General features: G+C 37.8%; 7 protein-coding genes and 1 pseudogene across 13 annotated transcripts; 2 read left to right on the plus strand and 6 right to left on the minus strand.

Annotated features, from left to right (window-relative positions):
• Window positions 1–16,698: 16,698 nt before the first annotated feature.
• LOC110926130 (transcription factor bHLH130) lies at window positions 16,699–18,862 on the plus strand. Of its 2 annotated transcripts, none has more exons than XM_022169883.2 (6): window positions 16,699–17,105; window positions 17,709–17,806; window positions 17,889–18,065; window positions 18,169–18,234; window positions 18,490–18,558; window positions 18,657–18,862. In XM_022169883.2, the coding sequence occupies exons 1-6, from the start codon at window positions 16,730–16,732 to the stop codon at window positions 18,714–18,716; spliced, it is 846 nt and encodes a 281-aa protein (XP_022025575.1). In that variant the 5' UTR covers window positions 16,699–16,729; the 3' UTR covers window positions 18,717–18,862. The 2 variants fall into 2 exon arrangements, with proteins under 2 accessions (XP_022025575.1, XP_022025573.1); XM_022169881.2 differs by having other exon boundaries at window positions 16,700–17,105; window positions 17,643–17,806.
• A 153-nt stretch (window positions 18,863–19,015) lies between these two features.
• On the minus strand, window positions 19,016–19,561 carry LOC110926131 (protein LIM1). Its single transcript, XM_022169884.2, has 2 exons — window positions 19,222–19,561; window positions 19,016–19,116 (listed from the first exon to the last, which is right to left on the minus strand). Exons 1-2 carry the CDS (start codon window positions 19,526–19,528, stop codon window positions 19,091–19,093), a joined length of 333 nt encoding a protein of 110 aa, XP_022025576.1. The 5' UTR covers window positions 19,529–19,561; the 3' UTR covers window positions 19,016–19,090.
• A 773-nt stretch (window positions 19,562–20,334) lies between these two features.
• LOC110926129 (chaperone protein dnaJ GFA2, mitochondrial) lies at window positions 20,335–26,727 on the minus strand. 3 transcript variants are annotated; one of them, XR_002584989.2, is made up of 18 exons: window positions 26,516–26,727; window positions 26,328–26,421; window positions 26,157–26,234; window positions 25,037–25,122; window positions 24,846–24,929; window positions 24,545–24,583; window positions 24,320–24,406; window positions 23,640–23,690; window positions 23,463–23,550; window positions 23,329–23,393; window positions 23,171–23,245; window positions 22,082–22,154; window positions 21,778–21,869; window positions 21,448–21,519; window positions 21,193–21,249; window positions 20,977–21,092; window positions 20,719–20,880; window positions 20,335–20,548 (listed from the first exon to the last, which is right to left on the minus strand). XR_002584989.2 is itself a non-coding variant. In XM_022169880.2 (17 exons), the coding sequence occupies exons 1-17, from the start codon at window positions 26,579–26,581 to the stop codon at window positions 20,784–20,786; spliced, it is 1,320 nt and encodes a 439-aa protein (XP_022025572.1). In that variant the 5' UTR covers window positions 26,582–26,727; the 3' UTR covers window positions 20,335–20,783. The 3 variants fall into 3 exon arrangements, 1 of the variants encoding a protein (XP_022025572.1); XR_002584988.2 differs by having other exon boundaries at window positions 20,335–20,635; XM_022169880.2 differs by having other exon boundaries at window positions 20,335–20,880.
• A 19,381-nt stretch (window positions 26,728–46,108) lies between these two features.
• LOC110922535 lies at window positions 46,109–48,460 on the minus strand (annotated as a pseudogene).
• Window positions 48,461–48,509: 49 nt separating this feature from the next.
• Window positions 48,510–51,264, minus strand: LOC110922534 (putative late blight resistance protein homolog R1A-10). Its single transcript, XM_022166824.2, has one exon. It carries the CDS (start codon window positions 51,120–51,122, stop codon window positions 48,510–48,512), a length of 2,613 nt encoding a protein of 870 aa, XP_022022516.1. The 5' UTR covers window positions 51,123–51,264.
• Window positions 51,265–54,822: 3,558 nt separating this feature from the next.
• LOC110920597 (60S ribosomal protein L6) lies at window positions 54,823–57,174 on the minus strand. 2 transcript variants are annotated; one of them, XM_022164768.1, is made up of 5 exons: window positions 57,057–57,174; window positions 56,356–56,622; window positions 56,162–56,268; window positions 55,579–55,760; window positions 54,823–55,204 (listed from the first exon to the last, which is right to left on the minus strand). In XM_022164768.1, the coding sequence occupies exons 2-5, from the start codon at window positions 56,610–56,612 to the stop codon at window positions 55,049–55,051; spliced, it is 702 nt and encodes a 233-aa protein (XP_022020460.1). In that variant the 5' UTR covers window positions 56,613–56,622; window positions 57,057–57,174; the 3' UTR covers window positions 54,823–55,048. The 2 variants fall into 2 exon arrangements, with proteins under 2 accessions (XP_022020460.1, XP_022020461.1); XM_022164769.2 differs by having other exon boundaries at window positions 56,942–57,090.
• Window positions 57,175–59,542: 2,368 nt separating this feature from the next.
• Window positions 59,543–62,042, minus strand: LOC110921484 (30S ribosomal protein 2, chloroplastic). Its single transcript, XM_022165811.2, has 4 exons — window positions 61,656–62,042; window positions 60,534–60,635; window positions 59,917–60,216; window positions 59,543–59,751 (listed from the first exon to the last, which is right to left on the minus strand). The coding sequence occupies exons 1-4, from the start codon at window positions 61,923–61,925 to the stop codon at window positions 59,713–59,715; spliced, it is 711 nt and encodes a 236-aa protein (XP_022021503.1). The 5' UTR covers window positions 61,926–62,042; the 3' UTR covers window positions 59,543–59,712.
• Window positions 62,043–64,000: 1,958 nt separating this feature from the next.
• Window positions 64,001–93,195, plus strand: LOC110923002 (cysteine-rich receptor-like protein kinase 29). Of its 3 annotated transcripts, none has more exons than XM_035986537.1 (7): window positions 64,001–64,887; window positions 86,717–86,863; window positions 87,088–87,218; window positions 89,419–89,629; window positions 90,077–90,314; window positions 92,470–92,620; window positions 92,769–93,195. In XM_035986537.1, the coding sequence occupies exons 1-7, from the start codon at window positions 64,038–64,040 to the stop codon at window positions 93,069–93,071; spliced, it is 2,031 nt and encodes a 676-aa protein (XP_035842430.1). In that variant the 5' UTR covers window positions 64,001–64,037; the 3' UTR covers window positions 93,072–93,195. The 3 variants fall into 3 exon arrangements, with proteins under 3 accessions (XP_035842430.1, XP_022022893.2, XP_022022892.1); XM_022167201.2 differs by having other exon boundaries at window positions 87,091–87,218; XM_022167200.2 differs by lacking the exon at window positions 64,001–64,887 and adding an exon at window positions 86,552–86,597.
• The last annotated feature ends 50,984 nt before the right edge of the window (window positions 93,196–144,179 follow it).

Below are 144,179 nucleotides of genomic sequence, written 5' to 3' on the forward strand. Positions count from 1 at the left end.
TACTTATATGTAAATGGTTACTGCTTTTAAGTATTTTACTATACTATATAAATAACTTATTTTTTTCTATGTAATATATATATATTACAAAATTCCGTAATGAAGTTACAAAATATTTTAGTATATTTTGTAAAAGAAATCACTATTATTTATAATATTTTTATTTGTCCCTTTTGTTTTATGAAAGTGATATATATAATTAAATTTTACTAAGTATGATGACTTAATTTATATATTTTAACTAGTCTTTATCATGGTGAATATTGGTTAGTGCTGTCTTGTTTAAGCATAGGTGATCAGTCCATGCCTAACTAAGGCTAGGCTATCCAATATCTGCCTTTGATAATAACCCTAGTATTTAAAAATAATCTTAATACTACTACTATTAATAAAATCTATCAATAATAAATAACTAAACAATAATTTTAAATAAAAGTATACCTCAAATATAATTTCTTCACCTCAATGGTTTAAAATATAGTAATACTATATTTGTAAATTAGGTAATTCCATATATAATTAATTAAATTTATATATACTGTTTTTCGATCAATGATGATAGAGCAATAAATATTATGAAAGGCTTGATTGATATATGTAATAATTATTAAGAGATATACCGAAATATAAATTTGAATATCATTATCTGAGCACATGATTGTTTTAAGATTACTTGTATAGAATAATTTAACAAAGTGGATTTAATATAAATAATTAAATAATTAAATCCGAGATTAGCGCAATCTTCAGATTTTGTGAAAATATTACCACAAAGTGTTTGTGATCACAGAAATGATTTAGTGAAATCGAGGATCACACAAGCATGTTATAGTTCAAGAGAATTGAAATGCTTGTTAGGATTATTTTGAATATGATGGTTTTAATTCATCATATGGAACTTTGAATTGAATATGTAATGCGAGCAAGTTCCAACAATTGAACTTGGTTTAAACAAAACGAGTTTAAATAAGAAAGTTCGGACATGGTCATAACAGAAACCATGGATGCCAAAGAAAATTGAGTTTTTTTTTTCAAAAATTTATTGACTCGATATTAAGAATCATCGTTTAGCAATAACGCGGTTCACCGTGCCAAAATCCAGTCTAACTAAAGGATATTTGAGTTTGGATAAAACGATAAATTAGAATGAAGCCCTCCAGTGGAATTCAGAAATTAAACGAATCATATGCACAACAAACGGTGCATGTGAGGATTTACCAAGAAATGAAATGAATCAATATTCGCTACTATGAAATAAATCCTCCTGGTATGATGACAAATAGGGAAGTAGAAACACGAAAGTTAATTTATTATATGCAAAAGTCAAAATTTCAACGAAAGAAGTATAGGAACTTCTATCCGGAATTTCGTGTGATAACTGTTGTTAAGTGACATTATCAGGGAATATTGAAAAATGAAATAGGGAATTTGCAAAAGTATGTGACTCCTTTTGTAGTGATAAAAATTATGACTCTGATTAGTCTGTGCACTGATAGTGTGAAAACTTATTATAACGTACCTCAACGAGATTCAGGTTGCGTGATAGAGTGCTTCCTTTTAATTAGTAGTTCTTCTATTTGACGGAATTAACATTGGTGTCATCTTGCCCAATTTATTTTCCAAAGGTCTTTGCCTTGGAAATTATGTGTGATATATTTCAACGACCATGGACGTTTTAAGTTTCATGTGTTTTCTTGTATCTTATCACAACTTTACATGCTTCTTACTTGCGTTAATAGTTTATGGTAATGCTTTAGAAATTCTTTTCACTTTCAATGGTATCCCAACTTAATGGGTTTCTATTGTTATTATTGTCGCTTAAGTTACTAGGCAGATAATCAAATGAAATAATGTTTGATTTTGGAAAAGAAATTCCTGATAAAGAAATCTAGACACAGAAGCTTGTGCTTTATTCCAAATTGACTTTTGGAATTCCTTATAGATATATATATCTATATAATCATATATTTCACATGCGGAAATAAACATTCTATTTATCAGGTCAATGTATTTAACAATTTCATATTTTCAAAAACCAGTCAGATATCAGATCATGATACTATTTTAGGGAAATCTTGTCACTTGCTGACATATTATATACCTTCTTACCCAGTTCTTGCCGGAGAGGTAACTTCAGTATATCCGGACAAGCTGAAGAGTCTGCTACTCTATACCCAGGTTTGCCGGAGAGAATTTCCTATTTCCCATAAACAGTATCTTTTCAAAAAGTGCCTCTTTTTATTAGGGCTTTTATCCAGAATCAAGGAAATTTGTATTTCCATAATATATTTTTATTCTTGACCAAGTAATATCAAATAGCAATTAAATGCTATTGCTTGCTAGTCGTTATTTTTATGGAATACCAATATTGTACTTATATAACTAATTTACTTTAAAGTTTATTTTAAGGCAAAATTCTTAAGTTCGAGTCTAAATATCATTCAGAGTGTTATCAGATAATATTAAGTTTCTAATTTTCCGTTTAAGCTTAGGTATTATTATTATAACACCTACTTGCTCTAAACAAGTGGCTTAGTTTATACTAAGGCATCTTTTCTTATGTTCAAGTCTAAATGCTATCAGATGTGCTACCAGTTAATAGCAATCTCCTAACTCTTTTATTTAAGCTTAAGTATTATTATCACAACACTTATAGGCTTAAAGCAGTGGCTTAGCTCTGATACCACCTTCTGTCACGACCCCCGACCCCATCCTGGCCGGAATCGGAAGTCGCGAGCAGTCAAGTGGTACCGGTGATTATTTTAAAAACATTACAGCGGAAATTTCATCAGGACCGTGAGTTAGGAAAATTATCAGAGTTTTAGAAACACCGGATTTTTAAATAGATGGAATAAATTCCATGTTTTACAAAGATAGCTTTTAATACAGGATAAACCCAAAAACAATATTTCTTAAGTTGATTTAATTAATAAAATAAGCCACTTCTTGAAGTCCTTCAGTGTCGGATCCAATTCTTACTCCAATCTACTGTAATTACCTGAAACGCGTTTTAAAAAGGTTTTGTCAGCGGGAAATACTGAGTGAATCATTCATTTTACTGAAAACGACACATTTGTTATAATTCACAGTATTAAGATCTTTTACATATGTTTCTGATATCAACCAACTACCCACAGTATTTGTCACTCGACCGGATCTGTGACAGTGGTCATATCACCATTGGCTGCCCCAATGAATGACGTATCACTAAATTTTAGGTTCGCCCACCTAAAGTGATAAAAACAGTAGTAATGTGCACAATACCCCACATACTGGCTGTAATTTGGTGATTACATCAACTTAATCACTGTAATTATAATTCTGAAAATAATTTGGAGTATTGTAAAACATTTGATAAAAAGAGAATGACTCACATATAATCATGCAGATTCATACGGCCAAAGTTTAGTCTACAGATAAGCCTTGATATATTTGCAGATTTATACAGGCAGAGCCTAGCCTACTGATTAGCCTTTTTATCCTAAGTTTAATAACAAGCACACAATTCTGGGTTAGTAATCAATCCAGCATTTACGATAACTCACGAGATCAAATTCTCACAACGAACGACAAAGTGCGATACTTCATCCATCGAATTAACGACGAACGACAAAGTATAACCCTAATGTGGGCGGCACTTAAACATCCATTGGATATATTGATCGTCGGAAAATGAATCGTAGCAGCGATTGTGCTAATACCCTGATTGCGGCGTCGATTAGTGATCCGTGTGTGTTAATTGTGATAAACAGAACAGAAATCGGTGCCTGAAGCGAATTTCTTCGTCGAACCAACGCACAGAAGCCAGTCCCAAGGTCCTCTATTTATAGCTGGAAAACCGTCCCCCTCGCGCCACGCGAGGGGTCCTCTTATTCCTGTCGCGTGGCGTGACAGGTCACTTCTAGGGTAGAGTAGGTGCGTGTCTTTTATAGCTTTGGTGAGTCAGATTTCGACGTAATTCAATTCCTACAGCAAACTGTAAGGATATTACCGACTAGGGTTTACCCCCCCTGAGTTTTAGGGGCCCTGATCCTGATTCCGATTGTTCTGAAAAATTTTTAGGGTTAATGTAGAATTACTTGGGTTTCTCAATTAGGGTTTCCTTTTTGTTACATTAAAATAAGAAATAGGATTTTTAATAAGAGTTGTTATATCAGGGTCCGGGTTTATACTTACGGAACATGTTTAGGATGTTTTTGTGTGAGTCGTTACAGCACACTTTGTCCATAACCCCTCACACTCCTCTCAGCCCACTTTACTTGAACTTGAGACCAAAGGCAGCTCAAGGATGGGTTCGGCCCACTTCCCTATGCGCATGCAAATACCCATTATGGGGTTTTGATCCTCATAATTTGCAAATACTTAACACACACAAACCCTAAAACTCCCTCTTCTCTTCCCTCTTGTGCGACGGCAACAACCCTTGTTCCTTCGAAGCTTCTTTTGGATCGCTACACCATATCTCTCTTGTTCTATCACAAGTGTGCACTCAAACTCTCGGTTAGTATCTTTGGTTTTGTCTTGGTTTGTGTTCTTTGTTGATTTTCAACCATGAGAATATGTGGACATATAACATGTATGATCAAAATATGATATACAGTTGTTACATGAATTACAAGAATTAAACGGATGGATTAACTCGGATAGTAAACTGTTAGAGATGGCATGATAAAGAACTAGGGTTGATATGATTTTATGCATGAACTTGAATGTTGATGATTCATGATTTAATCTTCATATGCGTAGTATGTTATTGAGATGATCAAGGTCCGAAAGCATGTTAACAGGTTGATGATTTTCGAATATAAGATGTGTTGTATGGTTGGTTTGATGTTGCACAAAAACTAGGGTTGCATGTTAGAAATTGAAATTTTGCTGATTCATATGGTCCGATCGTTGTTGTTCTTGATTAAAGGATGATTAGGGTTGAATGATTATGTATGATTGCTGAATTAATTGTTGTTTGATCTGATTTGAAACTGCCAAACGTGTTAGCAATTGTTACGGAATTTAGGGGCTGGAAATAAGGAAGTTTGTTGCACTTTGGTCTCGACAAAGGTTGCGAGCCGAGACCTCACTATCTCGACTCGAGACCTCACTCGCCCAAGAACAACAGGAATCAAGACTTGACTCGATGATGAATGCATGATCCGAGAACCCTTGTTGCGACTCGAGACCTGATGCGAGACCACATGATCTCGAGTGAAAAACTGCACAATCCGAGACCGCATAGTCTTTACTCGAGACCATAGATCGCACATATGCTTTGGGCTCGCCCAACTGCCACAGGTCCAATAACCTGGGCCGCACACTTGGGCTTTGATCGAATATGTGAACGTTGTTGTTATATGAGTTGAATACTGTTAGTTAACTGCTACGATCAAGTCTGTATGCCATGATCAATTTGTGTATGTAAACTGTTAGTATACGTGTAGAAAACATACGTGCATTACTTGATTTGAACCTGACTTGTGTGGTAACCATATTAGGACGTGGTTAACTACAATTAGCTCAAGTGACCTTTTGTTTATCTGCCGAGCTAATCTAAGGTGAGTTCACACTTTCTACAAGGCATGGGGTTCCCGGTGGTCTGGGAATGGGTTAACGTTTAATAAGGGAACCTGCGTATTCTCTTTGGGTAGAATACGTACTTCCACCCTCTTAGGTGAAGGGTGACAACATTGAAACCTGCGTGTTCTCCTTGGGTAGGACACATACTTCACCATCTTAACTGAAGGGTGACAACATTTAATGACACTAGACAAAACTCTATCATTAAGTCCCTCATTTTATACCGACTTAATCGTCGGGCCAATGGCGAACGGGTCATTAGTTAAATAGCGCTATTAGGTTTGACAAGCCTCACACCGTGCCGCAGAGGACGGGCGTGGACTAATGGACCTGGGCACTAGTCAATGATGATAGACATTGACGCAGGGCACATAAACATAACTACAGTCAGTAGTTGATATGGTAACGGGTCTAGTGGATTACATGGGGAAGCCCCCACTGGTTATGGTATGGGAAACAAGGAATTGGTTAAACTCGTGGTTTTCGAAACAACTTATGGTTTTTGGAACAACCCTAAAATGGACAACCAACTGTGAACTCGCTCAACTTTGTTGTTGATTCGTTACTATTGCCTTGCAGGTCGTTAGGTGCTTAGACGGAGCTTGCACAGGAGGAAGAGGTTGTTGTGGGACATGGACTGATGAGTTCCATGTGAAATTTATGAACTTTTATATACTTTATTATGGTTTTGAACTTAATGCTTCCGCTGATGACTTAAACTTTGTTGATTTGTTTTTACACCAATTATATTGTTTGGGTTGGACTTTTATTTATTTAATTATATTGTTCAATATGATTGGTGGCTGGATCCTGGTCAGTCACGCTCCGTGCGGTGATACTCCGCTTGTGGAATTTGGGGGTGTGACAGATTGGTATCAGAGCCATTGGTTATAGTGAACTTGATTTTAAAAAGGGGAAAAAGCTTTTTGATAAAAACCAGACTATAACCTGTTCAGTGCTCAACGATCCACAATGACGCTTCGCTCCACGTGCAAGACTCAACACTATAGGTGATATGGTTTATGTTTGTATTGCCTGCCTGTTAGTTTACATAGTGCATTGTTCATGGTATGCTTAGTGTAACAACTATTTGCCTGAAACTATGTATGCTCGCCCTCTTCTGTCGTCTCACACTTTTCACACCTCTACGCCACCATTCTTACTTTTGTTTCTTTCGATATGAAGATCATGAGTGGACGTCTCAATTTGACTCAAGCCCAGCTGACGGCTCTAATCAACGAATGAGTTGCTGAGGCTCTCGCAGCAGCTCAAGCAGGAGGTACATCCTGCTATCCCGACTTATCCTAGGATGCTTAGATCCTACTCTCGTGCGTAACTTTATCCTTTCTCTCTCGCACAATAGGTCAGCATGCTCTACCTCCCGTGTGTACGTTCAAGACCTTCATGGACTGTCGACCTAGTACCTTCAGCGGCACAGAAGAAGCTGTAGGTCTTCTCCACTAGTTCAAGAAGATCGAATCTGTTTTCGAAATGTGTGAATGCCCTGTTGCCAGTAGGGTAAAGTTTGCTATAGGAACACTTGAAGGCGGTGCGTTAACTTGGTGGAACGCACAGGTGCAAATGCTAGGGTTGGCAGCTGCTAATGCTACCCCATGGAACGACTTTAAGGATCTGATCAATGAAGAGTATTGTCATCATGATGACATACACAAGCTAGAGGTGGAATTTTACAATCTGAAGATGACAGGGTCTGAGATCGAAGCGTATACTAAGAGATCGAACGAATTAGCTGCATTGTGTCCCACCATGGTGGATCCTCCGTGCAAACTTATCGAGCTATACCTCAAGGGTTTAGTGCCAGAGATTCAGAGTATGGTGACTTCAGCTAACCTCCCTACAATCCAGGAAGTCATACGACTATCCCACCGTCTCACTGATCAGGCAGTTAAGCAGAACAAGCTGCCTAAGTGAATTAGTGCCACTACTTCTGATGCTCCAAGCAACAACAAACGCAAATGGGAAGGAAATTCTAGCAAGGGTTCAAGTTCTGTTCAGTCTCAATCTTAGCAGCGAAGGACGGACGACTACAAGAGCCCTAGTCAACAGTCTTCTGGTAATCAAGGACAGGGTGGGTACAAGGGAAACCACCCTAAGTGCAATCGATGTAACATGCACCATAGCGGGCCGTGTAGCAAGAACAACTGTCAGAGATGCAACAAGCCAGGCCACACAGCAAAAGATTGCTGGAGCCTTTATCCTGCAAATCAGAGATGACAGCAGCAGCAGACTCCACAGAACCAGCGTCAGCAGCAGCAGCAACAGCAGGGTAACAACAAAGGATGTTTCCAGTGTGGTGCTGAGGGCCACAATAAAAGAGACTGCCCCCAGCTGAACCAGAATCAGAACAACAATAACAATCAGGGGAATGGAAACAACAGGGATAACAGTGAGGGTAATGGTGCTAGGGGATGTGCATTTGTGAATGGACAGGGTGATGCGAGGAACGATCCCAACGTCGTGACGGGTAAGTTCCTACTGTATGATTTCTTTGTTTCAGTTCTATTTGATTCGGGTGCCGATACTAGTTACGTGTCCTTAAAAGTTAGTCAGATGCTTAAGCGTGCCCCAATTCCCTTGAACACCAAGCATGTTGTAAAACAAGCAAACGGTAAAAGTCTTGAGGCCACACACTTAGTTAAGGGTTGTAATCTCGTTCTAGCTGGTCAGACCTTCTCTATCGATCTTATTCCTATTGTACTTAGTAGTTTCGACGTTGTCATTGGGATGGATTGGTTATCTCAACATCAAGCGGAAATACTCTGCAAGGAGAAAATTGTCCACATCCCTCGATCTGGTGAGGAACCTCTTGTTATTTGTGGTGATAAGAGTGGTGCTGTCGTGGGCATCATCTCTTTTCTTAACGCCCAGAAGTGTTTGCGAAAGGGCCACACTGCTATTCTAGCCCTCGTTACTGACACCTCAATGAAAGAGAAGAAGAAAGAAGACATTCCAATCGTACGTGACTTTCCTGAGGTATTCCCAGAGGAAATACCTGGTCTTCCGCCTCATCGTCAAGTCAAGTTCCAAATCGAGCTAGCTCCTGGAGCAGCACCAATAGCTCGTGCACCTTATCGCTTAGCCCCATCTGAACTAGAAGAACTGTCTGCACAACTACAAGAGCTATTGGACAAGGGTTTCATTCATCCTAGTTCTTCGCCCTAGGGAGCTCCAGTTTTGTTTGTGAAGAAGAAAGATGGTACTTTTCGAATGTGCATAGACTATCGTGAACTCAACAAGGTGACAGTGAAGAATCGTTACCCTCTTCCTCGTATCGATGATCTGTTCGACCAGCTGCAAGGGTCGAGCTTCTACTCTAAGATTGATCTGAGATCGGGCTATCATCAGCTGAGAGTCTTAGACGAGGACATCTCCAAGACAGCATTCAGGACTCGCTATGGACACTATGAGTTCCTGGTCATGCCTTTCGGGTTGACCAACGCACCTGCAGTCTTCATGGATCTCATGAACCGAGTGTGCAAGCCTTACTTGGATAGGTTCGTTATTGTTTTCATCGACGATATCCTGATCTATTCCAAGAGTCAGGAGGAACACGAACGTCATCTGCGACTCATTCTGGAACTTCTTCGAGCAGAACAACTTTATGCTAAGTTTTCGAAATGTGACTTCTGGCTTCGTGAAGTCCATTTCCTAGGCCACGTGGTTAATGAGGATGGGATTCACGTTGATCCATCCAAGGTTGACTCGATCAGGAATTGGCCTGTACCTCGAACACCAACTGAAATCCGTCAATTCTTGGGTTTGGCGGGTTACTACAGAAGGTTTATTAAGGATTTGTCGAAGATTGCGCAGCCTTTTGCTGTTATTACCTAGAAGGGTGTCACCTACCGTTGGGGTGATGCTCAGGAATCTGCATTTCAGCAGCTAAAGTTGAAGCTTTGTAGCGCACCTATTCTCTCGTTACCTGAAGGCACAGACGATTTTGTGGTTTATTGTAACACATCAATCCAAGGACTTGGTTGTGTGTTGATGCAACGTGAGAAAGTCATTGCTTAAGCATCACGCCAACTTAAGGTTCATGAAAAGAACTACACTACTCACGACTTAGAGTTGGGAGCAGTGGTGTTTGCGCTCAAGATATGGAGACATTACTTGTACGGTACCAAGTGCACCATTTACATCGATCACAAGAGTCTCCGGCATATCTTCGATCAGAAGGAGTTGAACATGCGACAGCGTTGGTGGGTCGAAATCCTTAACGACTACAAATGCGCAATCAAGTATCATCCAGGCAAAGCCAATGTCGTGGCCGACGCCCTCAGTCGTAAAGAAACCAAACCTAAGTGTGTACGTGCGTTACAGCTTACCATTCACTCCAATCTTCCCCCCCAAATTCGTGATGCTCAGGTTGAAGCTTTAAAGGAAGAGAACCTCCCAGCAGAGTCCCTACGGGGCATGGAAAAGAAACTCGAACGTAAGAAGATGGCACTTACTACTTCATGGAACGTGTTTGGGTTCCACTCTTTGGGAACTTACGAGAACTTGTGATGGACGAAGCACACAAGTCTCGCTACTCGGTGCATCCTGGCTCTGACAAAATGTACCAAGACCTCAAAAATCTGTACTGGTGGCCCCACATGAAAGCTAACATAACGACCTATGTTAGTAAATGTTTAACCTGTGCTAGGGTCAAGGTCGAATACCAGAAGCCATCAGGCCTACTTTAGCAACCAGAGATCCTGACATGGAAATGGGAGCATATTTCCATGGATTTTGTTACTAGCTTACCTAGATCTCAACAAGGAAACGATACCATTTGGGTAATAGTGGATCGACTGACAAAGTCTGCACACTTTCTGGCTATTAAGGAAACGGATAAGTTCTCTACTCTTGCAGACATCTACCTGAAGGAAGTAGTTGCGAGGCACGGGGTGCCAACTTCCATCATTTCTGATCGTGATCCGCGTTTTGCATCTGATTTGTGGCAGGCGATGCATAAATCCTTTGGCACACGTCTAGACATGAGCACAGCATATCATCCACAGACGGATGGACAGACTGAACACACCATACAAACTCTCAAAGACATGCTTCGAGCATGTGTAATCGACTTTGGTAACGGCTGGGAAAGACACCTACCTTTGGTGGAGTTTTCGTATAACAACAGTTACCACACCAGCATCCAGGCTGCTCCGTTCAAGGCGTTGTATGGACAAAAATGCCGATCACCCTTATGTTGGGCAGAGGTTGGCCACATCCAAATCACTGGCCCATAACTCGTAGTCGACACGACGGAAAAGATTTCCCAAATACGACAACGAATGGTGGCAGCTCGTGACCGTCAGAAAAGCTATGTTGATAAGCGCAGGAAACCGCTCGAGTTCCAGGTTGGGGACCGAGTGTCTACTTAAAGTCTCACCTTGGAAAGGTGTGGTTCGCTTTGGTAAACGGGGCAAGCTCAATCCGCGTTATGTCGGACCTTTTGAAATCACTGAGAAAATCGGCAAAGTGGCGTACAGACTGAACCTGCCCAAAGAGCTCAATGGTGTTCACAATGTATTCCATGTGTCAAATCTAAAGAAGTGTCTATCAGATGAGACCCTTATAGTTCCTTTCAAGGAACTCACTATCGATGATCAGTTGCGATCCGTCGAGGAACCGGTGGAAATTACGGATCGTGAAGTTAAGACTCTCAAGCGTACTGAGATACCCATCGTTCGAGTTCGTTGGAACTCCCGTCGTGGCCCAGAGTTCACCTGGGAACGAGAAGACCAAATGAAACGCAAGTATCCTCAGTTGTTTAAGAAAGGTGGGTCCATTGCTGAGGCTGAAGCTACTGCAGAATTTCGGGATGAAATTCCAAACCAACGGGGGAAGGATGCGATACCCTAGGAAAACCAGGAAACCATGCTACCCAACTAGCTTCCTCAGTGACTACGTGCTAAATTTCGGGACGAAATTTCTTTCAACTTGGGGATGATGTGACAACTCGTATTTCAGAACCTTTCTTTGTGTTTGGTGTAACCTATATGAACGTTATGTGATTAACTGATTGTTTGCAATGAAATGATATGTTTTTATTATGTTATGTGATTATAATGTGAATATTGTATGTTGGTCGCACAACATAAGATCGATCGCACAAGCAATTGGGCCACACACTTTGTCTATAACCCCTCACACTCCTCTCGGCCCACTTTACTTGAACTCGAGACCAAGGGCAGCTCAAGGATGGGTTCGGCCCACTTCCCTATGCGCATGCAAATACCCATTATGGGGTTTTGATCCTCATAATTTGCAAATACTTAACACACACAAACCCTAAAACTCTCTCTTCTCCTCCCTCTTGTGTGACGGCAACAACCCTTGTTCCTTTGAAGCTTCTTTTGGATCGCTACTCTCGGTTAGTATCTTTGGTTTTGTCTTGGTTTGTGTTCTTTGTTGATTTTCAGTCATGAGAATATGTAGACTTATAACATGTATGATAAAAATATGATATACAATTGTTACATGAATTACACGAATTAAACGGATGGATTAACTCGGATAGTAAACTGTTAGAGATGGCATGATAAAGAACTAGGGTTGATATGATTTTATGCATGAACTTGAATGTTGATGATTCATGATTTAATCTTCATATGCACAGTATGTTATTGAGATGATCAAGGTCCGAAAGCATGTTAACAGGTTGATGATTTTCGAATATAAGATGTGTTGTATGGTTGGTTTGATGTTGCACAAAAACTAGGGTTGCATGTTAGAAATTGAAATTTTGCTGATTCATATGGTCTGATTGTTGTTGTTCTTGATTAAAGGATGATTAGGGTTGAATGATCATGTATGATTGCTGAATTAATTGTTGTTTGATCTGATTTGAAACTGCCAAAACGTGTTAGCAATTGGTACGGAATTTAGGGGCTGGAAATAAGGAAGTTTGTTGCACTTTGGTCTCGACAAAGGTTGCGAGCCGAGACGTCACTGTCTCGACTCGAGACCTCACTCGCCCGAGAACAACAAGACTCGAGACTTGACTCGAGACCACCTGGTCTAGAATGATGAATGCATGATCCGAGAACCCTTGTTGCGACTCGAGACCTGGCCCGAGACCACATGATCTCGAGTGAAAAACTGCACAATCCGAGACCGCACAGTCTCGACTCGAGACCATGGATTACACACATGCCTTGGGCTCGCACAACTGCCACAGGCCCAATAACCTGGGCCACACACTTGGGCTTTGATTGAATATGTGAACGTTGCTGTTATATGAGTTGAATACTGTTAGTTGACTGCTACGATCAAGTGTGTATGCCATGATCAATTTGTGGATGTAAACTGTTTCTATACGTGTAGAAAACATACGTGCATTACTTGGTTTGAACCTGACTTGTGTGGTAACCATATTAGGACGTGGTTGACTACAATTAGCTCAAGTGACCTTTTGTTTATCTACCGAGCTAATCTAAGGTGAGTTCACACTTTCTACAAGGTATGGGATTCCCGGTGGTCTGGGAATGGGTTAACGTTTAATAAGGGAACCTGCGTATTCTCCTTGGGTAGAATACGTAGTTCCACACTCTTAGGTGAAGGGTGACAACATTGAAACCTGCATGTTCTCCTTGGGTAGGACACGTACTTCACCCTCTTAACTGAATGGTGACAACATTTAATAACAGTAGACAAAACTCTATCATTAAGTCACTCATTTTATATCGACGTAATCGCTGGGCCAATGGCGAACGGGTCATTAGTTAAATAGCGCTATTAGGTTTGACAAGCCTTACACCGTGCCACAGAGGACGGGTGTGGACTAATGGACTTGGGCACTAGTCAATGATGATAAACATTGACGCAGGGCACATAAACATAACTACAGTCAGTAGTCGATATGGTAACGGGTCTAGTGGATTACATGGGGAAGCCCCCACTGGTTATGATATGGGAAACAAGGAATTGGTTAAACTCGTGGTTTTTGAAACAACTTATGGTTTTTGGAACAACCCTAAAATGGACAACCAACTGTGAACTCGCTCAACTTTGTTGTTGATTCGTTACTATATGCCTTGCAGGTCGTTAGGTGCTTAGATGGTGCTTGCACAGGAGGGAGAGGTCGTTGTGGGACATGAACTGATAAGTTCCATATGAAATTTATGAACTTTTATATACTTTATTATGGTTTTGAACTTAATGCTTCCGCTGATGACTTAAACTTTGTTGATTTGTTTTGACACCAATTATATTGTTTGGGTTGGACTTTTATTTATTTAATTATATTGTTCAATATGATTGGTGGCTGGATCCTGGTTAGTCACGCTCCCTGCGGTGATACTCCGCTTGTGGAATTTGGGGGTGTGACAAATGGAATTGAGGACCAGGGTTTTGCGAGGTCGACGACGTTTTTATGATGGTCTGAGCACCGCAATTACATATAACCATGTCTGGATTCATGAAGAACGAGATGAAAAGAAAGGGGGAAGATTTAGGGTTTTTTTATGTCTGTAAATGGGTTTTATGAGGAAAGAATGTTATGAAAGACTGATATAATATCTAGAATAGATAATTACAAGTTACCCTCTTATAATTGAGAAATTTAAAAAATACCCCATCAAACGGTGGATGAAAATGCCAACAAGTTACAAACGTGGGGGGCAAAATGGTACAAAAAGTTCATTTTGGATGAAAATGGCAAACGTGCCCAAACCTCAGGGACGATTTTGGCAATTAACTCTTTAATTTATTTGGATAAGGGTAGGGGTGTAAACGAGCCTGGCCGAGCCCGAGCCCGAGCTCGACTGGGCTCGAGCTCGGCTCGTCATGTTTTTATGAAGCTCGAGCTCGAGCTCGGCTCGGTTCGAGACTACTTATTTGAGCTCGAGCTCGGCTCGCAACTTTAAACCAAAGCTTGAGCTCGGCTCGACACGGCTCGAGCTATTTTGAGAATAAAGCTAAAAGCTCGGCTCGAGCTCGCTTCAATATCGCTTAAACGAGCCAAAGCTCTGCTCGAGTTTAACTCGCCAATGTTATCATCATTATTATTATATTATATAAAAAATAAATGAATTTTTGTTTGGGCTCGTTTAGGCTCGCGAGCCTAAACGAGCTTTGTATTTCAGGCTCGAGCTCGGGCACGATAACTAAACGAGCTCTAATTCAGGCTGGAGCTCGGCCCCGGGCTCGTTAAAGCTCGGCTCGTTCGAGTTTTTAACCGAGCCGATAACGAGTAGCTCTCGTGCTTCTAGGCTTGTTTACACCCCTAGATAAGGGCAATTAAGTAATTTAATAAAAAAAACATAATTAAAGATAAAAATCAAAAACTCACATGCAATGCACATGCAAGTCCCCCCGTCTTTTTTAAACGTCAATAATTTTTTACATAACTTTTTTTTTTAAATACACCATAACAACGAGTATTTTTTATCTTTAATATTAGTACCATAGTGCTATACTTATATAAAGAAAAAAAGTTACGTTTCGATCGGATGTTTTGGTTCATGGTGTTTTGTCTATGTTTTTTTAATTGTACAGTGATTCAAGACGTTGTGTTTTACAGTAAAACACCATAAACGTATATAAGACACCATAACATTGCAAATACCATTTATATTCAATCTTTCAATCTTGTTTTCTATGGTGTTTTATTTTAAGAATTCAAAACAGATTATGGTATCTTATAAAAGGAAAAAAGTTAGCTCGTTGAATATAATGATATATTTTAATTGCTAATGGAATAGTGTCTTGTTTCTATGGTGTTTTATTTTAGTTTCATGGTATTTCCGCATAAGAAAATGGTAGTTTGCTGAATTCAATGGTATTTGCAATATTATGGTGTCTTATATACATTCATGGTGTTTTAGTGTAAGTAGTTTGCTGAATTCAATGGTATTTGCAATGTTATAGTGTCTTATATAGTTATATACGTTCATGGTGTTTTACTGTAAGTAGTTTGCAGAATTCAATGGCATTTGCAATGTTATAGTGTCTTATATAGTTATATACGTTCATGGTGTTTTACTGTAAGTAGTTTGCTGAATTCAATGGTATTTGTAATGTTATGGGGTCTTATATACGTTCATGGTGGTTTAGGGTAAAAAACAACCACTTGAATCACTTTACAAGTAAAACAACATAGACAAAACACCATGAACTAAAACATCCGATCGAAATGTAATTTTTTTTCTCTATATTAGTATAACAATATGATACTCATATTAAAGATAAAAAATACTCGTTATTATTGTGTAATTTGTTTAAAAAAATATTACGTATAAAAAGTTATTGACGTTTAAAAAAGACGGGGGAACTTGCATGTGCATTGCATGTGAGTTTTTGAATTTAAAAATATTAAATTTACCTTTATACCCTTAATATAGAAAATTAATTATTTTAATGGTAAACATTATTTATAATTTTGTCATTATAATCTCAATCATTAGATTATAGATCAAAGGGTGTTGATTCTTTCCTACACTTCTCACAAAACACATCATTTTAAGACATACTCACAAGCTAAGCCCAAACACACCATTTTAAGACATACTCACAAGCCAAGCTCAAGCACGTAAACAGTGGTGGATCTTGCCCATTGAACATGGCAGGGCCGAAAGACACGGGCACTAAAAAAGCTCGAGCAAGCCCGGCCGGCCAAACATAGTATATATAAAAAATTTCGATCGAAATGCGAAAAATTAGCACTACGGCCGAAAAACTTGCCCGGGTCGTGGCCCTGCCACAACCCTATTAAAATCCGCCCATACACGTAAAGCTTAAGTTTGACTCGGCTCATCTCATTTACATCCATACTAATTCTCATCAAGTTCGACAAATTATATCGTACAACTAAAAAGCTGATTATTTTCTTTTTGTATTCTTATAACAGGAGCTAGTGCACTAGCTTAAACACATAAATTTATAAACTAATTGTTTATTCCTTTTACTAGCCATATTTTATAAAGAAAAAGAGGATGTTTCTAGATGAGGCAACTTAAATATAAAATTACAAAACGACATTATAAAAATAGAAAGAAACAAAAAAAGACCGCTTTCTGCGTCTGCGGTCTAATCACCTTGAGATTCATTCATCATTTGATTCCATATTCCATTCATTGGATAGATAAACCATAAATCAAACATCAACTCACATTGTATTCCATTATTTCATATTCTCATTCTTGTAAACATGTATGGTGATGCAATTTCTAGAGATATGAATTCAGTCTTGCATTCTAACACGTTAAAACATCCTCCACATGGAGAGTTTGCCAAGATTAAACAACTTATTTCCTTAGATCCTTATCCAGACTATGATTATCAGAATCAAACTCAAAATCAACATGAATCGGATGAGAATTATGGACAAACTCAAAGCTCGTTTTTCTCGAATTTACTTAGAGAAAACGGAGACAACGAGGAAAGGTTTTTAACGAGGCAGCAACTCAAGGAAGAGAAGAAATATATGGTTGTGAAACGGGAACGAGAAGCGGGTGCAAATCAGAATCTGGTGAGGCAGAATAGCACTCCTGCTGGATTTATATCGGCCTTGACTGCTGAAAATGGTAAATTGTTTCAACTTGTTATTTTGTTAATGTATATCAACTTGTTTTGTTAACTCAAAGTTTATAACATGTGTTTGTAGTTGATTTTATAGCTTTTTTGTTTTGGAAATTAGGTATAAACTTCACATATCTTTAATTAATGATTATCATCCAAGATCATTTAGTAATTTATTTCAACTTAATTGTTAACTTGTTTGTATACTGCAACTTGCAACTTGCAGTTTGGTTCATTATCATCAAAGTTGATAACATTTAATTGTAGTTGACTATTTGCCTTTTTTTCCTTTGGAGATTAGGCATAAGCTTCACATATCTTTATTTCTCATCTAAGATCACTTATCGAAAAATGAATAGATTGGGGGGGGGGGGGGGGGGGTCACCCGAATTTGTTGGATTTTACGAGTTGTTTCAAAAAATAAATGAGTTGAACCCCTAGTTGTATCCGGCAGAGAAGATAACCTTGTTGCTAAATGAATGGCTAAGTTGTTTGTTTTTTCGTCGAGTAAAATGATGATCGCTTTTGATCATGTAACTCAGGTATTGGTAGCATGAAAAAAGGCATTCCACCAAGTACATTGAATAACCATATCAGTTTCTCATCAGGGCCATCTTCTTCTACATCAAGATTGATGCCCCAAATAGCCGGAAACAAGAATAATGTGTTGAAGAGGAGCATAGATGGTGTTTTGAAGATGCCACAGGTACATCTAGATTCATTCAACAATGCTTAATTCTTTGAAGTTTTATTCATTCCTACTTAAGTTCATGTGAACTTGTTTGTAGAATGTAGAGACCAGAAACCATACTCCTAATTTGGTTCACCATATGAGCTTGCCAAACACTTCATCCGAGATGGCGGTTGTTGACAATTTCCTACACTTCCAACAAGAATCCACGGTTCCTTGGAGAACACGCGCCAAAAGAGGATTTGCTACGCACCCACGAAGCATTGCAGAGAGGGTACGATAATCTTTTTCAGTTTGTAATCTTGAATCTTGATCTTTTACGATCATTGTGATCTAACATTGATGTTGGTTTATCTTCATTTGGGCTTTAATTTCAGGTGAGAAGAACTCGAATCAGTGAAAGAATCAAAAGGTTGCAAGACCTTTTCCCTGATATAGACAAGGTAGAATTTTTAAATTGTTTCATTTTCCGTTTGTGACCCGTTTCGCATACATGGTCCCGTACCCATCACGTGGGTATCAGGTATACCCGTTCATGATTTTGTGTGGTTAAAATGTATCCATTAGGATTCCAAGTACTCAACTAAAACTAGTAACAATTCCATATGTTTAATAATCATAAATTTCTAACAACTCAAAATAATATATGTATTTACTTTTAAGATTACATAATATAAGATCACATTTTGAATCTGCAGCATAGTAATACAGCAGATATGTTAGATATGGCTGTTGAGTACATCAAAAACCTTCAAAAGGAACTTCAGGTATATCACATCAATCTTAAGCATATTTATTCATTTATTAATAATATTAATTATTTATTTTTTGTTCCTCATGAAGTTTTCTTGTTTTGGAAATTTAGACTCTGAATGATGCAAGAGCAAGGTGCCAGTGTTCAAGCAAACAGTTACGGTCCATGTAAACCGCTTACTTTCTGTGTTCGACCTCTAAAAGCATACGGGTCAAATACTTGAATTTTGTAAAATGTAAATTATTTAGACAAAAGAGTTGTCCTTTGAATTTGTGAGGAAGCTTATCTGCCATAGAGTTTGCTTTCATTTCCCTTTATTCGCCTTCGGGTTGTGTCCCATGTTCGCTTTCTATTTTGTGAACGAGCCAACAAAATTAATAATATACCAAAAACGCGTTTCAAAGTCGATAACTCCATAAGATTCGTTAATAATTTAACGTTAACCTGAAACAAACTATTACAAGAACAATAGAGATGTAACTAAGATGAATGGTTATTTATTCTATCAAATTTTCCTAAATCGAACGATCGAAGGTCACTCATCATCACTCTTTCTTCTTCACAAGTTCACCTGCAACCACATATACATCATTAAATAACCATTTTTACAACTAATACGTATATATAATCATTTTATATGTATATAAGCGTGTGTATGTATGTATGGATTAGATACATGGTTCGAAATTGACACTGCATTTCTCGGGAAGTTGCATGGCCAAGCTACGATCGACACCAGAAATAGGAGGACCGTTGACCAGAACACACAAACAAGGTTGACCAAGAACTCTGACCGCATTACAACAAGCCTCATTCGGTGGAATAGGGCTAAACGGTGCAACTGATGCGCGACAAGGTAACAGTTGCACTAATGCTGAAAAAAATGTGTTTCCACATGGGTGCGCCACGGTTCCTTGAACACATAGTCCGATCACCACAACGATCGCCAGAAGAGACGCCATTGTCTTAGCTTTGTTTTCCATTGTGTTAATGAGATGTTTTAACACTTTAGTTATGCATCATGTGTATGTGTGTGTATATATATAGGTATAGATTTGTGTTGGTGAATCACAGTTGGTTCATGCCATTGTGAAGCCATTGATTAATTAATTTTAGCACTATTGGCATGGTTAAGAGAAACAGTTGTTGAATTCATATGTCATGACTAATTACATAGTTATACATTTTGACTAGCATCCCAACAACATCTAATATTTTTTTACAAACATATATCAAACCAGTTTGTCTGGTCAATCCAGCGTTTCAACCGATCGAACCACAATGTACATAACTAGAAGTCTTGATAGCCTTCTTGGTCCCAACTTTTCAGAATTGAATCTGTGGTCTCCAGTCTTCACTAAGTTAATAACATCTTTGGTTCCTGAATGAATTGGTGTTTCTTTTTTTGTGTTGAGCTTTGTTAATTAACATTTATACCCGTTACTTGATAGGAAAAAATATATACATATTTTTGAAAGAACCCATCAGCAAACCGAGTTGGGTTCAACTTCTTAGCAAGGTCACTGGCTAAAAAGAAAATGGTACCGAGGTGAGGGAGTGATGAAACGACGAAAGGAAAAGGGGGCATTTGGGTTACTAATTTTTTAAGAGCGAAAGTAAATTTGTCACGTCACAAAAACTTGACACTTTTTTTAATCAAATGACCAAACATGTTAATAACTGTGTGAACTGTGAATATAACTTTAAAAAGGTTTGGATATAACCCAAATACTATGTAATTGATTCTTTTATGTAACATGGATATATACATTAACCAGATATATAAATATAAACCAAACCAACACAGCTAAGTTCTCCTATAAATACTTCTCTCAAATTATGGAGTTGATACAAACTGATATTGTTGAAAAAAAAAAAACAAAACAAAACAAAACCCCCAAAACCACTGAAGCAAACCATTTATGTCATTCAAGTGGTCACCTGGTACACTTCTATGTCGTTTTCAAATGGCTTCTTATTTTACACTAAGAGCAGCCTGTTAACTACAAAATGAATAGACAGTATTACCCTTCTAAACATTCAAGTCACGTTGTAGGGTACACTTTATGTCCTTTTTGCATGCCATACACCTATAAATAAACTAAATGCTTAAACGGCATCGATTTACCATCAAAACTTTGAACCCCGCATTCATCTATTATAACTGAAATACCTGAAAAAAAATCTCAGTTTCCTTTTATAGCTACGTTTCCCGTGTATCCTCCATTGCGGCAGTATTTAACTAGATGCTCCAGCTGCAGCGCCTTTCTCATCTTCATTTTGTTCTTCTTTAGCAAACTCCTCGATCAATTCACGTTGTCTTTCAGTTAAGTTCCTAAGTAAAACAAATAACCGCGTTTACTAAACCATATTTCGACTGATTTAAACGAAAATTGTAAAAGTAAAACAGTGATGCAAGTAGAAAATGTACGTTGGCATGCTGACGTTGAAGTGCACATATTGATCTCCATACGAGTAAGAATTTCTGGTTTTAATACCTTTCCCCTTTAAAACGACTTTTTGACCAGGTTGGGTTCCTGGACGAACCTGCATATAAATGAAATTAAATTAATTTGAAGAATTGTAACGATGTACTTCAAGTCATCGTTATTGATCATCTCAAAGAAAATAATGAGGTACGTCGTACCTTAAGAACAACATCTCCCGTCAATGTCGGGACCTGAATAGTTCCTCCCAAAATAGCCTGCAATTTGATATGAGAAGGTAATTAGCATATAATTACGTAAGGCTTGTATGAAGAAATAACAAAAATGTAAAAAAAAAAAAAAAAAAACATAATACAGTATTAATGTATAAGTCAACTTTTTTTGGTTGGGGGTATAAACATACAGATCGTCTATAATCATACTTCTTACTTACTGTTGTGTTTGGTCACAATTACCTGAGTGATATTCAAAACGGCATCCACATGAATGTTTGATCCCTCTCGTCGAAATATGGGGTCTTCTCGTACCTACAAAGTAACCACGGTATACATGAATTCATAAAAAAATAACTTTCGATTTAAGGCATTATACATAGGCATGCACGTGTATATTTATTATACAAAATTAAAACTGTATGTATGGATGCGTAACTACATACGTATCCTATAATGATCTCTATATACAAGTTTCTTTATATAACAATAACACGTTAAAATACAAAAGGATTTATACATGTTAAACACATACTCCTTAAAGTAACCAATAGCCATGTAACATGATGTTACCTTAATAACAACAAAAAGATCACCAGGCTGGTTGCCATCTGGATCTGCTCCACCACTTCTAGGCATCCTTAATTCTTCATCGGTATCCACTCCTGTTAATTTTAAACAATGTATTGCAACATCACACGGTTGGATGCAGGGATAATTTTACATGCATATGATTGCTCTTAATTGTTCTTAATTAATATGAGGGAAAAAAATATGTTAAAATTCTGTTCAAGTGTCACATTTACTTTTTTGATGTAGGGATAAAAAATTTGTATAAAAACTAATGTAACCCCAATACATCATAACCGCAAATTACCTGGCATTATATTAACTTTCACAGACTTGGGTCCTCTCACCACCCTCTGGCCATTGCATGACTTGCATAAGCTCTGTAAGTCAACCAACATTGTAAGTCAAAGTCAACTATTTCAGACAATACTTAAACCAACAGCATAAGACCAATACACAAGAAGCATGAAAACTATAATAATGCAAGGTTTGCAGGTTACATGTACTTCGCCAATAGCATTTGGCTTTTAGGTAACTCAAAATATTGCAACATGGTATACATACATATACATATACATATATGGGGCGCATTCAATACAGAACTAATAAAGCAGGGAGCCAGACCCCAAGAACCCATAAGCAGAGAGAGGTATATAACCATCTTATGTATCACATTTATAGCAATAGGTACAAGTGTTTATGTGGTTCTCGTAGTTCTCTACTTGATGCAGCTTATATCTTGAACAGTCAACAGCACACTATATATATGAATATATCTATATATATGTATGTATGTATGTATGTATGTATACGTGTAGATATATATATATATAGGGTAGGGTTCATACGTAAACCACCTTTATTGCGAGAACCAATGTGAACACAACAAAATAAACCCACTACACCACCCAAAACCTAAAAAAACCTTACCCCCCCCCCCCCCCAAGCTAAATGCTAAAAACTAAACCATAAAGCTAAAAAATAACATGAGGCGCTCTGAGACGTTTCAACCACAAAAGCCAACGCATCACGTACGTGGGGTGCACGTCTATGTAAAACCAAATAAGCTTTATTTTACGACTTAAAGTTGTACCTCTTATATGTTCTACATGCCAATCTAATTATCAGGTAAACCTTTCATAATTTGTTCATCCCTTTGTTGTTTTCACATATAAACCTCCCAAAGACCCTAATTTTGACCAGCTTTGACACTGAACCTCAGACATATATCGTGCTTCTTTGGAGATGCGTATTACAAAACGCCTCGCACCTCAGACAGTCAGACACACCTTTTTAAACCAAGATATACATATAAAAGTGATGAAAAATATAACAGATCACAGACCCCAAATGCACATACACCGTGTTACTTTTGAGTACAACATGTGCCACATACCTTGACATATCTACCACTTCCACCGCACTGAGTGCAAGTGACCTGGATTCTAAATGGACCAGTTTGACTGAATGTCTACAGAAAGTGCAGAAACAAATGTTTAGCTTAAATATTTACAAGAAATACAAAACAAACAATAAAAATAGTATGATACGAACCATGCCTGCTCCTTTACACCGCCTACAGGTCTCTGGCTTCGTTCCAGGAGGAACACCAGTTCCACCTGTCAATCGTCACAAACAAGATTAATAGAAATTATTCAGAAATATTAAAAATGTAAAATCCATCATACCACAAGTTTCGCAAGGCAACTCGGTCTGGAAGACTATATTTTTTGTACATCCCTGAACAGCCTCCATAAACGAAAGTTCAAGGGCGACCTGTGCATGATGGAAGAATACAGTAAGACATCAGATGACAAATCAAACACATAAACGACACTGAAAAATAAATACTAAAAAATCGAGACCTTAGCATCCTTGCCGGTAAATTGCCTAGCAAACGGCCCAAAACCGAAAATCTGATCAAGCCAACATACACAAAAGACGAGTTATAATCCAAGAATAAGAGTAGAGTTGAAGACAAAGTTAGATAAAAATATATCGAGTTTTAGCATAATATCACATTTGGTTGTACAGCGTTGGTATTTTCTTTTGTAGAGCAGGTTAAACTTTATGCCCTTTTGCTCATAACGCCTTTGGGTTAAAAAAAGAACGACTAAATGATGTCCGTTGCATACATTAACTAAACGTACACATAGTTATTAATGGCGAATAGCAACAAATAACGATAAGGTAGCTATATGCTAGATAGCGAATAGCGATAAATAGCGAGCGCTATTTTATAAATAGCGATACACTAATTTTTTTTTTAATTTTTAAGTTTATATTACATCAAAATACCCTGGTATATATGCTATTTACATGTATATTTAACAAAAACCTAAAATCCAGCAATTTTATAGCTATATTTAATCGCAATTTATATTTAAAAAAAGACTGAAATCCCGCTATTTATGGCTAGACCTTCGACCTACACGTTATGCTATTCGCTATAGCGACCATAGCAACCGCTATTGACAACTATGAACGTATGGAAAATAACTAACAGGCAATGAGTAGCTCATTTACATAAGCATAAAGAACTCACATCATTGAGGTCCTGAAATGGATTGCGCCATTGACCAGGATCGGGACCAGCTCCACTAGCACTTGCTTCAAAAGTGTCATGACCAAGCTACACAGCCGTCAATAAAATGAAAAAGACATTAAGTAGGACGTACATGCTCAAATGAATAATGTAAGCACAATAATAAACTGATATAGTAAGACTACAAGATCTATAAGGTCAATAATAAAAAGATAGTATTTGAACCTGATCATATTGAGCTCGTTTTTCTTCATCTTTCAGAACCTGCAACAATACAAGTTACTTTTGAGATTTGTTCACTGTATGAGCTCATACAAGGTCTTGTTAGTTTCAAAGCTCATAAACATATTTTATTATCATTATCATGAACTAAAGAAAAATGAATTTCTTAAGAAAATAATACTCATTTCTCACATATTTAAACAACAAAAAATTGCTAAATTTTGGAGAGAAATTTTTATTGAAGCAGCTCAACTACATAAAAAAACTAGAAAAACATATCATTAGTTAAATAACACCTTAGTACCTCATATGCCTTTGAAGCTTCCCGAAACTTTTTTTCTGCTTCTGGATCGTCTTTATTTGCATCTGGGTGCCACTTCTTGGCTAGCTAATAGCTCCAAATAAAATAAAAGAAATCAATAATTTATTAGAAATATAGCAGAAATCAAAGATTTGCAGGATACAGAAAAAACAAATAATGAGAAAGATACAAACCCCATAATAGGCTTTTTTTATTTCTGATGCGGTTGCGTTCTTACTAACTCCAAGCGTATCGTAATAATCTTTCGCAGCCATGAATGCTGATGAACATAAAAACGTAAGTCAAACAAACTAGAAAATTTTCAAAATCTCACAGAAATCTATTGCTGTATGAACAGACCATAAAACAAAAACCCCAATGACCCAATCCCCCAAACTTTATTCTTATTTATTGATATTCTCTGCCTGAATATTAAATCATGAAAAATAGATATTACAACGACCAAGAAGTAAATTGAAATCTGTAATCGTACATTGTTCCAGGAGATTTTAGTACATCATGTTTAGTTAGTTCAGATTTGTTAGAAAGTACGTTATTTTGGTAGAATTATAACATCAGGCACCAACAAAATCGTTCCAAGTTTTTAAAGTATATAAACAAAATCCATAAAAATGTATAACTGGCAACGCCTATACACTCAGAGTACTAAAACACCGTTATCAACATACCATTCTGATTGTAGTGTTGCAAACAGTTTTAAAGACAAGTGGGCATGAAGTTCCTAACTTCTACTTTTTAGTGCCAATTTGGTTAGTAAAAAGTTTCAACATCTAATAGTGCATCCATGGGAGTTTTTTCAATTAAGCATAAAAAGTTGTGGTTCATGTTGATTACAACAGAGACAAGAACTGTCATAAGGAGAAAAAAATGTAAAGGCCAATAGGAATTCTTGTTGGCATGCGCCATTGAAACTTGAAACGGATATTACCACATCTTCTACCAGTTCAAAGTTGTCATAAAGTTAGTTCCTTTGTCCAATAAAAAAGGAAATCGTTTTAAATTTTTGACGGGGTATGGTCCCAAAAAGCCGCGCAGACCAATCAGGTCGCACGCGAGACCATACTCCTACTACATCAATCTGACAAACCTACAGACCCCGCGCCGACTAAATAGGTAGTACTCTGTTCATTTATATCCAGAATTTGAGACAAAATAAACGAACCGTCAGCTCTATCTATTGCTTTCATCATCAAATAAGTTCAGATTCAAGATAAACTATTGACCAACTAAGTTAGGTACACAAAAAGATTCCAACTTCCAACAAAAAAAAGGCAGAAAGATAGTACAACATACAAGTTCCATGAATCAATCTACTGCTCCCATAACATCCATTAACTCTCCCAACATGTGACACATATCTCGAATTGGCCACTGCAACAAAACACCAACCATACATCAAATATACATACATACAACACAACCTCCAAAACATCAAAATCAGTTCTTTTTCCAGTAAACATTTACCATCTCTACAGTTATGACCATTAAGAACCTTATTATGTCCGTGAATTGACGACCCAAACTTCCTATAACCTCCTCTCACCAGCGATTCATACAACTACACGACAATCACAAAACAAACGTGATTTATACATTAACATATGAAACAAACGAATTCGATGAATTCATTGATGGAGGAACAGAGTACGTACGGAATCGTTGGAGAGAGAGCGGCGAGCAATGGAAGAGAAGAGTTTAATGGCGTTCGAACGAACCATTTGTTGTATGTATAATCTGTAGAAACGATTAAGGATCGAGGTAGTGTTGTTTATGTGTTTTTAGGGATTTTAGTAAACCCTAGAAACCCTAATCGTAAGGATCAAATTTCAGAAGCTTCTAGGGCCAGTATCATATCACTAGTAACCATCTAGTTTTTCCCCAATATTTAAGGAGGGGCACTTTTGGCAAATCATAAACCAAAACAAACCCATGTTTGTGTTAAGTTTCCATGGAAACTTTTGAATGGTTAAATGCTGAACTAGTAAAAAATCTAAATTGTTAAGATCTAGTTTAATGCTTAACTGTTCAGAGTTAAATGTCTGACCAATTCAGATTAAAGGTCTTAACCATTCAGATTCAGTATAATGCTTAATCATTCAGATGCAAATGGCTGAACCATTCAGACATCTGTTCGCGAAACAAATAGTCTAGTCCATTAAATGTTGAACTAGTAAGAAGTTTAAACCATTAATAGTCTCATTAAGAGCTAAGCAAATACCTCCTTAGACCATGTATAGTGGTTAAACAAAATAATGCCCCCACCATGGGGCATTATTCGACACGTGGCAGTCCAGTCAGCATAGGGCGTTATTGCAAAAGTGGCGTAGTGAGAATAATGCCCAAATAATGCCCCTTCCAATCATTAAAAAGGATTAAAAAAAAAAGAAACTTACACTTGGACCACTCCCATTGTCCAGTCAAACATGCCATACTCATGCAATTGTTTGTTGAGCGTTTTAAATAAAATGTTGAGCGTTTTAAATAAAACGCTGGTTAACATTTTTTTTCAAAAAATTGCCAAATAACGACCTATGTAATGGGGGGAGGCGTTTTTGGGCGTTTTTTTTTTTTTTTTTTTGAATTTTTTTTTTAAAAAACGTCCCCCTACACATGGTCTTATTGTTTTAGAAAAGAAAAAACTAACATTTTTAATTTTTTAAGTTTGATGAGATTATTACTTTGTATTTGTTGTTTTTTTAAGTAAGCATGAGAAACCGTTAATTGAAAATTTTACCGGCCCTATCAATATTACTAGCTAATGGATAAGTGTATCGTAGCTTGTCTTTGACATGTGGGATTCAAGAGATTATGGTAGGAAACTACTTGAAACAAGATTTGAAAATGTTACATGTCTTAGACCATCCGGTATGGTTCCAAAGGGACCATCCGTCACGTCACCGCCACGTGGGATAGACCTAAAGGGGATGGACCTAGGGGGTGGGGGATGAACCCCTTTATATATATATGTATGTATGGAGAGGTGTGTGTGGGAGAGTGGGTCGTCGCAGGCGTCCAAATTCCGACGAAGGAGACGGAGAGGGAGTGGGGCGATAGGGCTGTGAGCAAGGACGGGCCGGGGGGACGAGCCCCGTACCCAATAGTCTTAGAGTAGAGGAGAATCAAATATTTACCACTGCATCATCTCTCAAAGTTACTTGCATTAGTTGTTCTCTCTTTTATTGCCTGAATATTTATTATTTAACGTTTTGTAAAAGAGTTTTTATTTTATTCTATCAATTGTATTGGATTAAGGTAAGATTTGTCTATTTCTTACATTCCCTAAACCCCATCATTAACAAGGTAGGATTTTATTAGATATGGTTGTTGTATACTAACAACCCACTAAAAAACATGTGTTATGGAAGAAAAGTGTAGCATGTATACTAACTAGTTTTTGCCCCACCTGTGTTGCGAGGCATTAAGCCGAATATTTCTCTTTCATAACATGTAGGTCTGTGTTTCGGTTACTTGTAGATACCACTCATAACACAACCTAAAAAAATTAGGTCGAGTCAACCAATTAAAACAAAATAAGCGTGTGCCAGACAGCCGACTGACAGGAATAAAAATTACACCGATTTAACCAATTAAAACAAAGCATTACCTTAATTTTATAAAAAAAATTAAAACAATGACATGACTGTAATTTTACACTTGGGTCAAAATCATGAATAAAACATTACCATAGTTTTTCTAAAAGAACTAAAACGATGGAAACATCATGATTTTAAACTGGGGGCAAAATTATAATTTTCAGGACAAATAAGCGTGTGCCAGACAGCCGACTGACAGGAATAAAAATTACACTGATTTAACCAATTAAAACAAAACATTACCATAATTTTATAAAAAAAAATTAAAACAATGGCATGACTGGAATTTTACACTGGGGTCAAAATCGTAATTTCACATGGGAAAAACAAAAAGGATGGCAAAACTGTAAATTTAAGCTGAGGGCAAAATCGTAACTTGGCTGGGAAGAAAAAAACAAAACCAATGGCAAAACTGTAAATTAAAACGGACAAAATCGTAATTTAGCTTGACCAATGGGGAAATGCTGGCGTAGCAGCTGACCGACTATTTCAACCAATGGCAGAAAAATACTATTACCTGTCATGGTGATTGTTGTTATAGATAATTAGTTACACAAACGTACTAACGTTACGATTGGTTTTGGTCTACCTTTATTAAAAATTACATTCATAGTCCCTATTGTTCATTGAGCTATAACATGTTTGGCCCTTGTAATTAATGCCACTTTGTTTTTAACGGAAAATTACCCCCATGAGACATGAGTTCAGCCAATGTGGGAGTAGCCCACTTGGTAGAGGCTCTTGCCTCTTAGTGGAAGGTCTTGGGTTCAATCCCAAGCAAGGAGTAGATTAGTATATATTTGGTGTAATCTAGGAGTATTTAAGGTTTCTCATTCAAAAAAAAAATGAGACATGAGTTCAACATGAATGTATCTTAATTCCTTCCACGACGAACCCCATATCGACTTTTCACTTATGATCCATGTACGTCAATTGCCCCGATTTATCCGTTAAAGTGGCGGATCTAGAAGACAAGTTCAGGGGTATCCCAAAACTTTTTTTGGATATAGGGGTATCCTAATATTTGCTCAGGGGTATCCCCGATACATAAAACGGAGAGAAAATATTTTTTTAGTATTAATTTTACACTCCGCCGACAAAGTTGAGGGGCAGCCCGTGCTACCCCTCCTTGTACATTACATCCGCCCATGATCCGTTTCCTTTAGTCGTCATCTTCTTCACCTTCATCCTCGTTCCCCATAACCAAAGTCTACCTTTGTCGATGTTAAACTTTTGTCTAAAGTCCAAACCATATTTTTTTGCGCTCAGATAAGTCAACTACGTTTTTACTTTCTAATAGATATGATGTATATGTAGTGCGAATTCAGATGTTTTGTTAAATTATGTCTCGGAGTATTTGATGAAGATGGTTGTGAACAACATTAATGTGATTGCAAAGTGTGATGTCTCACTAACGCCAAATGCCACATAACTGCTTGAATGTATCAAGGTAGAAACCTTAACGTAGATATTCTATGGAATGATGGCCAAAAGTATAAGGTTAGTGCCTTAGTGGTCCTTGAAATGACTAGTGCGATGTTGATGTTGTAGGAGAATAGGATATTATGTAAAAAAGTTGTGGCTAGAGTTAGGGATATATAAGAACCTTGGGTACATTAATGTTATTGGCTTTGCCCATGACAAAATGGTATACTACTTCAATTTTGAAAATGTGTTCACCATTAGCGTGTAAACGAGCCAAGTCAAATCGAGTTTGACCCAGCTCGAGCGCAGCTCGAATTTCAAATCGGGCTGAGATTTAAGGCTCAAGCTCGACTCAATTAAAATTTGAGCTAGCTCGAACTAACGAAGAATCGCAAAATTTAGTACTTAAAAAGCCCTAAAAATGAATCTTTTCATAGACTAAGGACCAGAATTGCAATTTAATTTAACCAAATGGTTAAATATGTAAGTATAAATAATTAGCTCACTTTGTACAGTGTCTTTACCTTCTTTTATAGGGGAGATACTCCCTTAGTTTTTGTTTTCTGAGCGATGTGGGACAAAAAAAAAATGAAGGATGTAAACCTTACCGAGCCGGCTCACAAGCCGAGCCAAGCCAAACTCGAGCTCGGCTCGTTTACAAACCGAGCCGAGCTGGCTTGTTTACAACCGAGCCAATTTCGAGCCGAGCTTTTTTCGAACTTTTTTTGAGCGAGTTGCGAGCCGTGAGTTTTCTAAACACCCCTCTATTCACCATTATATAACAACAATTGAAAATCCAATGGAACAGATGAGGAAGAGCCAAGTTGAACTGGAAGATGACATTGTGTAGTGCGGCAAAATTTCGAGATAATGGAAATGTGTTACATGTTTAAGTTTTTTTTTTTTGTTTACTGCATGCAACTTGATTATGGAATGGAATTAGTTTATAGTTGCTTGATTACTCAGTCGTCAACGCATGTTATGGTATGTTGTCTAGTTTATGGCGCCGAGGTATAGTTGTCAGTTTTTGTGTGTCATGTTTATGTATGTCAGTAATTTTGTTATGGCACGCCAACAAAGGTTTAGATTGATCCGCGAACCACTACAACCTTCTTATAGTAACAATGTCCTTTAGGGGGAGAGGTAAGAGTGTTCTTAGGAAAAATATAAGTATTTAAAAGGACTAAAATACTCTCACATGGGGTGACTTAACCTTAAAAATAAACGATTGTTCATTCTAAGGATCAAACGTGTTAGAAGTGAGCTAACATTGAGAACTCTCGATGTAACTTTCAAAAAGTTTATACCATCACCAATTTAGTTAACAGCAAGATAAAATTCACTAAACACATTTAGAAAGTTTATGCCTTGCCTGGATTCCCCTCCATTATGTCACCTCAAGTCCTCAAGTTTTTGTGCAGGCTTCTTCCACTTAAGGACGTTACTTACAAAGCAAGTAACCATCACCGTACATCTTGCTTTCGGCTTTCATTTCTCAAACCCGAATTAGAAGTTTTCGGCTCAAATTTTGTGTAAAAAATGACCAAACTGTTGATTCAGTTCTGTTTTAGGCATAATGGAAAACATTAAAACATACCTGTTAATGCAGTTAGTGCGTTGGAGGATCCAGCAATGGAGTTCGACATGCTTGTCATCGTGATCTGGTTCCTCCTTAGGGTGCTGACTGATGATGGGAACTTAGAGAACCGAAAAGGGTATCAGTTAGGAGAGGAGGTCGAATTATGATGTTATGGCTAATGGGGTGTGTGTAATTGTGTAACTGAGCAAAAAACCCCTTAACCTTCACATAACTCTCCTTATATAAGCACCCAGGAGGAAACCCTAATTAGTTAATAAGGGTAATATGATCCATCAACAATTACCAACTAATTATATAATAGGTTGTTATATATTTTGATCTCTATAATGTAAATGATTATAATGGCTACTAGATTAAATATAAAATAAATATATTTAATCTTACATTCTCCCACTTAGCCGAGTAATCATTTACTATGAGTATTAGATAAGCCTGATCAGGAGTTAACACTCATTTTAGCCTTAAACAAGTACTATAGCAGAAAAATACAGCCGTTGAATCATTATGCGACTCAGGACCCCCATTAATCATACTATAGCCTTAATTTAAAACCTAATCGTCATGATCAAAATACGCGTAAGCCCTTTGTTTGATTTGTAACTATATTTGTCTATATGCCATTATGCTAGCTTGACATATTCTTAGAGACATACAAAATCAAACCGATGAGGAAAAATTAACTAATACTTAGACATTCATAGTACGATATGCAATTGCGCATGGCCATTAATTAATACCTGTCTATGAGCTCTCTTAATAAGACTTATGGGTAATAGCCCTTCAGTTATAGGATCCTTAAGCATATCATGAATGTATTCGATACAAAACTTAGTTTCCTCAATTCGTTCATAAACGAATAATTAATTGCATATCGAAACTTAATGCAGCACCTCTTGAACTGTTACTGTTCAAGGAGTTATGGTAGCTGACTTTATCACACTAATTCTTCAAAACATTAATTATATGGAGTTAATAAACTTATGAGTCCACTGATAAATTTCCAACAACATTTAGTGACTATATTATGTCGTTATAACTTAGGTTGCTAATATCAGTGCATTATGACTCCTCCATGAAATAGGTTTTGTCTGCTGACATAAAGATATACCCGAAATTACATTTTATCATCTTTGAATATCTCAAAGTTAGAGTAATAAACCGGTTTTAATTCTCACTTCTTCTTTAAATTGTAGTCTCTCGTTTCTTTTTAAGATATTGTAATACTCCATTAGATGCTACACATTAATCTAGACATATCTAGTGTGCTGCAATGTGAGTGATATCTAAACGAGTATAGACTTGAACTTACATAAGGCTTCCAATTAATGAAGCGTAAGGAAAATAATCTCATTTAACCTATTATCCTCTTAAAGAAGAGCAATATTTTGTTACATATCTAAGGACCCATTTAATGTTAAACTTATGGAACGAAACTAATATCCCATTTGGTCTATCTCAGTACGTTATGATGTCTATTACATAAGAGACATCTCTGAGATCTATTATATCAAAGTTTGTGTTAACAATGCTTTGACTTATGTAACATATACTTGTCAAAAGAATATCATCTATATAGACAAGTTTATCTTAGTTGCTCCCACTCATTTTGAGGTAGGTTCATTAATCCACTTGATTCTTGATGAAAATAATTACGTTAGCTTTTCATCACATTATGATGTTTGCATTAATCCATACATGGATATTATTGGCTGATGGACAAACTGTTCTTTAACCTTAAGTTTAAAACTTTCAGGTTGTCTTATGAACATGTAAATATGTCAGCCAGTTTGTTAGGGAAAATTCTTTTAATGTTCATCTAATGTAGCTTTAAACTATTATAATCTACTAGAACAGTGATGATCCTCAAAGAAAACTTTGATAATTTATCTCTTCCTAAGTACAACCTTTGACAACCAATCATGCCTCTTTGTGTCTTAACGCTTATATTAGGATTTGATTTATTTATGAACACTCTTAGGTAATTCAATCAAATCCCAAACGTTACACGAACACATAAAATCAGTTTTACTAGAAAACTGTTTTATTCCATTCAGATGATTGATTTACGCTAATGGCTTGATTTTAAGAGAAAGGATCATTAAACATTTCCAAAATCCATTTCAACTTCATTAGGGAGGTTACGTAATCATCAAAGTTAGTAGGTTTTTAAACCTAGATGACCTCCTGAGTTGATTATTGGGTTTTAAAAGTTTCAGCTTTATGGATTAGCTTTTGGTTAGGTTGCTATCAGTTTCATTCTAAGTTTGTAAGGGTTGGTGCAGTATGGTGTACAAGAGGTGTAATCGGAGTTAAATTCGGAGTGAAATTTAATGACACTCTTCCCCCCGCCTCTTGTATTCCTTGCAAATCATGATAAGGACTTTGACTGCTCCCATTAACCTTGGAAATCTTTAGGAACTCAGCATGCTTAGGGTCAATATTTAACGACCAACAAATTCTAATACAAAATAATGACGTTAGTCGTTGTGATTTCTCTTGTTGAGGATTACGTTAGTTTGGGTAAGAAATCTATGTGTACCCACAATTAAGCAACAATGAAACTTTAGTAAGAGTAGCATTAGATTTTAAGGAGACAAGTATTGATGGAACAGTGTCGTGATGGATCGGTGTCTTGTACAAGAGGTGTAAATATAGGTAATGTAAAATTTTCACTCCCCCACCTCTTGCAACTATTGCAAGTTATTAGGAAGACACTTAATGCTTCCACTGATCTTTAATATCTCTAGAATGCTACAAGAGAAGTTTCAATGAGCTACGTCACGTGGGAACCTATCATATATACATTAGACTTTATTTGATTTCTTTAATGTCCAGATATCATAAGAAAACTTAGGGACACTTTTAATAGAAATCTTATTAAGTATATATATGAATAGATTTCTTCTAAGACCGTGTGCCATATGCGACAAATTTTAGATACAAGTTGATAGACTGTTAAATGATAAAAGAATTATGTCTGAATATTCCATTTGGAATAAGTTCCACGAATGTCAATGAATGACTTATGATGGACCCATGCTTATTCCTTAAGCCAAGTCATATTTTAGGGCTTTAACGTCATGATTTAAAATCACTTAAAATGAGATTAGATGGAAAAATCATCCTCATTAACCATGTTATGATTTCTCATGAATTTTGGTTCTAATGGATGAAATTTATAAGTCTCATTTTCCTTTTGTCAAATTCTCATTAGCATGATGACAAAGGTTGTGAAAAATAAGGTATCATCTAGTTTCATCTTAGTAATGTTTCAATCCAGATATTTAGAACAAATAAGATGAGAGTTTAAGGTAAGTGTGACTTTATGTTGACTATGCAAACCTCACAATCTTCATAACATTGCTTAATTATGATACTATGTTCTGATTAATCTTCAGAACATATAAGGTATCGAAAAGCGTTGTTGGAAGATTGTTCATTATGGTTCTTATAGTCTTAACATTTAATTTTGTCACTAACTCTCATGTTAGTTATTTGTCAAGTTCTGGTAAGGAAACGTATGGAACTAGAGTCAACTAATCATGTGTTAATTGGAATATTAAAATTATCAGACTTAAATATCGTTAGTAAGTGACTATCCAATTAATTTATCCAACTGTTCTTTAGAATAATGGATAGTCTCATTGCTTATGCCTAGTCTAATGACATAATTATGCAGTGAGATTTTCCCTTGAAGAACCTTAACGTTGGGATTAGCACTTGTAATTTGTCTATGGACCTTAGAACAATCCTCTCTTAAGGTTTTAGTGGTTGTAAGGTGAATAACATCTTACTTTCCAGTTTCAAACATTTATTTCTATGTACATATGTTGCTTATCAACACACTGGTTATACTTTGGTATTTTTGAGTGTTATAGTTGATTTATAAGGCATCAAATTGTACAAGTGAAAATCTTAGTATGTAATGTACTGGAAAAAAGGGTACTCATTTCCATGCGAAAGCCCTTAACCTTATGGGTCATGGTATTGTACATTGTTATGTATTCACATATACCACTTAGCTTTATGATTTAGAATTTTAAATGAAGGCATGCATCTTAGAAGTTCTAGTGATTATTCCACAATTATAGATTAGTCTTAGGAAAGACTTAATCTGGAATAACCTTTTAGTGATAGCACTTATTCTTGATTATCATAAGAGACATCATATTCGATTTATCCTAATCATCATGCTCTACTTTTCTTCTGTAGTGCTTTATCAGAAGAGAGCAATAGAATTATCGTGTCTTAAGAGATAATCAAGGATTTAACTTTAAGAGCTAATTCTTATAGAAACTTTAAGCAAAACATATTAGATTTAGGAATTAGAGTGGATGAGATATAGATTTATAAAAGAGAATTATAGTGAGTAAAATTAAGGGTACTAAGAATAAGGCAGACGAAATGATCATAAAAATTAATTGAGGATCATTAATATAAGGACCATTATGTGAAGAGGTTGTGATATGTCTATTACTAACATCAAAATAATAGACTACTTAAAGTTCTACTTAAACGAAGACAAAACAGCTTTGGCCAGAAGTGTAATCATTTAAGCATATGTGCAAAGTGGTTGTAACAAATCAGCTTTGCCCAGAAATTGAGACAATCACTTTAGTTATGCACTTGTTGAGTATGCCATCTATGAATGAATTAAATCAGCTTTGGCCAGAAATTAAGACATTCATGCTTATGATGCACACACAACATAGCTTTCGTAATACTTGGATGATAAGTAGATGCATCAAGTCAGCTTTGGCCAGAAATGATACATCAGAAGCTCATTCAAGTAAAGCCATTTTGGTTTTGTAAAACATTATTTGATCCTCATAATGTCACACCCCAACCAATGGCGGAAACATCGGGATGAGACGAAGTGTGAAGATTGCTCGATACATCATAACGCTAATAATTGTGACAAGTATTTAAATAATCCGATTTCATTTCATAAGATAAATTGTCAACATTACAAGAAATTCAAAGACAACAAGTTTAACAAAAATAACATGACAACATAACAAAATTAATACAACATATTAAACCCTAACGTCTATATGTGTATCTGGGCATCAACGCTACTTCTTTTCTTAGCATCATCCTCATCAACCTGTAACATGTTTAAAATAATTCAATGCAAAAGCAAAGGCGAGTATACAAGTTTGATACATACATAGCAAAAGATAAGTTTTAAACAATTCCTCATAGCAAGCATGTGATTCAAGATAAACATTTAAACATGGCATGTGTCTAACATATCAAACCAAGGAAACGCAATATGCTCATGACATTACCGATGATAAAGGGCGGGTCGTTAATCCTATAGCGCTACATATGTCACGGTTTGGCTCGTACGAAGTTAATGATAAATTCAACACATAAGTTTCACCCAAGTTTAAAGTATCAAGCCATCACGTGTACAAGCATGTTATAGGAATGTTCATGTGTTTAAGCAAAATGTTCATGTGTAAGTTTGTTGATAGATAAAACATGTTACACCCCAAAAGTGATAAAAGTAAAAGGGGGAATACGAGTATACTCACATAATTGCTAAGTCTTCCGATTATCCAAGTATTGACGAGTGTACGAGTTTGGGAGGACGGAACACCGAGGTCACCCTGTAAGGGCAAACGATGGTGCATGAGTAAAAGGAATTATGACGGAGGATGGGAAGTGAAATCTAAAGTAAAACTTGTTGATATAAAAGTATATATATATAAAAATACATATGTATATATTTTATATAGTTTAAGAAATATTTCCAATATGATTCCTTTCAAAAGTATTGTTGAAATATTGCCCCAAAATAAAATAAAAATAATTTTACATTTATATCTATTTTATAAAAATTAGTCGCATTTGATAGGTTTCGTTTTATAAAATTTACACGTTTTGTTTCACGGAATTTTACGAAAAACGGACAGAGTTTCCTCTGTTTTTGGACGATCCCGACAACATAAGTTGTCGATAAATTTCCCAAAATACAACAATTCAATTATAATAAATAAATAAATATAGTTTTATGTATTTTCTTTTTGTAAATAAGTTATAAGACTCGGATTCACGATAAAATGTTAATTTATCACAAAACAAATAAATTAATAATTCCGACATTGTTATTTGAGTCTCGTGTTAACCCGTGACCCGACGCGAGGAACTGAACCAACTCAAAATAGACTGAACTGAGCTTGAACCGGACATAACAACCACTACTGTTGTCACCGGTTGCCGGAAACACCGTGTTCGAACCATTCTTGAACCTGCAACGGACAAATCACACCTGAGATCTAGGACCGAACTAAGAACTGATTTTAAAACCTGAAATGATACAAACCTAACTGTCGTCGACTGGAGTGGATTGACGTCGGCCGGAGCTTGAACCCGAAATCGAAAGCTGAACCAAACGTGGACCTGTCCCGAAACAAACCAAGCCACTGCCGCTGAAGAAATGTGTCCCGAAACAGGAACAGATCTGAACTCGAGCCGCAACAGAAACAACCTTGCCTGCGTTGCCGAAAAACGGTCGGTCTAGAGCCGCCGCAAACCACTGTTGCCGCCTTACTTCTCTCTCCCGTCGCTGTGTTTGCGATTTCTCATCGGAAAGCAGTCCAGTCGGCAACCACCTCCGCCTTAGGCGGCGCTGCTACCCGCGTCACCCGACGGAGAGACAGATGGGAGACCGAGGGGGGGTTTGTGTGGTCTGTGTGTTCGTTCCCGTTGTCAGAGTGCCCCGGAGAGCCGGCTCCGGTCACCGGAAATTCACGAGAGAGAGAATGAGGGTGTTGGTTGCTATGTGCAGAAGATAGATGCAGAGACAAGGGAGGTGTCGGCTGGTGTTTTTGAAAGAGAGGTGAGGGTTTAGAAAGATAACTTAGTTTAAATAGTTAGGTTAATAATTGGGCTTGGGCCCCGGCCCACAAGCCTGTTACTAGAGTTTTTAAGCGGCCCAATCACGTTTTCAAGATCCGTTTTCGAACCCGAGCGTTGTAATAGGTCGTAAATTGTTTATTTAGCATTGAAAAAAAATACTCTAAGGATGTCGGAAATAAATGCGTGACGCGTTTGTTGTCGGTTGCGTTAAAAGCGCGTAAAATGCGTTGTTTTCGGTTCTTAAACCGTTTTTTTTTATTTTGGTTCCAACTGTGATTATAAAAATAGAGAAACAGACGCGTATTTTCTACGAACATGGAAGTACGGAAAATACAAGCATTGTTTTCTAAATATGGAAAGTATGAAAACGCAGGGCGTTATAGTCTCCCCTCCTTTAGGAAATTTCGTCTCGAAATTTATTCAAGAGATAGACTTGAAGGGTTTTTGTAAAAATCTTGAGTCTTGGAAATTTTGAAACGTTTTGAAAAGTATGAAATCTTGGGGGAATAGTCATAATGGGTTTGTAAAATGATTTGTTTAGCTAAAATGGTTTAGAGGCATAAGCATGAGTGAAACGTGCGTGGGTAAAACGATTTTGAATAGCTAAATTTGGAGTTGCTTTACAAATGTATTTTATTTTACGAAGGAGGCCTTTATATAATGGTTTGAAGTCAATAAAAGTGAGGTAGGTTGCATAGGAAGTTTTAAAGGTAGTATAAGACTACATATTTAAAAAAATTTGCTTCTCGAGTGGAACGAGAAAGTTTGGTAAAATAAAGTATTAATGACCTACTAAATACGTTTACACAAGAATAAGGAATAGAAAGACGGTTCTAAAGGTAATAAGATAAGTTAGGATTCGAATGTTTAAACAAGCTTGATTGTGAACGAGGTTTGTATGAAAGAAAGGGATAAAGGAGAATAATACGAGTATAGAAATGAACGAATGACTCTCAAAGAGTGCAAGTATAAGAATATCATAAGTGTTGGATAGATGAACGTAGTGTGTTAAGAATGAAGTCTCGTCGTGGATAATCGGATATAATGCGTTTGTGAGTTGTCTAAAGTTGTATTAGGTCTAAATAGGTCTGTAAAACACTGAATTTCTCATGACACGTTTTACGAAAGTTTGGTAACGTGGTGAAAACACTTATATATAGGAAGTACCAGCGGCGTATCCACCATGTTTTTACCACATTACGTCTGTTCCGTATTCGGTGCCATGTTACGTTTCGTGTCTTACCATACACAGTAGCACACTCTATGGTTCTCATACGCCTATCACTATAATCCCGTGTGCACCCGTGATTATTTTGATCGTCGCATGATCCGCATAGCTTGTACTAGTTGTGTATGAATCGGGGTATACATAAAAAGTTTAGAATGTGCACGTACAAGAATATAGTATATAAGCAAGTCCATGCTTAAGTATGTGTGGGACCCACGCAAGCGAATCCCTCGGGTTACGCTCGCGTATAGGTACGAATGTATGAATCATGAGTAAGGATGAAAGTATGAGCATAAGTTTAAGTATGAATACGCATGTATGTATGAGCATAAACATAAAACGTGTAAGTTGTATGTGTACAAGCAGAAGCGTAAAACGTATAAGTAGTATGTGTATAAGTACAAGCATAAAACGTATGAACATAGGTGTAGGTATGAAAAATAAATATTGCGTATACGGTGTACGTTGAGACATTGCGGATTAGAAAAGGCTAAGTATGTAGATACGAACGATATAAATGGTGTTATCGCGAGATATCGACTAAAACGTGTATGACGATGTGCATGTATAGTTGTTCAAACAAAATGTTGAGTTTATCGAATCAAAATTAGATTGAGCCTGGTTTGAAAGGTAGAATATAGTTTGTATATGTAAAGGAGCATAAAGTACTCGTTGGTTATGCATAACGTATTTTGTAATGATTGAAATTTGGGTAATAAAACGTTTTAAGACATGATTTAGAATCCCGTGTGTATGCTTTACGTGAAATATAAAATGGAATAAAAATACGTTCGATATAATAATAAATTTTGAAAATCGCATACGTAGGGATTTGATTAATGATAAACAGTTTAGGTATAAAAAAAATGATCGAGTTTGCATTATAAGATATTTTGAAGAGACGTTTTGGTAACGATCACCTAGGTAAGGGAATCACCCCTAACTCGTTGGTGAGGTTGTTTTAAGTAAAGGGGAGTAGAGTTAATCGTCAAGGTAAGGAAATCACTCCAATCTCGATAATATGTCTCCACTAGTCGTTACAAGGAATATGGGTTTAGATTATATGAAAATCATGCATATATATACAAATGTATGGAAAAGATTCAATATGTTGTGCGTGTGAAAAGAGAAATCGAAAGTAAACTCGAGTTTGAAAGATTGCATCGTATAAATAAATAATAGAAACACATGTTTGATCAAAATTTGGATGGTTCCAAAACGGAACTTTGACTAACCAAAGTGGTCGAAAAGTCTTTTGAATTTGAGGAGCATGCTTTGGCCTAATAGGTAAAATACTCTCGCCGACAAGTCGGTTAACGGTATTTACCCTTCCGGTTACTACATGTCCCAAATCAACCGAAATTTCGAGACTTGGCGGGATTAAAAAAAATATCAAGGAGTGGAACTAGTCGACAAGGTGCGGGTTTCACCCCTATCTTGACGATTTCGTATCCTAAGTGTGGTTGGTACTCGTCGGGTCAAAATTTAATTTCAACACTATGACGAGGGTCCACTAGAACTTGAAATTTGAATTTCTCCATCAAGGTGAGGATTTCACTCCTAACTTGAAGGTGGATTTCGTGTAAGAGAAAAGGAAAGTGGATGGATTGAGAGTTGTTTACCAAATTATGGGTTTCACGCCTATTTTGGTGAACTCGTCTCGTTTGTGTAATATGTGTGTTGTCGGATTTAGAATAATCGAGTAAAACGCGTGAGGAAAAGTGTATATTAAAGATTAAACAAACAAGTATAACATGTCAAGAATATCACAATAAAAGTGAAATGATGAAACGAATATTAACGCATAAAAAGTATGTCAAGAACACACATAAAGGATAAAACGATGAAACAAGTATTAACACATAATAAAAATAAGTATAGCATGTTAAGTGTTAACACATAAGTGACACATATGCTTACAAGATCAAAAGAGAATAAATAAAAGCAAATAAGATAGCATGCAAGTAGTTTCAAGTAAAACGTACGAATAAGGCTCTAGAACTATAGACAAGGTTAAAGCATTCCTACTTTTCCTAATTCCCTATAGTTATGGCTCTGATACCAATCTGTCACACCCCAACCAATGGCGGAAACATCGGGATGAGACGAAGTGTGAAGATTGCTCGAGACATCATAACGCTAATAATTGTGACAAGTATTTAAATAATCCGATTTCATTTCATAAGATAAATTGTCAACATTACAAGAAATTCAAAGACAACAAGTTTAACAAAAATAACATGACAACATAACAAAATTAATACAACATATTAAACCCTAACGTCTATATGTGTATCTGGGCATCAACGCTACTTCTTTTCTTAGCATCATCCTCATCAACCTGTAACATGTTTAAAATAATTCAATGCAAAAGCAAAGGCGAGTATACAAGTTTGATACATACATAGCAAAAGATAAGTTTTAAACAATTCCTCATAGCAAGCATGTGATTCAAGATAAACATTTAAACATGGCATGTGTCTAACATATCAAACCAAGGAAACGCAATATGCTCATGACATTACCGATGATAAAGGGCGGGTCGTTAATCCTATAGCGCTACATATGTCACGGTTTGGCTCGTACGAAGTTAATGATAAATTCAACACATAAGTTTCACCCAAGTTTAAAGTATCAAGCCATCACGTGTACAAGCATGTTATAGGAATGTTCATGTGTTTAAGCAAAATGTTCATGTGTAAGTTTGTTGATAGATAAAACATGTTACACCCCAAAAGTGATAAAAGTAAAAGGGGGAATACGAGTATACTCACATAATTGCTAAGTCTTCCGATTATCCAAGTATTGACGAGTGTGCGAGTTTGGGAGGACGGAACACCGAGGTCACCCTGTAAGGGCAAACGATGGTGCATGAGTAAAAGGAATTATGACGGAGGATGGGAAGTGAAATCTAAAGTATAACTTGTTGATATAAAAGTATATATATATAAAAATACACATGTATATATTTTATATAGTTTAAGAAATATTTCCAATATGATTCCTGTCAAAAGTATTGTTGAAATATTGCCCCAAAATAAAATAAAAATAATTTTACATTTATATCTATTTTATAAAAATTAGTCGCATTTGATAGGTTTCGTTTTATAAAATTTACACGTTTTGTTTCACGGAATTTTACGAAAAACGGACAGAGTTTCCTCTGTTTTTGGACGATCCCGACAACATAAGTTGTCGATAAATTTCCCAAAATACAACAATTAAATTATAATATATAAATAAATATTGTTTTATGTATTTTCTTTTTGTAAATAAGTTATAAGACTCGGATTCACGATAAAATGTTAATTTATCACAAAACAAATAAATTAATAATTCCGACATTGTTATTTGAGTCTCGTGTTAACCCGTGACCCGACACGAGGAACTGAACCAACTCAAAATAGACTGAAGTGAGCTTGAACCGGACATAACAACCACTACTATTGTCACCGGTTGCCGGAAACACCGTGTTCGAACCATTCTTGAACCTGCAACGGACAAATCACACCTGAGATCTAGGACCGAACTAAGAACTGATTTTAAAACCTGAAATGATACAAACCTAACTGTCGTCGACTGGAGTGGATTGACGTCGGCCGGAGCTTGAACCCGAAATCGAAAGCTGAACCAAACGTGGACCTGTCCCGAAACAAACCAAGCCACTGCCGCTGAAGAAATGTGTCCCGAAACAGGAACAGACCTGAACTCGAGCCGCAACAGAAACAACCTTGCCTGCGTTGCCGGAAAACGGTCGGTCTAGAGCCGCCGCAAACCACTGTTGCCGCCTTACTTCTCTCTCCCGTCGCTGTGTTTGCGATTTCTCATCGGAAAGCAGTCCAGTCGGCAACCACCTCCGCCTTAGGCGGCGCTGCTACCCGCGTCACCCGACGGAGAGACAGATGGGAGACCGAGGGGGGGTTTGTGTGGTCTGTGTGTTCGTTCCCATCGTCAGAGTGCCCCGGAGAGCCGGCTCCGGTCACCGGAAATTCACGAGAGAGAGAATGAGGGTGTTGGTTGCTATGTGCAGAAGATAGATGCAGAGACAAGGGAGGTGTCGGCTGGTGTTTTTGAAAGAGAGGTGAGGGTTTAGAAAGATAACTTAGTTTAAATAGTTAGGTTAATAATTGGGCTTGGGCCCCGGCCCACAAGCCTGTTACTAGAGTTTTTAAGCGGCCCAATCACGTTTTCAAGATCCGTTTTCGAACCCGAGCCTTGTAATAGGTCGTAAATTGTTTATTTAGCATTGAAAAAAAATACGCTAAGGATGTCGGAAATAAATGCGTGACGCGTTTGTTGTCGGTTGCGTTAAAAGCGCGTAAAATGTGTTGTTTTTGGTTCTTAAACCGTTTTTTCTTATTTTGGTTCCAACTGTGATTATAAAAATAGAGAAACAAACGCGTATTTTCTACGAACATGGAAGTACGGAAAATACAAGCATTGTTTTCTAAATATGGAAAGTATGAAAACGCAGGGCGTTACACATAAATTAACTAAGTAATTGCAAAACCAATTATTTAATAGCAAACCACCCGTTAGCGTGGATCGAACTCCGCGGTGAGTTCGCTGGGGTTGCAGGGGAACAACGTGCCCCCCGCATGGGGTTCGGGCGGAGCCCCGAGCTAAATTTAGTTCATATTAACTGCTTAATAAAGTAATAGGATTTCGAATAAGTCTTGAAATTTTATGAACACTCATGATTTCGGATGATCTCAGATGATTTCGGATGATTTCGGATGTGTCCAAGACGAATGATTTCTAATGAATTATGTCTTGGATTCATCTAAAATAGTGATGCTTAGTCCGAAATGATCCGTGACACTAAGTCCGAGATGGTCCGAAATGATCAGGCAGTCAATGATCCGTAATGGATGAAACAGATGCTTATCCGGAATGTTCATCCGAAATGCCTATCCGTAATGTGTTCCACAAGCTACAAAAAATCCCTAATTTAAGCAGTTATCAATTGATAAGGTTCAAATCCGAAATCTTAGGGATTATGGGATTAAGTTTCCTGTTTAAATATTCATTATGTTTATCTGTTTATTTCGAAAAATTATATCCATTAATAAAATAATAGATTTCGAAAATTCTAATTAGATAAAATAAATCAAAACAGGAATAAACACCCAATAATCCTAAATTCATTCCAAAAGTAAGGGAATTTTCGAATTTTTTATAATGAACATGTGATGAACCCTAAAACAAAACTTAATCACTTTATCCGAAATCTGGAAATTTATTAATCAATTTCTTGAAAATTATGATTTCGGAACAGTAAAATCTGATGAATATATGATCCGAGATGATCCGGTATGGAGGTTTCTAATCCGGAATGGCATCTCGGGTAAAAAGGTTTGAAGTTGTTCTTCCGTGATGCATCCGTAATGGATCCGTGATGATCCGTGATGATCCGTAATGGATCCGTGATGATCCGTAATGGATCTGTGACAAAATTATTTGAAGGTATTCATCCGTGATGTATCCGTAATGGATCCGTAATGATCCATAATGATCTGTTATGATCAAAGATGATCCGTAATGATCCGAGATGCATTCGAGATGATGAAAACCCAGATCCGTAATCATCCGTAATGATCCGTAATCATCCGTAATGATCCATAATGATGATTTCGGATGGCAAAAACGGAATTTTATAAAGTTTTCAAAGCTGTTTTCCTGTTTTAATCCAGATTTACGGATACAAAACAGAACCGACTAATCAACATACGCTCTGATACCACATGTTGATTCAGTTCTGTTTTAGGCATAATGGAAAACATTAAAACATACCTGTTAATGCAGTTAGTGCGTTGGAGAATCCAGCAATGGAGTTCGACATGCTTGTCATCGTGATCTGGTTCCTCCTTAGGGTGCTGACTGATGATGGGAACTTAGAGAACCGAAAAGGGTATCAGTTAGGAGAGGAGGTCGAATTATGATGTTATGGCTAATGGGGTGTGTGTAATTGTGTAACTGAGCAAAAAACCCCTTAACCTCCACATAACTCTCCTTATATAAGCACCCAGGAGGAAACCCTAATTAGTTAATAAGGGTAATATGGTCCATCAACAATTACCAACTAATTATATAATAGGTTGTTATATGTTTTGATCTCTATAATGTAAATGATTATAATGGCTACTAGATTAAATATAAAATAAATATATTTAATCTTACACAAACTGGACCATGAACACCCTATATATACCAACTGTTACCAACGGGTTTATAAATCTTGACTACCATCTGTTACCGACCCATTTCACCATATCTCATCTCTACCGATAACTTGTGTCCAAACAAATATGATGACAAAGTCCACAGAAACACAAGGCCATACACACACACCAGAAACAGAACAGGGGCATAAGCATAAAAACAATAAACAAGGCACATAAGAACTGACAACTAACATACATCAGGTTGCACAACAGAATAGACCGAAAATAAGATTCCAAAACTCAGAGGCAATCAATATATAAGAAAGTAGAATAGAACTTCTCCGTTAATCACCGTCAAAAACCGACTGAATCAAAAGTTGCATCTAAAAAACGAGCTCGTGAGGTTTCATGCCTGCTTTCAGTGAAAATCGTGCACCCAAAAAGCTTTTCAAGTCGGGAACAGCCTCAATGGATTGTGTCCATGCTGTGTCCACAGATTTCTGGTCATCCTTTTTCTCCTGTGGAAGTGTGTTCTCTCCTGTACATAAATAATATATCTTTAGTTTGTGTAGCACCAACCTAATCTCATATTACTTGGTACTTACTGGTCCAATCTCACTATTTACTTAAAAATGCGTTAATTCAAGTTAGATTACATTATTTACATCTCAAATAGGTTAATAAAGTCAATATTCAAAATGTATTTTAATGCATACAACTTAGCAAACATGTATTGTTAATTCTAGTGATCTTGGTTTTAAAACGCGCACATAATGCGTGATGCGCACGATGCGCTAATGAGATCGCATCAGGTGATGCGATGTGCTGATGAAGTTATTACATGATGCGAGGCTGATGCGCCCTAAATCGCATAATGCGCTCCTGATGCGCTTGCATGATGCGCTGCGCGCATTTTTCTGAAATCGACCACTTTTGAGTAAAATTGACTACATGTACCCTTAAGAGTTCAAGGCTTATTTTGGTTATATTGAACTTCTTTCATGGTACTAGAGCTATTTTGTTGTTATTAATTATTTTGATCTCTAAATTTTTAGTGTTTAAAGTTAACAACTTAAAATATTATCTATAAATGTCTTTTCAAATAACAAACGCCTTGCATACGTGATGCACACGCATCACACGTTGCGCATCACCCATCGACTTTTGGATCAAAACGCATCGGAGCGCATCACGCATTTTAAAACCAAGCTAGTGATATGGATTTATGAAAATAATAAACCGACTCTTGATTTTATGGAATACATTAGAAATTGTGCATGTGGTTCAACCCACTCAGAAATAACCCAAATTGACTCAAACCAGCCCAGCCCCCTTTTGCAGCCTCTACTACAAAGTGGAACAAAGATGAGTATTACCTCTTTCTCTGCTTCGAAAAACTCGCCTTCTCCTTTCTTCTTCTTCTTCTTCTTTTTAACTTTCTTTCCAATATCATCAAACTTCTCGACGTTTACTCCTGAGATGTCGACCTTCGTTGATGTGGCAATCACATATGATTGATTCACTCTCCTCAAAGGAACACCATTTATCTTAAAGGGACCTACAAAGTGAAAATCAGTTTTAGAGTATGAAAGAAAGACGTAGCGAAATACGTATAGACACAATGGCAGAAAAATAAGTAACTTCTGCCTACACTGATAAAGCAGACAATGTCAATTTCATCATTAGAACGCATCAATGAACAACAATGATAAAACATAAAGTTAAAGAGAAATATATCATAAATAAGAACATAAAACGGCTTGCTTAATACCACCTTCATATCAAAAGAAATATTCCATGTTCATCTTTATAAGTTAAAAACACGTCAATAATGTATACATTTGCTACAAACCATACTCCATTCTTTTTTCTGATGGTAACTTAGCTTCAACAGAAGCTTTATAAAACGTTGACATTTTGATATATAACAGGAGTGAACCAATACCGGTTTAATGTAAACAAACTTAAAAGAATCAATAAGAATCCCAAACAACAATAGTTATTAAGTAACTGATGTAATCAGCACGGTTCCAGGGGTAATGCTAGCTCTGAACACATACATACAACAAACCAATTAAGTAACTGACTGCGCTACGTTAACAATTCCGTAAATTCTAAATTATTTTTCCCGCTTCTATTATTTCACCCATTTGTATCCTATTTTTAATTATATATAAAACTAAAAAAAGCAAATATTTAAATCTTCATTACTAAATATTTAATACACGGGTTTCTAACCTAGTAGAATAATACACACCTGAGCTTGGTGGGTCTGGCCTTGCGTTTGTTAACAAGTGGTTTCTTTACATCGTCAGCCAGATAAAACTTCGGCGGCTTCTCTTGTGGTACATCTTTGACCTAGAATACTTTCCTACACCCTTGATCAAATCAGGGTTCCTGCACGCATGAGCCTTCCTCTGCTGTGGTGCCATTGATTCTTACCTAAAATGCCAGCAAAAGACATAAATTTATCACCTGAAAACAATCATAGATGATAGATTAGCCCAATCTTAAACCTAATTTTTAATTATTCGTTGAATAATCAATTATTAAGCAGAAAATTAGAATTGTTCGTTGAATGTTCAGTTCGTTTGCATCCCTACATCTACCAGATGCATATCAGCGGTTAAGAGGCCGGTTACTGGCTGGACCAGTCCCTGTTTTTGCTTCTTACAAAGAAACACCTCAAATGAAAGAAAATACATATTACAAAACAAAACGAAAAGAAACCACAATACGTTTCCTACGAGATGATTACCTTTCCCAGAATTAAGAATTTCGTGTATCGTCTAAAACATTAATCTTTAGGTCGTAGTTTCCCAAATCACGTTGCCCTTCTTGAATTCTTCTAACAGATTCACCAACACACTGCCTACACTTATTGATTATAATAAGCTCAAGGGTTGGTATGTCCCCAATTTCTAGGGGGATCTCTTCAAGATTATAGCAGCGGATAACTTCTAAATGTTTCAGACATGGGAAGCTTCTACTATAGGCTTCCCACAGTTTGATATTTAAACCCTCAAGTCTCAAGAACTTTAGTTGTGGAAACACATGCTCAGCTGTGTTCCAGCAGGTTCCAGAAAATGAAATGCGTCCTAGTTTAAGAACCTGGAGATTGGGTAATGACTGAATGATTGACATATCACTCCACGGTAGATCACAACCACGTATTGTAAGTCTTTTCAATGTTGTTGGGAATGTAATGGGATTCTTTATTTCGCCACGGCAAGTTAAATCGAGCTTTTCAAGGTAGGTGAGAGATTTGAAGTCATTTTGTTCAACTGAGTAAGTAGTACATGTAAGTTCCTTAATGTAGGGAAAACACTTTTGAAAATTATCTACCCCATCCCCCAATTCAACATTTGAAATCGCTTGCAAATTCATTGGCTTTTCGATGGATTGAAGATAAAATGACGTCTTCACTCTAAATCCGGGAAAAGGACGATAACTGCACAAATGCCTTAGATTTACCATATCCGATATGTTACCGGGTATAACTACTGTATCGCTATCTTTTGTAAAATAAATGAGGGTTTGAAGATTCCATAAATAGCATATTGAAGATGGGAATTTTTTTGATGAATGGCAAATTCTAAGATACCTCAAGTGAACTAGTAATTCCATGCCCTTGGGAAATTCATCCAATTTGTATGTTTCTAGATCTAACACCCTAAGTAGCATGAAGAAACGGAAATACCTTGCAATATCGTCACTATACAACGTGAAATAACCAAAAAAGAGCGATCGAAGGTTTTGGGTAGACAGACAAGGAATGACTGGAATGTATTTTGTATTCATGAACACGCGGACTGTGGGCTTATATGATGGTGTAATAACATCATAAAGATGGAACAACATTGGATGCTCTATTGTAAGGCTGAATCTTTCTTCCTTGGCTTTTTTCCAGCAGAGCTCCCTAACAAGGTCATGCATTTTACATGCTTTGACAGCTCCATTTGACTTCCACCTGTCTACAATTACAAGATTTCTGTCAATTAGATCCATTAGGTAACCTTCTGCAATATCTTCCAAGCTTTGATTTCCAGTTTGTTGAATAAACCCCTCAGCCACCCATAACCGGATCAAAATCTTTACTTGAAACTTGTAGTCTTCATGGAAGCCACCAAGATAAAGAAAGCACTCTCTCAAGTGCAGAGGAAGATGATTGTAACTTAAAGCTAATATTTCCACACAACCATCCTGGTCACCAACAATGTACGAATCCACCCTATCAGCAATTTCCACCCAAAACTTTTCACTCCAAGAATGTTTTGCTAGTACTCCTGCAATGACAACCAACGCAAGTGGTAATCCATGACAATGTTCTACTATTCGCATACCCGGTTTAATCGACCATTCAGGGCACTCATCGCCCTGGAACACCTTCTGACACAGCAACTGCCAACTTTGATCTTTGTTCAAATATCTTAAGTGATGAATAAATCCATCTGAACTTGCATGCTTGGCAACTTCAGTGATGCGACTCGTGAGCAGAATTCGACTTCCATTGTTTCTACCGGGGAAAAGTGATTTCAGGTTATCCCATGTTTCTTTATCCCATATATCATCAATGACAATCAAATATCTCTGATCTATTAGGTGTCTGTGCACCAGTTCATGAAGTTGACAGTCACTTGCCTTTACAAGGTCTAGTTGAGCATGGTTGGATTTCAGAATCCGAGTCAACACAGCCCGCTTATCATACGTTTGAGAAACGGTGACCCATGCAATGACGTCGAAATGATACTTAACATAAGCATCATTGAATACTTTGGTCGCCAGGGTAGTCTTTCCTATTCCGCCCATACCTACAATAGAGACAACATCTACCTTCTTTCGATATTCCACAAGCCTTTTTATTATCAGCTCAGCATCTCGATCAAGCGCCACGAAGATTTCGTCCAATAATTTCTTTGATCTTTGTGAATTTCCGGAGAAGGAAATTGGAGCAGGAGCAGATTGATTTACTGTTCTTTTGGGTCTTGGAGATGAATCTATCTTCTTGTTCAAACTCATGAATTCTACCTGGAGAGACTTGAATGATGTCATAACATCATCAAGATTTAGGGAGCGTTTAAAGTCCTCAGATGTAGGGAAGTGGCCATTATTCCTAATGTGAACACCGGATAGAAACAGATCGACGTTATACTCTGCCTCTTCAGCTGCGTATATGAATCTTTTCTTCAGATCAGTGAGTTTTTGGAGGTCTTGATGTTGGTCGATGAAAAGGGTTTGAATCATGGAGCCAAGCTCTTCATAGAGAATCTGGAATTGAGGCCTTGCATATATAATTGAATGGATGTTGATCAGTGGGTTGTCGTTGCAGTTGATGAGCTGATTCAACTTGTCCATGAACATCTGGACACCTGCGTATGCCATCTTTCTTGTCTCAACGTTTCTGAAATAATAAAATTAGGGAAAGAAAGAGAGTTTGAGTAGGTCTCGTCACTCTCAAATAATTGCTTGCTTGGGTTGTGAATGTTGATTGCTGAAAGTATAGTCTCTCTCAAATAATTGATAGGTTAGGTGAAATACAACAATAAAATAATAAAAGAAACAACGCGGCCAGTTTTTAGTTTAAATTTAGAGTTAATTGCCCGGATGGTCTCTGTGGTTTGTCATTTTCAAAAGGACAAACCATAGGAAGCATACCTGCTATTTTCAAAAGGTGAGGACTAAACGTGAAACCACAGGGACCATCCGGTAAATTTAATAGGATTAATGCGACCAGGTTGAACCGTCAAATACACCCGATTAAACTGTTTCTGAGCCCAACCAGATACGCTATAAAAACCGGTTATTAAAGTTTTAAATAATTGATTAGCCACTGTTATTTTTTAAACCAATCAACTATAAATGTAGAAAGAAAAGGGGCAGCAAGAAACTCCACACCCAACAAAACCCCATTACATTATTACATTATGGACGTTAGTCATCGACCCCAAATAAGTTAACCAAATTTAGATCTACCGATCTACTCCTAACCCGCAAGAAGGCGGTTTCCTTAACCCTATCGACAAGAAAACTAGACGACACAAAGTTATTATTGAAAACCTTGTCGTTTCACGCAATCAGTAGCTCCTACAAAGTTGCCAAAAAAATAACCCCAATAACTTTTTTCCAATCTTTAGACTCAATGAGGTTTTCTTCTAGTCCATGGCTTTATAACCTAGTGGCATCTTGAGGGTGGTTCCAATCTTTAGACTCAATGAGGTTTTCTTCTGGTCCATGGCTTTATAGCCTAGTGGCATCTTGGGGGTGAGATAATAGGACCAATAGATCCTGGGTTCGATTCCCACAATGATAGCCTGAGATTGAGAAAACAGAGAGAGAAAGAGAGGGAAATCCAATTCAAGCATAAGTTGTTAGCTTGAGGGTTGTTTGTCTTTTATTAACCGCTAATAACAAACTAACTATTACAAAATACAACTTTAGTCCCTCTAATATTATTCTATTACAATAATCCCTCTAATATTATTCTATTACAATAATAGTCCTTAGACTATTAAATCTATTCTATTATGTAACACACAAAGGGGTTTTCCCATATTTAGTAGGTTTCCTCCTGAACTGGTGTATATGCATTATGCCTAGTGGAGATGGATATGATCAGGTAGTTCCGCTGGTGGCATGATGATACTCTAGTGGTCCGTCAGTGATCCAAATTTGTCGTTCAAAAAAAAATAAGGTTTCTTCTAGCTTCAATAATGGACCCAAAAGAGAAGTTTGTCGCCAATTTAGGGATCTTCACCCAAACGAACACATGCCACCAGTGGTGGATCCAGAATTTTAGCAATTCAAAATTGATCGTGAAAGAAACAACACCTGGGCTAGTTTTGATGATTTAACACTGGGGGTAGGGGGTATAGGGCGGTGGCGGAACTAGCCCATTAAATCAAGGGTATTCTAAAAAAAATTTTACCGTGCAATCAAATAATATTAAAAAACGATAATAAATAAAATATTAAAAAAAAGACAAAAATAAATACCTAATAAATTTGTTATTTTTCCATAGCTTGAAATCGTTTAGTCACATCGTCGTCTTTTACTTTAAAAACAAATACCTAAGCAGGGGCGGAACGGTCGGAACCAGTGTTATCGCAACAGCACACAACAGGATTGTGGATTCTTTTATCGAACCAGTGTTATTGGCAGCAGCAAAACAGGAGACCAGTGCCTAAGTGATGATCAGAAAGAATGCAGCCATACGTCTTTTTGTGTTTTTTTTTGGTTAATCTAATCACTTGGGCTTATCTAATCAATTGGGTCTTTGCTTCAATCGGGCTCCCTTATTTTATAAGTTTGGGTTTGTTAGGGGTATCCTTGTATTATTTTAGGAGTATATTTTGTATAAAACCAAAAAAAAATATAAAAACTACACTACACATACGGACTTCAGCCGTAGCCCGTGCTACGGCTCACATAGCATTGGTTCTGCCTCTGGTATAGGGGCGTGAAGGAGGAAACCACGGCCTGGTATGAACTACGGTTAAAATATAAACTACATGACATGAAAACAATTAAATGTAAATAAATTTAATAATAATAAAAAGAGTTAAGTGTCATTTTCGGCCATGTGATTTGCTTAATTATGCTGGTCTAGACCAAATTTTAACTTTGTACGATTACCGTCCCTGACATTCTTGAAACATGTCAATTCCGTCCAAAAAAACTAAGGTTGAATCGAATAATTGGACAAACCACAGGGATAAAATTGGCAGTTAAGTCATGTTTTTTTTACGGAACTGGCATGTTTCATGAATGTTAGGTACGGAAATGGTAAAAATTTGATATTTGGAAAATTACCCCATGAGTTTAACATGAACGTATTTTAGTCTTTTAAATCCTTCCTTGACTAATGCACCGCATTTGCGGGTGCATTTGGCCAGGGCCGGCGGCCCTGGGGGTGGGCGGGGAGGACCACCGGCCAAGGCCCGATATTTCGGAGGGCACGCTATTTTTAGAAAGAAAAAAAAAACCAATATGTATACGTAAAAATTTATTTTTTAATAGAGTATACCTATACAAACATCAACATAGGCCCACTTACAAAACTATTCTTATGCTTTAGATTAGTTATTAGCCAATTGATATTAGATTTAGACCTTTATTGAGCCCAATACACAATTTCATTAAGGCCTAAGGGCACGTCTTTTGAAGCTCGAATACGGTACACGAATTCTTAAGGCCAGCCCCGCATTTGGCCTAAGTGGAAGCAAGTGTCGTATTTGCTACAATAGATAGAGGCTGCACTTAAACAATTGCACGTCTGGACTGCGTCTTATTTAGCTGCATTTGTAAAGAAGGTGAGGGCCCAGGTAGGTTGAAACCACTTTCTTTTCTTTTTGTTTTTTTAAAGGCTGGTATTTTATTAAGCAAACCAAACACTCTATCGCCAGACACCAAGTTACAACAGATGCATCCATTTTCTTTTTCCAGTTTATTTCAGTTTCTATCGTTTTCTTTTTTCGATTACCTTTTTTTACCTTTGTTATTTACTATATTTTTTTACATTTTCTTATTATTTCAATGTTTAGAGTCGAGTTACGACATAAATAACATAACACATTTAGATATCATTTTATTTAATTTTACAAATTTATCTATTGATTGTCATGGTGTGCTAATGTGCTATACGTTCTGAATTCAAACAACGTCCATACGCAACGCGCGGGTAACTACGACCCTAGTTGCAAACTAAAAATACAATCTCACACCTTGTAGGCGAGAGCTCAACAAGCACTTATGATCTTGTCAAAGAAACTGAACCAATTTTGTGTTCGAGTCTGAAGGCCAAAAAACTACTTGGCTTTTATCCATAACTTAACTCAACCCGTCTGCTTTGGTCTTTCGTTTCTCAAAACTGAGTTTACAGTTTTCGGCTCAAATTGTGTAAAAATGACCAAACTTGACCATGAACACCCGTATATTACCCACACGTTATAAATCTTGACTACCATCTGTTACCGACCCATTTCAAAATCTTTATCTCCCACCTATTGTGCCCAAACAAATGTAATGACACAGTTCACAGAAACACAAGGCCATATACACACACCAGCAACAGAACACAGGCATAAAAACAATAAACAGAGCACATAATAAACGGACAATTAACACACATACAAGTTGCACAACAGAATAGACTGAAAATAAGATTCCAAAACTAAGTGGCAATCGATAAATAAAAAAGTAATAGATCTTCTTCGTTGTTGATCACCATCAAAAACCGACACGATGCATCCTCTAAATCTAGAGTTGGCATAAACATAATCTAGAAAACAAAATTGATTCGTAAGTTGCTTCTAAAAGACGAGCTCATGAGGTTTCATGCCTGCTTTCAGTGAAAATCTTGCACCCAAATAGCTTTTCAAATCGGGAACGGCTTCAATGGATTGTATCAATGCTGCATCCACAGATTTCTGGTCATCCTTTTTGTCCTGTGGAAGTGTGTTCTTCTCCTGTAGATGAATAATATAACTTCAGTTTGTGTATGTGGGTCAACACATCCTCAAACTATCTATTACAAATGGGCTATTTGGGTTATATTTCATCTCAAATGGGTAGCTTTGGGTAATACTATATCTCCAATGAGTTGCAAGTCATCCAAAGTGTACTATTACAGCTTAATAAAGGTATATTGTTAATTATAACGATATAGGTTTATGAAGATAGTAAACAGATTATTGATTTTATAAAATATACAAGAAATAGTATGTGGGTCAGCCCACGCACAAAAATACCCATATTGACTCAAACCAGTTACCAAACCAGCCCAGCCTGACCCACCCTTTATGTAGACTCTACTACAAAAGTGAACAAAGATGAGTGTTACCGCTTTCTCTGCTTCGAAAAACTCGCCCTCTCCTTTCTTCTTCTTCTTTTCAACTTTCTTTCCGAAGTACTTATCATCAAACTTCTCGACATTTACTCCTGAGATGTCGACCTTAGTTGACGTGGCAATCACATATGATTGATTCACTCTCCTCAAGGGAACACCATTGATCTTAAAAGGACCTACAGAGTGAAAACAGTTTTAGGATATGAACAGAAGTAGCGAAATACATATCGGCACAATGGTAGAGAAATAAGTAACTTCTGCCTAAACTAATAAAGCAGATAATGTCAAATTCATCACTAACTGAACAACAATGTTATAAACTTATAATTTAAAGCCAAAGAGAAATCTACCATTAATTAGCTACAAACCATACACCATTAGTTATTAGATTCGGATGGTAAGTTAGCTTCAACAGAAGTTTTATACAACGTCGACATTTTGATATATAACAGGAGTGAACCAATACCGGTTTCAAATAAGCAAAACTTAAAAGAATCAATAGGAATCCCAAACAACAATAGTTATTAAAAAATCATTTCATTTTAACAATCCATTGGAAGAAAAAAAAAAACACTACCAGTAACCAGCAAGAGCCCTGATGTAAGTTGCTTCAAGAAAACAACCCTTTTCCCCTTGAACCTCCCAGCCAATATAATCAGCACGGTTCCAGGAGTAATGCTAGCTCTGAACACATACATACAGCAAACCAATTCAACACAAACATAAAATACACATATAATCATACCACATACACTAAAAATATTTATGCACCTGAGCTTGGTGGGTCTGGCTTTGCGTTTGTTGACAAGCGGTTTCTTCACATCATCAGCCGGATAAAACTTCGGCGGCTTCTCGGTTGGAGCAGCCGCAACGGTTTGCTTCTCATGTTTAGGAAAAGCACCACCGTTTTTGGCCTTGATGGCCCAAAGACCCCTCTTGTGGTACATCTTTGACCTAGAATACTTTCCTACACCCCTGATCAAATCAGGGTTCCTGCACACATGAGGTTTTCTCTGCTGTGGTGCCATTGATTCTTACCTAAAAATGACCACAAAAAAACATAAATTTATCACCTACAAACAATCATAAATGATAGATAGATTTAGCCCAATCTTAAACCTAATTTTTTTAATTATCAGTTGAATAATCAATCAATAATTAAGCAGAAAATTAGAAACATTTTTAGATTTATAGAACACAATGCAATCAACAAATAATTATGCAAATGAATCATGAACAAAGCGTGAATTATATGATCTAGATGGATGGCTACAGCTACAATTCATATCAAAGCTTCTAATGAACAATTTACAAGCTGAAAATAACGAAAAATTGAATTTGAATGTGATAATTTAACCTAAATCGTTGTAAATGCAGAAGAACAGTTGACTGGTAGCTATGGCTAGCAAATATTGATAGAAGCTAGAGGATTTAGAGCGTTATTGGCGAAGTGACTAAGCGATTTGGATTACCTGTGAAGAAGAGCCGCGGGATGTTGGTGCAGTCGGCTGAAGGAATGGATGAAACCCTAAGACTGGTTTATATGTGAATTGTGTGAAGGGGTAAAATTGTCAAACAAAAACCCTAATTTTACCCCATGTTTATTAGAAACTTTTTAAAATCGTTGGGTTTTGGAAAATGGGTTATTGACTTATTGGTTTTTTTTTTAAACAAAGCCAACAAGTTAAAAAAAAATATTTAGGATTTTTTTTTTTTTTTTGACGGCTAGATCAGCCGGTTAGGTATTGGCCTTTGATAACCCAGGTCACGAGTAGGAATCATGTGGTTTGTATATTATTGTTAGTTTGAACTAGTAGGCCTTTGCCCTTTGATCACCCAAGTCACGAGTAAGAATCTCGCGGTTGGTATATTATTGCTAGTTTGAACAGGTGTCACAGTTCGCTACCGCAAGATTCGACCCTAAGACCTCCCGGGCAGGAACCTCACATGAGTGGGTAAACCTTCCCATCTCCCCCCCCCCCCAAAAAAAAAAAAAAAAAAAAAAACCAATTGGTTTAGGGATCATTGGAGTATTTAGGATTACTAAAGTGCTTTTTATTTTAGCTTTTTAAAAAGAACTATATTTTTGTTTTTCAAAAGTCACAAAACCTGGCTTTTTAAATAATTTTTGACTTTTTGAACATAAAATTAATAATCTACTCTCACCCTTTAAAATAGCAACCTAACATGGAAATTTATCCCATGTTTTTTGGTCATTTTACTTTTCCCACCTAAAAGCTAATCCAAACATTTTTTTTAAACTCCTTTTAAAAAAGTTATAAGTCAATAAGCGCACTTTTGAAAAAAAAAAAAAAAAAAAAAAAAACTTTTTTGAGTTAAATAAGTAATCTCAAACACCCTCTAAAATCGCTTATGGTTATGGGATAAGTAGAAATAATATATTTAAAGAGTGAAACAAAAAAAAATTAAGGATTCAAAAACTATCATTTGGATGTTTATCCAAAGATCACCTAGCGTTAGTTTGGCTAGTATGACGACGAGTCATGTTGGTTGCTAAGCTCCTCTTACTAGTGGGTTAAGCGACTGCTTTACCTTTGTTTACGGACCTTAGGCTGCTTCGAAAGTAGAAATTATCTATGATAAAATTATTTATAACTAGTAAGTTTTAGCCGCGCGATGTCACAGAGAAATTGCGGTTTGATAATACCGATACTGTCATATTGGTACCAATGTTATTTGGTCGGTGCCGGTTTGGTTCATTACCGATACAACCCAAAAGAAAATCGACATGTGTCACATATCGATCAGAAACTATATAAATGAATACTGATAATGATCTTGTAGTACCGATAGGGGTGTTCATCGAACCGGACAACGAATTTTTGAATTATTCGAATCAAATTTTTTAAATATTTTTCTTTGTTGTAATTAGAATTTTATTAAAGATTGGTCAGTCCGATTTAGATTCATATTCAAATTAAAACGCCAATTCAAATAAATTCTTTTTGATTCAAATTCATTTAAAATATGTAAATTCATCATGGACTTTTTGTGCTTGGTAAAGGGCTATTTTAGGTCTTAAGGGCTGTTTGGTAGCCTTTAAATGGTCATTAAGAGGCTACCTCTTAATGGAATCATTAAGAATTTTAACAATGAGAAGGTAGAAGAATGTAACATGTGATGATTTACCATTCAGAGGTTATCTCTTAACCATTTAGACTTGAGATTACCTCTTATTCATTCAGAGGTTTTAAACCATTAAGAGGTAGCATCTGAATAATCATTAAGAGGCTACCAAACAGCCCTTTAGATTAAATTATAGATTAGCATGTAATTGTTACCAAACCATAAAACCTGACTAAAAAAGCATAAACCAAACTATAAAGGGGAATTGGCCTGTAATAATCCCACCTAGACCTTATTGGCCATTAATAATCCCACCTCAGAATATTCCCCCCACCAGTCCTACCTTTCACCTATTTTTCCTACAATGGTCCCCCGTTAAAAAGTTAAGCTTTTTTTTCAAATTACAAACAGATTTTTTTGGGCTTTTGATCAGAACGATGATACGAGTCCATTGATGTAAAACTTACTTCGAAATGGTGCTCCAAGTGACTTGATTTTGGTTAATTGGAAATTTAAACACCCGAATTGAAGCGTCGTTTTCATCGTTTGGAGCACCGTTTCGAAACAAGTTTTACATCAATGGACTCAGATTCTCGTTCTAATCAAAAGCCTTAAAAAATATGTTTGTAATTTGGAAAAAAGCTTAACTCCGTTAAGTTTCTTTAACGGGGGACCACTGTAGGAAAAATAGGTGAAAGGTGGGACTGGTGGGGGGAATATTCTGAGGTGGGATTATTAATGGCCAATAAGGTCTAGGTGGGATTATTACAGGCCAATTTCCCAACTATAAAATCCGGCTATAATCAACCATACTCGAGCCATAAAACAATTTTGTTTTTTATCATAATCTTTTTATTTATAATTCCCCTGATTGGATTATAATTTTTAATCTACTTAGTAGAGATCCATCAAACAATCATCTATCATTCAGCATGTATACCATTATACAGAAGATCAAATATGATAGCTCACATACGAAAAATCAACAAAATCCCGAATATAAATAGAAAAAAAAAAACCGAAAAGTTGTTTTCGGGCACACTACGCTTTATTTACACGAATCTTTTGGCCTTCGAGCACCTGCAAGAACACATATAACAACAGTTACATCTGAAACAATCAAAGTGAAACTACATTAATGGGGCGGCCGTGAGTTTTCCTTGACGGGTTCTCATGGTCACCAAAGAAAAGCTAAACTACATGGCTGCGAGAGTACAATCAAACATGCAAGATGTACAAACTTACAGCATCATTAAACGAAGAAATGGCAGCTTCTACCTCCTCTTCTGAAGAGAATGAAACAAACCCGAACCCGCTTGATTTTGAAGTTCCAGGAACCCTAGACACTTTGGCGCCAAGAACGTTTCCTTTCTCGGAAAAAAAGCTTTTGAGTGACTCTGATGTCACGGTTTTCGCAAGGTTTCCCACATAAAGTTTGTAAGGGCTGTCAACAAATGGGGTCTCTTCTGATGGAAGAAGTGTAGAGCTGGCTCCATTCAAAGGCTTCTCTGTGACATTTACTTTGATTTTACGCCCTCCGATTTCCTGTTCATGAAATTACCATGTTACCCTTGTTGGACAAATTGGACAAAAGGGTACCAAACTTATGTTCAATCTCTATTTGAGATGTCAATCTTTTTTTTTATTTTATCTAGAAAAAAGAGTAGCTTACGAGGTAACAAACGCGTGACCCTTTAATTAACCGAATTGGGCATAAGTTAGGTACCTTTATATGTGGTTAGCTCGTCTATAAAACACCCTCTAGTAAAGACAAAATAGTAACTCTTGTGGGCATGAATCAATAGATAATGAGCAAATATGTAAATTTTGGAAGAAAACGAATGTTTAAGATATAGCCTCACCGTGCCATCTAACTTTTCAATAGCAGCATTTACATCATCAACGGTCTTCATTGTGACAAAACCAAATCTTCGACTCCTTCCAGAGTACTTGTCATACATTACCTACAAATTCGAGTTATACAAAGTTGTGAACTTTATATTGATGTAAGAAAAACGCAGTTTTTTTTTTTTTGTAAGGAAATAGGGGTATTTTTGTAATTTGATAGTTCGGGTGCCATTTAAGCAAGACATATGTATGAAATTTGGCATTGGAACAAAGTCACTAGAGCTTCTAACTAAGTTTCGTATTTTTACATGGGAAGATTAATGCAAAGAGGAAAGATGATATGTGAGATAAGAATGTAAGTTTAGCCCACTCAATTGGTTTGTCTCATCCCAACTTATTAAAATCCAACACTTGATTACTTGAAACAAGAAAAGCTCTAGACACACTTGACTTGAGTGCACGACATGCACCTACATGAGGCGTACGACGCGTATGGGGCCTCGTCTCGCACTCTCGCCTTGGTGCCAAAGTGTGCACATTGGGCACTTTTGATTACTATTATAGTCGGTGAAATTACCTAACTATCACCAACTCCAACCAAATAGCTATCTTATTATGATTCTTGAAGTCAAAGTACTCAATTTGAAAACACAAGTCCAAACATCCTTAAGATTCTAACAAACAAAAGATGAATTGTTCTCAACAATTCAAGTAACGTTGGGCAAGCTCGTACACAAGAAGTTGATCGTAACGGGATGATCAATATTCCCAAACAACCAAAAAAAAAAACACACACACATTTGGTATTCAAACTGGAAAGTTCTTAACTTTTGCTCATCACTCTAATCCTAAACCCAAATCAAAGATGCAATATAACTTAAAAAACAATCTTGAAATTCAAGATCCTTTTAGAAAAACTAGAATCTTCCAAAAATCTACATTAAGTCATCAACAAGTGCATATATAAAACAAATTCTTAAGTTCAAGTCTAAGCCATTTGACTTCAAAAGTCAAAATCCATATGCAATAAACATAAAGTTTCCACATTAATCACTCACAAATAAGTGGAAAAAAAAGAAATTCAAACCCTGAAATTTATAGAACTTTTAAAATATATAAAATCCCAAATCAAATACCTCAGCTTTCTCAATGGCACCATGTTCTTCAAACACCTTTTGGAGTTCATCAATGGTTGTGGTACGAGGAATGTTACCGACATACAGTCGCCTGGCGGCTTCCGATGTGGGGTCAATTGTCGCCGGCGTTTCTTCGGCGACACAAAGAAGTCTTGTGGGTTGTCTAGTGGTTGAAAGTTGGAATCTGAAACAGGTTTGAGGAAGATTAGGGTTTGATTTTGTCGAAATGGGTTTGAATGATGATGGAATGGATGCTGAAATTGTGGCCATTTTGAAAAAACCCTACTCAGAGATTTCGCAGTTTAGATGAAGAAGAAGGTGATGATGCTGAGGTGAGGAGATGGTGAATGGTGGTGAAACATGAAAGAGGTTTATCCTCTTGAGTAATGGATAGAGCAAAAACATAAAAAGATACTTTTTTTTTTAAGTTAATGTCATTTTAGTACTATTGGTTTGGGTCATTTTACCACTAAAGGTTTGAAACGTTATTATTTTAAATATCATTTTAGTCCAAATAGTTTCAAACGTTGTCATTTTAGTTTCATGTCATCTGGATCATAATCTTAACAAATCGCCTTACCTGAGTACTTTAAAATCATGTTATTTAAAATAATGAAAGTGTACATAACACTGTAGCTTTCTTTATCTTTCTTTATCCTATATTCTAGCAGGTTGGGCAATTATACCCATTTTTCTTCAAAACCTTGAACATGCGTTCAATATCTTTCCTTGAAGATTCGTGTTTTTCATGAAATATACTCGTTTCCCGTCAAGTTGACTTGAGTGCCCAGCCATAACAAAATATGTCTGCCAAATCCATAGACCATTTGATGCCACCGCTTCTAGTGTCAAAGTTGAGCCATCGTGACCACCACAATGGTGTAACCCTCGGCAACCAGTTGAACATGCCGCCCAACCCAAATCCGTATAATCAAGGCTATCAAGCATTTGGGGAAAACCATGTACTTCGTCATAGACTTGGAATATCCATTGGATGTCACTAAAGATTGGGCGTCTCTAATAATGCTTGGCATATAGCGCTATATCACCTACGATTTTAATAAATATAATAACGAATCCTAATTAAACATTAAATGACATAACATTAAAATATTTAAACAAGTAAATAGATAGCAATACTAGAACAATAAAAAAATATAACATTTAAAAATTAAAGTTCACAAAAATTGAAGACTATCGCGGCACACTTTATCGGACATTTTTAAATACTTGTCCCATGAGTCATTCGCATTTCCGTACACCATTTGACAAATCGCCGTCATGCACTTTTGTAAAGGAGAAAAACCTTGTTGACGACGTGCATCTTCCCTTTATTGGAAAAATATATAACTATGTTCTAAATCGCCTACAACTCGTAAGAATAGTCGGCAACTCATCCGAAAACAACAAAGAAAAGTTTTCTTACCATACAGCGGATTCTCATAAAAATAATCGGTTATGAGCGGCTTCACAATCTCTTTGCAACGAAGCACGTCTTGTTAATGGTTCGGACGTTTCATCATCATCGAATAAAAGATTCACACCTGCTCGAACCACGACACTAATTAAGGTATGTTTGTTTTTTCTAAAAAAGATCTGTGCAGACTCTTCTGTCTGCGCCGCTTAGACCACGCACAGACATTGCCATATGTAGACTGTTTGTTTTTCCGAAGACGTTTCATTAAAAAACGTATGCGCGAGCTCTTCTTGGTGCAGACTTGGCACATCCACTTTTAAGATCTTCTAGGTTCTGCAGAGGATTAAACACCACTACCCACCACCACCGTCCACCACTGACTACCATCTACCACCACCACTCACCACCGTCCAGCACCACCACCCAGCACCATCATCCATACACCACCACCATATTATTTTAGAAGTCTACATACGTTAGAAAACAAACAACCTTTTTCTTGCAGACTACAGAGGTGGTCCACCTCTTATTCTACAGACGTCTGCAGATGTGGTCCATAGGCTGCAAACATTTTACCTCTTAAAAAATAAATTCCACCTAAATCTTCTTCCGTATTTCGCTTGGGAGAATAATCGGGTGTGAGATCCATGATGAGAATATGTATATATCTAACACCTATTTTTGCTTCACATCGCCAACACATTAAAGGGTTCCCCATTAACGAAAGCCATTAACGACCTGAGGCGGTGTGGCGCTCGTTAATGGCTGAGCTGGCACACCGTTGTTAACGCAAAACACGAAGTCTTAGTTTCATACATTATATCATTACACGGTTGATTAAGTGAGGAAGACCCCAAGTTTTTCTATGCATACCTTCTTTGTGACCCGGTCAACAGAGAAGACTTTGTGTTTAGGATCCAACTATTTATATATCCAACATCTTATGGTCATTATTCATAGAAACAATGTTCATCCTTGCCCAAAATTTTTCCTTATGGCTGTCATGTTTAATTTTTATATATACAATCCATATTACCACCACCTTAGCTCAAGACGATTTCGTTTACTTCTACTGCGAAAACACGGCTATCTATACGCTAAACAGTACGTATCAAAGAAATCTAGACGCCACACTCTCTGCACTTCCCACCACCAACAACGGCTTCGGTTTCTACAACCTCTCCACCGGCCAAGCCAATGATGCAGCCAACTCGATCGCCCTATGTCAAGGCGACCTTGACCAGGATGTGTGTCGCAGTTGTCTTAACGACTCTATTGTTAAACTGCGACAACTCTGCCCTAACCAAAAAGAAGCAATAGGTTTCTACTGGTCATGTATGTTGAAATACTCCAATGAGAAAATATTGGGAGGCTTAGGAAAAACGTTTTATGTGCATAGGGAGAATCCCCAAAATGCAACCGATATTGATCGGTTCAATGGTGCTTTGGGACCACTAATGAAGAAGTTGAGAGATGATGCGGCTGCTGGCGGCCCCTTAAGGAAGTTTGCTACGGGCAACATGATTGTTTCAAACTCCACGACGATCTATGGGCTTGTGCAGTGTACTCCAGACTTATCGGATCAGTTGTGTAACGATTGCTTAGATGGTGCAATCAATCAAATTTCAGTTTCGTTTAACGGGAGAGTTGGAGGAAGAGTTTATGCACCTATGTGTAATATTAGATATGAGACATATTCTTTTACTTCAGCGAATGATCAGGTTTTCCCAACACCGCCGTCACCATCATCATCTCCGCCAGCGCCACCACCAGCAGCGCTATCTCCGCCTATCCCACAACCTTCACCAACATCAGGTATGAGTTGTATTTTTTTTACAATAGGGATATCTTTAAAAAATAATGTATACTTAAATTAGATTCTATGTAAATAAAACCATTAGGAATTTATAATAGAGTGACAGGTAAACGTGTAACAAGCTGAGTCATAACCCCTTTTGAATAGCTTTGTTTTCATTATAATTGGTATACTTATGAATTAAAAAAAATACTTATAAAAAATATGAATCTAGTGCTGAGAACACGCAACATCCATTTTTTAGTTGAAAAAGAGAGGGAGGGAGGCCTACCATTTTCTAGCTGCAATGATGTCAACCGTGACCCAACTATGAACTATCACCATCTGTAAGAGAAGCCACGGTTTCAAATACGAAAGTGCGTGTGGATCACGGAGGAGGTGGTGATAGTTGTGTTCGCGGAAAGCATCTCCAAACTATCATCATTGGAGGTGTTTCGGCGTCCGGACTGGACTTGAGATCTTGTTATCAAAAGTTTGAATTGCTGAAATGAAAAAAGTCATGTAGAATAGTTTTCTTTATTCCCAATTGAACATTGGTTTTGAATAAAAGTTTATTCAGTTGCAAACTGAGATTTCCAATTAGTAATAAATTAATAATAAGGTATATGAAATATATATATATATAATATTCTCTTTCGTTAGAATGTATCGTTATCGGGCAGTGACATTTTCTTAATACTAAAAATTGCAATGTCTCCATCAGCCGTCTTACATTATCGTTGGTCGGGCACTAAACATCATTGACCTATTCCTCAAAGCCCTTTATAATAGTAATAGTAATAGTAATAATATTTTAACATTACCATTGCAAGATGGGGAAGGTTCTTCTCTCCTCCACGGATGGTCAGAATTCTCATAATCAAACGTTAAAATTACGTGTCAAGTTGGGTAGGACTTAGGAAAACATAATAAGATACGAAATCTTAATAAAAGTACATGAACATCAAAAAACATATAATAAAATTACGATGTCATTAGAAATGATAAAAACATACAACTTTCTCTAGTTGTTTCCTACGATGTCAATAGAAATGTAAAAAAAAAAACATTTCCCTCTAACTGAGGGCAGTCAAACTTGCTTTTGAGGCTTTAAAATTTGAAATTAAGACGCTTATTACAATCATTTATATGGTTATAGAACTTAGAGTATTCCATCATTTTTATCATCTATACTTACTATATAATAAAAGAAACTTGTTTTGGGACACTTGTCATTCTCTCATTTAATTGATTAAAATTATTAATAACACTACTAATAATAATAATATTTAATCTAAATTAATACAAATAAATAAAGATGTGTCGATAAGAAATAAGATTGTTTTTTTTTTTCTTTTTAATAAAAGCAAGATTTAAGAGAAACTTAAATGGTGTCAGCCTGTTTAAATCCGCTATCCCAAATGATGATGGTTCAAATTTTATTTGAAAATAAAATCGAGTAGATTGTTAAAAACAAAACTAAAACTTAAATATAGATAAGAGTAAACAGCCATTTTGGTCCCTGTGGTTTGGCCAGTTTTGCCACTTTAGTCCAAATCTCAAACTTATTACATCTGGGTCCCTATGGTTTGCATTTTGTTGCCATTTTAGTCCAAAATCCAAAAAACCTATTTTTTGACTGTTGCAACCTCCTATTTTGTCCTGTAGTGCAGGGGCATTTTGGTCCATGTTAATTTATTATAACATTTCAGTAATTAATAACATCTATCTTCAAGAACATCATCAAACTTCATCATCAAAACCTAGAAAATCAAGAACATCATCAAACTTCATCATCAAAATCCAGAAAATCAAGAACATTATCTTCAAGAAAATCAAGATCCCAGAACAAAACTAGAAACCATCACAAAAATCAAAATACAGACAATAAATCAAAACAAAAACCGATTTGTAAAAAGAAACGAGGCTCAGATCTGTATCTTCAAGAACATAATCAAACATCATCATCAAAACCCAGAAAATCCAGAAAATCAAGAACATCATCTTCAAGAAAATCAAAAACCGATTTGTAAAACCGCCATGGCTGCAAACAGAGGTTGCAAGAGCACTTGCCCTCCTCCGATTCTGCCACGCCAAGCTGCGGAAAATCTCAAATGTTGACCCGATTTTGACTCGGATTAGGTGAAATCATCACAGCCTCATGGTGAACAAGCATAACAGAACAAGTAACAACACACACCACGAAAGAACAGTTGTCTCTCTGTCTCTCTCTCTCTCTCAATACATATACATATATAACGGAGGGTTGTTGAAGATAATCAAAATCACTGGCGGAAAGAGGCGGCAACCACCCTCAGAAACCCTTGCTCCTCTCTGCCTCATAGAGTAAACTGCCATTTCGATCCAGATCTGCAGTGCCACCACCGTCACTCCACCCGCCACCGCCCCACCACCTGCCCTCTCGCTAAAACCATCCAAAAAAGACGCACAGCCGTTGGAGCTTCTGCTTCATTCTTTCACCGCCAACACCATAACCACCGCCACCACCAATCTCTCTGATCTCTAACCCCCACAAACAATCAGATCAAAATATTTCTGATTTCGATTCAGATCTGAAACTCAAAGCTTTTCTCTCCAATACACACGAATGAGAGAGAAACATGAGAGAGAGAGAGAGAGAGAAAGGAACGTAGAGATGACGATGACGATGGTGGATCTGAGTTTCGGTAGGGACGACGCCGGAGTGGTGCTCAGGTGGGACGATGATGATGATGATTTATTTGGGGATTATGTTGATCGATCTAGGTCTCAACTTAACTGATCGATTTAGAGAGAGAAGAGAGAGAGTCTGTTAGGGTTATATGATGATGATGATGATGATTTATTTGGGGATGAAGTTAATTAAGAAAATGTAAAATGAAAAGTAAAATGACCAAAATGCCCCTACACTACAGGACAAAATAGGAGGTTGCAACAGTCAAAAATAGGGTTTTTGGATTTTGGACTAAAATGGCAACAAAATGCAAACCACAGGGACCCAGATGTAATAAGTTTGAGATTTGGACTAAAGTGGCAAAACTGGCCAAACCACAGGGACCAAAATGGCAGTTTACTCTATAGATAAAGATAAGGGTGGGCTAAACGTACACCCCTTTGTTACTTGTCATACCCCCTTTCTCAAAACTTTAATAGTTGTCAAATTACCCCCTATAAAAACCGTTAGTTTTTTAAAATATTTTTTTTTTAGATTACATATCTAACTTATAATAAAATACTCCAAATAATACCACATAACATTCTCTCCTTCAATCTCATAAATTTTATTTATATTTGTTTAATAAATTTCTTTTAATATTAATATTAAGAGTAAACTGCCATTTTGGTCCCTGAGGTTTTGTCACTTTTGCCACTTTAGTCCAAAACTCAAATCTTTTGCATCTGGGCCCCTGTGGTTTCAGTTTTATTGCCATTTTAGTCCAAAAATAAATCAGGTCATATTTGTCTTATAAAATCCTGCAATTTTATCATTTTCCTCAGGGGCAAATCAGGTTATATTTGTCTTATAAAATATGGTATTTATTTATAAAAAAGAAATGATCATTTTGCCCCTGCGGAAAAGGACAAAATAGCTGTAGGTCCCTCGGAGGTTGAGGTTAAACCTTATCCTTGTTATGTTTAACACTCTAGCAAGTGCGGAATCCAAGCTAGAATGCAAACCGATAGTTTAGATGAGAACAAAAGCTACAAAGAGAAAGAGTAGACACACAAGATATCAAAGTTTTCCCTTGTATTTCAGTGGACACGGTTACAGCCCTTGACCAAACTGAAAATGCTCTCTACAAGACTTGGTTCACTCACATACACTGTCTAACTACTTTCGGATGTCTTGTGTGAAATGAACCATACATGGGTATATATACCCATAACAGATTGATTGTGTCGAAGGATCAGAATGTCTGTCGAAAGATCATCTATCGACCTGAAACCCTCCGAAGGATCCATATATACCTCGAAGGATGATATATCCTTCGAGGTCCATTTGAATCCATCGAAGGTTATCTTTCGAGGTCATCGAAGGATATAATCAATCCTTCGATGACATCCTTCGAAGCAAACAAACTTACAAACTGAGTGTTGACTGTTTGACCAAGTCAAACCAGGAGGATGGTTGACTTGGTCAAACTTACATTCAAACACTTATACAAACTAACAAATGACGTAAACAAGACTAACAAAAGACATCGTTTTATAACATTACAAAATACAGACAAAGTACAGACACAAGTGCACCAACAAACTCCCCCTTGGCTGTAGCTTTGTCTCGATCTTCGTGTCTTTAAGTCTCGGACGTCCTTTCAACTGTCAAATGATGCGATGACCATGCACTTCCCGCATTAACCAGTAGATTGAAGCAGTACAAGGCCATCTTCTGAAACTTCATTGCTTGTTCCCGATCCCGAACCAAGTAGTTGATCTTGTGATCCTTAAGAACAATAATATCCGACCTGGACATGTTAGTAATCCACATCGGATCTATTATTCGAAAGTTCTCTTGACTATCTCGGAATAAGATCACGGCTTCTCCAGTATCCGCATCATAGACCCAGCAACGAAAGTTTCCTAGAAAGTCTGTCTTCATTTTCAACAAAGGTATCTTCTTCATCACTTTTGGAGGATCATAAACCAAACGATAGCGAGCAGTGTTGGTTTCTGGATCAAGCGTAAACCTGATCTGCTCGTATCGAGGAAACTGCGGCTTGTATAGTGGATCCTTCCAACCCCTTCTTCTTTCCAACCTGATCTTCTTTGCAAACAGATCCACCATCTTGTCTTCGACTCGGTTAATAACCTCAAGTTGAGCCAATACTGCAACGTCATAGTAAGGAAGTGAAAGAATGCTGAGAAGAGATCTGAAGTACTGAAGACCGCATTCTCGTTTCACTACCATGCAGTGAAGTTCCTTAACGAACATCCAACTAATGATACGACCCCGAGCCTGATTCTTTTCCAGACTCATGTAATTAACCTGATCCAACGGAGCGAGCGGAGGAGGATTCCTAGCTAGGAAATCCGCTCGCCATTCGTTCACAGTCTTCTCACGGTTTTCTTGAGCTGTCGGAGAATCTGAAGAAAGATTGGCAAATTCTGCTGTCTTTTCTGCCACATACTCATCATCAAGAGCATTAACCTCCGCATTATCTTGCCCAACATAGACAGGACGTTCAGGATCCGAACCGATGAAGATTTCATCAATTGTGGAGAAATCGGTTTGGTCCTGAACCAACGGAGTAGCATCAATCATGCTCACATCAACTTCATCCAATTCTGTCAGAGCCAGTACCTGTTCATCAGACATTTCGGTAACATGTTCTCCCTCTTCCAACTGTTCACCCGTGACTGGATGATACTGATGAACAGCTGAGGATTCAGGAAGATCTGCAAACGCTTCTGGTTCCAGACTAACATGTTCAAGCCCTGTTGAAGTTTCTAGCGTTTCGGTCTGCTCAGATGGGCCAGTAGTAGCTGTTGAAGGAGCAGTAGGAGCATCTTGAGATGTGCCAGACCCACCTGCAGCACCGGATGCAGTTGCACCGGAACCTGAGGCAGCTGGTTGATCCGGATTTGCTGCATCATCATCCTTGTCATCTCCACGCTTTGAGGGAACGATGTCTAATGCTTTGCACCTTTCATTCCACAGCGTACCTACTTTGTGTTCCAACTTCTTGAAATTTGCTTGAACAGGCTTGAAGCCTTCTATTAATCGATCATCGCGATTTTTATATCTTCATGCTTCTGCCTTAACGCTTTTGCCTCATTCTCTAACACAGTACTATGCCTTTTCATTATCTCGACCTCCCTATCACGAGCCCTGTTGGCTTCTTTCAACTTTTCAATCTCTAAAGCCTGTGCATTTATCTTAAGATTCTGGGCATCAACAATTGAGACTAACTTGTTGTGTGCCTCCACATCCTGTGTTCGCTGCACACGATACTCTTCAATCGTTCTTGTATGCCGACCGACTATGGAACCCAATTCACTGACTTGTTCGATCAGGAATTGAATCTTTTCAGCTTCAGATAAAACAGACAAAGTCTCTGCCAGAGTCGGTCGCGAAGGCTCAGGTCCTGAGGAGCCAGACTGACCAGCCTGACCAGAAGCACCTGTAGGACCAGTAATAACAAGAGGAGGTCGTACATGTGTACCTGAGGCGGGAGTTGCAGGCGGCTGTTGATCAACAGTCACCGTGCGCGTCCCAGAAGACCTCTGAGGAGAAGACATCAGCTCCAGCGTCTCTGATGCAGTCAGTTGATCGCTAACAGGAGGTAGTTGTTGCTCTGGAGCCGTTAACTGCTGAATAGAAACAGGAATAGAGGAATCACCAGCAGTTTTCTTTGATGCACGAATACCCTGTCTTTTTTGCTTTCCTCTTTCTAATAAAACCCGGAGCAGCAGGGATATAATCCTCATCTTTGTCAGATTCTCCAGTTCTAGCCGTCTTCTCTATTCGTTCAAAACGGAGATTCCCGCGATTATCATAGACCTTTTGCATCCCTGGAGGAGGAGGATTATCATCCTCAGAAGACGAACCATCGTCACCAGAACCTCCTTCGTCTTCAGACGACGAACTACTCTTATCTATCAACTTCCTCGGCTCATCCACCTTTCCTTTACCCTTGTCAGTTGCAACATCACCTGACTGACTAGCAGGACCACCAGCTCCACCTGCACTACCGCCTGTCTCACCAACTACAGTACCACCAGTCTCACCAGCCGTAGAACCAACTACATTACTACGGACATCAGATTCGATGAATACACCCTGAACTTCTTCCGCAGCAACATTAACATCAACTTCAACATGTGCTGCAGCACTAGAACTGCCAGCAGATCTCTTGCTTGATGCTTTGATTCCGTGCTTGGCCCCGATCTGCGTGTTAGCCAAAGCGATTAACCTTGGCTCTTCATCATCAGAATCACTCGCATCTCGACGCCATTTGTTGTTCTGCGACGCCTCGTAATTCGGAACATCGAGATGACCAATAAGCTTTCTAATTGGATCCGATTCCTTATAGTTGGACATGGACTTGAAGATCAGCAGTGTACGCTCATTCATCGGATTGACAGGTAGAACATCTGCTTCAGCTTTAGGAAGATCAGGAATCTGATCATCAATCATCATCTGCAGAAATCTAGGATATAGCCAAAACTTGGTAGATGTTCGTTGGGTTGCTGACGGGAGTGGCCTTCGAGCATTTTCTTTCAGATTGTCGAAAATATAACGTGATATGTTGAAAGGCTTGTTCAGAATCAAAGCCGTAAACAATCCCGTTAAATCAATCGGCGACAGATCATATCCAGATCGTTTGTTGCTCAGGCAGTGAATAAGGATATGCAATAAGAACTTGTATCGAAGCGGCATAAACTTTTTGTTGATCTGATTTGCAAGAACGTTATCGCTGTACCGTAGCCTCATCAGTAAGCCCCGCTGACATTGTAAATCAATAGAAGTAGAATCTTCTGGTTGATCTCCAAGCTGCAAACGTGCTCTGATGGTGTTCTCTGTGATCACCACGGGTTTTTCAGCAACTAATCCACTAATCACTTCCTTGTTCTCCACTGTTTCAACCACAGCCGAATTCCAGAACTCCTTGATATGAGACTGATAAGCAGTGTGCTGTGTAGTGATGGCATAATTGATACGAGCGCGATGAAGATACTCCATTATTCCCGTGAATTCCGGACTGATCTTGCCTTCTGGTTGAAGATAAGCAACCATGTTATGTCTAGATTCAGACATAGATTCAACCTCAGATTTTTCCTTCTTCGTTGGCTTTGCCCGTTCCTTCTTTACTTTCGGTGCCATTTCTGTACATCAAAACAGTGACACGTAATGAGAAAACAGTCAAACAGACAACAAGGATTTCACACTTAGAAAAATTTCAATTTCTTGAAAAAATTCTAAGTGTTGAATCCTCGAAAGATGCTATTTAGCCATCGAAGGATTGACCCTTTGCTCGAAAGATGACAATCTGATTGAAAGATGTTAATTTTCTCGAAGGATGAAATCCCTTATCGAAGGATCAGCTTTCGAAAGATCAAAAAATTTGAAAGATATTTAAATCACTCGAAAGGTCTGATCAACCGAAGGATGGATCCTTCGAAAGGCCTTGTATCCTTCGAGTCTCACTTTGAAAGATAATATGCAATCCATCTTTCGAGGTTATGAGTCATCATCTTTTGTGTTGTTTTCCGTCACCACTGTTCATTGGATGATTTTCCGGTGAACATTTTAATTTCCGGTAACAGTTTTAAAAGGGTTCCAAAACATTCAAGCATCAACATTAACCATTTAACCACATTAATCATATCAGATTCAAAACCCACCACGGACACTAACTCATACGCATGCACTGATTTAGACCAAACACCCAAACAAGACTCTGTTTAACCCAACCCACAATCCTTGACATCAAGATTCAATCCAAAACTCTGTTATGAACTTTTTAAACATCAAAAACTTATCATTAACATGTTTACAACATTTATAACATTAGCACATTACAATGATCACATATCATTCATCATTTTCTGAAGTACAAAAACAAAGAAAAAAATTAAAATGACATGATCAAAGAGGATTATCCTAACACAAAATGTTGTTTGTGTTGATGTTTGTTAAGAAAAACAGGATCATCCTACCGTGTTTGTTAAAGAAATCCTGATATCTTAACTTGTTTTGATTTTGGCAGAGTTTCAGTACAACCAGAGGGTTTAGTGATAATGAAATTTGAAAAGTTATGTTGAAATGAAGAAGATGACACCTTTTATAGTCTGACCTCGAAAGTCGAACCGTCTCGAAGGATCAATGACCTTTCGAAAGATGAAAAGGTGTCTCGAAAGATCAGCTTTGGGTCGAAGGATCCCTATCTGGATCGAAAGATACCAGATATTTGAAAGATCTGGATCGAAGGATACCAGATATTTGTGGGAATCCTCGAAAGATATCTTTCAACCTTATCCATCTTTCAACAAAGTCTGATCAACTCGAAAGATCAAATTGGTCAAATCCTTCGTTGACCAATTCATCTTTCGACTGAGATGATTGACTTTCATTGACTTTCATTTACCATCTGATCTTTCGAGTGCCATTGCTTCCTCGAAGGATCAGATTTCCACCAACACTTTGGATTTTGGGAATTTCCAATTCAAACCCTTCAAAAATTTAGAGGTTTTCAGAATTGACCATTTTGAAAAATTATCCGTTATGAAGTTCTGCAAAGGTTAGTTTTATGAAGTATCTCGGCTTGCCAGGTATCGGATCGAGCACCAACATCAGTTAATCAAAAATAATATTAAATTGAAAATCTTTTTGGATTTTTGATAAAATAAAAGACAACAATTTGAATATCCTTTGAATGTTATCAAACGACATCACCGCTAATGTCGTGCTGATATGCACCAAACGACAAAACTGTTTAAAATAAGACAATAAAACTAAGCAGTAAATAAATATGTACAAACACAACAATATTTTTGCGAGTTTCTGGCGAAGAGAATCATATCAGCTTGCGGTCTTTTGTCAAAACACATTTCCTTTTAAAATTCTTTTACAGACGCGGATAAGTATTCTACCACAATTACCGATATTGTTATCCACTTAAACTCAGCGATCAAGTGTAATCATAATACAATGAGATACATTTAAGGTATGATTTATACTTACCGACCGGTGTTCATCCACTCACGACACATTCCCGTATCAAGGTATGCACGAGAGTTCATCTTACTGGGGAGTATACCATTTATCATCCGTTTTTAACGTATATAACATGTGAACAAGTCACTTATTTGAGTTGAAAACAAGCCCTATGTGATAGAATCACTTATTAATGAGGAACTTGATTTTCGATGCATGAAGGCATAGGAGCAAGTCCGTGAACAGGTCAGTACTTCCGTACAGCAGAGAGACGAACTTGACTCCCGGATAAATGTGATATTTTATCACTTATTTTGTATGGACATGTGATTGTTTATCACTTATTGAGGTCGAATGCAGTATGAGATATGTACACGTATGTATGGTATCATGGAAGAACTTAGACTTTGTCTTTTATAGAAACAACCATGATACCCAGATGATAAACAGCATAAACCCCGAATATCTCAGAACCTCGGCAATCTATCAAACGAAATTTCGGTACCAAGACCATATGCCAATGAGCGGTTCCCACGCGGTTTTCAGTTCGTTATGTTTATATCTCCTGCATACTTTAAAGTGATCGTGAGTCTACCGGTACATCATTAGTAGAGCTACTTATCATTTTCTTTTCCTTTTGATTTCTAGAAACATGTTTCAACCGACCTCTGATGTAATATCATTTTCTCTTATATTACCAAGAAACTCATTTTTGATTTTCTATTGTTTTTGTGTTTTTCTGAATTTTCTCCCCCTTAAATGCAGAAAGTAAATAAATTAAAGACATATTTTTGTATTTTTGTGGTTTTTCATTGTTTTTGTATTTTTCTTGAGACTTTCTCCCCCTAAAATTCAAAAATAAAATAAAGTAAAACGTATTTTTTGGATTTTTGGTTTTAGAAAAATATTTACAAAAACGATTTCCCGATGTCGGTTACTCTTGCTTCACCTTTATGCCGTTTACCAAAAGTAAATAATCGAATCTTGATTTATCAAATGCTTTGGTAAAAAGGTCGGCACGTTGGTGATCGGTATGAATGTGAACGACATCGATAAGTCTCTTTTCAAAGCAATCACGTATGAAGTGATATTTAATATCGATGTGCTTCGTTTTTGAGTGCTGTACAGGATTTCTAGTGATCTGTAAAGCAGCTTCATTATCAACATAAATAGGAGTAGTTAGGAATTCAAAACCGTAGTCCCGCATCTGTTGTTGGATCCATAGAACCTGGGAGCAGCAACTAGACGCAGCAATGTATTCCGCTTCACATGTAGACGTAGCCACACATGTCTGCTTCTTGCACTGCCAAGTGACTAGGCGATAGCCTAAGAACTGACATCCTGATGTAGTTGATTTGCCATCTTTCTTGCAGCCGCCGAAATCAGAATCACTGTAAGCCTTGAGATCGAAGTTATCATCCTTAGGGTACCATAACCCGGTGTCAGGGCAACCCTTCAGATAACGAAAAATCCTTTTGACAGCAGCATAGTGAGAGACCTTCGGATTCGCTTGGTATCTTGCGAGAAGACAAGTTGGATACATAATGTCGGGTCTTGATGCGGTGAGATACATTAAAGATCCAATCATAGCACGATAAAGTGAAGAATCCACAGCTTCCACTTTTTCATCCGGAGTAATCCCGTGATTCTGCGGAAGAGGAGTAGAAATTGGCTTCGAATCGGACATCTGGAACCGGCTCAAGATGTCTCCGACGTACTTGGTTTGATGGATAAAAATTCCAGATTCGGACTGATTAACTTGCAAACCCAAGAAAAACGTCATTTCACCCATCGCACTCATCTCGAATCGATCTTGCATCACCTTTTCAAATTCCTTGCATAACTTATCATCGGTAGAACCAAAGATAATGTCATCGACATACACCTGTACCAACAGAAGATCTTCACCTTTTTCCTTGATGAAGAGGGTACAATCGATCAAACCCCGTCTAAACCCATTGCTCAGCAGGTAGGTAGACAGTGTCTCATACCAGGCCCGAGGCGCTTGATGAAGACCATATAACGCCTTGTTAAGCAGTAAAACTCCGTCTGGATGTAATGGATCTTCAAACCCCGGTGGTTGCTCGACATATACTTCCTCTTCGACTACTCCGTGAAGAAAGGCACTTTTAACATCCATCTGGTACACCTTGAATTTCTTGAAGGATGCGTAGGCTAGAAAGATTCTAATAGCCTCCAGACGTGCAACAGGTGCATACACTTCATTGTAGTCAATACCTTCGATCTGACTGAAGCCTTGAACAACTAACCTTGCTTTGTTTCGGACAACAATCCCACGGTCGTCCTTCTTGCACTTAAACACCCAACGAGTTCCGATCTTCTTGTAATTGTCGGGCCTATCAACCAATTTCCATACGCCCAACTTCTCGAACTGCTGAAGTTCTTCTTGCATGGCTTCCACCCAGGAATCATCTTTCAATGCCTCCTTCCAAGATCTAGGCTCTTCTTGGCTAACATAGCAGGCGAAAGACCAATCATTTTGTTGTCCCGATTCTCGTATCTCAGCATACAAGCCAGCATTTTCGTTATTTCTGATTTGATTCCTTGTCCTTACACCACTGAGAAAATCACCTATAATATTCTGCTGAGGATGAATGTTATGAATTCGGGTTTCAGAAACTGGAGGAATTTCAACATTTGACCTCAAGTTATTGATATTTAAATTCCCGATATCATTCTGAAGCTGTTGAGTTGTAGAAGATGATGCATTTTCTTCTTGGACAATTGGCGCAGACACTGGATCCGTTGCTTCTGAAGTACCTTGAACCGGACGCAGTGCTTCACCATCATTTGCATCAACATACTCCTCATCTTCCGATGACAAATTGTAGTCAACAGCATCATTAAACACCTCATTTGAAACGAGATTGTTGACAGAAGAAGATGCTTGTGAGTCAACAATGATTGGGCGAGCTAACTGAGAGCCAGTCGCATTCTCGCTTTCAGACAACATTTGAGCAATTGCATTGTCATCATCAAATGTCGGCAGATTAAATGAGTCGAAAAGACCATCATAATCGAACATCCATGGATCTCCAGAAGGCTTCGGTGGATTAGAATATCTTTGAACTCTTACTTCACCCCATTCTTCAATCCTCTTGGTTGTCAGGTTCCATACTCGCAGATTAGGAGTAGCATACCCAAGGAAGTAACCTTCGATAGCTTTGGCACCAAACTTCCCGTCAGGATCAATCATGGTACATGGTGCACCAAAAGGTTCTAGATATTCCAAGTCAGGAGTCTTCTTGTGTAGGAGTTCGAAGCACGTTTTGCCATGTCTTTTCACTGTGAGAACCCTGTTTAACGTGTGGCAAGCCGAAGCAACAGCTTCATTCCAGAATCGAACTGGAAGCTGAGAATCAACCAACATGGTTCTTGCAGTCTCAATTAAGGTTCTGTTCTTTCTTTCAGCGACTCCATTTTGTTGTGGTGTGTACCGAGAGCTATATTCATGAAGGATTCCTTTTGCAGTGCAAAATTCATCCATAACCCTGTTTTTGAACTCGGTTCCGTTGTCGCTTCGAATTCGCCTCACCTTTAGATTATAAAGATTTTCCAACAAGGTGATCAAATTCTTTAGAATTTCTGGAGTCTCGCTCTTGTGAACCATGAAGTCAACCCATGAAAATCTTGAATAGTCATCAGTAACTACCAAGCAGAAAACCTCCCCATGCACACTCTTGTGTTTGACTGGGCCGAAAAGGTCCATATGCAGACGTTCGAGTGGCATGTTTACAGTGTTAACCTTTTTCAATGGATGTGATTTCTTGATCTGCTTCCCTTTCTGACACGGCACACAGACATCTTGAAGTTGAAAGTTCTTCACATTGACACCTCTCACCAAATTGTTTTTGACAAGGTGATTCATTTTTCTGAGGTGAATATGACCCATCCGTCTGTGCCAAGAGATCGTCTCCTTTTCAGTGGCTTTTGAAATAAAGCAAGTAACTTGTTTGGACTGAGTTATTGCTTGGCTCATATCAAGGACATACAAATCATTAACTCTTGGTGCTGATAAGAGAATCCATTCTGCGGGAATCTTGAATCCTGGCTTCAGCACATAACAACCGGCATCATCAAAATGCACGGTGAACTTCTTGTCGCAGATCTGAGAAACACTCAGGAGATTGTGATCCAACTGTTGCACATAATTGATTGTGTCGAAACTCACAATTCCATTTGAGATCATTCCCTCGCCGGTGATATACCCTCCTTTGTCTCCAGCAAACGCAACATATCCTCCTCTTATACTTCGTACATCGAAAAGAAGACGATAGTCGCCCGTCATGTGCCTGGAAGCCCCACTATCAACAATCCAATGACTATTAATAGTTCCTCCTGGAGCCGCCTGCACATGCAACTAACTTATCAGTTTGAGAGGGGGACCCAAGCCTTTGTGGACTTGGGTCGTCCTTGATCATCAAGGAAGGTGATCTCAATCACTTGATGATTAGGAAAAAGAACTTATGGTGCTCCCCCTGATTGAATTACCTGTTTTTGTTTCCAAGCTGTTTGTCCTTTACTAGTATTTGTATTAATTGTTTTAGCATTTACTGGTTTTACAGTTGTAGATTTTTCTTGTACAGGTTTTTCTTCTTTGACCTCTGATTTTAAGGCCTTTTCAATTACCTTTTGATTCTTTTGCTTTAACTTCTTTTCCCTTTCTTTCAAGACACGTGGGTCTTGTTTTGGGGAAACTGGTCGTTTTTGGTAATTGATTTCTTGGGGAGCACTCGTTTTTGCCTTCAACTTTTGCAGGTATGGACAGTATCTTACAATATGCCCAACTGTGCCACATTCAAAACATGTTCTCCGCTCTACAAACCTCGGAGAAACATGTTGATGACCAGACGAAGAACCAGACAATGAACTTTGTGATCTAGACGTACTAGGACCTAAATCACATCCGTTGGTGTGTTGGGTGTAATTATTTTGATCATTTCGTTTTAAAATTCTAACTTGTTTTACAAAATCAATGTTAGATTTATCCTGAAATGTTTCAAGTTTGTCTGAACCAGTGGATCCAACAAAGTTCATTTTTGGTTCTTGTTTCTTAACAGGAGCTCTTTTGTTTTGCACCTTTTGTTGTTGAACCTTAGGTTGCTCAACCCTTGATTGTTGAATTTTAGGTTGTGCAGCCTTAGGTTGAGTAGCCTTAGACTGTTCAGCTTTAGGTTGTTGAACCTTTGGTTGTTCAGTCTTAGGCTGCTGAACTTTAGGTGCTTGAACATTCTTGTTCTGAGCCTTCTTTCCCTGTACCTTACCCTTTCCGGAGTTGACTTGTTGTTTTCGCTCAATTGGTAGTTTTTGGTTTCCGTATTGTTTTCTAATTTGTTCACACGGAATTGGATCACATTGAGTGACTGTAACTTTGCCACCTTTGTTCCCCAAAAACTTATCAGTGCATCCTTCAAAAATTTGCTCAATTAAATCTTGATTTACATTTTTAATTGGAAAATCTTTGTTAGAGTAGATTTTGCTATCTCCTTTGAGCGTATACAACAAGTTATTCCCTTCAGAGCTAACTACAAGGGATTCCATTGCTTTTGACATTTCAGTCTTACTCGGTTTCACTGGTGGATCACACAGAATGTGATTCTCGATAGGAATATCTGTTGCAACCGAGTTAGACTGTTGTTTCACAATTTCTTCAGATTCATCGTCCGAAGAATCAGCATCCTCAATAATGGGAGGACTCTGTTCCTTAACACACGATGAATCTGTCACATTCTCAGATTCTGATTTACCTGAGGATGATGTACCAGTTGTGAACCCGAGGCCTGCTGCAAAGTCATCTAGACCGAGTGGCACAGTAGGTTCAAAACGGGGCATATCCTCGTCATCAGGCAATTTGGAGTAATTGTGATTCATTGGGGGAGGACATGATTTGTAACCAATACATTTTGCATCCCCCTTTTTCTTTTGAACATCAATAATGTGATCCAAAACATAGCGGGAATTGGAATAGCTTTCCAATTTCTGCTTAATTGTCTCACATTCACATCGAGCTGTTGCTAACTCTACCATTTGCTTTTCAATTGTGTCAATTAGATTATTGTTAGCATGTTGTTTTCTCAAAACAGCCTTTTGTAATTCAGAAACATCATGTTTTAATGACGCAATTGTTGCTTTAAACTCCTTTTCATTTCTGGTTAAAAACAAGTTAGCTTCGGTTGCTTTAGAAAGATCTACAATCAATTCTTGATTGTGTTTGTGTGTGATTTCAAACTGAATTTCCTTTTCTGCATATTCTAAACACTTTGCACATTCAATAGGAGCAGAAATAGAGTCAGAATTAGTATCACATACCTGAGAAGTTTGACCTTCTACGTGAGCCATAAAGGCTGTATGAAAAGAAAAAGATCCATCTTCAGAGAAAAACTGAGTAAGCTTCTCGGAAGTTCCAGCAGATTTCTGGCAAAGAATAGATCTCCTTTTGCATAATGCTTCAGCTTCAGCCAACAGCTCATCAACCTCCAAATCTAAAGCATCACTTGATAAATCACCAGCATCAAGTGATTCCCCATCCATGCTCCCACTATAACCCGAGCTATCTTCATCTTCTGAAGATTCACCAGCAGACACGGGTTCCACTACCTTCTCAATCACTTTAGCATAGCATGCTGTTCCACCATTTCCTCCTTCTCCAAGCTGAAGATTCCAGTTGCATATTTCATCAGCTTGAACAACTAATCCTCTGTGGGGATTAGTGTTTGTGGATCCAGATGTATTTCCTCCAACGGGAACTATTGATCTGTCAGAATTGTTGTTCTGTTGCTGTTGTGGCTGTCTTTGATTCCTGAAGGGATTCTGATTGCCTTGCTTAGATGGCTTCTGACACTCCCGCTTGAAATGACCCTTTTCACCACAATTGAAGCAAGTGACAGCATTCTTATCAAAACCATACTTGGTGTTGTTGTTTCTTTCCAAGTTGGTTCTCCCCGTCCTTTCCATAAACTCCTTTGCTCTTCGAATTGCACTAGCAAGAGCCCATTTGATATCCATCATCTCAAACTCTTCTTTATCCACTTGCTGATAATCTTCATTGGTTAGATTGATATTCCCAATCTGACCTACAACTAATCCACAATAAGCACTAACCAAGGTATTCAACATCTCCATATGCTCCTTGGCTATTTCGACAGTGACTTTGGAAAAGTTGGAAGTGTCTAATCTGACTGTGTTCGGATTGGAAGTGGCTTGAAAATTTGAAGAGTTTCCATAAAACCCTTGTTGTTGCGGTTGTTGCTGCTGAGCTCTGCTTGGGTCTAAGAAAGGCGGTGGTGTGAATTGCTGAGCTGTCTGTTGTTGTTGAGAAGAAGAATCTGGTCTTGAATACATCATCGTGTATGCTGAAGGATCAAACTGATTTGTTGTGGAAGGTCCGGTGTTTGAGATGAAAGCTGTTTGAAGCTTCGCATGTTGAGAGGCTGGTTTTTCTCCACTAATACCACCTGCAATCCCATAGTACATCTCTGGATTCTGAGGAGTTATTGTTCTTTTTGCCTTTAGCTTTTCTTCTACATCTTTGTTCTCCAATTTTTGAATTAACTCATAAACGGTGATTGTGTCCAGAACACCATTTTCCTTGAGAATTTCAAGATAACCGCTCCATTTTGCTGGTAAGCTATCAACGAATCTCTTCACCATTTCTTGTGGAGTGGCAGTGACTCTGAAGGCAAACATCTCACTCAACAGGTGATGGAACCTTGTAGATAACTCTGCCAAACCCTCATTCTCCATACACGTGAATCCTTCAAACTCTTTCTTCAGTAATTCTTGCTTGATCTTTCTAGATTGAGCATTTCCTTCACATCGTAACGTGAGCATATCCCACAAGCTTTTAGTAGTAGTGCAGTAAACAAACTGGTGGTAAATGTCTCTGTGAAGAGCTTGTGTGAGAATCATGAATGCTTTCTTTTCTAACTCAAATTTCTTCTTATCATCATCAGACATAGTGCTGTAAGTTTCTGGATTAGATCCTGCAACTTCCAACTCATTTTCAAATGGGGTGAAGAAACACATCCATAGATCTTGACCTTGCCCCTGAACATAAGTTCTCAGCCTTTCTTTCCACCATCCCCAATCATTGATGTGATTAAGTTTTGGCGGTTTTGTGCTTGTACCAGTTTCACTGTCGTTCTGCATCATTGCTTGAATGCTGCTGCTTTGATTTGTGACCAATGCCCATTGATTTGCAGTTATCATTGCAGCTTGAGGTGGGGCAATAGCCTGCATCCATGCAGTTTTGTTGAACTCTGACGCAGATTGCGTGGCTGATGATTGCGTAGCTGATGATTGTGGAGTCAAAGTTGTTGTAGTCCACGCGGATGGATCCCACTGACCGTTTGTTCCCATTTTATAAAAATTAATATATTAAGTGAAAATTGATTTAAAATTTGAAAAACAAGTTTTTCTTTTTGAAAATTCAATGTTCACAAACTATGTTAATATGTTGAAAAGAAACAAACAGCCGAAAGATCCTGGATCGAAAGACCTGAAAAACACAACTGTTAAACTTTAACAGATAAGGATCGAAAGATAATACTTGTTCGAAGGATCAACAGTGTTCGAAAGATCACTGTTGAATTTCGAACAACAATTTCGAAAGATTCTCCAAGACGAAGGATCCTTATCTTTCGAATGGTAACAGTAGCTCGAACAATATATCCTTCGAAAAGATTCCTTGGCTCGAAAGATAGATCACAGACTTCGAAGGATGTTCGAAGGATGGTTATCTGTCGAACCTCCTTTGATCGAAAGATAGTCTTTCGACTTCGAAGGATATCTTTCGAACAGATCTGACACAGTTGACAAAAGGTGACAGGTTGGTGAAAAAGGTGATTGGTTGGTAGACAACTTTCGGCAGAAGCTATGTTCAGACCTTACCTTTTCACCAACTCAGATTTGACAAATAAAAAAATTGCCCAAAATAGAAGGTTCTTATCCAGAAACCAGTCACCGGAGTTAGCCGGAATTTTGGCCGGAAATTACCAAACCTTTTAAAACAAGATTTTAAGTTACCCAAACCTTCCTTTAACACACCCGGTTAGTTTAGAACACGTTTTTACGTCAAGAAATCCAAGAAAAACACTAAAAACGGGTGCTAAACCAAGTGAGTTTTGTCCAAACACACCAAGATCTTGTATAAACTCGGTTTTTAACAAGGAAAAGAGCCACGGCTCTGATACCACTTGTAGGTCCCTCGGAGGTTGAGGTTAAACCTTATCCTTGTTATGTTTAACACTCTAGCAAGTGCGGAATCCAAGCTAGAATGCAAACCGATAGTTTAGATGAGAACAAAAGCTACAAAGAGAAAGAGTAGACACACAAGATATCAAAGTTTTCCCTTGTATTTCAGTGGACACGGTTACAGCCCTTGACCAAACTGAAAATGCTCTCTACAAGACTTGGTTCACTCACATACACTGTCTAACTACTTTCGGATGTCTTGTGTGAAATGAACCATACATGGGTATATATACCCATAACAGATTGATTGTGTCGAAGGATCAGAATGTCTGTCGAAAGATCATCTATCGACCTGAAACCCTCCGAAGGATCCATATATACCTCGAAGGATGATATATCCTTCAAGGTCCATTTGAATCCATCGAAGGTTATCTTTCGAGGTCATCGAAGGATATAATCAATCCTTCGATGACATCCTTCGAAGCAAACAAACTTACAAACTGAGTGTTGACTGTTTGACCAAGTCAAACCAGGAGGATGGTTGACTTGGTCAAACTTACATTCAAACACTTATACAAACTAACAAATGACGTAAACAAGACTAACAAAAGACATCGTTTTATAACATTACAAAATACAGACAAAGTACAGACACAAGTGCACCAACAATAGCAGGATTTTATAAGACAAATATGACCTGATTTCATTTTTGGACCAAAATGGCAATAAAACTGAAACCACAGGGACCCGAATGCAAAAAGTTTGAGTTTTGGACTAAAGTGGCAAAAGTGACCAAACCACAGGGACCAAAATGGCAGTTTACTCTATTAATTAATAACTAATATATAGATATCACTTATTTTTATTCTTATATTTATCTAAAATTAATAAATAACTTCTAATTTAAAAAATAATAAAAAAATCCATTTTGATTTAGAAAGATTTTTTTTAACAATAGATAAACCTGCGTAATACACAGGGTTCGTAAAGATATAACATTTTTTTATTATTTGCTATATAAAATTAAATTTATTCAACCCGTACAATACACAGAGTTTTTTTAAATATAACTTTTTTATTATTTAGTATATAAAATTATATTTATTCCACCCGTGAATACACAGGGTTTTTTTTAAATATAACTTTTTTATTGTTTGTTATATAAAATTACTTTTATTCAACTCGCACAATACACGAGTTTCTTAAAAATATGATTTTTTATTATTTAATATATAAAATTATATTACTCAACACGTGTAATAAATTAGGTTTTTAAAAATATATTATTTTTTTATTTAGTATATAAAATTACATTTATTAAAGTCGTGTAATACACGGGGTTCTAATCTAGTTTCTATCATATAATTACGTTAAAAAACACTACATTTCCTTTCTTCTTTCAATTAAATAAGATTTTTTATACCTTTCTCACATCCACTTTCAAAATACATTAAAAAATTATAGAGAATGAACAATGTCACCACAAAATACAGATGAATCTATTTCATTCACCCACAACCACTTTTTATAACATAAAAAACACACACGCTCGCAGATTTTGATGGAAGGAATGTGAATGCTCTTGGATAACTTTATTTTTTCTCTATAATAATATGTATTGGGTGATGTAAGATAAGTACTATAACATGAGATGAAAACCTATCAAGAACTTTAAACAGTGGGAGTTAAATATTTGTTGTTCATCATTTGCCACATGACTTCTAGATTCTTTAAAGTTGATAACATCCTGCAAAATATGAAATTAAGGTTCTCATGAATAGGCGTTTGGATTTGTAGTTTGACAATAACCATATGATAATCAGTTTTTAAAGATAGAGCTGTTTTTGATTTATCTAATTATCAAAGGGTCAATTAAGCCGTGTCATATCAAACAAACACAAACGATCGTAAACAAAAAGATGCAACTTGACATAATCACTTGTAGTCCCCCTTTGAATTGGGAATTCTGAAATTCCATACTTAGAATCTCTTTATTCTATTGTCCGTGACCCATGTATGAAGACAAATGGACTAGGAGCGTGCTGAATTGATCCTCAAACGACTTAACGGGTAAAAAGGAATGAAATGGCACATAATCCAACAAGGATGTTAAATTGTTAATAATTAGTCTCAGTAGTTTAATTTTGTATGGTTAAAAACGGTTATGAGTCTCATGAGTTAAATTGACCCATATAGGGAGTTTTATGGCAATAACTTGCAAAATTGACATAAAGTGTGTTTGACTTTAATGGCAAAAAACCTATAGGGATCAAGAACTACAAGAAGCTATGAACAAATGTAAGTATTACATAACCTAATAATAGAAAGTATGTGTATGTATATCATGTGGTTTAAGCCCATTGGGTTATATAATGTTACATACCAGATTAGAGAACTCAACCCAAAAGACTAGTTTGGTGGGTGAGAGAGTCTATTTGGTATATAAACCCCACACTGGTTGCTCATACAATCAATGTGGTTATGTGGGACAAGTCTCATACCTTGCAATGGTTTTAATCCATAACAATCGACCCTCATTTAGGACCAACATCCTCGTTGGCCACGGCTAGCTCTTTCCAGGCCATCACTCTGTGGGCCGCCACTTTGAGCCTCGTTCTAAGATGTATTCATCATATGTACATGACTTGGTGTGGTTCATAAATGAACATGGTCATCTTCTTTCTTCCGGTGCTCCCTCTTAGAGAAGGATTTCTCACCTTCTCTATTATCCATGCATCATCTCTACCCGCTTTGGGGATTGGACGTTGGGTCCTGCTTCGAAGGCTCGTAGAATGTTGTCGACAAACATTAATAGAAGTGACCGAAATGATTGACCTTCAGACAAAGACTTGGGAGCGGGTATATCTAGAATCAATCTTAAGAAAAATTCTTGATTACACATTTGTAAAAAGCTGGGTTGGTATTGCTTAAGTGTTCAAACTAAACATTGTTCATCGCACATTTTCTGTTTTATGCAGGCAAAAAGAATAACACGACAAGAACTGTGATAATCATAACTATTATTGTGATAGTCACCGTCGTTATGATGATTGCTTCACTCTGCATGATTCTGAAATTCAGGAAGAAGAAGAAACAGCAAATGAGGCATCCATCAGCACCTCAAAGTAAGAACAAGTTCTAAATTTGCAACTTAACTAGAATTCATAGTTAGCCTAATAATTGTTCATATTATGAGCAGCAGTCTTGTGTTGAGAATAAAACTTGAACTTGCATTTTCCTATTAAAAAAAAAACACACACACACACACACACACACACCACTTGCTTGAGTATTTCCTAAGGACAATATATGTCGCTAAATGAACTTCCAACTCCCTCTTTCTTTCCAGTAGGAAAACAGACAATGGATATTGGCACATTGGAATCTTTGCAATACGACTTTAGTATAGTGAAAGGAGCAACAAATGACTTTTCCGAAGAAAATAAGCTTGGTCGTGGTGGGTTTGGAACCGTTTACAAGGTATGTATCAGTTATTGTTACAATAACTATGTTAGTTGAATTCGAATTTCGGCACATTTTAACTATTTGAGTTAAAAGTCTAAAATCTTAACATGTCATGGCCTAACGTTCCAAAAGCTTGACCATTGCAACCCATCGTAAAAAGTAAGAACCAACTACTTGAACAAACTTAGATCTTGTGGAGCTTTATGGTGGGGATGAGATGTGAAAATATCTTAAATAATTTACATAATTGGACTATTTAGGTGTAAAATGACTTAAATGTCCATCAACTTAACCAAAAACTCTAACATAGTTAGTGAAAAGGACGAAAATAGTTATTTTTTTTTTGAAATGTTAGGCCATAATTATGTTAAGATTTTAGATTGGTGACTCAAGTAGTTAAAATGGCCAAAGATTAGGGAAGAAAATTGATGAGTTTTTTCCCAAAAGTGTGGTGGTGGAAAAAATATTTACCAAAATGTGTGATTTGAAAAATATTTACTAAAATAGGTGTTTTTTAAGTTTTTTTCAAAAATGATAGTGGTGGAAAAAAATATTTACCAAACTAGGTGATTTAGAAAAAATATTTACCAAAATGAGTATTTTTATTTTTTTATTAATTTAAACAAATATATTGTATTTTTTTATTTTGTTTTTTATTCAATATCATGTTTTTTTTTTCTCAAACAACTCAAAATGCTTTTTATTTTACTTTTAACCAACTTATTATATCTCTTTTCTTTTTTTCTTTTTTAAGGTTTTTCTTTTATTTCCTTTATATTTACGTAAGTTAAATAATTCAAATATAAAGTTTTCTCTCTTCATTATTAATTCCATAAAATTAAAATTAACAAGAGTATTGAATTGTTAATTATTTTTTTTTTTTTTTGATCGTAATTTTTTTTTAATTATTGCTCATTATTCATTTCTCAATACGATTACAAACTAATGGTAGGTAGACGAGCAACAAGCTGCGCCGCTACCCCTTTCTGAATAGCAACCCCTACCCTGTTAAACACAAAATTCTGCCCCTTAACATGTGCGGTGTTACTGCTTACACAAACCAAATAGTAAATGAAACATTACCTCAAAAATAAATAAAAAAAGGTAGGTGAGCGGTCTTTCTCAACAATTTCAATTTGTTTTAAGATGGTTCGATCATAAAATAAGAATTTTTTTAATAAATTATATATATATATATATAAAATAAATTATATATATATATAAAATATAATGAGTTGATTGAAGAAAAAGAGTATAAAAGTGATAATAGGTTGATTGAACTAAAAAAAGAAGATTTATAATATAATTAGTAAAAAAGAAAATAAAGAAAAACACTCATTTTGGTAAATATTTTTCAAATCACCTATTTTGGTAAATATTTTTCCACCTATACCTATTTGGGAAAAAAAACTAGAAAATTGATCCTAACTCATTGTGTTATTTAGACAACCTTTTTCTACTATGTTAAAAGTACATATAGTTTAAAGGTTTTTTATACTAATACATATATACAAAATGGTTTAGCTATAAGCGCGAAGATATTTTATATATATTGTTGACGTGCATCCATGAATGGTAATTTTTTTATAAATATATATTGGTTTTTTTTAATTATTTATTATTTTAATATTGTAATACTTAATTATTATATTTGCTTTTAACATTTTAACATATTTCTTTTTCTTTTCTTAAACCATATTTCTTTTTCTTTTCTTAAACCATATTTCCCCTATCATTTATTTTCTATTTTCAATAATTATTTTTTTCTTTTTTATATCATATTTCTTTTTTTTAGTTAATTTGATATTTTTTAATAACTTACGTTCGTTAATTTTTTTTCCATTAACATTCCTGTATAAGTTTTGTTAAAAAAACAAACATGTATTCAAAACAGAATATTTATTTGGTATCATAAAACGGTACGATGATAAACTGAACCGATTCTGACAATTTGGCTTTCTAAACATCATTTAATTTGTTTCGCCGCAACGCGCGACATCAACAAATCTAGTAAACAATTATAAAGGTTTTCTATTTACAAGCCTATAAATATTTAGCTTTCTTAAATTGCTCTAACTAAGTATTAAAAACTCGGATTTTATATTGTCTAATAGCGCCAACAAACAAGGGTGTAGAAATAAGATACTTGTAAAATTTAAGAATCTTGATATTTGATAAAAAAAAAGTTTATATGATCATATAATATGATATTTAGGGTACTCTAGGAGATGGGCAACAAATTGCAGTAAAGAGGCTAGCAAGGGATTCCGGACAAGGTGACTTAGAATTCAAGAATGAGGTTCTGCTAGTGGCAAAACTTCAACATCGTAATTTAGTTCGGCTGTTAGGTTTCAGTATAGAAGGAAGTGAACGACTTCTCATTTATGAGTTCATGCCAAATGCAAGTCTAGATCAATTTTTATTCGGTAAGTGCATAAGCACACACCTCCTTTTGAATAACACAAGTTGCACTGCATAAAAATATCATATTTAAAACGTTAGACATGTTAGAGCATTCACATCCCATTCCAAATCCACATCTCTATATTATAAAAGTCCATATTCCCAAAATTGATCTCCTATTTTCTAGAACCTCCACATCCCATCCCCGCATCCTAAAATACAAAGGGAGACACTTTAGCTTTCCTTAAATATGAGGATTCACTTTAATATTCCTAGAAATATGGGGATGAGGAATAGGATATAGTGGTATTTTTTTGTAACTACCCTAAATTTGAGGATGTAGATCAGAATGTGAAATGGGTTAAGAATGCTCTAAAGGGATGCATATTGTATTTTAGAGTGGGTAGTTTATCAACAAAATGAAATCATTTATTGGTTTACTAATACCTAATTAATTATGGTGTTTGTAGATCGATCTAAACGAATACTTCTTGATTGGGAAAAACGATACAGTATCATTATAGGAATTGCAAAAGGACTATTATACCTTCATGAAGATTCTCATCTAAGGATAATTCATCGTGATATGAAGGCAGGTAATGTTTTGTTAGATGCACAAATGACACCAAAAATTGCTGATTTTGGTATGGCAAGATTGTTTAAAACTGAGGAGACTCGAGGAGACACAAGGCGAATCGTTGGAACCTAGTAAGTGAACATCCTTTAGATGAATTCCTTTCATGAGACATTACAAATTACTAGAGTTTTTTTAGTGATAAATCATGGACCATGATGCGTGTGTAGTGTAATATTATTTTGATGAGTATTTAAGCCCTTTTTACACTTTTAGCCAAGTTTTAAATTTATAAAACACGATATTCACTAACACTAAACACACATATGGGCAAGTGCACCCATCGTGGACGTAGTATAGTGTTGGTAAGATACCGAGGTCGTCCAAGGACACAAGAGCTTTTAATACCGGTTTATCCTCAACGTCTAATCAAATCAAAAAGTTAGAAAAATGTTTTAAACTAAGAAAAATAAAAACTAACTAAATGCTGAAAATAAAAATAAAATAAAAACAGATAGACAAGATGAATCACTTGGTTCCGACACGTGTATTAGTATAACCTTTGATTATTTTCGCACTTTTGCACTTGTTTAAGAGATTATCTTAGTTATTGTAGTAGGCCCCTCTTTTGAAGGCGACGTTACCCTCAACCCAGTAGTTTGAGTCAGCAAGGATACAATCCTAAAGGGTCGGATTATTGAAAGATAATGAATTAAGTTATTAATGCAAATTATGGTAGGCCCCGCTTTTGGCGGTGACGTTACCCTCGGCTAAGTAGTCTGAGTCAGCAGGGATACAGTCCTAAATAGCCGGGTTATAGTATTAATAGTAGTTAACTTATGAGGGGGTCAAAGAGTTTGGATCCCCGCCATCCAATACCTATGGGCATTGAAGGAGATCCTACTAAATTTGACCCAGGTCCCAAGCAGGACCTCTAAACGCTGAACAAGGGCAAGACCCTTACCAAACCGTTCCCTTAACCCCCGACCAGGTAGCCAACATACCTCCATATAGACCGTGGAGATATGAATGGTGAAAATCTTTTATTTTATATAGACAGTAAAATAACGCCAAGACACCACGGACAAACGATAAGGAAAGATCACCTTCAACATAAGTAACTAGTTATTAAAGTCATTAATACAAAACCAAATAAAAAGTGCAAAAGATTAAAAATAAAAAGTATTATACTAAACACTTGTCTTCACCAAGTGATGTAAGAGACTTAGGCAAACATGGCCTTGATTGTCAAGAACTCTTACGATCAATCTTGGATCCCGAGACGACTCACACACTCTACGATGGACAATGGATGATGGTGGTGGATGATGGTGTTATGGTGGTGGTGGGTGGTGGATGAGGTGTGAGAGAGGTGGTGTGCCAAGGGATGAGAGAGAATGAAGCCAAGCTCCTCTATTTATAGGCTGAACAGAAGGCTGGACACGGCCCCGTGCCCGCCTGACACTCTCTCTCCTCATTAATTGTAATTGCGAATTACAATTAATGCGCCTGCTGTACTTTCACCACGCCCCCGTGCTCGCTGGACACGGCCCCGTGGTGGGCAATGGAAGCTTCTATTGGTTTGTCTTTTCTGCTGCTTCCTGGGCACGCCCCCGTGTTCGCTGGACACGGGGCGTGTTCAGACTCTGTTTCTTCCTTTTTGCTTTGGGAGGTGCCGTTGAGGGTCCGGGCAGTCTACTTTTGTTCCTTTTCTTGTATTTATGGTAGAATTAGTGGTCTTTTTGCTTCTTTTGTGATTTTGAGCTCATTTCATCCTGAAAATACAAAAGGAAGACAAAAACACTCTTTTTCCAACATTAGTACTTAAAAAGGGTTAGTTTTATACCTTAATTGATGTGTTTTATATGTTGCATTTTACACACATCAGACCACACAACTTATGTTTAATCTGTGTGATGTGGTTTAGTTGTTGCTACTAAATTAGCCATTCCCTTTTTGTGACCGAGTGTACGCTTCAAGATTAATAATATTACATGTGTGGCTTTTGTTAAAAGCTTACATGTAATGGTAATGAACAACCATTTTTAGAAGCCAGTAACCGACACAAAATGTGTCACAATACTATACTATGTGGGACACACAAATACAAGCTTTCAAACCTTGTTATGTTTTACGTTTAACCATCCCAATACCAAGGGTACCCAAAAATTGTTGTTAAGTTTCTTGTGCTGTAACTAATTTCATAATACTAAAGACATGTAAATGGATTTGTAAGTACATGTTCTTATGAAAACAGGTGCTAACCTTTTTCCATGTGGACTCTTATAGCGGTTATATGGCGCCAGAATATGTACTGCATGGTCAATTCTCAGTAAAGTCAGATGTTTTTAGTTACGGGGTATTGGTACTAGAGATGGTAACAGGTCAAAAAAATCAATGTTTTCGGAATGGGGAGAGCTTAGAATTTCTTCTTAGTTTTGTAAGTATCATCCCTTTCTTCTATGTATGAAAAAACATATATACACAAAGGGGTCATGAAATTTTTAGTAAATTTGATTAATTAATAAGTTTACTTTTTCCATTATAGTATATAGATCTTTAAAATGAAAATATAATTATTTTTACAGGCATGGAAAAGCTGGCAGAATGGTACAACTTCAGATATAATAGATCCCACATTGAAGATGGGATCAAGTTCATTGCGTGACATCATAAGAAGCGTCCACATTGGCCTCTTATGTGTTCAAGAAAATGTTATTGATAGGCCAACCATGGCTTCGGTTGTTCTTATGCTTAATAGTATCTCTATGGCGCTTCCGGTACCAGCACAACCTGCATTTTTTATGGGTAGTACCATTGATCCAGAAATGCCAGCCTTACAAGAGCAAAGCTGTAATGAAGTTTCAACATCTGATTTTTTTCCTAGATAAGCATCTATAAGACAGATGATATGCTACACATATATTTTTAGTTTGTTTGAAGAAACACTATATAATTTTAGATTTGGATTTTATTATCTATCATAAATGAGAGTCCCAACACGCATTGTTGTTATATAAATTGTGTAAAAAACGTCAATAACATGATTTTTCTTGTTCCTGATAGGAGAGAAATCACTCAGAAATAAGTTAAATGTGTGGGATAAGAAATCATACAAAACCAGTTTGTGATAAATGAAAAAATGGTATTCTGTAAGACAATAAACTCGACATTGAATGATTACGAATGATCGAGAAATAGTGTGTAACGCCCTGCGTTTTCAAACATCCTACATTTAGAAACCTTACGTGAAATTCTATCTTTGGAAATCTTGTGTTCTTATAACCATTCTTTCATCGTAATCGTTGTAAAATACGGAACTTGCTTCGTAAATAAAACTTGTACATTACACTTTTTACCTAGTTAAATCATGTTTTATTTCATATTTTACCTTGTTACAAGTTAGGGGAAACATTGTTGCATATTATTACACAACTTAATTAACAAAATTACTCATTATAATGTTTTAAAAAAATAAAAAAAAATAAAGAAATATGGCAGCCCAATTCAGCAAAATTCAGCCCCATATAGTTGGGTTTTGTGGGCTAGTTTCAAGGTGTAACCCCTTCTAAACACTTCCAAAGCCCAACCCATTGAAACCCTAATCCTTCCCCCTATAAATACCACTTATAACCAGCCTCCCTACCACTTTTGCAACCCTAAAAACTCACAAAACATCCACCAAACCGTAGCTGAAAGCAAGGGTTCGAGTAGATTGACACCCCTTCACGAAAATGAGCATAACTCACTCAATTCTTATCCGATTCACTCGATTCTTTTTCCTACTTGCTTGTATAATCATGGGGTTCGATTCCTAGACTTCTCCTTGGAGAAATCAGACCTGGAAATGCCCCGAAATAGTCCATAAACTTTCTGTTTGTTTTTATGTTCATCAAAAACTTGTTTAAACCTATGCAACTTGTGTCTAACACATCTCATACCTATGTCCTAATGCTTACAACTTATCCCATGGTTGGTTAAGCTTAAAAACAAGGTTGAGACATTTAAAATCAGAGGATTAAACCTCATAAACTTGGTGTTTTGTTTAGGGTTTTTAACCCACAAGTCATGTCAAACTTTGTCTTTGATACATGAGTGATTATGGAACAACTTGGGTTGTCCAAACATACAATCCTCACATGATTTGATGATTTCTCTTAGTTAGTGTGTATATTTCTTATTCTTTATTGTATGTTCATGACCCTCCTTGGTTGTTTTTTTTACATCAAGTGTAGTGGTGAACACATAGAGGTGCCTAAATGGAAGACTTGATCTTCCTACCTCCTACATGACTTCTATAACATTTAGAGGTACCAAAATGAAGATTTTAATCTTCTACCTCATGCTTGAACTATTGGACATATATTATATAACCTAAATATATTATTCGAATAATCGAATCTTTGATGATGAACTAGTGTTCATATGTCGGGGTACTAGATTACATCATCCTAGACTATGATAACTTGTCACGATTCTAATGGAACCTTGTTCCATGAAAACATCTAAACTCCTTCGAGTTTCCTAGTGTCAAGAGCAAGCATCATATGTACTAAATGATTATTTTCCATGTTATTCTCATATCTTATTTCTATGTTGTTTTGAACACCGAATCTCGACTCTAAACATACTTGAACCTTAACCCTTATACATTCGGACTCTAAATCTCTACTCGTCAACAATTGGATAATCGGAAAACATATGCAAACTTTGTGAGTATACTCGTACTTTTCCCCTTTTTACTTTTACTACTTTTGGGGTGTAACATGTTTACCTATTGAAACTTACACATGAACTTTTGTCTAAACACATGAACATTCCTATAACATGCTTGTATATGTGATGACTTGATACTTTAAATTTGGGTGATTCTTATGTGTTGAACTTATCATTAACTTCGTACGAGCCAAACCTTGACATATGTAGCGCTATAGGATTAACGACCCGCCTCTACTGAAACTTTGGTTATGTCATGAGCAAGTTGCGTTTTCTTGGTTTGATATGTTAGACACATGCCATGTTTAAATGTTTATCTTGAATCACATGCTTGCTATGAGGAATTGTTCAAACTTATCTTTTGCTATGTACGTATCAAACTTGTATACTCGCCTTTGCTTTTGCATTGAACTTTATTTTAAACATGTTACAGGTTGAGGACGATGATGCTATGAAATGAAGTAGCGTTGATGCCTAGATACACATATAGACGTTAGGGTTTAAAATGTTGTATCAAAATTTTGATATGTTATCATGTTGTTTTGTTAAACTTGTCGTATTTGAATTTCTTGTAACGTTGACTATTTGAAGTTATGAAATGAAATGAAATTTGGATTTTCTAAATATTGTCACAAATAGCGTTATAATGTCTCTAGCAATCTTCACACTTCGTCTCATCCCGATGTTTCCGCCATTGGTTGGGGTGTGACAGATTGGTATCAGAGCCATAACTATAGGGAATTAGGAAAAGTAGGAATGCTTTAGCCTAGTCTATAGTTTTAGAACCTTATTCGTATGCTTTGCTTGGACTACTACATGATACTTTATTTGTTACTTATTTATGCTCTTTTAAACATGTATGTTACTCATGTGTAATATTCGACATGTTATTCTTACGCATTAATGCTTGTTTTATTATGTGTTAACACTTGTTTCGTTGTTCGATTCTTTATGTGTTATTCTTGACATATTTCTCTATGTGTTAATACTTGTTTTATTTCATTATTTAAGTATCATCCTTGATATGCTTTCTTATCTGTTTATACTTGTTTGTGTATCTCCTTCGACATACACTTCCCTCATGCATTTTACTCGATTATTCTAAATCCGACAACACTCATATTGTACAAATGAGACGAATTCACCAAAATAGGCGTGAAACCCACAATTTGGTGAACGACTCTCAATCTACCTATTCTTTTTTTTACACGAGATATCGCGATTAAGCTAGGAGTGAAATCCACATCTTAATGGTAAATCTCAAATTTCAAGTTCTAGTGGACCCTCGTCAACACGTCGAAATTAAATTTTGACCCGACGAGTACCAACCACACTTAGGATACGAAATCGTCAAGTTAGGGGTGAAACCCGCACCTTGTCGACTAGTTCCACTCCTTGGCATTTTTTTCATAAATCCCGCCAAGTCTCGAAATTTCGATTGATTTGGGACATGTAGTAACCGTAAGGGTAAATACCGTTAACCGACTTGTCGGCGAGAGTATTTTACCTATTAGGCCAAAACATGCTCCTCAAATTCAAAAGACTTTTCGACCACTTTGGTTAGTCAAAGTTCCGTTTTGGAACACTCCAAACTTTGGTCAAACATGTGTTTCTATTGTTCATTTTATACGATGCAATCTTTCAACCTCGAGTTTACCTTTGATTTCTCTTTTCACACGCACAACATATCGAACCTTTTCGATACACTTATATACGCATGATTTTCATATAATTTAAATTCATATTCCTTGTAACAACTAGTGGAGATGTATCATCGAGATTGGAGTGACTTCCTTACCTTGACGATTGACTCCACCCCTCTTCCCTTAAAACGACTTCACCAACGAGTTAGGGGTGATTCCCTTACTTAGGTGACCGTTACCCAAAACTTATCTTTCAAAATATTTTATTATGCAAACCCGATCATGTTTTATACCTAAATCATTTATCATTATTCAAAATACCTACTTATACCGATTTCAAAATACATTGTTTATCAAACGTACTTCTTATTCTACCATCCATTTTCACTCAAATCATATACACGAGATTCTTAATCATGTCTTTACCGTTTTACTACACGAATTTCCAAACCTTACGAAATGCTACCTATCAATTTAATCGGTCTAATGAATCTCTTGCCCATGAACTTCACATCTGATTTATTAACTGAAACACGTTCACATTATATCATCATACTAGAGACTTCCACTCTTAATCGAAATCAAACTAACCTTTCTCAATTACTTATAAGACCTCATAGATGTTATATGACCGTTTACCAAATACTCTTTCCAACATCAATAAATCCTTTGTTAAAATTATTTTTAAACAATCACTAAGTTCTTTTACTAAATTTCTTTTCTAAGGGTCGACGTTTTCACAAGAACTTTCAAAGTCCAAATTTTCATGTTTTGATGCAAATGAAACAAACCCGTTATTTAAAAAAAAAAAAAACCTTCTCTACAACGCTTAACTCGTCATCCAAATTTCAAAACACGTGGGCTAGAAGACTTCATGGGGACCGACAATTTTTAACATACGTGAACTCCTTTTTTTTAAACAAAAGTAGCATTTCAATCATTACAAAATACGTTAAGCATGACCAATGAGTACTTTATGTTCCTTTACATATACAAACTATATTCTACCTTTCAAACCAAGCTCAATCTAATTTTGATTCGACAAACTCAACGTTTTGTTTAAACAACTATACATGCACATCATCATACACATTTTAGTCGATATCTCGCGATAACATCATTTATATCGTTCGTATCTACATACTTAACCTTTTTTTTCTCTACAATGTCTCAACGTACACCATATACGCAATATTTATTTTTCATACCTACACCTATGTTCATACGTTTTATGCTTGTACTCATACACATACTACTTATACGTTTTACGCTTCTGCTTGTACACATACTACTTACACGTTTTATGTTTATGCTCATACATACATGCGTATTCATACTTAAACTTATGCTCATACTTTCATCCTTACTCATGATTCGTACATTCGTACCTATACGCGAGCGTAATCCGAGGGATTCGCTTACGTGGGTCCCATACATGCTTAAACATAAACATGCTTACATACGACATTCTTCTACGTACACATTCTTATTTTCAAATTCATGTATACCTTGATTCATACATAACTAGTACACGCTATGTGGATCATGCGACAATCAGTATAATCGCGGGTGCACACGGGATTATAGTGATAGGCGTATGAGAACCATAGAGTGTACTACTGTGTATGGTAAGACACGGAACGTAACATGACCCCAAGTAACGAAACGGACGTAATGTGGTTAAAACATGGTGGATACGCCGCTGGTACTTCCTATATATAAGTGTTTTCACCATGTTACCAAACTTTCGTAAAACGTGCCATGAGAAATTCAGTGTGTTGCAGACCTTTTGGACCTAATACAACTTCACGCAACTCACAAACGCATTATATCCGATTATTCATGACGAGACTTCATCCTTAACACACTACGTTCATCTATCCAACACTTATGGTATTCACATACTTGTACTCTTTAAGAGTCATTCGTTCATTCTATACTCGTATTATTTTATACAAAACTCGTTCGCAATCCAGCTTGTTTAAACATTTGAGTCCTAACTTACCTCGTTACCTATAAAATAGCCTCCCTATTCTTGATTCTTGTGAAACTATACTTAGTATACCTCTATTGCTTTATTTAAAGTAACAAACCTTTTCGTTCCTCTCAATAAACAGGTTTTACGAAAGTATGATTTTTTTTATACTATCCTTAAAAACTTCCCCTTGCAAATCTACCTTGACGTTCTCCAAAATTTGGTACTTTTCAAAACTTTCAAACTTCCCAAGTTTCAATTCTTAATGATCACCTTTATGCCAAAAACTCTTTCAAGCCTTCCTCTTGAATAAATTTCGGGACGAAATTTCCTAAAGGAGGGGAGACTGTAACGCCCTGCGTTTTCAAACATCCTACATTTAGAAACCTTACGTGAAATTCTATCTTTGGAAATCTTGTGTTCTTATAACCATTCTTTCATCGTAATCGTTGTAAAATACGGAACTTGCTTCGTAAATAAAACTTGTACATTACACTTTTTACCTAGTTAAATCATGTTTTATTTCATATTTTACCTTGTTACAAGTTAGGGGAAACATTGTTGCATATTATTACACAACTTAATTAAAAAAATTACTCATTATAATGTTTTAAAAAAATAAAAAAAAATAAAGAAATATGGCAGCCCAATTCAGCAAAATTCAGCCCCATATAGTTGGGTTTTGTGGGCTAGTTTCAAGGTGTAACCCCTTCTAAACACTTCCAAAGCCCAACCCATTGAAACCCTAATCCTTCCCCCTATAAATACCACTTATAACCAGCCTCCCTACCACTTTTGCAACCCTAAAAACTCACAAAACATCCACCAAACCGTAGCTGAAAGCAAGGGTTCGAGTAGATTGACACCCCTTCACGAAAATGAGCATAACTCACTCAATTCTTATCCGATTCACTCGATTCTTTTTCCTACTTGCTTGTATAATCATGGGGTTCGATTCCTAGACTTCTCCTTGGAGAAATCAGACCTGGAAATGCCCCGAAATAGTCCATAAACTTTCTGTTTGTTTTTATGTTCATCAAAAACTTGTTTAAACCTATGCAACTTGTGTCTAACACATCTCATACCTATGTCCTAATGCTTACAACTTATCCCATGGTTGGTTAAGCTTAAAAACAAGGTTGAGACATTTAAAATCAGAGGATTAAACCTCATAAACTTGGTGTTTTGTTTAGGGTTTTTAACCCACAAGTCATGTCAAACTTTGTCTTTGATACATGAGTGATTATGGAACAACTTGGGTTGTCCAAACATACAATCCTCACATGATTTGATGATTTCTCTTAGTTAATGTGTATATTTCTTATTCTTTATTGTATGTTCATGACCCTCCTTGGTTGTTTTTTTTACATCAAGTGTAGTGGTGAACACATAGAGGTGCCTAAATGGAAGACTTGATCTTCCTACCTCCTACATGACTTCTATGACATTTAGAGGTACCAAAATGAAGATTTTAATCTTCTACCTCATGCTTGAACTATTGGACATATATTATATAACCTAAATATATTATTCGAATAATCGAATCTTTGATGATGAACTAGTGTTCATATGTCGGGGTACTAGATTACATCATCCTAGACTATGATAACTTGTCACGATTCTAATGGAACCTTGTTCCATGAAAACATCTAAACTCCTTCGAGTTTCCTAGTGTCAAGAACAAGCATCATATGTACTAAATGATTATTTTCCATGTTATTCTCATATCTTATTTTTATGTTGTTTTGAACACCGAATCTCGACTCTAAACATACTTGAACCTTAACCCTTATACATTCGGACTCTAAATCTCTACTCGTCAACAATTGGATAATCGGAAAACATATGCAAACTTTGTGAGTATACTCGTACTTTTCCCCTTTTTACTTTTACTACTTTTGGGGTGTAACATGTTTACCTATTGAAACTTACACATGAACTTTTGTCTAAACACATGAACATTCCTATAACATGCTTGTATATGTGATGACTTGATACTTTAAATTTGGGTGATTCTTATGTGTTGAACTTATCATTAACTTCGTACGAGCCAAACCTTGACATATGTAGCGCTATAGGATTAACGACCCGCCTCTACTGAAACTTTGGTTATGTCATGAGCAAGTTGCGTTTTCTTGGTTTGATATGTTAGACACATGCCATGTTTAAATGTTTATCTTGAATCACATGCTTGCTATGAGGAATTGTTCAAACTTATCTTTTGCTATGTACGTATCAAACTTGTATACTCGCCTTTGCTTTTGCATTGAACTTTATTTTAAACATGTTACAGGTTGAGGACGATGATGCTATGAAATGAAGTAGCGTTGATGCCTAGATACACATATAGACGTTAGGGTTTAAAATGTTGTATCAAAATTTTGATATGTTATCATGTTGTTTTGTTAAACTTGTCGTATTTGAATTTCTTGTAACGTTGACTGTTTGAAGTTATGAAATGAAATGAAATTTGGATTTTCTAAATATTGTCACAAATAGCGTTATGATGTCTCTAGCAATCTTCACACTTCGTCTCATCCCGATGTTTCCGCCATTGGTTGGGGTGTGACATAGTGAATAACAATACGTAGCATCCACTTGACCCAACCTAAGTATATACAAAATATAATCGATAAGGCTCAAAAGTTCAAACATAGTATTTTTTACATCAATGCTACATGTATAAAAACATTGTCTTAGCAGCAATTAATCCATTGACAAGAATCTTTAGTTTAGGCACCATCATTGAAGTTCAAAGGTTCAATTCTTTGATTTGTTGAGCTCTTCTAAGTGTTAATCATCATAGTCTTCAAATTTAATTTCTTTTTATTTAATCACCTTCGTCATCTTTGGATTCGCCCGATTTACCTTTCTCAACAATTAATATCCTCGTAACTGTTAAGGAAAAATGGTCCAACATTACAAATATCCGTAATCCATTTATCAGTTAAAACTTAAAAGAATAGGGTATTAGAGACTCAACCCGTTTAGTAAAATATATACTGATCAACCATGTATCAATGCAAACAATAATAAGTACTTAAGTTGCAAGTTTCTAAGAAAGTATAAAAATAACATGTGCATTATGTGCCATTTTTAATTAAATTTGTGAGGATGATTCGAACATCTTCTCGTTCAACATGCCCCTGATATTGCTAAAAAAATATTATGTTACCCAGGTTCAGGTTATGAATACAGGTTAAGATAGATATGGGTTAGCAGGAAGTTGTTATACGATCAAATATATTATTTATTAGGTTAATTCGAACATGGGTGAGTGATTTTTTGTAGTCAAGTAGTAGAGTAATCGTAGGAGTCTTAGGAGATAATGGGTGAATGATTTATTTATTTAGGGTTTATATATGTAAACTAAGGTTAGATATCTATGCATTATATAGATTTAACAACTTTTTTTTTAAATATTTAATTTAAATAATATGTCATATATTCTCAAACTCTATAGTTTATTATAAAATGACACATGACATCTAATATTTAACATACAATGTTATAAATCCATGACAGTACCACTAACTCTAACTCTAACTTCAATTTATCACAAGAGTAAAATGCATGGATAGTCCCTGTGGTTTTGTAAAATAACACATATAGTCCCCAACTTTTGGAAATTACACCAGTGCTCCCTGTGGTTTGACAGTTTGTTACTCGGATAGTCCTTGGAGTGACTGTCCGTTAGTTTTCTCCGTTAAATCCATGTAAAATGACCAACATGCCCTTAGTATTAAATTAAAACACTAAAATACATATATCAAAATGAAAGGTGGGACCCTCCACCCCTATCTTCTTTGCAAACCAACCCCTGCAACGAACCTTCTTCTCAAACAGATCGGAGGATAATTTGAAAGTGCTTACACATAAATAACATATATTACTCATGTGAATTGATGAAATACTTAAACAATACATACCTGCATACGTTTATCAATCGGAATAACGTCGAAGATTTGAGTCTTTTTAGATTCCGACAATCGATCATTAGCGGTGGTTTAATCTAATTGCCATCAGAACGATAGGGTGAACGACATCTGAATCGACGACAGTTACAGATTCATTTGAAGCATTATATTCAACGTCTGAATCGGAATTCATAAAGTGAAAAGGACTTTCAACAAACACTTGGTGTGTATCGAACCAAGAAACTTAGGAACAGCATTCGAAGTCGAAACCGTATCAAAGTTCCAGTTAACAGTAACCATCAGTATCCGATTTCGGTTTCCATTGCAGTTCTGAAGCGTAACGAACATCGATTTTGGGGGTTTCGTTGAGGCGTTTGGGGATAGTAATAAGGATTTGTTTAGATCGCCTCTTGAAACGATTTTCCGACGGTGCATTTTTTTGTTTTTTTTTGTTTTCGGAGGGATTCCCGGTTGGAGTGGTGAGATTTCATCTCCCCCTCCCAGTTGTGGTGGTCACAGGTGGTTCTCATGAGGGTTTTAAATTGTGGGGTGGTTTAGTGGCGGAGAAGATGAAGTGGTGTGTGACACCCCGTTAAAACACGCTAGCTTGGCAGTGGCTGCCTTAACTTTCGGGACGAAAGTTCTTAAAACTTGGGGATAATGTGACACTCTAGGTTTTTCCGAACGAACACCTTGTAATATTGTGTGTACATAATTATTATTAAATGAAAACGTGATCCTTTATGCATTTTATGTGTTGTATGTATTATATATATATATAGATATGAGAGCCGAAACCGCGACCCGAGACCACGACTCGCAACCACTCGGTTGCGAGTGGGCCACTCGGTCTCGAGTGGGCCCCTTTGAGCCAAAACCGGTTTGGGCCGAAACCCCCATAGCCCACTTGATACTTAGTATATAAAATCCCACTTTCCCCCACTTCCTTCATTTTACACACACCAACACTTCTTCTAGTCTCTCTCACTAGAAAACCCTCTACAAACACCACTTTCCTTCTCCAAAAATCTCGGTTCAAGCTTGGAGCAAATCGGACAAGACACTCGGTCAAGACCATCACTCGGACACTTCATCTTCTCTCATTTTCTTCCTTTATTTCGGCTCCTTCTTCTTCTAACCGGTTAGTGTTATCTTTATGTGTGTAAGATTTATGTATGTTGTATGAACTAGAAATGCTTGGTTAGAATGGTTATGCATGATTCTTAGGTTGATTTGTAAAGCTTGACAATATGTGGTAACATGTTTAGAAAATGGTAGTCTAAGAGTATTCATGACTAACCATACTATGCTTCATGGTTTCTTGCAAAATGAAGTTGTTAAACATGAGATTTCGGCTACAAAAATGTATGTTCTTGTTCTTGCGTGATGATCTTGCTTGAAATATGTGTGATTTTGGTTCATAAATGTATGATTTTGTTAAGGTGAAAACCCTAGAGATTTATGAATATATGATGAACTAGTTGAATGTGGTTTGAAGATTCAAAAATGGCAAAGTTTGATCTAAGTTTGCTAGTATTCAGATTAGGAAAAAGTGTTAGTGAAACCTCATTGGTTGTTTCCTAATCTGGGTCTGATTTCATATGTACAAATTGGACTGATGGTTCTGCATCATCACGTGTGCATGAAAATGACAGTTTCCGACTCGCAACCACGGCATTACGACTCGAAACCACACGGTTGCGACTCGCAACCATAGCAGGACAACTCGAAACCACGAGATTGCGACTCGAGACTACGTCGGTTGCGACTCGCAACCACAGCATGATGACTCGAGACCACGGTTGCGACTCGCAACCATAACGTGACAAGCCGAGACCACCTGGTTGCGACTCGAGATCAGTTGGTTGCGAGTGGGCTGTCCATTTTGGTTTTTGGGCCGATATGTGTTAACTTGGGCTATCTGTTGACTGGATTATGTGTTGCTGTTGACTGCTTAATTGTTTAGGCCGGCCCAATAACCCAACGACTGCTTATTTGTATGTATGTTACGTGCCAGTATGTGTTTTACGTGAATGCTTGTATACCGAACCTGACCTGTACCGGTAACCATGTTAGGACGTGGTGACCAGCGTGTTTGACCAAGTAACCCAAATCTACCGAGCAACCCAAAGTGAGTTCACAACTTAAAAGCATGCGTCCCGGTGGTTTGGGACACGAGACTAAAACAACCCCATCCCCTGGTAAAAGGGGATGCCATCTACATACCTTCCCTAGTTATCGGGAACAAAACTTACTTTTCCTTCCCTGGTATTGGGAAACCATCTGGTTAATTACTGTTTATACGGATTGCAACTAACGGCACTAAACGAAACTCTATCACTCAAGTCCCTACTACAAATACCGATTAGTCGCCGGGGTCAGGCGAACGGGTTATTAGTTGATAGCGCTATTTAGGTGTTTACCAGCCTCACACCGTGCCCTGGTTTGGGATCGGTCGTGAACTAATGTACTCAGACATCCGTCAATGATGATAGAACATTGACATCGGGGCATCCTGCGGATACGCAACGGTTACCTAGTGTTCGGTATTGGAAAAACAGTTTAGTCGCTAACTTTTGGGGTAGCTCCCCATGGCATGTATAAACGGATAAATTAACTGGCGAAATAAGTTTTTGGTAATTAAAACTGGACAACTAGTGAACTCACTCAGCATTATTGTTGACCCCTTACTGCATGCTTTGCAGGTAACCCGTGACGAAGGAGCTTGCTGCTTGGGAACGCGTAGTGTCTGTTCACCCTTGTGTTGGGTGTTACCTTATTTTGAATTATGAACTTTGTTTAAACTGCCTTACTTATGCTTCCGCTACTTATTAACTGTTTGAACTTAAAACCTTAAACTCTGAACTTGATATTTGCTAATCTTATGGTTAGTAAGTATTACTTTTGTTATCAACTAAATTATTCAGTATAATTGGTGGCTGGATCCTGGTCAGTCACGCCCTCGAAGCGGGTGTTATCCGCAGGTGGAATTTGGGGGTGTGACAGATTGGTATCAGAGCCATTGGTTATAGTGAACTTGGTTTTAAGAAGGGGAAAATCTTTTTGGGGAAAACCAGACTATAACCCGTGACTCGTGACGACACTACACTCCAAGTGCAAGGCTCGACACTTTTGACCTCATAGCTCGGACCAGTGTTTACTTGTTTGCTTTATGTTTCCTGATTTGCTATACGTACTAGTGTGCCTACATTAGAAAGATACACCTCTCTCTTCTATCTCATTCTCGCTACGTTACAACATCACACTCATACTGCGTTTTCTGATTTGAAGACAATGAGTGGACGCGGAAGAGGAAACATTAACATGACACAGGCTCAGTTCACTAACCTGCTCAACACAGTGGCTGCAGCTTTCGCAGCTCACCCTATAGGTAAGCTCGTTGTTTTAGGATGTTTAGATCCTACCGCCACATCGTCTTTTCGCCTCTAAGTCTATACACTTCGCTTCCCACGAACAGGTCAGCATGCACCTGCACAACCACCAGTGTGTACTTTCAAAACTTTCATGGATTGCAAGCCTCTCCCTTTCAACGGCACTGAGGGTGCCATAGGTCTTCTGCATTGGATTGAGAAAATTGAAGCTGTTTTTGCTGTTTGCGAATGTCCCCCTGCAAATTGGGTGAAATTTGCTACTGCTACGCTTGAAGGAAGCGCACTTTCTTGGTGGAAGGCGCAGATTCAGATGTTTGGATTGGAAACTGCAAATGCTACTGCGTGGGAGGATTTCAAGGATATGATTAAGGATGAATACTGTCACCGGGATAACATCCACAAGCTTGAGAATGAGTACTATGAGCTCAAGATGGTTGGGTCGGAAATTGAAACTTACACCAAGCTGTCTAATGACTATGCTGCTCTTTGCCCAAACATGTCTCGACCTATGTATCGAAGAATCGAACTGTACATCAAGGGTTTGGCTCCAGAAATTCGAAGCCATGTAACTTCAGCCAACCACACTACCATTCAGCCGATCGTCCGACTTGCTCACAAACTCACTGATCAGGCCGTAGAGGAGGGCAGGTTGCCCAAAAGGATCAGTGCCACTGTCGGAACTTCTAGTGACAACAAGCGTAAGTGGGAAGGAAATCAAAGCAAGGATGCTAACCCCACTCAGGCCCCAGCACAGCAAAGGAAAACTGAAAACAACAAGGGCACTCAGCAACAGGGTGGCTACCGGGGAAACTACCCTAAGTGCAACAAGTGTAACAGACACCATAATGGGGCATGTAACAAGGGCCAGTGTCAGCGATGCCACAAAATGGGGCACGAAGCCAAGGATTGTAGAAGCCAGTTCCCAACAAGACAGAATCAGCAACAACCTCAACAGCAACAGCAGCAGGGAAACGACCGAGCATGTTTTAAATGTGGGGCAACAGGGCACTTTAAGAAGGATTGCCCTGAACTGAATCAGAACCGCAACAATAATCAGGGAGCTGGGAACAACAATCAGAACAACAATGCTGGGAATGGTGCTAGAGGAAGGGCTTTCGTGATTGGAGCTGGTGAAGCAAGGAATGACCCCAATGTTGTGACGGGTAAGTTCTTACTCGATGATCGTTATGTTTCTGTGTTATTTGATTCCGGTGCCGATGCTAGTTATGTATCCCTACGTATTAGTAAGAAGCTTAAGCGTCCGCTTTCGTTACTAAGTTCACCTCATATCGTCGAGTTAGCTAATGGTAGAAACATCGAGGCCTCACATGTTATCAAAGGCTGCCAACTAGAATTGTCTGGTCAGACATTTAGCATCGACCTTTTCCCTGTTACTCTTGGAAGCTTCGACGTTGTTATTGGTATGGATTGGTTATCCAAGCATCGCGCTGAGATCCTCTGTCAAGAGAAAGCAGTTCGTATTCCTCGCCGTTCTGGCAAACCCCTCATTGTACAAGGTGGCAAAGGTGGAGAAATCTCCAGCATTATCTCGTTCTTGAAGGCCCAGAAGTGCTTACGAAAAGGGCACACCGCTATCTTGGCACTTGTTACCAACACGCAGGAAAGGGAAAAGAGGATTGAAGACTTTCCAGTAGTGCGTGACTACCCCGAGGTATTTCCTGAGGAATTACCTGGACTCCCTCCCCATCGTCAGGTCGAATTCCAAATCGAGCTAGCTCCCGGAGCAGCGCCTATAGCTCGTGCGCCTTATCGACTAGCCCCCGCAGAATTGAAGGAACTCTCGACGCAACTACAGGAACTATTGGATAAAGGGTTTATTCGCCCTAGTTCATCACCCTGGGGAGCACCGGTACTCTTTGTTAAGAAGAAGGATGGCACGTTTCGAATGTGCATTGACTATCGTGAGTTGAACAAGGTCACCATCAAGAATCGTTACCCTCTCCCGCGAATCGACGACCTATTCGATCAATTGCAAGGATCAAGCTACTATTCTAAGGTTGACCTGCGATCAGGCTACCATCAGTTAAGGGTCCGTAATGAAGATATTTCCAAGACTGCATTCAGAACACGTTATGGTCATTATGAATTCCTCGTTATGCCCTTCGGAATGACCAACGCCCCTGCAGTGTTCATGGATCTCATGAACCGGGTATGCAAACCCTACCTCGACAAATTCGTGATCGTGTTTATAGACGACATCTTGATCTACTCGAAAAGTCAGGAAGAGCATGAACAGCACCTACGCCTTATCCTCGAACTCCTTCGCAATGAGCAACTGTATGCCAAGTTCTCGAAATGCGACTTCTGGCTTCGAGAAGTCCATTTCCTGGGGCACGTGGTTAACAAGGATGGGATTCACGTCGACCCTGCAAAGATCGATTCTATAAAGAATTGGCCTACCCCTAAGACTCCGACTGAAGTCCGCCAATTCTTGGGACTGGCGGGATACTATCGAAGATTTATCATGGGATTTTCAAAGATCGCTCAGCCTCTCACGGCTCTTACTCAGAAGGGTATGGTTTATAAGTGGGGTGAAGCTCAGGAAACCGCGTTTCAGAAACTAAAGGATAACCTCTGCAGTGCTCCTATCCTCTCGTTGCCTGAAGGCACTGACGACTTTGTGGTCTATTGCGATGCATCTATTCATGGGCTCGGTTGCGTGTTGATGCAACGCGAGAAAGTTATTGCTTACGCCTCTCGACAACTTAAGACGCACGAAAGGAACTACACAACACACGACTTGGAACTAGGAGCAGTGATATTTGCGCTTAAAATATGGAGACATTACCTGTACGGTACCAAGTGCACCATTTACACCGATCACAGGAGTCTCGAGCATATCTTCAAGCAGAAGGAATTAAACATGCGACAACGCCGATGGGTCGAACTTCTGAATGATTATGAATGCGCCATCAAGTATCATCCGGGCAAGGCCAATGTTGTGGCAGACGCCCTCAGCCGAAAAGACACTATACCAAAGCGAGTGCGAGCATTACAACTTACCATTCAGTCTAGTCTCCCTACCCAGATTCGAAATGCTCAGATTGAAGCTCTGAAACCGGAAAACATCAGGGCTGAGTCCCTGCGAGGATCGAGGCAGCAACTAGAACAGAAAGAAGACGGCGCCTACTATGTGGCAGGGCGCATTTGGGTCCCACTTTACGGAGATTTACGAGAGCTTGTGATGGACGAAGCCCATAAGTCCCGTTATTCAGTACATCCTGGTGCAGATAAGATGTACCACGACTTAAGAACCACATACTGGTGGCCTGGCATGAAAGCCCACATAGCAGCCTATGTTGGCAAATGTTTGACCTGTGCAAGAGTCAAGATCGAGTATCAGAAACCAGCAGGCCTACTACAGCAACCGGAAATCCCGAAATGGAAATGGGAGCAGATTTCCATGGATTTTGTTACAGGGCTACCTAGATCCCAACGCGGGAATGACACTATTTGGGTGATAGTAGATCGATTGACTAAGTCTGCACACTTTCTGGCTATTAAGGAAACAGACAAGTTTTCTACCTTGGCAGAAATCTATTTAAAGGAAGTAGTCTCCAGGCACGGGGTGCCAACTTCTATTATTTCCGATCGAGACGCTCGTTTTACTTCCGAGTTGTGGCAAGCTATGCACAAATCCTTTGGCTCACGTTTGGACATGAGCACCGCTTATCACCCGCAAACGGATGGGCAGTCTGAACGCACCATCCAAACCCTGGAAGACATGCTTAGGGCGTGTGTGATCGATTTTGGCAAGAACTGGGAGAAGCATCTACCGCTGGTGGAATTCTCCTACAATAACAGCTACCACACTAGCATTCAGGCGGCACCTTTTGAGGCATTGTACGGTCGTAAATGCCGATCACCTCTTTGCTGGGCGGAAGTCGGTGATAGTCAACTCACAGGCCCAGAACTGGTGGTAGATACAACGGAAAAGATTTCCCAGATCAGGCAACGCATGGCGGCAGCTCGTGACCGTCAGAAAAGCTACGCTGACAAGCGTAGGAAACCGTTAGAATTCCAGGTCGGGGACCGGGTTCTACTTAAAGTCTCACCCTGGAAGGGTGTGGTTCGTTTTGGTAAACGAGGCAAGCTGAATCCACGATATGTTGGACCATTCGAAATTACCGAGAAAATCGGTAAGGTTGCTTATAGATTGAACCTGCCTGCAGAGATGAGTGCAGTGCACAACGTATTTCACATATCTAACCTGAAGAAGTGTTTGTCGGATGAAACACTTGTGATTCCTTTTAAGGAACTGACGATTGATGAACAGCTACACTTTACTGAGGAACCAATTGAGATCACGGATCGAGAGATCAAAACCCTCAAACGTAGCCAGATACCCCTTGTGCGAGTTCGTTGGAACTCACGACGCGGCCCAGAGTTTACCTGGGAGCGGGAAGACCAGATGAAGTCCAAGTACCCCCAGTTGTTCCCTAACGAAAACCCCAGCACTGAAGCTACAACTGAATTTCGGGACGAAATTCCAAACTAACGGGGGGATGATGTGACACCCCGTTAAAACACGCTAGCTTGGCAGTGGCTGCCTTAACTTTCGGGACGAAAGTTCTTAAAACTTGGGGATAATGTGACACTCTAGGTTTTTCCGAACGAACACCTTGTAATATTGTGTGTACATAATTATTATTAAATGAAAACGTGATCCTTTATGCATTTTATGTGTTGTATGTATTATATATATATAGATATGAGAGCCGAAACCGCGACCCGAGACCACGACTCGCAACCACTCGGTTGCGAGTGGGCCACTCGGTCTCGAGTGGGCCCCTTTGAGCCAAAACCGGTTTGGGCCGAAACCCCCATAGCCCACTTGATACTTAGTATATAAAATCCCACTTTCCCCCACTTCCTTCATTTTACACACACCAACACTTCTTCTAGTCTCTCTCACTAGAAAACCCTCTACAAACACCACTTTCCTTCTCCAAAAATCTCGGTTCAAGCTTGGAGCAAATCGGACAAGACACTCGGTCAAGACCATCACTCGGACACTTCATCTTCTCTCATTTTCTTCCTTTATTTCGGCTCCTTCTTCTTCTAACCGGTTAGTGTTATCTTTATGTGTGTAAGATTTATGTATGTTGTATGAACTAGAAATGCTTGGTTAGAATGGTTATGCATGATTCTTAGGTTGATTTGTAAAGCTTGACAATATGTGGTAACATGTTTAGAAAATGGTAGTCTAAGAGTATTCATGACTAACCATACTATGCTTCATGGTTTCTTGCAAAATGAAGTTGTTAAACATGAGATTTCGGCTACAAAAATGTATGTTCTTGTTCTTGCGTGATGATCTTGCTTGAAATATGTGTGATTTTGGTTCATAAATGTATGATTTTGTTAAGGTGAAAACCCTAGAGATTTATGAATATATGATGAACTAGTTGAATGTGGTTTGAAGATTCAAAAATGGCAAAGTTTGATCTAAGTTTGCTAGTATTCAGATTAGGAAAAAGTGTTAGTGAAACCTCATTGGTTGTTTCCTAATCTGGGTCTGATTTCATATGTACAAATTGGACTGATGGTTCTGCATCATCACGTGTGCATGAAAATGACAGTTTCCGACTCGCAACCACGGCATTACGACTCGAAACCACACGGTTGCGACTCGCAACCATAGCAGGACAACTCGAAACCACGAGATTGCGACTCGAGACTACGTCGGTTGCGACTCGCAACCACAGCATGATGACTCGAGACCACGGTTGCGACTCGCAACCATAACGTGACAAGCCGAGACCACCTGGTTGCGACTCGAGATCAGTTGGTTGCGAGTGGGCTGTCCATTTTGGTTTTTGGGCCGATATGTGTTAACTTGGGCTATCTGTTGACTGGATTATGTGTTGCTGTTGACTGCTTAATTGTTTAGGCCGGCCCAATAACCCAACGACTGCTTATTTGTATGTATGTTACGTGCCAGTATGTGTTTTACGTGAATGCTTGTATACCGAACCTGACCTGTACCGGTAACCATGTTAGGACGTGGTGACCAGCGTGTTTGACCAAGTAACCCAAATCTACCGAGCAACCCAAAGTGAGTTCACAACTTAAAAGCATGCGTCCCGGTGGTTTGGGACACGAGACTAAAACAACCCCATCCCCTGGTAAAAGGGGATGCCATCTACATACCTTCCCTAGTTATCGGGAACAAAACTTACTTTTCCTTCCCTGGTATTGGGAAACCATCTGGTTAATTACTGTTTATACGGATTGCAACTAACGGCACTAAACGAAACTCTATCACTCAAGTCCCTACTACAAATACCGATTAGTCGCCGGGGTCAGGCGAACGGGTTATTAGTTGATAGCGCTATTTAGGTGTTTACCAGCCTCACACCGTGCCCTGGTTTGGGATCGGTCGTGAACTAATGTACTCAGACATCCGTCAATGATGATAGAACATTGACATCGGGGCATCCTGCGGATACGCAACGGTTACCTAGTGTTCGGTATTGGAAAAACAGTTTAGTCGCTAACTTTTGGGGTAGCTCCCCATGGCATGTATAAACGGATAAATTAACTGGCGAAATAAGTTTTTGGTAATTAAAACTGGACAACTAGTGAACTCACTCAGCATTATTGTTGACCCCTTACTGCATGCTTTGCAGGTAACCCGTGACGAAGGAGCTTGCTGCTTGGGAACGCGTAGTGTCTGTTCACCCTTGTGTTGGGTGTTACCTTATTTTGAATTATGAACTTTGTTTAAACTGCCTTACTTATGCTTCCGCTACTTATTAACTGTTTGAACTTAAAACCTTAAACTCTGAACTTGATATTTGCTAATCTTATGGTTAGTAAGTATTACTTTTGTTATCAACTAAATTATTCAGTATAATTGGTGGCTGGATCCTGGTCAGTCACGCCCTCGAAGCGGGTGTTATCCGCAGGTGGAATTTGGGGGTGTGACATGGTGGACCCCACTTTAATTCTGAACTATTATTTATATTTCTTTTACATTATTAATTATTATATATTTTAATAGTAAGGGTATTTTTGTCATTTCAGCCCACTTAACTGAGAAAACTAACTGTCATCTAGTGTAGGGACTATCTGAGTAACAACTTGTCAAACCACAGGGAGCAAGAGTGTAATTTTAAAAAGCTAGGGACTAAAGATGAAATTTTGGCAAACCACAGGGACTATCCGGGCATTTTACTCTTATCACAAAAAAAGGCCTACGTTAATAACCAACACTAAAATATTATAATAGCTAGTGTATTATACGGGTTGAATACTAAAAAATATGCAATCTATATCTCTAATAAAAGAAACCATGGGGGACACATGTCACCTTATGGTTGATGCCAAACCAGCATCCACCTAAGCATACATGTCGCATATCTCAAATGAGAGGACATATGGCATAGCTCTAAGGGCTCGATTGGTTTTGGCTTCTAACGTACGCTTCTTGTGTACTCTCTCTCATTCTCTCAAAATCAATGGAACGACGATTCCTCTCCTCCGAAACCCTAATCGGCGATTCCTCTCCTCCTGACCCTTTCAATCGATCCTGTGCGGCAACCTTCAATCGATCTTCAAGACCCAATACTCTTCCATCGACTGTAATGTTTGATTTGTTGATCTTCTTATTGTTTGATTCTGTTTGAATGGTTTGATGTACTTTGATTTCTTATGTATTGACTGTTATTTGATGATGTATAGAGTTATTTTACATGATTTGAAGATCGATTAATTTATTGGGGTAACTTTATAGAAATGTAATCAAGTTTGCTAATTGTTCTAATTAAGTCACTGAAACTTTTTTTGTCTCTCTAAAATCATTAAAGTTTCATTTGTTGTTTTAATCCTATGTAATTATTAGGTTACAAGGTTACAAATGACGATGTGTCAGGTTTAACTAAATTTTTAATATTTAATATCAAGTTATTGTATTATATATGTATAATTTATATTATGGACATGGACTTTTCTTTTGAAAAACTAAAAATAATCAACGTGCCTCCAAGATTAAAAGGAAAAAAGTATCTATATCTATACTATATGTCATCATATTAGGCCATATTTTATAGATAAGTATTATTTTAGTTTAATCTTTTATAATTAATTATAGATAATCATCCTACTAAATATTATTTAGTTTAATTTCTTATGGATACTTATTATTTAGTTTAATATCCTTCTCATTTACAATATTATTTATTTAACTAATAGAGTAAATTATGATTTTGGCCCCTGTGGTGATATCACTTTTACTCTTTTAGACCAAAAAGAATCTGAACCCCAACGTTTTTTTTTTCTAATCTTTTTGGCCCCTATTTATACTTGGCCCCTAACATTTAATGGATGGGGTTAGTGTTAGGGGCCAAAAGGGTTAGAAAAAAAGACGTTGGGGGCTCAGATGTTAAAAAAAATTTGGGCTAAAAGGGTAAAAGTGATATAACCACAGGGGCCAAAATCGTAATTTACTCTAACTAATATTATTTATTATTTATACATTTACGGAGTTTTAAATAATGGGTTAAATTTATTGAGACTTCGTTAACAAATTTTGCTACAACAAAATAATCTATTTATATCAATCTAAATTTTTATCTATACTATACTATACTATATAATAAAACATTAATGTGTGACACATGTCGTTCATTGTAGGTATTTATTTTATGATTTTCTCGTCTCACTTCCAAACTTATCTTATATTAAGTAAATAAATAAACGAATAATGAGCTAATATTAAATTTTATCCTACTTTAAATTCCGAATACCATTCTTCTATTTTTCTAATAAAATATTATCCGAAATTGTAAATTATTAATTTAAAACATTTTAAATAAAACAAATTATTTATCACGAAAACCAAACTTTGTATTAATATATTAAATATTTTTATTTTCACTATACAAAAATACATTTACTAACTTTTTTTTATTATTTGGTATATGAAAATTACATTTATTTAACTCGTGTAATAAATGAGGTTTTTTAAAGATGTATTATTTTAGTATTTGGTAAACAATATTACATTTAATCAACCCGTGTAATACATGTGGTTTTAAAGATATAATTTTTTTATTTGGTATATAAAATTACATTAATTCAACCCGTACAATATGGTTCTTATATATATATATATATATAACTTTTTATTATTTAATATATAAAATTATATTTATTCAACCCGTACAATAAAGGAAGTTTTTAAAGATATAATGTTTTATTATTTAGTATATAAATTTATTTACTCAACCCGTGTAATACACGGGGTTATAACCTAGTTGTGAATATACAATACACAACACACCAAGTATAAGCATAACCAGTCAACCACACATATGAACCTGCAAATCGTTTTCCTCTCCGACCACACCAGCAAGCGACAACCCTATACTTTTTTCCGAATACCAAATCCTAGATCTGAGCCCATTTTTCTACCTGAAATATGCATTTACTTTCCGGCCATAACACCCAATCTGAAAACTTGTTGTTTGGTCGAAATCTGAGATCGAATGGTGAGGTTAAAACGAAAGTCATCTCCGGGAAGAGGCAGTGTCCGATGGGTTGGTGTGAACTAGAGGTGATACAGAGATGATGGAGATGCGATGACTTTCGGTCTGGGTGTTTGTGTGGTGTGGTGTAGTTGCCGATCGTAACCAGAGATAGGTGTGCGTTGGATTTTGATTTTGTTGTGACGAAATCCCGAAGACTCGAACTGACTAATGTGTTGAATGGAGAAGGCAGAAAGGACATGGATATGCAACCTACCTCCGGTTATTGCCGGTCGCCTGAAGTTGCAGTTGCCGTCTGGAAAGACATGAACTGAGTTGAAGGAGGAGGAAAGCTTCTAAGGGTTGAGATTAGTGTAACAATTCTAAAACTTGGTTATTTTTTAGGGTTTTAAATATGTTTTGATTTTATAAAATTCACCTAATATAAATAATATTCACATAAGCATTAAAACAAAATAAAAATTAGGAGAAAAAAATAACCTGGTGACCTGGTAATTACACACTATTAGAACACTAAACTAAAGTTTAGTTACTTTATAGATACAAAAAAAGTTAGGATGATTTAATCGGAACAGTAAGCAAACTTGATTACATTTCTGTGACATTTTCCCTAATTTATTTGATATTAAGAAGCATACTTAAATTAATGGCTTTCTCCTAATCGAAGACTCAAAACCCTAAATCTTTCTTGATTTCGCTATTTGAAAACTCAAAACCCTAAATTGAATCGCCCCCTTTTTGTGTGTTGTTTAATCTGAAATTTGAATTTTAATAAGGATGAGTAGCAGGAAAGTGGAGGACTAAAATGAAAAGATTATAAGGGGTTTGATGAAGCTTCCTCCTAATCGAAGATGCATTAACTGCAACAACTTGGTATGTGTTTAATTTGTTAGTTAATTTAGTTAATTATCCAAGTTTTGTGTGTGTAATTTGTAAGTTTTCACTCATGTTTTATATATGTATTTTTGCATTTAACTAAACTATGTTAGAAACCGTGTTTAGTGGTAATGAAGATTTAGGAATTATAGATAAAAAGTTAGGTGTAAATAGTAGGACCCGATGTTAAAATGTGTGTAGGCAATTGATGAATATTGAATGTATATGTTACAAATAAAGATATGTATGTTGTGTTGATGTAGATTGGAGTTCATCAGTTCAAGGTTAGCAATGGGGATTACATATACACAGAAAAGTTAAAGTTCTGTGAATTGAATGATAAGGTTAGCTTAGCTTGTATTTACTCTAGAATATGGTTATGTTTACTCTTTCATTTGTAGATATAAGCACACATGTCCTGTATTGAGAAAGCATGTAAATTTGTTCTTTTTAGTTTAAAAAAGAGGCGGTTAGAGTATGAACACGTTAGTTGTTTTTCTTGATGGTGGTGTTGTTATCCAAGGAATTATATTCATATAAATAGTTATGATTTTGGCATCATGGAGTTTTGGTTGTGTACTTGTGTGAAATGACTTTCCTGGTTCAGAAAAGTTTATATATATTTTATTTTTTTCATTATAGCGCCTTGCACCTAGGCGGCAAGTGAGGTCTTTGCGCCTTTAACTACCACCTGTCATAGGTGCTGGTGCATTTGCTTTATTAATAATATTTTTTAGTAAAAGTAAATTATAAATGTGCATCATAATCCGTCAATAAGTTTATAGTCTGTAAATAAAATCATGGGACCGCCACTGGTACGGCATAGTAGCATACTATCGACACCAAAGTTGATTTTATGTAGTTAAACGCTTATCATTTGGTTGATTCTTTTTGTAGAATGAACTCGATTTACTTAGGGAAAGATTTTGGCAACTTGAAGGATATGATCTTCAAAGGGACTCGGGTATCTTTAAATTGTATTTCCACTTTGTCACTAATTTGGGCCACTTGTCACTGAGAGCTGCTAGATAAAGATGGTAAAATTAATATTTTTTTAGTAAAAGTAAATTATAAATGTGCATCATAATCCGTCAATAAGTTTATAGTCTGTAAATAAAATCATGGGACCGCCATTGGTACGGCATAGTAGCATACTATCGACACCAAAGTTGATTTTATGTAGTTAAACGCTTATCATTTGGTTGGTTCCTTTTGTAGAATGGACTCGATTTACTTAGGGAAAGATTTTGGCAACTTGAAGGATATGATCTTCAAAGGGACTCGGGTATCTTTAAATTGTATTTCCACTTTGTCACTAATTTGGGCCACTTGTCACTGAGAGCTGCTAGATAAAGATGGTAATGTAACAAATAAAACAACTAATGTGTGGTGTACAAGGAAGTTTTTTCCGGGATTTGAATAATTTTGTTTTTTTTGTCTTCCAATGTATGTGTTTTTTAGGTAGTATTAAATTTGAACATAAATACTTTGTTTTTGGTTGAAGCCGCGTTTAACGCGGGCATTAGTGATGTGTGCGAGGTGTTATATATTTTTGGTATATATTTTAAACCCTTTTTACACTTTTTAGCCAAGTTTTAAATTTATAAAACACGATATTTACTAACACTAAACACACATATGGGCAAGTGCACCCATCGTGGGTGGACGTAGTATAGTGTTGGCAAGATACCGAAGTCGTCCAAGGACACAAGAGCTTTTAGTACCGGTTTATCCTCAACGTCTAATCAAATCAAAATGTTAGAAAAAGATTTTAAACTAAAGATAAAACTAACTAAATGCTGAAAAATAAAATAAAAATAAAAACAGATAGACAAGATGAATCACTTGGATCCGACTCGTGTATTAGTATAACCTTTGATTATTTTCGCATTTTTGCACTTGTTTAAGAGATTATCTTAGTTATTGTAGTAGGCCCCTCTTTTGAAGGCGACGCTACCCTCAACCCAGTAGTTTGAGTTAGCAAGGATACAATCTTAAAGGGTCGGATTATTGAAAGATAATGAATTAAGTTATTAATGCAAATTATGGTAGGCCCCTCTTTTGGAGGTGACGTTACCCTCGGTATGGGAACCCGTCAAATCAAGCTAACCCGAATTTCCAAGGAAACCAAGGATTTCAAAGGCAATATCAAACGGGTCAAAGCTCTTCGGGTGGAAACGAAGTGATGGAGATGTTGAAGGCAATGCAAGTTGAAATGCAACGAATGAATCAACGTGATGAGGTTCGGATGCAAAAGGATGAGGCCCGTGATAAAGCTATTCAAACTTTGACTACTCAAATGGGTCAACTTGCGAGTGAAGTGGCGATTTTGAAAAAAGCAAAAGGCCAGCTACCAAGTGATACGGTGACAAATCCCAAGAACATAAAAAGCGTTAATATCAATGTGGTAAGCAGCGTTCCTAGTACCGAATTTAATGAAAAATGTCTAACCTCTTCGTGTCAAATAAATGCAGGTTTGAAAAAGGATGCCGAAGTTGAAATGGACAGAGAGCATGGAGCACTAATTGTGCCTATCCGTGTGGGAAAATTAAAAATCCCTCATGCATTGTTGGATTATGGGGCAAGCATGAGTGTGCTACCGGGCGATTTATATGACATGTATGATTTCGGTCCGCTTGAAGATGTAGACACCATGGTGAGCTTGGCGGATGAGAGTTGGAGGCGTCCACGAGGAATAATTAAGAATGTTATGATTCAGTTGGGAGAGTTTGAATACCCGGTGGATTTCCTAGTTTTGGACTATGCTTCTACCAACATGGCATCACAACAAAGGGTAATTTTAGGTCGACCGTTTCTATACACGGCAAATGCTCAAATTAATTGTAGAGACGAGATTATTACCATGACCGAAAAGAACCGTAAGTTGTCTTTTGATGTTCAAACTAGAGTGATTAGTTATGAGTCCATTGAGGGGAAGGGTGGTGAGTCTAGTGATTGTATGAAAAATGTGTTTCAAAGAATGAGAAAAAAGCACCCACCAGACCGTGAAGAAACACATATGGGGTCAAGCAAGAGCGTAGTTGATTACCCACCGAGTCAAAACAAGATGGATGCATTTTGCTCAATGGCACAAGGAAGTGATGGAAGTGATAGGAACCGGTTCTTTGAGCCACCATAAATGGGGTTGGCACGGTCTGGCTGAAGACCTGAAAACTTAGCGCTGATCGGGAGGCAACCCGAGTTTTTTCACTGATCTTGTTATTTCTTTAGTTTTCTATGTTTCAGGGCCATGGCAACACTCAAGTGTGGGGAAGATGTGCGGAGATTGGTGTGAAGGTAGTGATAGGAAGTCGGATTTTCTACAACATTTGTTGTATCAAACTTCACCAGGTCAATGTACTCTTTCCTTAGTCTTGTTGTGTTCTTTAGCTTTGAAATATTGTTAGTTAGTTGTTTGCTTTAGTTTATGGTTGGGAGGTAGGGTGGTGTTTTGATGTTGATGTGTTTGTTGGGTTGTGAAAGTTGGTGGTGTTTTTAGAAATTAAAAAAAAAAAAAAAAGCAAATGTGGGTGTTTTTGTTGAAAGCGATCTTTCCTTCAAAACCATACATTGGGACAATGTATCTCAAGTGTGGGGATGGGGGAAATTTTTGAGAAATTCAAAAATTTTTGCAAATCCAAGCGAAAAGTGTAAAAATTTGAAAACTTGATATTGTACCATGTAACACACCGACACCCGTTCTTAGCTTTTTCTTGGTGAGAATTGAACCACATATGAGAGTTAATTCTTTGCTTGAGTGGCGGTGTGTGTAGTGTGTAAATAGAACTTGTATGTGAATGCTTGTTAAATCCTAGAGTTGGCATGCTTTTGAAGATGATAAGGGACTTTTAGGATGCTTCGTCTAGATGTGTGAGAGTGCGGGAATTGGTGGGTTGGACCTCATACTTTACATATATGAGCTTGGTATTGTGAGGGGTGGGGGTTTGGTCTTTAGCAAGCTATGTTTGATCCTTAAGCCATTCGATTGAAGCCCAAAGCCTACTTCCTATATAAACTATACCCTATTGAGATGACCCGGTTTAGGAATTTAGCTTGTGATTGTGATATCTTTGTATATATGAGTCTTATGTGAAAAAAAAACAGAGAAAAATATGAGAAAAATACAAAAAAAAAGTCATTAGTTGCAAGAGTAGTGTAGAAGTTTATGACGTTTTGTACATAGTCGTTTGCTTTGTTTAGTAGTGGAAATAAAACCGGGTCAAATCAATTAGCCTTCTAATATGTATTCCACCATTTCCTACCTTTGCACCTAGCCCCATAACAACCCGTAAGTTCCTTTGATTCAAAAGCATGTTAAATATTGGTTAGGAGGAAACTTGATTTTCATACAAGCTTATTGTCGCACACACACACATATACGCATTGTGTGGTTTAGCATAATTTGCTAATTTTTCTTGACACCGAGAGTTTTTGTGAGGGGTGTGTTTTGTGGTATGATAAAAAGTTAGTAAAAGGACGACACTTTAGTTTGGTTCGCACGATTGGTCGCTTATGGTTAAAAATAGTTTGTGAAGTGGTTGCTTGGGACAAGCAACGGGTAAGTGTGGGGATGTGACGGGTAGTCCGTAGGACAACCCTTAAAAGGCTTAATACAATGCATATTCTACACTTTATTCGGTTAATTGCTTGAACTAGATAACCACTTTATCTTGGATTGTGCAGGTGTTAAAACTACCAAAATGTATCTTTTAGGAGGTATGAGGGAATGCTAGAAGCTGCTAGAGTTAAAGAGCGAAAGAAGTGAAGTTTGGATGAAGAACAAGGAAGGAAATTAAGCTCAGGACCGTAAGCTACGGTTCCAGGTCGTAGCTTACGGCCTCCCTTTCATCCAAAATGTTCCACCGTAGGACAGGAGCAACTTGCCGTAAAAGAACACTGATTGCCGTAAGCTACGGTGGTCTGCCGTAGCTTACGGCTCCTAGCTGACTTGTTGACCTGCTGCCTGCCGTAAGCTACGGCTGGGAGCCGTAGCTTACGGCTCCGACTGATCCCATCTTGTAACCTTCGCATTTATTGGCCATTTTATGGAGATTTATGATGCCTAATCATGCAATTTCGGTTACTACTTGGTTAGAACGAGTTGGGAAGTATATGAAGAGCATTGGGAAGTGAAGAAACACATCTTGGAACTATCTTTCACTAATCTTTATCTAGCTTTTGTTGGTGAAACTTATGAACACTATTTCCTTTTCAATTTCTTGCATTATGTTTGTAAAAGCCATGAGTGGCTAGTTTCTTGGATGATTATCTTGTGTTGAAGGTTGTGGTAAACTTTTGTGTCTTTTATTTATATTTCTAGAATAACAATTCCTTTCCATTTGAATTGATTGTTATGATGCATGATCGATTGTTAGTAACTTGTTGATCTTTATGTTAATCTAGTTTGAAACCATACGTTCTTGGTGCCGTTGGCAATCGAGATATCATGGGTATAGTTAGGTTTGGGTAAGGGTTGATTGATCATCGGGTGACAACCTCACGTTCTCGGAATCTGAGTACTTAGTCCCCTTTCATCACTGCAATTGGTTATGCATGAACTATGTCTATGTAGTTCTTTCTAGTTGAATGTTGACACAAAAGTTGAAACAAACCGGATACTCAAGATAGTCATTTGTCTCTCAATTGTTTACATCCCAAATTTTCATTTCGCAAATTAGTTAATTAATCTTAGTTTTTTTAAAATCAATCAAATCAAACCAACTCTTGAATTTTACTTTTTCTCGCAATTAGTGTAAATTTAGTTAACTTAGAAAGGCAATTCAAATAGCACATTTTCCACAAACTCCCTGTGTTCGATACCCACTTGCCACTATCTATTTAGTAGTAATTGGATTAAATTTGATTGTGACCACGACATCACGTCAAGGAGATCCTACTAAAATTGACCCAGGTCCCTTGTAGGACCTCTAAACGCTGAACAAGGGCAAGACCCTTACCAAACCGTTCCCTTAACCCCCGACCAGGTAGCCAACATACCTCCATATAGACCGTGGAGATATGAATGGTGAAAATCTTTTATTTTATATAGACAGTAAAATAATGCCAAGACACCACGGACAAACGATAAGGAAAAGTCACCTTCAACATAAGCAACTAGTTATTAAAGTCATTAATACAAAACCAAATAAAAAGTGCAAAAGATTAAAAATAAAAAGTGTTATACTAAACACTTGTCTTCACCAATTGATGTAAGAGACTTAGGCAAACATGGCCTTGATTGTCAAGAACTCTTACGATCAATCTTGGATCCCGAGACAACTCACACACTCTATGATGGACAATGGATGATGGTGGTGAATGATGGTGTTGTGATGGTGGTGGGTGGTGGATGAAGTGTGAGAGAGGTGGTGTGCCAAGGGATGAGTTGCAATGAAACCAAGCACTCCTATTTATAGGCTGAACAGAGGCCTGGGCACGGCCACGTGCCTGTCTGACACTATCTCTCCTCATTAATTGTAATTCGCATTTACAATTAATGCGCCTGCAGTACTTTGGGCACGCCCCCGTTTTCACTGGGCACGCCCCCGTGGTGAGCAATAGAAGCTTCTACAGGTTTGTCTTTTCTGCTGCTTCTTGGGCACGGCCCCGTGCTTGCTGAGCACGGGGCGTGTTCAGTCTTCTGCCTTCTCTGTTTTGCTTAGGAGGATGCTGTCGAGGGGTCGGGCAATCCACTTTTGTTCCTTTTCTTGTATTTATGCTAGATTTAGCTGTCTTTTTGCTTCTTTTGTTAATTTGAGCTCATTTAATCCTGAAAATACAAAAGGAAGACAAAAACACACTTTTTCCAACATTAGTACTTAAAAAGGGTTAGTTTTATGCCTCATTTGATGTAATTTATATGTTGCATTTTACACACATCAAATATCCCCACACTTAAACTTTAGCTTGTCCTCAATCAAAACTCTTTAATATGTGGCTTACACTCCCAAATGGAAAGGGTAGAAGAGAAGGTTTTGGCTTGTCATAGAGTGTCGGGAATCCAAGATCTTTATTGGGTTTTATTTTTATTTATTTACAATCCTATTCATCATAATTTATTAAAAACTTTTCATAAGGTAAATTATTTATTAAGGCATAACATACCTTTCTAAAATTCCATTTATATACAAGTTCACATACCTCACGGGAGAAATCACTCACACTCGGCCGAAGGTGTATTTTTAGTGAATCACTCGAGAGCGGTTTGGAACTTATTCCTACCATAAGCTTGCCAAGCAATCAATCCTCCTCCTTTTTAACTTTATACCTTTGTAAATATCAAGAGGACTTTTTGGGTGAAGGGTTAGGCTTAGGCTAAAGGTGGGTAGTTGGTTAGTGGTTAGTAAAAAAAAGGCGAAAGTCGTAAAAAGTGTCGGTTTTTTCGTAAAACATTTTGTTTCTGTGACTTTTTATTTTAAATGAAGTATTTCTTCAAACAAACTTTTGTTTGAGGAGCTTTGTTTGTTTATTTCTAACTTCATTAAAATTTTTTTTTAGTCACACGAAAACCGAGCTTGTTACTAAAATAAAAGGTAAAAATAAAAAAAGGGTTTTTGGTGGGTAAAAAGGGTTTTTGGGTTAAGAAATGAAAAGTTTAGGCTCAAAGGGGCTAACTAGGGGGAGTTTTTGGGTAGGTGAAAAGAAAAATAAAAATAATGGTGTTGAAAGAAAAAGGGCTAGTCCTAATGCCTCCATCATTTACTTACTTGGGTTTAAGTTGGTAAGGTCCGGGAATGAATTGTCGTGGCAAGTTCTAGAGTCGTAAGAACCAAGCGGCTATTCATACAAGAAACGAAAAATGAGCATTTAGCGTAAAGATGTATATTTGTATGCTCAATAAAGGCTCAAAACTCACTTTTGTGGGAATGGGTTTTTATGTGATCAAGTATATATAATCGAATTTTAACTAAGCTTGTCATGTCGTTTCATAATTTTCTTATGTTGGTTCTTTTTATCACGACGCTATCGGTTGTAAACTTGTAAAAATATAACCTTGTTAGTCTTCGAATTCCCAACTTAAACTTTAGACAAGTAAAAAAATGAAAATTTTTGAAAAAAAAATTGGGGTGATTAGCGGTTCCAATAGAGTTTTGTGTAAGGCTTGTTATTAGGACATGTAAAATTCATGGTTTTAGCATCCCCCCACACTTAAATTACACATTGTCCTCAATGTGTCCCAAAAATAAATTTTTAGGTTGATTGAATGTGTAAAATGGTGTTAAAAACAAAAATTTATGTTACTGGCAGTCTGGATACGGCCCCGTGTTGAGTAGACACAGCCCCGTGTTCAAGTGCCAGTAACGAGAACTTACAGAAGTTGAGCACGGGGGCGTGTTCGCTGGACACGACCCCGTGTCTGACCAAAAATCTGCAGAAATTTGCCAAACAGTAGGTCTGGGCGATGAGCACGGGGGCGTGTCGGCTAGACACGACCCCGTGTGGGCAGTCTGCAAGGCTGTAAAACAGGTTTCTTCTTCCGGTTTTCCTGTCCTGGCTTTATTAGTGCTAATGATTAGCACTTTAAGCCTCAATTGTACCTGTTTTATCACTAAACACCATACCAAGCAATACCAAACATCCTAAATTACCATAGTTAATCATCCAAACCATAAAGTAAAAGAAAAACAAAGCAGAAAATAAAAAGTAGTCAAGGAAAGTAAATTGTCTAACACTCGGCACGCAGGCCGGAAATTGTTTTGATAGATAAAAGGGACCTTAACCTGTGGGCTCGCCATCAACCCGCTTCTGCTCCTCCTCCAACCTCCTAGTCCATATCCTCATCGCTGTCATCACCTCCGTCCCCATGACCTGCCATGTACTCCCGGATGTTCCCGATGTCGTCTTGTATATCGGTGATGTTTCGTTCGATAGCTCCGACCCGGTGGTATGTATTATTGGCAAGGTTGTAGGTGTTCCTGGTGCACATGAGGTTTTCCTGCAAAAGATTGTGTAAACTTTGAAGGTTAGGAAAACCGCCTCCTTGATAGGAGGATTAACCCGGATCACCATGGGGTTGATATTGGTAGTGAGGAGGTGGAGCGTGAAGGACTAGTGCTTCCTGTGGGTTCCATGCATGGCCTTGCATCCTTTGAAAGCTCACTGACCCGTCTTCTGCCTCGTAAATCAGGTTCATGGCGCGGCAAATGTGATAATCAACTCGTCCCGACCATGGGCCCCTCTCAAAGGACCTAGGAATGCGCGTGAAGTGCTTGAAGAGGCGGTACACCCATCCCCCAAAGAAAATAGGGGTTGGTGCACGAGCAAGACGGTTCAGATGCATGTTTCGAAGCAGGAGATATGGAACATCGAGGGCCCTCTGGTTGTGGATGCAGTGAAGGACTACCAAATCTTTCAACCTAACAACCCCGCTACTGTCATGTCTTTGGCTGAGAGAGTAAGTGAGGAGCCTATGAATGTAGCGATAAAGCGGATCCCTCAGCTTAGTACTCTTTGTGCTGCTGGGGTTGTAGTGTCCTTCACTGATTTGGGCCCATGCGGCTTGGCGCTCATTTTCATCCAAATCTCGTAATCCCCCGGTGTTTTCCTCGTTTCCCGAATCTTCTTCCGAATACAGTCCCACTATTGCTCCGAATTGTGCCATAGAGATCGAGTACATTGTCCCACCACATCGAAATGCAACCCCTTCATTGTCAAACGGGTCACACCATGAAGTGAAGGTAAAAGTACTATAGAACTCCATGGTGCATTGATGCACCGACCGAAGCCGAGTGGTCAAGGCAACCCTTAGTGGTCCGGTAACCAGGTTGTTAAAACGGTCGAGCTGGTTCACCAAGGTCAATAGGTCCGTGCACGCTTGCTTGAAGTATCTCGTATCTTGCCCTAGCATCGAGCTCATTCGCATTAAATCTTGTGAACTTCGACGTCCGAAAGAATACACCAAAAGTTAGCATGCAACAGTGAAATTTTCGAAAGAAACTGCAAACAGCGAGCTGGACACGGCCACGTGTTCAGCAGGCACGACCCCGTGTCCGGGTGTCTGTTACTCAAAACCTTCATTTTTCGACCCGGTCCGAAAATCTGAAATTTTTTGGCCAAGTAGGTGCGGTTTCCCCCGAAAATGAAACCCCAAGTGCCGTTTTTCCCAAAACAACCCGTTTACCCCTTCAATTTTATCTTTTTCGGTTCAAAAACAAGGGTTTGAGGTTTTTGTGAGAAATCGGGCAAATCTATCAACAATACAAGTGTATTTACTTCCCATTACACTAATCTAAACTAATACTAATAGATTATATCAAAAATTTGAGGTTCGATCCGGATGAACTTTAAGAACCCTAGATTTTTCCCCAAATTTTTGATGTTTAACTATATGCAAGTAACTAATCTAACTACTAATGATGATAGAATCATACCTCGATGTTGTTAGATCTATAGGTAACGTCGAAATCTACAGAAAATCGCCTCGGACCAGAGCTTTTTCGGGGAAACGGGGCGTGTGGAATGATGTAACTGTTATGAAAAGAGGGTTTTATCCTGACAGTTGCATCGACACGGCCCCGTGCCGAGCAAAGTTTTTGAAAATATTATTATTATTATTTTTATTTTTATTTTTTTTAGGTGTGCTCGTGTGAGTGCCCGTTTTTTTCCTGAAAACATGGTTAGGAGACTTACCGGTTTCGATGTATACTCACTTGTTCGTAACATACCAGGTATGATGTGGATGCTTTTTGCTCATTGACCGTTTGAAGAGAGATCTCTTCTTCCTCATCCTCTATGGATCCTTGATAGAGTTTTAGCCGTTGACCATTGACTTTGAATGGAATCCCATTTCGAGCTTTAATTTCTACTGCACCGTGAGGAAAAATATGGGTGATGGAAAAAGGTCCTGACCACCTAGATTTTAGTTTACCCGGAAATAATCGAAGTCGAGAATTAAACAATAGAACTTGGTCTCCTACTTGAAATTCATTAGGTTTAATATATTTTTCGTGTAAATTTTTCATTCTTTCCTTATAAATTTCAGAGTTAGAGTACGCAAAATTCCTTAGTTCGTCTAATTCATTTATTTGACAGAATCGATTTTTACCTGCAGTTTCTAAGTCTAAGTTTACACTTTTTATTGCCTAGTAGGCTCTATGAGCTATTTCTACTGGCGAATGACAACTTTTTCCATAGACGAGCTTATACGGGGTTGTGCCTATAGTGGTTTTATAGCAGTTCGAAAAGCCCATAAAGCATCATCTAATTTATCAGCCCATTCCTTTTTATTTAAACCTACGGTTTTTTCAAGTATTCGTTTTAAACCTCTGTTAGTCACTTCGGCTTGTCCATTTGTTTGAGGGTGATATGCTGTTGAGACCCGGTGATAGACCCCATATCTTGTTAAGATTTTTTCGAGTTGATGATTGCAAAAATCGGTACCCCTATCACTTATCAAAGCTTTTAGTGTTCCAAAATGAGAGAATAATTTTTTCAGAAATTTTACCACTACTCTTCCATCGTTTGTTGGAAGAGCTTCGGCCTCGGCCCATTTAGACAAGTAATCAACCGCCACAAGTATATATTTGTTTCCTTTTGGTGGTGGGAAGGGTCCCATGAAATCGAGTCCCCACACATCAAAAATTTCACAAACGAGAATGCCATTTTGAGGCATTTCGTTTTTTGAAGAAATATTACCTGATCTTTGGCAAGCATCACATGTCTTTACAAGATCTTGCGCATCTTTGTAAATGGTTGGCCAATAAAATCCTGAATCAAATACCTTTCGTGCGGTACTAGCGGCACCATGATGTCCTCCATATGGACCTTCATGACAATGGCGGAGAATTCTTCGTGCTTCGCCACCATGGACACACCTTCAGATGAGTTGGTCAGCACACATTTTGAAAAGATAAGGGTCTTCCCAAAAGTAGTGCTTTACATCGGCAAAGAATTTCTTTCTTTGATGATGTGGCCATCCTTTGGTGACTATACCGCTAGCTAAGTAATTATCGTAGTCGGCATACCATGGTTCTTGTCTGCTTTCCACCATTTCCAAGGATTCTGTGGGAAATTTTTCGTTGATCTGTTCGTCCCTGGTTGCCTCCAAAGCTGGGTCTTCTAGGCGTGAAAGATGATCTGCAGCAGTGTTTTCTGCTCCTCTTTTGTCTTTGATTTCAATGTCAAATTCTTGGAGGAGTAGAATCCATCTGATCAAACGGGGTTTGGCGTCTTGTTTCTTGAAAAGGTATCGGATAGCTGCATGATTTGTATAGACTACAGTTTTAGAAAGAACAAGGTAAGAACGGAATTTATCAAAAGCAAATACCACAGCTAGTAACTCTTTTTCAGTAGTTGTGTAATTTTCTTGTGCATCGTTAAGTGTTTTACTAGCATAATAAATTGGGTGGAAATGCTTTTCTTTTCTATGTCCCAAGACTGCTCCAACAGCAAAGTCACTTGCATCACACATGATTTTGAAAGGAAATTTCCAATCAGGTGCTATCATGATAGGTGCATTGACTAGCATTTCCTTGAGGGTTAGAAATGCTTGTTTGCACTCCTTGTCAAAGATGAAAGGTGCATCTTTTTCAAGTAATTTTGTTAGAGGTCTTGAAATTTTTGAAAAGTCCTTGATAAACCTTCTATAAAACCCGGCATGCCCTAGGAAACTTCTGATTGCTCTAACGGAGGAGGGTGGAGGTAATCGAGAAATAGTGTCTACTTTTGCTCGATCAACTTCCATTCCTTCGCTTGAGATTTTGTGACCGAGTACTATTCCCTCTGTTACCATGAAATGGCATTTTTCCCAGTTAAGGGCGAGGTTAGTTTCCTCACATCGGGATAGCATTCGTTCAAGGTTATCGAGGCATTGGTCATATGAATCTCCAAAGAGAGAAAAGTCGTCCATGAAGACTTCCATTGTCTTTTCTATCATGTCATGGAAAATGGCCACCATACAACGTTGGAATGTTGCAGGTGCATTACATAGACCAAACGGCATGCGTCGATAGGCGAAAGTTCCGTAGGGGCATGTGAAAGTCGCCTTTTCTTGGTCTTCAGGTGCTATCGGAATTTGAAAATATCCTGAAAAACCATCCAAGAAACAGTAAAATTTATGACCGGATAGTCGTTCTAACATTTGATCAATGAAGGGCAAAGGAAAGTGATCTTTCCTCGTTACTTCATTTAACCGTCTATAGTCTATACAAACTCTCCATCCTGTGACGGTTCTTGTTAGTATTAATTCATGTTTTTCATTATTTATTACCGTCATACCTCCTTTCTTCGGGACTACTTGGACGGGACTTACCCATGGACTATCGGAGATAGGATAGATTAGTCCGGCGTCAAGTAGTTTGATGACCTCATTTTCAACCACCTCTTGCACATTGGGATTTACTCTACGTTGTGGTTGTATTACTGTTTTGTAGTCATCAATCATTAAAATTTTGTGCGTACACATGGAAGGATTTATTCCTTTAATATCTACAAGCTTCCAAGCAATCGCATTTTTGTGTTTTTTAAGAAGATCAATTAATTTTTCTTTTTCTACGCTACTTAATTTAGACGAAATAATTACAGGTAAATTACCATCCTTGTCTAGAAAAGCATATTCCAAACCTTTCGGAAGTTCTTTGAGCTCAAGGGGTGGGTCTTTAGGAGACACCTTATTTTGTGGCTCATCAAGATCAAGAACTTTAAAAGTTTGTTCTATGGCGACCTCTTCTTCAACAAAGTGGTCAACTTCTTCAGTTGTAGCGGGTGGCTCATCTTCATCTTCAATTAGGGGGTCATTATTGCCAAAAGGATATTTTATTGAACGCTCAAGATCTATGTTCCTTTTGAATGCCCCTAACTGAAGAGGTAGATTATTAAATTTCCGGCTTTTCAAAGCTTCATGAGTTTTTACAAAAGGTTTTCCTAAGACTAGAGGAGCGTCATCGAGGATGACAAAGTCGGTTGGAATAACCATTTGATTTGTTTGAACCAAGACATCCTCAACTACACCGATAGATTTTATTACTTTCCGATTGGATAGAAAAATGGGTATTCGAAGTGGAGCAAAATCACTAATACTTAATTTTTCAAAAATGTAATTAGGCATTATGTTAACACAAAGATCTTTATTAATGGTGAGATTACTAATAAATGAATTTTGAAAAAAACATGGAACCGGTGTAATGTTAATTTCAAAAGGATCTTTTTTTATTAGTGAAGTTTGATCATTAGTTAACTTAACACTTACCATTTCCTTGACTTTAGTATTAGTGTTTAACTCTTTTAAAAACTTAGCATGAGTGGTTACTAAACAATGATTTTCAAAAGAAGGTGACAAGAGATTAATTTCTTCAAAATTAGACTTCTTGAACTTTAACGTTATGTGTGACAACTCGAGTTTTCGACCTTCACTTTCACATTAAATGCACGTTGACCTGGACTGATTAGTTGTTTGACTTATTGACTTGTAATGTACACGTTGTGATATGATGCAATGTATTGTGATGTTTATGTGTTAATGAAACGTATTGTGCATATATGTAATTACTGTCATAATGTGAGAATTATTATGAAACACTTGGACTTAGACTGATTAAACCACATAGTGCTCGACGAAACAGAACTAGATTCGCCAAGGTCATCTCGACGAAATAGAATTAGATTCGTCAACATCATCTCGACGAAAAAAAGCCTGTTTCGCCAAGCCCAGATTCGCCAAAGCCCAGTTAGGGCCCAATACGTTGTTTTGAGTATAACTACATGAAACGGTTTCAGTTTCACACCTTTGACAAAACCGAAACCCTAGAGCTCCCTCTCTCTATTGACGGCAGCCTTGTATCTCACCGAAACCCTCTAGATCGATCCTATCTCATCTCGCGGTTAGTATTAATTCTTATTTGATTGTCGGTTTATATTGGCTGCATATATGTATGATAATGTATAGATTATGTGTTAAATAAGAATCTCTATCGCAAAGGAACTATTGATGCTTGTAGGCCTCGGTTCAGGAATTAAAGAATGTATTACTCGGATATTGATAGATTCGGGTGTTGCTGTCATACTTAGGCCAATGATCTAGTTTTGTATGTGCATATCGAGTTGATGTTTGTTAATCTTGTTGGTTGAATATCGATTGGATACGTGTTACTATCATGAACCTATCTACGTTTAGATAGCTAGCGGATCATGTGTTGGTTAGATGATGATTGAACGTTTCTGCTTAATGATGATATGTAACGGCTGTGGTTGTATGATTAGGGTTTCTGTAAAACGTAACTGATAATTGACGTAATTGATAATCGACGTAACTGATGTTTGACGAACATGACTGGTTTGACGAAACAGAACTCTCGGCGAAACAAGTGTGTTTCGCCAAGGGACGATTGACGAAACAGAACTCTGTTTCGCCAAAGGCAGGATTGACGAAACGGGTTGTGTTTCGCCAAAGTGTGATTCGCCAAAGTGTATTTCGCCAACTTGAATACGTGCACAGTAACCTGATTTAACATTGTTAGAAGTTAACTGAGATATTTAACTGCTGTTAAGTGATACGCATGACGTATAGGAATTCGAATGTGTACAATGTGCTACTTGGTGATTATAGATGCATTGTACTTTGTGATTACACATACGTGCCAACTTTGTGAATATCAACTGATCATATACATATACGTACTTTAGGACTTGACTGATTGTTTGTGAGCACTTACTGTAACCTACCGAGCAAATCAAGGTGAGTTCACTGCATTTCTCAAGCATGCGTCCTGGCGGTTTGGGACAACTAGTAAACGTTTGGAAAGGGAATCTTGGGTAAACAATGAAATTGGGTCTTGGTTATTGTACATGGAATCGATCATTACCAATGCTTGGTTAGGGGCATTGGGGGCTGGACACACTCCAGGTTATTGAGGGACACACTTCCCGGATACATATGGGCACACTCCCTAGGGTATCTCAATAAGTTATAAACAGCATCAAATCTCAACGTTGAATTGATCTAACGTATATCTGGTAACAAAATATGATAACTAAACTTTGAACTCACCAGCGTCGTCTGACACATACTTGTCTGCATGCTTGCAGGTCGTTAGAATACGAGACATGGACTTGCTATCTGGGAGTGCTGGAGTGGTCATGGATCGAGGCTCTTGGATTAACTTATATTTGATACGTTGGTTTTGAGTATTATTAAGAAACGATTGTTAAACGATTTATTGCATGCTTCCGCTATACAACTCTTTGGGTATTAATATTATGTTGACATTTTCTATTGGTAATTAATGACATGTCTATTTAAATATTTACCATTGGTTCAATGTGATTGGTGGCTCATACTCTGATGTGTAACACACCTCGCGGAGTTCCCGCAGGTGGTAATTTGGGGGTGTTACAGTTTGGTATCAGAGCCACTGGTTATAGTGAACTAGGTTTTAAAACGTTTTACAAAACCAGACTATAACCAAATACCTTCGAAGAATCGATCATGACACTCAGCTCCAGATCGCAAGGTTCGTCTTCTGTTTAGTTTATGCATTACATCCTTAGTAGTCACACACTCATAGCCTGTATGACACGATATACTTGATACTAGGGTGACTTGATAGTGTGACACTACCCTTCGACTCATGTGAATAGTAAACCTATGACACCTTTCGTTGTGTAATGTGAATGGGGGAAACTTCGAGCGTAAGCTAAGAGGCACTGAGATAAGCATGCAAATTGCCTTATTATTATGGGTGCACACTTAATAATAACGTGGGGTGTATGAAAGTCCCAGTGAGGCTTATCGAGCGTGAGAAGGGTTCTGCCTTATTATGTGTGAACTTGGTAGTACGTAGATATAAACATGATATTTGACTTCCATCCCATTTCGATTTCTGAATCGGTTCATCTACATATATCTAGAATCATGAGTGGACGGGGACACGGACGTGGCAACATCAACATGACTCAGGCTGAGTTGACAGACTTAATCAACACCCGTGTGGCTGAGGCTTTAGCAGCCTATCAAGCTGGTCAGCAAGTGCAACCTCAACCCAACCAGCCTGCGTGTACGTTCAAAATGTTTATGGACTGTAAGCCACAGACCTTCACCGGGACTGAAGGGGCTGTGGGACTTCTGAGATGGTTCGAGAAAGCAGAGTCCGTGTTTGCTATCTGTAACTGTCCCGCTGGGGACAGGGTGAAATATGCTGCGGGTACCTTGGCGGATGGTGCCCTAACGTGGTGGAATGCCCAAGTGCAGTTGTTGGGCATCGAGGCAGCGAATGCCACAACTTGGGATGACTTTAAGGAACTGATCAGAGAGGAGTATTGTCCTCGGGATGAGGTCCAAAAGCTGGAAAACGAGTACTATGACTTGAAGATGGTTGGATCTGAAGTCGAAGCGTATGTGAAGCGATTGTATGAATTGGCGGACATGTGCCCGAACTTGTCCCGGCCTATGTCTCGGAGGATTGAGTTATTCATCAAGGGGTTGCCTCCGCGTGTGAAGAGTTTGGTCACTGCAGCCCATCTCAATGATTTGACACAGATTGTTCGATTGACCCACAAGATTGTGGATCAGGAGGTAGAGAGTAACTCGTTACCACCGCGTGTTTCAACCACTACTGCTGCTGCACCCACTGCCACTGCGTCCGCTAACGATAACAAAAGGAAGTGGAGTGACTATGATAAAGCATCTAGTGCGGGCCAGACTCAGAAAAGGCCAGACAACAATAACAATCGCATCATCAGCCAGTCGTCTTCTGTCAATCAAGGCCAGGGAAGTGGCCAAAGTCAGGGTTCGTATGCAGGGAGGAAGCCACGATGTAACAAATGTGGCTATCATCATTTCGGGCAGTGTGGACGGACATTTAACAGGTGTGGTAAGGCGGGCCACGAGGCCAAATATTGTAGGGCTCCACAACCCAAACATCAGCAGCAACAGAACCAGCAGAACCAGAGACAGCAGGGACAACCACCCCAGCAAAATCAGGGCTTCAGAAAGGGGTGTTATCAGTGCGGGGATGAGGGCCACTTTAAGCGGGATTGCCCTCAACTAAACCAGAACGCTAACGACAACAACCGCCCGAATAACAACAATGCTGGGAACAACAACAACAATGGCAACAATGGGGGTAATGGTGCTCGGGGCAGGGTGTTTCAGCTTGGGGCAGGGGATGCTAGGAATGACGGCAATGTTGTCACCGGTACGTTTCCTGTAAACAATCATATTGCTTCTGTGTTATTTGATTCTGGTGCCGATTGGAGTTACGTGTCCCTAGAGTTTAGTCAACGATTGGGGATAACCCCAACGCCTTTAGAAGTTAAACAAGTAGTAGAACTAGCAGATGGTAAAACAATAGAAGCCTTGAATGTCCTTTTTGGATGCAAACTAGATCTCGTGGGTCAAGTGTTTGATATTGATCTACTTCCCGTTACGCTCGGTAGTTTCGACATAGTAGTAGGCATGGATTGGTTGTCTAAGCACCAAGCAGAGATTTTGTGTAAGGAGAAGGTTGTGCGTATCCCTCTCCCTGATGGGGAGTCATTATTAGTTCAAGGGCATCGTAGTGGGACGATGGTTGGTATTATCTCGGCTATGCATGCGCAGAGGTATCTACAAAAGGGGTATCCTGCAATGTTAGCTTTAGTTACAAACGCTCAGTCTGAGGAAAGAAGGATTGAGGATCTGCCAGTGGTGCGGGATTTCGCTGATGTGTTCCCAGAGGAGTTACCAGGGTTACCTCCTCACCGTCAAGTAGAATTTCAGGTTGATCTGGCGCCAGGAGCGGCCCCAATTGCTCGAGCTCCATACCGGTTGGCTCCTGGGGAGCTACAGGAATTGTCTAATCAGCTACAGGAATTATTGGATAGGGGTTTCATTCGACCCAGTTCTTCGCCTTGGGGAGCCCCAGTTCTGTTTGTAAAGAAGAAAGACGGGTCATTCCGTATGTGTATCGATTATCGGGAACTCAACAAGGTAACCATCAAGAACCGATATCCGTTACCACGCATCGACGACTTGTTTGACCAGCTGCAAGGGTCAAGTTTTTATTCAAAGATCGACTTAAGGTCGGGTTACCACCAGGTAAGGGTTAGAGAAGAGGATGTTCCCAAGACTGCTTTTCGAACGCGCTATGGACACTACGAGTTTTTGGTTATGCCGTTTGGATTGACAAATGCGCCAGCGGTCTTCATGGATCTCATGAACCGCGTATGTAAGCCATATCTCGACGAGTTTGTTATAATGTTTATCGACGACATCTTGGTTTATTCAAAGAACAAGGAGGATCACGAGCGTCACTTACGTCTCATCTTGGAACTTTTGAGAAGGGAATAGTTGTTTGCGAAGTTTCCCAAGTGCGATTTCTGGATTCGGGAAGTGCATTTCCTTGGCCACGTCGTTAACGAAAAAGGGATACATGTAGATCCTGCAAAAGTGGACGCAGTTAAGAATTGGGCGGCACCAAAGACTCCTTCTGAGGTGCGCCAATTTCTTGGTCTCGCTGGATACTATCGAAGGTTTATTAGAGATTTCTAGAAAATCGCGCAACCTCTCACATCACTAACACAGAAGAACACGGTATACTCTTGGGGAACGAAGCAGGAAGAGGCCTTCCAGTTGTTAAAGCAGAAACTTTGCAGTGCACCGATCTTGTCCTTGCCAGAGGGTACCGAAGATTTTGTGGTCTACTGTGATGCGTCGATTCAAGGTCTCGGCTGTGTATTAATGCAACGCGAGAAGGTGATAGCCTATGCCTCGCGGCAGTTGAAGATTCACGAGAAAAATTACACGACACACGACTTGGAGTTAGGAGCGGTGGTATTTGCGTTGAAGATCTGGAGGCACTATCTGTACGGTACCAAATGCACTATCTACACCGACCATAGGAGTCTTCAGCATATCTTCGACCAGAAAGAATTGAATATGCGGCAACGGCGATGGGTTGAATTATTGAACGATTATGAATGTGCCATCAAGTATCATCCGGGCAAGGCGAACGTTGTAGCTGACGCCCTCAGCAGAAAGGATAATGCACCTAGGCGTGTACGAGCATTGCAACTCACGATCCAGTCCAATCTTCCTTCCCAGATACGAGACGCTCAGTTAGAAGCGTTGAAACCAGAGAACGTTCGAGCTGAAACTTTACGCGGCTCAAGGCAACGACTAGAACAAAAGGGAGACGGTGCTTACTACGTAACCGGACGCATCTGGGTCCCACTCTATGGCAACTTACGAGAACTTGTAATGGAGGAGGCACATAAGTCACGATACTCCGTACATCCTGGATCAGATAAGATGTACCACGACTTGAAAACTACATATTGGTGGCCTAGCATGAAAGCTCACATAGCAACCTACGTCAGCAAATGTTTGACTTGTGCTAAAGTCAAAGCCGAACATCAAAAGCCCTCAGGTCTACTACAGCAACCAGAGATACCCACATGGAAGTGGGAACAGATCGCCATGGATTTCGTGACAGGACTACCAAGAACTCAGGCCGGAAACGATACCATTTGGGTGATTGTTGATCGTCTCACGAAGTCAGCACATTTCTTAGCAATCAAGGAGACAGACAAGTTCTCGCATCTAGCAGCGGTTTATCTTAAAGAGGTCGTCTCTAGGCATGGGGTACCAACTTCTATCATCTCAGATCGAGATCCACGTTTCACTTCTGAACTTTGGCAAGCAATGCATAAGTCGTTCGGTTCTCGGCTCGACATGAGTACCGCTTATCACCCGCAGACGGATGGTCAAAGCGAGCGCACCATCCAAACGCTTGAAGACATGCTGCGGGCATGTGTAATCGACTTTGGGAAAGGATGGGAAAAGCACTTACCGTTGATAGAATTCTCCTACAACAACAGCTACCATACAAGTATTAAGGCAGCTTCGTTCGAAGCACTATACGGACGAAAATGCCGCTCACCTCTCTGTTGGCTTGAGGTGGGTGACAGTCAGATCACAGGCCCGGGGCTTGTGCTTGAAACATCGGAAAATATTGTCCGGATACGGGACCGTATGGCTGCAGCTCGCGACCGTCAGAAAAGCTACGCTGACAAGCGTAGTAAACCTCTGGAATTTGAAGTTAATGATCGCGTTATGTTAAAAGTCTCACCCTGGAAGGGTGTGGTGCGTTTTGGGAAACGCGGCAAACTAAACCCTCGTTACATAGGACCCTTCAAAATTCTGGAACGAATTGGAAAGGTAGCTTACAGGTTGGAATTACCTGCTGAGTTGGGTAATGTTCACGATGTATTTCACGTGTCGCAGTTAAAGAAGTGTTTGGTTGACGAAACACTAGTTGTACCATTTCAAGAGCTGAAAATAGATGACAAGTTACAGTTTGTCGAAGAACCAATTGAGATTATGGATCGGGAAGTTAAAGTGCGTAAGCATAGCCGTATACCCATTGTGAGAGTTCGTTGGAACTCAAGACGTGGTCCGGAGTTCACGTGGGAACGCGAGGACCAGATGGAAAGTAAGTATCCACATTTGTTTCCCAAGGACAAGACCAAGCCTGGCAATTCTAGATCTCATGTAACCAGTGAATTTCGGGACGAAATTCCCATTCAAGTTGGGGATGATGTGACACCCGCGGAAAACGCGACACCCGCGGAAAACGCACAGTCATCCTGATTAGCATCGCATCGTTTTGTGGATGGCTTTACAAATTTCGGGACGGAATTTCTTTCAAGTTGGGGATGATGTGACAACTCGAGTTTTCGACCTTCACTTTCACATTAAATGCACGTTGACCTGGACAGATTAGTTGTTTGACTTATTGACTTGTAATGTACACGTTGTGATATGATGGAATGTATTGTGATGTTTATGTGTTAATGAAACGTATTGTGCATATATGTAATTACTGTCATAATGTGAGAATTATTATGAAACACTTGGACTTAGACTGATTAAACCACATAGTGCTCGACAAAACAGAACTAGATTCGCCAAGGTCATCTCGACGAAATAGAATTAGATTCGTCAACATCATCTCGACGAAACAAAGCCTGTTTCGCCGAGCCCAGATTCGCCAAAGCCCAGTTAGGGCCCAATACGCTGTTTTGAGTATAACTACATGAAACGGTTTCAGTTTCACACCTTTGACAAAACCGAAACCCTAGAGCTCTCTCTCTCTATTGACGGCAGCCTTGTATCTCACCGAAACCCTCTAGATCGATCCTATCTCATCTCGCGGTTAGTATTAATTCTTATTTGATTGTCGGTTTATATTGGCTGCATATATGTATGATAATGTATAGATTATGTGTTAAATAAGAATCTCTATCGCAAAGGAACTATTGATGCTTGTAGGCCTCGGTTCAGGAATTAAAGAATGTATTACTCGGATATTGATAGATTCGGGTGTTGCTGTTATACTTAGGCCAATGATCTAGTTTTGTATGTGCATATCGAGTTGATGTTTGTTAATCTTGTTGGTTGAATATCGATCGGATACGTGTTACTATCATGAACCTATCTACGTTTAGATAGCTAGCGGATCATGTGTTGGTTAGATGATGATTGAACGTTTCTGCTTAATGATGATATGTAACGGCTGTGGTTGTATGATTAGGGTTTCTGTAAAACGTAACTGATAATTGACGTAATTGATAATCGACGTAACTGATGTTTGACGAACATGACTGGTTTGACGAAACAGAACTCTCGGCGAAACAAGTGTGTTTCGCCAAGGGACGATTGACGAAACAGAACTCTGTTTCGCCAAAGGCAGGATTGACGAAACGGGTTGTGTTTCGCCAAAGTATAATTCGCCAAAGTGTATTTCGCCAACTTGAATACGTGCACAGTAACCTGATTTAACATTGTTAGAAGTTAACTGAGATATTTAACTGCTGTTAAGTGATACGCATGACGTATAGGAATTCGAATGTGTACAATGTGCTACTTGGTGATTATCGATGCATTGTACTTTGTGATTACACATACGTGCCAACTTTGTGAATATCAACTGATCATATACATATACGTACTTTAGGACTTGACTGATTGTTTGTGAGCACTTACTGTAACCTACCGAGCAAATCAAGGTGAGTTCACTGCATTTCTCAAGCATGCGTCCCGACGGTTTGGGACAACTAGTAAACGTTTGGAAAGGGAATCTTGGGTAAACAATGAAATTGGGTCTTGGTTATTGTACATGGAATCGATCATTACCAATGCTTGGTTAGGGGCATTGGGGGCTGGACACACTCCAGGTTATTGAGGGACACACTTCCCGGATACATATGGGCACACTCCCTAGGGTATCTCAACAAGTTATAAACAGCATCAAATCTCAACGTTGAATTGATCTAACGCATATCTGGTAACAAAATATGATAACTAAACTTTGAACTCACCAGCGTCGTCTGACACATACTTGTCTGCATGCTTGCAGGTCGTTAGAATACGAGACATGGACTTGCTATTTGGGAGTGCTGGAGTGGTCATGGATCGAGGCTCTTGGATTAACTTATATTTGATACGTTGGTTTTGAGTATTATTAAGAAACGATTGTTAAACGATTTATTGCATGCTTCCGCTATACAACTCTTTGGGAATTAATATTATGTTGACATTTTCTATTGGTAATTAATGACATGTCTATTTAAATATTTACCATTGGTTCAATGTGATTGGTGGCTCAGACTCTGATGTGTAACACGCCTCGCGGAGTTCCCGCAGGTGGTAATTTGGGGGTGTTACATTATCGGCCTCACCTTTTTCGTTGTTTAGCTCATGTGTTGGTTTTTCACTTATTTGTTCTTCCATTTTTAATTCCTCATTTACCGTTTCTTCTTTTTTTAATTCTTCTCTTGCGCGGGACTCCTCTTCCCTTGCGCGAGATTCTTTTATGCATCTTTCAATAAATTTGAGTTTTTCTATTATCCTATTGGCTATGTCAGTGATAGAGTAAGGATCGGGATCCTCATGGCTTGAATCCGGTTGTTCAATCCTTGGTTCCTCATAATACCCATATGAAGTAGATGGTTCATACCATTGTTCTTCATGATAAGCATATGATGGATAAGGGTCGAAATTTTGTTCTTCATAGTACTCATATGAGGTGGGTTGTTCACGTCATGGTTCCTCATAATAAGCGTATGAAGGTGGAGGCTCATATCTTGACTCTTCAAAGTATGAGTATGAAGGCTCATATCTTGGTTCATCAAAATACGAGTATGAGGGAGAAGGTTCATACCTTTGGTCTTCATAGGATGTGTATGAAGTTGATGGCACGTACCTTGGCTCCTCATAATGGTTGTAAGAAGTGGATGGTTGAAACAAGTTACAATATTGTACCGAGTGCGGGTTACCACAATTAGTGCAATATTCTCTCATATAATCATCCTCCTCATAGGTGTAGTTACAGCCTCCTGAGTATTGATCCATAAGAATCACTCAACAGACCACAACTGAGTCTCTGGACCAGAAAACAAAAACAAAGACGGAAACAGAAGGCTGGACACGGCCCCGTGTTCAGTGGACACGGCCCCATGTTCAGGATCTGTATCTGGGCGTTTTAATAAAAGTTACTGGTCTCGTTGAGCACGGGGGCGTGTTCAATGAGCACGGCCACGTGTTCAGACTCTGTATCTGGATATCTAACTAGAAATATGCAGCACGGGGGCGTGTTCAGTGGACACGGCCCCGTGTTCAGACTACTGTAAATGCAAACTGAACTAAAATGCAGAAAAATGTGCGCGCGTTTTAAAAAGGTTTTGAAAAACTGATTAGGCCGTCGATTTTAAGCTTTCTTAAAATCCTTGTGTCCCCGGCAACGGCGCCAAAAACTTGATGTGTGCGAGGTGTTATATATTTTTGGTATATATTTTAAACGTTTTTTACACTTTTTAGCCAAGTTTTAAATTTATAAAACACGATATTTACTAACACTAAACACACATATGGGCAAGTGCACCCATCGTGGATGTAGTATAGTGTTGGCAAGATACCGAGGTCGTCCAAGGACACAAGAGCTTTTAGTACCGGTTTATCCTCAACTTCTAATCAAATCAAAATGTTAGAAAAAGATTTTAAACTAAAAATAAAACTAACTAAATGCTGAAAAATAAAAATAAAAACAGATAGACAAGATGAATCACTTGGATCCGACTCGTGTATTAGTATAACCTTTGATTATTTTCGCACTTTTACACTTGTTTAAGAGATTATCTTAGTTATTGTAGTAGGCCCCTCTTTTGAAGGCGACGCTACCCTCAACCCAGTAGTTTGAGTCAGCAAGGATACAATCCTAAAGGGTCGGATTATTGAAAGATAATGAATTAAGTTATTAATGCAAATTATGGTAGGCCCCTCTTTTGGAGGTGACGTTACCCTCGACTAAGTAGTCTGAGTCAGCAGGGATACAGTCCTAAATAGCCGGTTTATAGTATTAATAGTAGTTAACTTATGAGGGGGTCAAAGAGTTTGGATCCCCGCCATCCAATACCTTTGGGTATTGAAGGAGATCCTACTAAAATTGACCCAGGTCCCTTGCAGGACCTCTAAACGCTAAACAAGGGCAAGACCCTTACCAAACCGTTCCCTTAACCCCCGACCAGGTAGCCAACATACCTCCATATAGACCGTGGAGATATGAATGGTGAAAATCTTTTATTTTATATAGACAGTAAAATAATGCCAAGACACCACGGACAAACGATAAGGAAAAGTCACCTTCAACATAAGCAACTAGTTATTAAAGTCATTAATACAAAACCAAATAAAAAGTGCAAAAGATTAAAAATAAAAAGTATTATACTAAACACTTGTCTTCACCAAGTGATGTAAGAGACTTAGGCAAACATGGCCTTGATTGTCAAGAACTCTTACGATCAATCTTGGATCCCGAGACGACTCACACACTCTATGATGGACAATGGATGATGGTGGTGGATGATGGTGTTGTGATGGTGGTGGGTGGTGGATGAAGTGTGAGAGAGGTGGTGTGCCAAGGGATGAGTTGCAATGAAACCAAGCACTCCTATTCTAGAGTCGTAAGAACCAAGCGGCTATTCACACAAGAAACGAAAAATGAGCATTTAGCGTAAAGATGTATATTTGTATGCTCAATAAAGGCTCAAAACTCACTTTTGTGGGAATGGGTTTTTATGTGATCAAGTATATATAATCGAATTTTAACTAAGCTTGTCATGCCGTTTCATAATTTTCTTATGTTGGTTCTTTTTATCACGACGCTATCGGTTGTAAACTTGTAAAAATATAACCTTGTTAGTCTTAGAATTCCCAACTTAAACTTTAGACAAGTAAAAAAAATGAAAATTTTTGAAAAAAAATTGGGGTGATTAGCGGTTCCGATAGAGTTTTGTGTAAGGCTTGTTATTAGGACATGTAAAATTCAAGGTTTTAGCATCCCCCCCACACTTAAATTACACATTGTCCTCAATGTGTCCCAAAAATAAATTTTTAGATTGATTGAATGTGTAAAATGGTGTTAAAAGCAAAAATTTATGTACTTGTTTTATCACTAAACACCATACCAAGCAATACCAAACATCCTAAATTACCATAGTTAATCATCTAAACCATAAACTAAAGAAAAATAAAGCAGAAAATAAAAAGTAGTCAAGGAAAGTAAATTGTCTAACACTCGGCACGCAGGCTGGAAATTGTTTTGATAGATAAAAGGGACCTTAACATGTGGGCTCGCCATCAACCCGCTTCTGCTCCTCCTCCAACCTCCTAGTCCATATCCTCATCGCTGTCATCACCTCCGTCCCCATGACCCGCCATATACTCCCGGATGTTCCCGATGTCGTCTTGTATATCGGTGATGTTTCGTTCGATAGCTCCGACCCGGTGAAATGTATTGTTGGCAAGGTTGTAGGTGTTCCTGGTGCACATGAGATTTTCCTGCAAAAGATCGTGTAAACTTTGAAGGTTAGGAAAACCGCCTCCTTGAGAGGATGATTGACCCGGATCACCATGGGGTTGATATTGGTAGTGAGGAGGTGGAGCGTGAAGGACTAGTGCTTCCTGTGGGTTCCATGCATGGCCTTGCATCCTTTGAAAGCTCACCATGATAATCAAATGACAGAAATAAAAGATAAGTTGTTATGTTGTAAAGTAACTTTATTTTGTTGGTTAAATGATAAAGTTTATAATTTTATTCTTTAAAGTTCATAACTTTGTTTAAATATGCACATGGTACTCATCCAAAAAACTTTAAGTTTAAAATTTTTGTTTTTATAAAAATTAAAAAATAGTAGTGGAATCGTAAGTACGTTTTACACCTTTAACTTTAATTGTTAAATTTCGTTTTTATATATATATAAAATTATATTTTTATAAAATTTTAAAAACAGTTTTTGTAAAAAAAAAAAAATAGGATGTTAGGAGTTTATATCTTTATTAACTTTATATCATATTAAGTTCAATTTTTTCATTTAGCTTTAAAGTTTATTACTTTATTATTTTTTAATTAAGAAATACAAATTATTAGATTAATATCCAAGAATAACTGTAATATTTTTATAATTTCTGTTTGACTATATCTAACTGCAATATCTATTTATTGCAACTTTAGGATATTAACTTATATAAGTTTTGTTGACTTGTAAATTTAGGATACTAACTTTATTTTAAATTTGTTAATATGGTCAATAACTGGATTATATTAACACAAAAAATAAAGTTCAAATATAAAATAAACTTTATTCATACGTCTAGATCAAATATAACAGCTGAAATGAAAAAAAACATAAAAACACCTGATAGATTTCATATTAGACTGCATGAAATATGTTCCTGGGTTGTGCTTGAATCAGCAGTATCTTCTAATTCCTCTTCTTTGTTATTGTCCTCAGAATCGTCTAAATTAATAACCTCACTCAATTTCCATTCAGGGAGTCTCTTGGATCTCGTCCTTTGAGTCTCAAATTTTCGATCATTAAAATGGACAAAAATTGAATACAAAAGTTAAAAAAAGATTAAATAAACCTTAAAATTACCTATTCAATAAATTCACGTTGAAGATTAGACTAGTAGCCTAAACATTGCACCACGAGAAATA

Source organism: Helianthus annuus, chromosome 17 (assembly GCF_002127325.2).
Source record: "Helianthus annuus cultivar XRQ/B chromosome 17, HanXRQr2.0-SUNRISE, whole genome shotgun sequence".
Taxonomy (NCBI): domain Eukaryota; kingdom Viridiplantae; phylum Streptophyta; class Magnoliopsida; order Asterales; family Asteraceae; genus Helianthus; species Helianthus annuus.

Coding starts and splice junctions, on each gene's coding strand:
- LOC110926130 (XM_022169881.2), top strand. CDS start 16,730: ATGTATGGTGATGCAATTTCTAGAGATATGAATTCAGTCTTGCATTCT. Junction 17,106..17,642: donor GGCCTTGACTGCTGAAAATG/GTAAATTGTTTC, acceptor CATGTAACTCAG/GTATTGGTAGCATGAAAAAA. Junction 18,235..18,489: donor TTTTCCCTGATATAGACAAG/GTAGAATTTTTA, acceptor TTGAATCTGCAG/CATAGTAATACAGCAGATAT.
- LOC110926131 (XM_022169884.2), bottom strand. CDS start 19,528: ATGGAAAACAAAGCTAAGACAATGGCGTCTCTTCTGGCGATCGTTGTG. Junction 19,117..19,221: donor CAGTGTCAATTTCGAACCAT/GTATCTAATCCA, acceptor ATGTGGTTGCAG/GTGAACTTGTGAAGAAGAAA.
- LOC110926129 (XM_022169880.2), bottom strand. CDS start 26,581: ATGGTTCGTTCGAACGCCATTAAACTCTTCTCTTCCATTGCTCGCCGC. Junction 26,235..26,327: donor TGGTCATAACTGTAGAGATG/GTAAATGTTTAC, acceptor GTTTTGTTGCAG/TGGCCAATTCGAGATATGTG. Junction 22,155..23,170: donor GAAGTGGTAGATATGTCAAG/GTATGTGGCACA, acceptor GTTGACTTACAG/AGCTTATGCAAGTCATGCAA.
- LOC110922534 (XM_022166824.2), bottom strand. CDS start 51,122: ATGGCATACGCAGGTGTCCAGATGTTCATGGACAAGTTGAATCAGCTC.
- LOC110920597 (XM_022164768.1), bottom strand. CDS start 56,612: ATGGCACCACAGCAGAGAAAACCTCATGTGTGCAGGAACCCTGATTTG. Junction 56,269..56,355: donor GCCAGACCCACCAAGCTCAG/GTGCATAAATAT, acceptor GTATGTGTTCAG/AGCTAGCATTACTCCTGGAA. Junction 55,205..55,578: donor TTTTCGAAGCAGAGAAAGCG/GTAACACTCATC, acceptor ATTCATCTACAG/GAGAAGAACACACTTCCACA.
- LOC110921484 (XM_022165811.2), bottom strand. CDS start 61,925: ATGGCCACAATTTCAGCATCCATTCCATCATCATTCAAACCCATTTCG. Junction 60,217..60,533: donor TTGAAAAGTTAGATGGCACG/GTGAGGCTATAT, acceptor TTTCATGAACAG/GAAATCGGAGGGCGTAAAAT. Junction 59,752..59,916: donor TTTCTTCGTTTAATGATGCT/GTAAGTTTGTAC, acceptor GTGTTCTTGCAG/GTGCTCGAAGGCCAAAAGAT.
- LOC110923002 (XM_035986537.1), top strand. CDS start 64,038: ATGTTCATCCTTGCCCAAAATTTTTCCTTATGGCTGTCATGTTTAATT. Junction 89,630..90,076: donor TCTAGATCAATTTTTATTCG/GTAAGTGCATAA, acceptor TGGTGTTTGTAG/ATCGATCTAAACGAATACTT. Junction 90,315..92,469: donor AGGCGAATCGTTGGAACCTA/GTAAGTGAACAT, acceptor GGACTCTTATAG/CGGTTATATGGCGCCAGAAT.